The sequence below is a fragment of the Marmota monax genome, unplaced genomic scaffold (genome assembly GCF_021218885.2).
Source record: "Marmota monax isolate L192 unplaced genomic scaffold, Marmota_monax_Labrador192_F-V1.1 WCK01_AAM20220418_F8-fsc00039, whole genome shotgun sequence".
NCBI classification, from domain to species: domain Eukaryota; kingdom Metazoa; phylum Chordata; class Mammalia; order Rodentia; family Sciuridae; genus Marmota; species Marmota monax.
Window position 1 is genome coordinate 5,385,452 of NW_026693602.1, and position 105,403 is coordinate 5,490,854.

Below are 105,403 nucleotides of genomic sequence, written 5' to 3' on the forward strand. Positions count from 1 at the left end.
AGTGATTTGCTGTTGCTGAGGCTGGCTCTGAACCCATGATCCTCCTGTCTCAGCCTCCCAAGCCGCTGGGACCTTTTAACATTTTGATATAAAAGCAGAAAAACGGGGCTGGGGATGTGGCTCAAGCGGTAGCGCGCTCGCCTGGCGTGCGTGCGGCCCGGGTTCGATCCTCAGCACCACATACAAACAAAGATGTTGTGTCCGCCGAAAACTAATAAATAAGTATTAAAAAATTTAAAAAAAAATAAAATAAAAGCAGAAAAACCTCTTCCTTTGGCTAGGCTGTCACACTGAAGACAGGCCAGATTTTTAAAAAGAATTTCCTATATAATTAGAACAAAGATGAAATGAACATAGAAAAAAGGATAAATAATTCTACCATTTTATTTTATTTTATTTTGTGTTACTTGAACATTGATGAGCTGGGCACCATGGCACATTCCTGTAATCCCAGTGGCTCAGGAAGCTGAAGTAGGAGGATTGTGAATTCAAAGCCAGCCTCAGAAACTTAGTGAGGCCCTAAGGAACTCTGTGAGACCCTGTCTCTAAATAAAATATAAAAAGGGGCTAGGAATTTGGCTCTGTGGTTAATTGCCCCTGAGTTCAATGCCTGGTACAAAAAAAAAATGATGAGAATGTATTAATGAATCACATGCATAATTATGAAATAAATTATGTGATAGAAAATACAAAGATATCTCAAAACTCTAAAAACTCAAAGCAAACCAAACTACCAAATCAAATGAACAAAAACAAAGGCAAAAGAAATCCATTTACCACATGGAGATGTGTTCCATGATCCTTAGCATCCTACTGGACTTCTGGCCACACTGGACCTTTCTTACTTATATAAGATCTTTTGAGGACTACTGCAAATCTCTGGGTTTCTTATTTGGCCTGCTTCCACAGGCATGTGTCTAAGACCCACTCACTACTAAGGAGCTGTGCCAGAGATATCAAGTTTGGCACCATGAAGGCCAATACCCAAGGTCTCATTTAGTAAAAAAGTAGAGTCAATGAAGATAGATTGCTCTGTTATTCTGTCAGCAACTGCAACACTAATCCTGGGAAGAGTACCCCAAAACACAAGGCTTACAAAACATCCTGTATTCTACTGGTTGCTGGCAGCACACTGGGGTGGTTCCAGACCTGTTCCATGTGTCTCATCCTTCTTGGACCAGCAGACTCCCCAGACATGTTCTTCACATTGTGAGAGGCAGGAGTGCCAGTGAGGCAAGCAGAAACCTGCAACACACCCTCAGGCCAGGTCCACAACCATTACACTGTCACTTCTGCCCCTACTCCTTTGGCCCAAGGCAAGTAAAATGATCTAAACCCAACATCAACAGGGTGGAGATTCATTCTATCTCTAATGGAAGGAACTAGAAATCAGGAATTCACAAAACTCTACATTTCAAAGTGCATGAAGGCATGGAGAGTGAGAATTTGGGAACAATAATATCTACCAATGGTATCAGCCTGGGACTTCCCAGGTTACTTCCAATTGGCACTGAGATACATTTCTTTTCAAGGTGGCTAATAGGAAAGATATGACCCAGCAGGTAAGAGCTTCGCTTAACTTCAGGAATCAAGCTCTGTCCTTGCATGCTTCTTAGTGTTATGCAGATGCAGTAGTAATGACTATTACTTGCAAACATCCAAGTGGGCAATGGCTCCCGGAAGTGATAGTCTACTCTGCAAGAAATGGGGGATAAAAATAGTGCCCTTGAAAGAATGCCATTTGCAGCACCTTGTTTACTGTGCCTTAAAGTTTTCAATGTTATCAAAGCTCCATAAATTCTTTGGTTCTAACGGGTGGCAATGGTTGCATGTCTTAGAACTCAGGAATTCACAAAACTCTATTGGAGCTAAGAGGATCTCTGGATAGCTATCATGCTACCCAGGTTTCCCCTGCATTTTAAGAGTAAAAAATCTCCTAAATAAGAACAAGAACCCCCACGGCTACTTAAGAAAGGAAGATTCACCACGATGTAAACAGAAAGGCAATAACAACTTTAAAAAGAGATTATTAAATTCTTGATTCTTCAGGGATTTAAAAAACAGTGGAGCCTCTTGTGGTTCTCTGACCTTTGAGCCTTACTCTAGAGTAATTTCCGTGGTTCCCACGTTCCTTTCAAGTTCAGCTATAACTCATACCGCTCAGGGTTTCTTCTACGTTCAAAATTGACCATGAAACAGTAAAAAGAGAAAGACTGGAGCCCAGAAGCAAACGTGGTGAATGCTGCGCCAAGCGCTGGGTCCCTCGCAGTGAGGCTGCCAGCGCCCGAAAAGGGAGCCGAGTCAGTCCCCGCGCGCACCGGGACAGTCAGTGCTCTTTGTTAAAGAAACAAATACAAGAAAACGCGGCAGCGGGGAATGGTGGTGGTGGAACATATAGTAGGGTTTGTCTGCATAACCATGCCTCAGAAAGGCCATTAATGAGACGCTCGCAACGCAGGACCGGCGAGGGTACCGTGTCATTGGCTTTTGTGCACTTGAAGGCGCGTGAGTGCGCCCTGCGCAGAGGTTCCCCTTTGTGTGAAAGTGTGGAAACCAGAAGCGTGCAGCTTCTGCTGGGTTTTCGTTTTCGAATTCGCAGGCACCTGGGCCAAAAGACTCCTTCGCCAACACACTCCCTCATTCTTGCATCGATACTGGGGCTAGAGTTACTTCTCCGTCGCTGACTGGGAGAGGAGCGACAAAGGCTAGGTGCGGGCGCCGGGCTCCCGGGGCAGCGCGAGGGGCCGCCCGCCGCGCTCCGCAGCTGCGCGCTGGGCCCCGCGGCCCGACCGCCAGCAAACGCGGGCACCAACCGCCGCGCGGCCGGGCCGTTGGGCGGGTGGTAATTTCTGGGAACGGGGCGGGGTCCGCGGGTGTACTAGGCCGGGCGTTTGCGAGCGGGGAGGAGCGGCGGCGCCGAGGGGCGCGAGGCTGCCGGGGCGGTGCGCCACGTGCGTCAGCGGCCGGGGCGGGGCCGGCGTCGCGCTCCTGCCCGCCCGCGCCCCCACCTTTCACTTAGCAGAGGCTGGGAGCGGGGACCCCGAGAACACGGGCTGGAGTTTTTGCAACCCTTGGCCCTCACTGTCAGACTGCCCCAGTGCGGAGTCCCCTGAGGAGAAAGGCGGGAGTCCCGAGTTGGGGATGGGGGTGACAGGCGGGCCCGCGGAGGGCTCCGAGAGTGGCGAGGGAGTGTGCGTGCCGTCCCGGCCGGTTGGGAGAAGCGGGCGGGCGCTGCAGGTGCACGCGCGGCCCCGCCGTCCCCACGCGCCTGCCCCGCGCGGCAGAGCCCCCGCAGCAGTCTGGGGTCGGAGCGGGGAGCCGAGAGCGGTATGGGCAGACCCCCAGGGGCAGGACTAGTGGCGAGCGTCTTTACCTGAGAAGCCGGGTTTGGGAGAAGTTGGGCGACGAGGGGAGGGCGGGATTCGAGAGCGCGAGGGGCAGGCTCGGTTGGCAGGCGGGGGCCGGGAGCCGGGGCGGTGGGGCCCCGCGGGGTATAAATAGCCGGCCCGCGTTTGACAGGCGCTGCGGTGACTGGCGGTGCCGCCCCCCCGCCGCGTGGGGAGGGAGGAGCGCCCGGAGCGGGCGGGTGGGGGAGGCGGACTCGAGTGTCCTGGTGGCGGCGGCAGGAGGCCGAAGGGGAGGAGCCGAGCGGGGGTGGAGGGAGGGGGCCGGGAGCGGGGCGGGGGCCACCAGTGCTCCCCGCGCCGGGCTCTGTGTCGCCGCCGTCGCCGCGGCGGTTGGGGGTCGGTGGGGCGGCGCGGGCGGGGGGCGCTGCGCGGGGCGGCGCGCCTCTGTTTTGTCTCCTCCTCTCCCTGTGGAGCGGCTCGGGCTGCCGGGGAGGCCCCGGCTCCCTCCGGACGCCCGGCCAAAGGCGGCAGCAGCAGCGGCTAGTCCGCGGCCCTGCTGGGAGGGAAAGGGACGCCGCGGTCTTCCCGGCGACGTGGAGAGCAGGTAAGAACGCGGGCCGCTGAGGCTGGTGAGAGGGAGCGCGAAGGGCGCGGCGATAAAGCCTTGCCGTCCTGAGTGCCGCCGCCTCCCTCCGCGCCCCCGCCCCGCGCCTGTGTTGTTTGCTCCCGGCTTTGCGGAGGGGTTTTCCGGAGGCTGTGGGGGTGACACCGGCCGGGGACTGGGGGAAGGGGGCCGAGCGCCCCGGGCAACGGTCGGGAGCGGGACTTGGAGAAAGGCGAAGGCGCGCTGCGCGCCTGCCCGCGGGGAGCGCGGGGCGCGGGGTGGGACGGGGTTACGGACCCCGGTGGGGGGGGATGGGCCCGCGCAGCTGGTCGCGCTGTGTTTACATCTCGGCGCGAGTCACCTCTGCCGAGGAGCGGACTGCACTGACCCGCCTCGGCTCCCGGGGAGGCCAGGGCGGGGGTCCGGCTCCGGAGGAAGCGCGTCCTGGGAGGGTCTGTGTCGGCGGGAGGCTGCGGCCGGCGCCGGGGCTGGGCGGCGAGCTCGGGGCGGGACCTGGAGGCTCCGGCCGCTCGGGGCGGCGGGAGGGCTGGACAGCAGTTTCCTTCCCCGTCGGGCCTTATCGCCGCCCCGTACCTTCCCTCGCCACCGCCGCCGGCTGGCACGACAGGTTGTACTCGACCGTTCTTTTATTCTCGCTCTCCACGCCGGCCCCCTGCTGCCAGCTCCCCCTATTCCCGGGGGTAGGGAGGCTTGCCTGTGCTCGGAATCTGTTTTAAACAAAACAAAAACGGGCTCAGTGACACGCACGTCCAGTGACCGCCTTCTGGGTCCTTTGCTGGCGGAGCTGGCCCTCGGGGACCTCGCTCTGGAGTGTCGTGGGGGCGCCCTAGGGGGACGGCCGGGCTCTGCCGGCTGCGGACCCGCTGGCCCCGCCGCGCTGCGCGCCGGGCAGCCGGCCCCCCTTGCTCCGCTCGGGGTTTTTATCCGTCAGTAAAGGACAGAAAATATTCCATAGCGCCAGGAGGGATCCAGATCGCACAGTTTCTAGTGTTCTTGGTGTGCCAGCGTCCTGGGCTGTCTTTGTAGGAGCCAGATGCCCCGCAGAATAGCCTTTAAGTTCTTAGTACTTCATTAAATGAGTACTAAGATGGGGACACCTCATTGTAAAACTGAACCCCCTCTTTCTTGTGTTTTGAACATTTACTTGACCTGTGTGGTTTAAATTTTAATCCGGTGATGAGAGAACCGTATCTGCGTTTGGTATCAGATTTGCTTTGCTTTTTATCCGAGTCTCTGTCGAGAGGCGAATTATATACTTTACTTAGTGCCAGGATCACAGAAGGTCTGGTTTACTGAGGTAGCTATGGATAGCTGTGTTTTACAGTTTCTTCAAAAGGTAGAATTTCTAACTTTAATGAGTGGAAAATAATTATATTAAGGGAATTTAAGAATAATTAAAGTTTACATAAGACAATACAGTTTACAGAGTGCATTCATATGAATATAATTGAGACATGTAGTAGTTAAACACATGAAGTAAAAATTGAAATACCTTGGGCATGTGAAATTCGAATATTTAATATTATCCTGTTTTTAAACTTAGCTGAACACTTGGATTAATCATTGTACCTCATTTAGGGTATAAACACTCACTTAGAAAATAATTAGCTTGAGTGTAGTTGGAAAGAGTTTCAAACTGGGATTTTTCTGTCCTAAGTATCCTCAGTTGTGGTAGGGTGTGGTAGGCCCTGCCAGTGTTGATGTTTTTACCTGCTCACAGTTCAATACCTTTTTTGGGGGAAGAGGTAACAGCTTTGTTGAGATATAATTCACATACCATTCAGTTTGATTTAAAGTATACAGTTAAGTGGTTTTTAGTATATTCACAGAGTTGTGCAACCATTAACTTCAACAGTTTTAGAACATGTTTATCACTCTCAGAAAGAATGCTATTTTCATTAGCAGTCACCATTTCTCCCCAACACTCACAGTCTTAGGGAACCACTCATCTACTTTCTATCTATAGATTTGCCTGTACTGGAAATTTCATAAAAATGAAACTGTACAATATGTTGTCTTTTGTGACTGGCTTCTTTCATAGTGTTTTCAAAATTTATGCATATTGTAGCATGTGTCAGTGCTTTTTATTGCTGAATAATGTTCATTGTATAAATGTACTTTATTGTGTTTACCCATTCTTCATTTGATTAACATTTGAGTTGTTTTTTTTTTTTTTTTTTTTTTACTTTTTCATTATGAATAATACTGTGGATGTTTGTGTACAGTTTGTTTTTTTTCTGGTGAACATGTTTTCATTTCTCTTGGGAGTGTACACTTTAAAGAAATTAGGTTTTCAACTTAATTAAAAGCAAAAATTCATTCATTTTGAGAGTATGATTAAATATTTTTAGTAAATACATAGAATTCAGAAACTATCACAAGTCTGTTTTAGAACATTTTACTTCTAAAAGTTCTCTCTGGCCTGTTGCAGTTATTTCTCATTCCCCTCATCCTTCATCCCTAGGCAAGCACCAATTGTTCTGTCTCCATAGATTTATTTGCTTTTTCTGGGTATTTCATATGATGGAATTATGCAGTATATAGTCTTTTACATCATTTTTTTTCGCTTTGCATGTTTTTCGATTCATCTATATTGTAGCATGTATTAATATTAGGGTTTTATTCCTTTTTATTGCCAAGTAGTAAATTTTTTTTTGTATGGATATACCTCTTTTTGGTATTTGTTAAATCAGTTGATAGATATTTGGATTGTTTTCAGTTTTTGAACATTTTAAATAATGCTTCCTGAACATTTAAGTCTTAATGTGGATATAGGCTTTTGTTTTTCTTGGGTATATACCTGGGAGTAGAACTACTTTGAAATGTTTAACTTTTTTTTTTTTTTTTGGTACCAGGGATTGAACCCAGAGGTGCTTAACCACTTAACTACATCCCCAGCCCTTTTTATTTTTCTATTGTTTTGGTGGTGCTGGGGATTGAACCCAGGGCTTGTACATGCTAGGTAAGCACTCTACCAACTGAGCTAGATCCCCAGTCTCTTTATTTTTCTATTTTGAGACAGGGTCTTGCTGCTTAGGCCCTTGCTATATTGCTGAGGCTGGCTTTGAACTTGGAATTCTCCTGCCTCAGCCTCAGCCTTCCCAGCCACTGGGATTACAGGCAAATGCACCTGCCAGGCATGTGTTTAACTTTTTTTTTTTTTTTTTTTTTTTTGTGGTGCTGGGAATCCAACCCACGGCCTTGTGCATGCAAGGCAAGCACTCTACCAACTGAGCTATATCCCCAGCCCTATATTTAACTTTAGAAGAAATTGCCATACTGTGTCTCAAAGTGACTGTACCACTTTACATTTTTAACAGTAATATATGAGAATTCCAGTTTTCTTCATATCCTTGACAACACTTATTAATAGCTATCTGAGTGGATATGAAGTGGTTAACTCATTGTTTTAATTTCAAACTTCCTTATAACTCACAGTGTTGAGCACCTTTTTATATGATTATTACCCATTCATATATCTTTTGGTGACATAGCTGTTCAAATCTTTTGTCCATTTTTAAGTTGGGTTGAATGACTTCTTACTGACTTGTAAGAGTTTATAGTATATTCTGGATATAAGTCCTTTACTAGATATATTGTTTGCAAATATTTCTTCCTAGTCTGTGACTGGTCTTCTCCCCCCGCCTTTTTTTTTAATGTTTATTTTTTAGGTGTAGATGGACACAACACAATACCTTTATTTTTATGTGGTGCTGAGGATCTAACCCGGGTCCAGCCCATGTTAGGCCAGCGCTCTACCGACGAGCCACAGTCCTAGCCCCTCCCCCTGTCCTCTTTTTAAAAAATATTTTTAGTTGTAGATGGACACAATAACTTTCTTTCTTTCTTTAAATAATTAATTTTTATGTGGTGTTGAGGATTGAACCCAGGGCCTCACACATGCTAGGCAAGCTCTCTACCGCTGAGCTACAACCCCAGCCCCTCTCTTTTCTTCTTAAATTGAATATTAGGGACTTTTGAAGCACACAAGTTTTAATTTGGATGAAATCTGGTTTTTTAATTTTTTTCTTTTATGATATGATTTTGTTGTTTTGTGTAAGAGCTTTGCCTAATCCATGTCTTGAGGATTTTCTCCATTGTTTCTTTCATAAGTTTTATAGTTTTAGCTCTTACATTTTAATTTTATAACCTATTTTTTAAAAAATACTGTTTAGTTGTCAATGGATCTTTATTTATTTAGATGTGGTGCAGAGAATCGAACCCAGTGCCTTACACATGCTAGGCAAGCACTGTGCCACTGAGCCACAATCACAGCCAATTTTATGATCTATTTTGAACTAATTTTTGTGTATGATGTGAAACAAGGGTCTAAATTCTTCTTTATTCTATGGATTATTCTAGTACTATTTATTGAAAAAGTGATCAGTTTCCCATTGATTTTAAATGTATAAATTTATTCGTATGCCCTTACTTCTGTTCCATTATATATATGTCTGTCCTTATATCTTTATCCACCTGTTTTAATTCATTGTGCTTTCTGGTAAGTTATGAAACCAGGTAGTATAAGCCTTCCAATTTTGTTTTTAAAAAATGTTTTAACTGTTCTGGGTCCTGTGTAAAGTTTTTAGGATCAGCCTGTTAATTACTGTAAAAAAAGTCTGCTGGAATTTTTATTAGAGGTTTACATTGAATCTATAAATGAATTTGGGGAGAGTTATTGTCTTATCATATTGAGTCTTCTAATATATGAACATGAAATTTTTTTACCATTTATTGATCATCTTCAACATTCATCTATAATAATGATGTTTGCATTTTTCAGTGAACAAATCGAATGTTCCATTTTTTTTTTTTTTTTGGTGGTGCTGGGGATTGAACCCAGGGCTCTGGGCATGTGAGGCAAGCACTACCAACTGAGATATATCCCCAGTCCTCCCATTTCTTTTGTAAAAAAAAAAAAAATATAGTAAAAACACTAAATGTCAGATCTACCCCCACCCTTACCTTTTTTTTTGGATACCAGAGATTGAACTCAGAGGTGTTTAATCACTGAGCCACATCCCTATCTCTTTTTTTTTTTTTTTAAAATATTTATTTATTTTTAGTTTTCGGTGGACACAACATCTTTGTATGTGGTGCTGAGGATTGAACCCTGGCCGCACGCATGCCAGGCGAGCGCGCTACTGCTTGAGCCACATCCCCAGCCCCCTATCTCTTTTTATTTTTTATTTTTAGGCAGGGTCTGGCTTAGTTGCTGAGGCTGGCCTTGAACTTGTTATCCTCCTCCCTCAGCCTCTGAGCCATTGGGATTACAGGTATGTGCTACCATTGCTGGCTACCCTTAACTTAAAAAAAAAAAATAACATTTTTTAGTTGTAGATGGACACAGTACCTTTATTTTATTTATTTTATATGGTGCTGAGAATCGAACCCAGTGCCTCATGTATGCTAGGCAAGCGCTCCACCACTGAGCCACGACCTCAGCCCCTACCCTTAACTTTTTAAGTATAGAATACAGTACTATTCGTTATAGGCAAAATATTGTTTTGCAGATCAGTAGAACTTATTCATCTTGCATAACTGAAACTTTATGGCTATTGCTCCTTACTCCTTCCTACCCCAGCTCCTGGCTTCTTTGAGTTTAACTATTTTATTTCATTATTTTTTTTTTTAGTTGTAGACGGACATAATTCCTTCCTTCCTTCCTTCCTCCCTCCCTTCCTTCCTTCCTTCTTTCCTTACTTCCATCAATGGGGGTGCTGAAGATTGAACCCAGGGCCTCACACCTACGAGGCAAGTGCTTTACCACTGAGCTACAGCCCCAGCCGGAGTTTAACTATTTTAGATACCTCATAAGTGGATGTATTGTCCTGTGTTTGGTTCATTTCCCTTAGTCAAATGTTCTCGAAGTTTGTCCATGTTGCATATTGCACAATTTCCTTCCTTTTAAAGGCTCAGTAATATTTCATTGTAGTATATACCATATTAATGCTACTTCTGATCAGTTCATGCCTGTTTTATTCTTTTTGATGCTATTGTTAATGGCATTATCTTTTTAAAAATTTGTGTCAGATTTTTGTTGGTAGTATAATAGAAACAGTTGATTTTTGCAGATGGATCTTGTATCCTTAAATGTCACTGAAATAATTTATTAGTTTTTTTTTTTTTTTGTGTGTGTGTGTTTGTGAATTCCTTAGTATTTTCTGCATACAGTTTCATGTCATCCCTGCATTCTTTTTCCCTTCTTTTTCTCCCTCCCTCAGCCATTTCCTTTCCTTTCTCCCTTCTTTCCTTTCATGACTAAAGCCACCAATACAAGGTTGATTAAAAGTGGGGAGAGTAGGCATCTGTATACTTTTATGAGGAAAGAATTAAGTCTTTTATTATTAAGATTATAATGCTGCCATCATAATTGGTAGAGGAAGTTTCTTTTTATTTTTAATTTTTTCATTGTGTTTGTCATGAAATAGGTATTGAATTTTGTCAATGCTTTTTATATTATCATTACCAGCTGTAAATTTTCCCAGGACTTTCCTGAATTTAGCTCTGAAAGTCTTGAATCTTGGAAAACCCCTCAGTCCTAGACAAACCAGTAAGGTTGGTCACCCTAGTTTTTAAAATGATCATTGGTTTTGTCCTTTATTCCATTAATATTGTATTATGTTATTTGATTTTCAGGTATAAATTAGCCTTATATTCCTCAGACAAATGGAACTTGGTCATTGTATATAATTATACTTTGCTGAAATTGATTTGTTGATTTTAGTTGGACATTATTGCATCTGTATTTGTAAGGAATATTGGTTGGTATATTTCTTTTAAAAAGAGAAAAGATTATTTTTTGTAGTGCTGGAATGGAACCCAGGGCTCAGTGCCCAGTGCATGCTGAGCAAACCTCTGCCGCTGAGTTACCAGCCTTGTGTATTTCTTTTCTTGTGAAAATCTTTGGATTTGGCATTAGAGCAATACTGGTTCGTGGAATGAATTGAGCATTCCTGCTTCTTATTTTCTGTAAGAGTTTGTGAAGTATTGGTGTTACTACCTTGTTGAATATATTTGATAGAACTTAACAGCTTACCAGTGAAAGCATCTGTGCCTGGGTTTTTCTAGTTAGGAAATTAAAAATTGCTGATTGAATTTCTTTAGTTGTAGATCTATTCAGATTCTGTGCTAATTTTTGAGTTAGTTTTACTAATTGTCTTTCTAAGGATTTGTCCATTCATGTAAGCTATTTAATTTTTTGACATATAGTTCATGATATTCCTGTATGTTTTTAAATTTCTTGTAGATATTGATGGATCTTTATTTTATTCATTTATTGATATGCAGTGCTGAGAATCGAATGCAGTGCTGAGAATCGAATCCAGTGCCTCACACATGCTAGGCAAGTGCTCTACCACTGAGCCCCAGCCCCAGCCTCCTGTATGTACTTGTAGTGATGTCTCTTTTTGACTCCTTACGTTCTAGCATGTATCCTTTTTCACTTGATCTTTCTAGCTTTGTCAATTTTATTGCTCTTCTTAAAGAAACAAGTTTAGTTAAAGTCTTGTTTTTTTTTAAATATGGTTTTTCTGTTTTCAGTTTCATCAATTTCCATTTTAGTCTTTCTTCCTTCGGCTTACTTTGCATTTACTTTGCCTTTCTTTTTTTAGTTTCTTAAAATAGAAGTTTAGTTATTGATTTGAGATCTTTCATCCTTCCAATTTAGGAATTTAAAGCTATAAATTTTCCTCCAGACACTGGGTTGGTTTTATAACAAATTCTGATATGCTTTTTAACAGTTTCTTCCAGTTCAAAATACTTTCTAGTTCCTTTGTGATTTCATCTTTGACTGTGAATTATTTAAAAATGTGAGTTATTTAAAAATTTCCAAACATTTGGGGATTCCCCATATTTTATTCTGTTGTTGATTTCTAGCTTAATTTTCTTATTTTATAGCAAACTATGGAACCAGCATAGGTGTCCATCAACAGATGAATGAATAAAGAAAAATGTATATATATACACAATGGAGTTTTACTCAGCCATAAAGAAAAATGAAATTATGGCATTTGCAGGACCATTATGATAAGCAAAATAAGTCAAACTCAGAAGGCCAAGGATCCTGTATTTTCTCTCATGTGTAGAAGCTAGAGAGGAAAAAGGAAAAAAGTGAGGGCAGATCTCAAGGTAATCAAAAGGAGATCTGTAGAGCAATAGGAGGTGGGGAGGGAGGTGTGAAGTGCTGGCCAAATCAAATTGTTATGTCGTGTCCGTCTATGAATATGAAATAACAAATCCCATCATTATATACAACAATAATGCACCAATAAAAATTTTAAGCTGAGTGTGGTGGCACATGCCTGTGATCACAGCTTGGGAATGAGGATGAGAGTTCAAAGCCAGCCTCAGCAGAAGTGAAGCACTAAGCAACTCAGTGAGACCCTGTCTCTAAATAAAATACAAAATAGGGCTGGGGATGTGGCACAGTGGTTGAGTACCCCTGAGTTCAATCCCTGGCACCCCTTTCCCCCCAAAAATCAGGGAAAACCACTTTCTTCTTTGAAATTTAACTCTCTAAAAATAAAATGTCAATATCTATGGAACTTTAAATTTGTAATACACTTGTAGCAATGTCAAGGATTCTTATAACAACTTTAACTAAAACAGATTCTTCTAAAATCAAGGGTAGCTTCCTCATACTGAGAATTAAAACTCCAAATTGTTTTAACTTCTAAACTTCCTGATAACTTCTTTTTCTGCACTCCTCATACTGATTGTAAAGGCTGCCTATGGACACATTCCTGATTAACAGAGCCTAGCTAAAATCTACATATGTATATTTCCTGCCTTTTGTCCCATTTGGCCTCCTCCTGTAAAACCTTTCCTGGCCCTTCAGTTTTTCTGAAGATGGAAATTTGAAACAAAAATTTCTTCTCTCTTCCTTCAAAGCTACCTTTGAGTAAAACCTATTTTGCTGCCAGTTTGACTCTGAATCTTTGTGGAAGCAGGATGGGTGGTAGAACATAGTCTATTCCCCACTTGATGTAGTAGTTTCACATAGTAACATAACCAGTTTATGTGAGTATTATAAAATTATATTTCCATCTGTTTATGATTATGGGTCAAAATGAACAGATAATATCATGTGGTTGTATGATGACTGATTTTCCAAATATGTTGGTAATAAATACTGTTTTCCTTTTACACTATTAAAAACAGTGACATCACCAGTCGTGGTGGTACACACCTGTAATCCCAGTAACTAGAGACTAAGGCAGGAGGATCACAGTTGGAGGCCAGCCTCAGTTTAGCAAGATCTTGTTTCAAAATGAAAAAGGGCTGAGGATGTAGAGTGCTTGTGTTTCAAAATGAAAAAGGGTTTGGGGATGTAGAGTGCTTGTCTGTTATGTGTGGGACCCTGGGTTAGATCCCCAGCACTGCAGACAAACAAATAACAACAACAATAAAAAATCCCAAACACCCCCAAACAAAAAATCCAGTGAAGTTATTTTTTGTGTGATATAACTAATAGTAATATAAAATACCTTCACATTTGACTGTGGAATACAGTCTTTCAGAGCTTTATGTGAGGATTAGGATGTAGCTTATCGATAAAATGCTTGCCTTATGGGCTCAGAGCCCTGGGTTTGAGCCCCAACAGCAAAAAAGAAAAGTAAAAAACAAAGTACAAAAAAGCTTTAATGTAAATGAATTTTTTGAAGACAAATACAAATTACGTTTCCAGAGTATCACTATTGGTTATTTTTAAAAATATATTTTTTAGTTGTAGTTGGACATAATATCTTTATTTTATTTATTTATATTTATATGGTACTGAGTATTGAACCCAGTACCTTGCATGCGCCAGGCATGTACTCCACTGCCGAGCCCCAGCCCCAGCCCCACTATTGGTTATTTTTAAAAACGTTTTTTTAAAGAATTTTCAATGTATCTTTATCTAATTATTTTTATATGGTGCTGAAAATCAAGCCCAGTACCTCACCCATGTTAGGGAAGTACTCTATTACTGAGCCACTACCCCAGCCTCCAATTTTTTATTGATGAACAGTAACCTCCAGTGTTTCTCATTATGTCATATATTATGTATCATGTTCAGTTTGCCCTAGTATGTAGAAGCCAGATATTTTTGAAATAAGCTATATATGTCAAATCAACCGAGATATACCATAATTTGAAGGCCATTTAAAAATTACTCCAATTCTGTGTTAATATCTTACCATGGCTGTAACTTTCTTCAGTCTTCCTTATCACTGTCATCAACTAATCTTTAGGTCTTGAAGTCTTTATCATCCTGAATAGTAATACTGTGGGGACTCTATACTATAATAGTTATGGTAGCTATGAAGTGGTTTCTATTATTTTCCTCTTTCTTCAAGTGAGTCTGACATCTAGAGAAGTTTAATAACTTGCTGTTCCGAGGAGTTAACATCGTAGGCTGAGGTGGCCATCCTTAGAAAAACGTTGGCTCTTGGCCGGCCTATGGGAACTTGCTCTCACAGTGCTCCCCAAGCCTGTATAAACAATATGTTATGATGGACACCAGCTTTCCTTCTGGGGGTCTGGAATTTTGGTATGTGCTAGGCAGAGGGTACCTGTGTGACCAGTCCACCACAAAACCTTAGATGCTGAGTCCCCAGTGGATTTCCCTGGACATAAACATGGCAAACATGTTGCTGCATTTTTGTTGCTAAGGGAGTAAGCTCTGTGTGACCTCTTATGGTAAGGAGAGATTCCTCCAGATTTCACTTGTTCTTTTCTGCTTATGACCTGCTAATTATTTTCCTTATAGCTGTCAGTACAACTATATGCTGAATTCTTTTAGTTCTAGAAAATCTCCACATATAGAGGAGACCCTGACATACCTAGATGAAGGGAGATTCTGCCCTACTGAAGCTGAAGATTGGAGTGTCAGCATCTGTGGAAGAAGAGTCCCAGGTGCATTTCTTCACTCATTCATTCACTCATACATTTTACATACATCATCCATTCTATATATGTAAGTGGCTGTGTTCTGGGCTGTTTGGAGGAAGCCTGAGCCTCAGCTTAATTAGGTAAAGGGAGATACTGGTGTAAGTAGTTGAGGCTTCAAACTGGGAAACTATGTGCAGGTTTCCCCCTAGTTTCTACTGCTGGTATCCTTTTTACTTAGCATTACATTGGTTTGGTTTCTGGTAGTTCTTTTATTTGAAAGGTGGATGAATTTGAATTAGGATACCAGGCTTGTTTGAGAATCTTTGTTTCTTGTTAGTAGAGGATTTCAGGCCAACATTCTTTCTAAAAACCATACAAACTCTTTAAGAGGACAACAAGAAAGACAATTGCTAATGATACTAATCCCCCCACCCCAGGCCTATACAATTTGTGGAACAGAATTTGTGAGCTAGGTAATTCACTAATAAGCAGGATACCGTTTTATTTTTTGGACAGGGAAGAAGAATTCATATACCTACATAGATAAGATATATATAAATTTCCACTTAACATATCTCAAGACTTCCAATCTGTTTCTGTTATAAGTTAGGAGAGATCTCCCAGGGTGGGCGGGAAGAAGTTTGGTATGATTCTTTTACAGTTATAATCAAAAACCAAAACAACCCCTCCCTCACAGTTGTTAGCACTCACCTAACATTCATGAGGCCTAGTGTTCAAGCCTAAGTACTGGAAAAGGAAAAAAACACCAAAACCAAAAAAAAAGCAACATCTTGCATAATCATGAGGCAGAAAAAGCAGTGTGGGTTGGAATTTTCTCACTTGCCTGCTGGTTGACCTTGAGCAAGTTACTTAAACCTCCTGTGTCTCAGTTTCTCTACATGTAAATAGGAATATCCTTTTTTTGTAGGATTATGTAGATTAAATGGAGTATTACATATGAGTTTAGAATAATGCTTAGCACAGAGTAGGTGCTCTGTGAATTTTAGCTATACATTGTTTGGATGAAGAAATAACACTTTTTTTAAAAAATATTTTTTAATATTTAGTTTTCAGTTTTTGGTGGACACAACATCTTTATTTTATTTTATGTGGTGCTGAGGATGGAACCCAGCACCCCACGCATGCCAGGCAAGCGCGTTACCGCTTGAGCCACATCTCCAGCCCAGAAATAACACTCTTACTTAAACTATTTATTCACTTTCCTCTAGGATCAATTCACCCTAATGGATTCATATCCTGTCAAACCAGAATATTAACAGGATTTGTATAAAGGACAGTTCTTTGTACTGCTTTTTAAAATCATCAAAGTGAAGAAGTTGGCAAATGTTAAAATTGCCTGCACTGGGGGTTTCAGAATGATGGTTGCTGAACTTCAGTTTATCCCTCTGTAAAAAAGAAAGTTTCTCTAAGTTTGCTTTGTTAGACAAAACCTAACTAGATTTAGATTTTCTTTCTTTATTTTTGGATACCAGGGATTGAACCCAAGGGCACTTAACCACTGAGCTACATCACCAGCACTTTTTATTTATTTTATTATTTTTTAAAATTTTGAAACAGCCTTGCTAAACTGCTGAAGTTGGCCTTGAACTTGTGATCCTCCTGCCTCAGCTTCCCAATCTGCCTAAATCATAGTATCCACCACCATGCTCTGCTAGGTCTTCTTATGACTGGGAATCTGCCATACTTCTGATCACTTCTAGTTCCACCCTTGGGTAGAGGAATTGCTTGACTACCTCAAGCTAGTTGAACTAGTTGAAAGCAAGTCTTCATAAAGTCTTGTGTGTCTTTTTTTTTTTGGATGAACAAGAGGCTATCGGTACCTGGCTTGAGACTTTTCAAACATATGAGCAATGTTCAGGGCATAAATTTTGACTCTGATTGTTACTTTTCCCCAAACCTAAACTTCTGCATCTGTGTCCTTATGTCTAGTTCTCACTTGATTTGAAAATTTGCTTATTCAGATAATTTAAATAGCTAAATACATCTGTTTCCACAACTTAATATTTCTTACAAAGAGTTCATAGAGTAAGATATTCATAAATTGAGGGCAATGAATTGGTATTAAGAACTGTGTGGCTTACCTTACCCCTCAAGATAGGTTGGATGTTAAGATGTGCTTAATGGGGTCCATTTGTCTATGTACTTGTTCTGACCCTTAGTGTTGCTGCCTTAGAATCTGAGCATATGTGAAATGGCAACAGAGCAATTAAGAGGATGAAAATATTCATTCAAAGGGTATAGCTAAGCAGCAATATCACTTTTAGCTCCCTGGTGACTGTGGGTAGCCAGGTCAGGTCGATTGGGTTTTCTTATCTCTGTGCTCATCAAGTCTTTAAATAGCTGACATCTGATTATTTGAAAAATGTTTACTCGTATATTTTTTGTGATACTGGGGGTGAAACCCAGGGGTGTTCTACCACTATGTCCTCAGGATACCCCCCTCCCCCCCCTTTTAAAATTTTGAGACAGGGTTGCTGAGACTGGCCTTGAACTTGTGATTTCTGCCTCAGCCTCCTGAATAACTAGGGATTTCAAATGTGTACCACTGCACATGGTTTAGAGTATTTTTAGGTGATACTTCCCTGTTAGAGTTTCATCATCGTAAAACAGGTTGAACAAGTCAGTATAGATTAGGTTGTATCTGGGAATGTGGCAAGTCAAGTTCTTAGGTTGAAGATTTCTAGAAAAGCCAAAACATGCCTGGTAAGGAAAACATCAAGATATCGTAAACAGAATTTAGATCACAAATGAGTATAACTTATCTTTCGTTGGTTGTACATGAAGTAAAGTTACACAAGTTATGTAATCATATATGCACGTAGGGTAATAATGTCCTACTCTTTCTATCATTCCTACCCCTATGCCCTTTCCTTCCCTTCACTCCCCTTTTCTAGTCCAAAATACCTCTATTCTCCCTGCCCCCTTATTGTGAGTTAGCCTCTGCCTATCAGAGAAAACATTTGGCCTTTGGTTCTTTGGGATTAGTTTATTTACTTAGCATAATATTCTCCAGTTCCATCCACTTACCGGCAAATGCCACAATTTCATGCTTCTTTAAGGCTAAGTAATATTCCATTGTGTGAATATGCCACAGTTTCTGTATCCACTCATCTGTTGAAGGGTATCTAGGTTGGTTCCATAATTTGGCTGTTGTGAATTGGGCTGCTGTAAACATTGATGTGGCTCCATCACTGTGGTATGCTGTCTTTAAGTCCTTTGGGTATAAATCGAAGAGTGATAGACTGGGTCAAGTGGTGATTCCATTCCAAGTTTTCTTAGGAATCTCCATACTGCTTTCTAATAGTGGTTGCACCAATTTGCAGTCCTACCAGCAATGTATAAGTAAGTATACCTTTTGCCTTGCATCCTCGCCAACATTTATTATTGTTTGTATTCTTGATGATTACATCAGAAATTATTTATATTTACTTCCTGGCTGTGGTGTGTGTGTGTTTGCTTGCATGTGTGTATGCCATGTACACATGGGTGTGTATACTATATTCATGAAAATTATGATTAAGAATACTTATCTTAATTGTATGGCCTAGTGTCAGGGCCACGAGTAAATGAAGATTTTAGGATATTGTTGGCCATGATATGGGACTCTCAAAATTTGTAAAAATGTTTATGATTGGCAGTTATATATATATCACTTAGTTTTCCACTTAGCCTCTCTAGTCTGTTTTTTTTTTCCTGCAAAATTAGCTCTAAGGTGTCTTCCAGATTAAAAGAGCTTTCCTGCAATTTTCCTTATCCTGTCCATGTATAGCATCCAATTTTAAATGTCTTAATTAATCACTAATCTCTGAAATATGTCCCAGGAGATGATATCTTACTGGCAAAATTGTTTATCTCAATTCTGAAGTATGGGCCCCAACTTTTCTAAACTATGTAGTCCTTCAACTTTTCTCAAAATGATCACATTGACATTTGTGAAAGGAAATTCTTTTTCTTTAAAAGATTCATTAATACTTTCTGGCCTTTTCAAATGTGCTAATTTTCTCTTAAAATTGTTAGAATAAACATTTCAGTTTCACATGAGGAGCAATTAAGTTACATTGATATATCTGTATATCTATATTTATATATGTATGTATGTAAATATATTTGTGTGTTTGGCGGGGGGTTACTGGGAATTAATCCAGGGCTTCCTGTGTGCTAGGCAAATGTTCTCCCACTAGTCACATACCTAGCCCTATGTCACTGTGTGTGTGTGTGTGTGTGTGTGTGTATTAAAAAAATGTATACACACATATACTCTTTACTGCTGAGCTATATCCCCAGCACCACCCCCCCTTTAAAAAAAAAATTGAGACAGTGTCTTACTAAGTTGCCCAGGCTGGCCTTGCTTAGCTTCCCGAGTAGCTAGGATTATAGGCTGTATCCCAGCTATATTGTTATATGCTTATCTGAAGCTTTATCATTATCATATATCTCTATGTTGTCCCTATGCCAGTGTCTTATTCTGTATTATGAAAAAATTAATAAATTTCATTCATTCATGCTCATAATGTCATACCTGGCACTTTAAAGAATGAAAAGAGCTAAATACATCTACTTCTTAAAGAGTTATTTTATAGTCTTATAATGGATAAGGAAATTGAAGTTTAAAGAGTTTTAAGTTTTTGTCCAAGATCACACAGAGGTAAAGCTCAAATATTTATTGAACTCCTGTTGTGTTCTGGGAATACAGTGGCCAACAGATTTTTAACTCTTATATTATACTAGCTCTTTATAAGTACAGTAAAAATAGTCTATGTAATAAGGAGATAATTATATCAATTTAAAAGGGCCATTGTAAGGATGGAATGATAATGTATAAAAATGCTTGAGTGATCTGGGTGCGGTGGTGCACATCTGTAATCCCAGCAACTTGAGTGGCTGAGACAGGAGGATCCCAAGTTGAAGGCCTGACTTAACAATTGAAACCCTAAGTAGTTTAGCTATTTCAGAAACACAAAAAGAGTTGGGAATGTGGCTCAGTGGTGGGGTTCAATCTCCAGTACTCAAAAAAAAAAAAAAAAAAGTTTATTGAAGTTTAATTCAGATGTAGTAAAATTCACCTTTACATTTCTGAGTTTGACAAATTTCTATCATTGTGCATAACTGCCACCATCAACATAAGAACATTTCCTTTATTCCAGAAAGTTTGCTTATGTCCTTTTGAGATTAGAGTCTTCCCACTGATCTTGTTTTCATAGTTTTAGCTTTTCTTGAATGTCATATAAATGGAGTTAGACTACTTTCTGATCTATTAGGTTGTGAAAATATATTTGCTGCCCAGGTAAGAGAACTTACTCACTTGCTGATACAGCTTTCTCACAAATTAGGAATTGTATTAAGAAGTAATTAAAAAAATATTATCACAACTTGTTGGAAAATTGTAAAAAAAGAGTTTGTCAAATGATTAGTAAAGAGTACTCAACTTTCACAGTTAAAAAGAACCAATTCAAGTAAGCATCTTTCACACTTTGGATTGGAAATTAATAAATCAATACAGATTTTTAACCTTTTGGACCCCAGAAGTACAAAATTGGATGAATCATAATCCTTGACTATGATACACTTGAAAAATTAGTCTTTTTTTGATGATATAATTTACCATGAAAAATGGAACCTTGACAAAAACTCACATGTTTACTCATATGAGTCTTAATAGAATTTATTTAAAAATCCTTAATAGAATTTTAGTTATGTATATTTATTTTAGGAGTTCCTTTGCCTTCCTCTGTTATTTTTTTGGAAGAGGCATACAGATAACTTCCCCCATTCTCTTTCAGTTTGTTTTGATTTCTGTTACTGTAAATTAAAAAAACAAGTTGGTGCAGTCAGACTCATTAATCTTTTTTTTGGTGTGTGTTTTTAATATTTGTTTTAGTTGTTGATGGACCTTTATTTTATTAATTTTTATATGGTGCTGAGGATCAAACCCAGTGCCTCACACATGCTCCGCAAGTGCTCTACCACTGAGCTACAGCCCCAGGCCAGACTTAGTAATCTTTTGCTTTTTGCTTTCCCTAGCTGTGAGTTCATTTTTTCTATCCATTCATCTATTGAAGGGCACCTAGGTTGGTTCCACAATTTAGCTATTGTGAATTGTGCTGCTATAAACATTGATGTGGCTGTGTCCCTGTAGTATGCTGTTTTTAAGTCCTTTGGGGATAGACCAAGGAGAGGGTTAGCTGGGTCAAATGGTGGTTCCATTCCCAATTTTCCAAGAAATCTCCATACTGCTTTCCATATTGGCTGCATCAATTTGCAGTCCCACCAGTAGTGTATGAGTGTACCTTTTCCCCCACATCCTCGCCAACACTTACTGTTGTTTGTATGCATAATAGCTGCCATTCTGACTAAAGCGAGATGAAATCTTCGAGTGATTTTGATTTGCATTTCTCTAATTGCTGGTGATGCCGAACATTTTTTCATGTACTTGTTGATTGATTGTGCATCATCTTTTGAGAAGTGTTTCTTCAGGTCCTTGGCCCATTTATTGATTGAGTTATTTGTTTTTTATTATTTGTATTCTTGATTACTGCCATTCTCAGTGGTGTGAGATGAAATCTGTGTAGTTTTGATTTGCATTTCCTTTATTGCTAATGATGTGAATATTTTTTCATGTATTTATTGGCCATTTGTATTTCTTCTTTTGAGAAGCATCTGTTTAATTCATTTGCCCACTTGTTAATTTATTTTATTTTTTTTATTTGTTTTTTTGGTGTAATTTTTTTTAGTTCTTTATATATTCTAGCTATTAATCCTCTGTCAGAAGAGTAACTAGCAAAAATTTTCTTCCTTCTGTGGGCTCTCTCTTCATATTCCTAATTATTTCCTTCCTTGAATATACTTTATTTATTGAAGGGTATGATAGTTCATTTATTTATTTATTTAAATCTTCTTAGTTGAGGATGGACACAATACCTTTAATTAGTTTATTTTTTTATGTGGTGCTGAGGCTCAAACCTAATGCCTCATGCATGCCAGGCAAGTGCTCTACTACTGAGCCACAACCCTAGCCCCAGTTTATTTGTAAAAACTGTACCACACTGATCATGATGACCATCATACACGTGATAAATGCTTTTATTTATTAACATTGCTGTATTTTTGTATACTGAAATGTTTTAATAGGACCAAGAATGTTAAGAAAATAAAGATCTTAGATGAAAATGGACAGTAATGATTCTGGTGTTCTAAGCCACAGAATTAACTTAAACCTCCTATGAATCAGAGGCATTATGTTATTTAGTTATGAAGAACAAAAGTTCTCTTAGAAGTAGGAAGCATGAGCTGGAGTTGTAGTTCAATGGTAGAACACTACCACGTATGAGACACTGAATTAGATCCTCAGCATCAAATAAAAACATTTATTTTTATCTACAACTAAAAAAAATTAAAAGAAGTAGGCAGTATGGATTTATACTTTTATACTTTAAGCTTTATTTTTTTGTTTTAATAATTTAAGCTATGTCCTTGGCTAAGCATAATCATACAAAGATACCCTAGAAAATTTCCATACTACCATTGTACAAGTTTAGTTGCATAAACTGTAATTCATGTCTAGATTACTTATAAAACGTAATATCATGTACATGCTGTGTAAATAGTTGTAATACTATATTGTTTAGAGATTTTCAATCTGGAGTTGAATCCAAGTAGGTGGAACTTGTGGATATGGAGGGCTGACTGTGATTCTGTTTATAGGAAATGGCCAGAACAGGCAAATATCTAGAAATTGAAAGTAGACATAGTCAGGAACTCAGGGTTGGGCCAGGATAGGGAGTAACTGTTAATGGACATGGGATAATTTAGGGGTGGGGGAGTGCTGAAAATGTTCTAAAATTATTATGTGGTAATGATAGTACAACTTTGTGAATAAACTAAAAACCACTGAATTTTACACTCTCCATGGGTGAACTTTGTGGTATTTGAATTATATATCAATAAAACTGTTAAGAGGAAAAAATGCATATATAGTGGTGTTTGATATTGCCAAATTCTCATCTAGGAATGTTACATTAATTTTCATTCCCACCAGCAATGTACAAGTGTGTCTTATTTCCCACAGTTTTGCGATAGAATGTTATTTTAATTTTCACATTCTTATTTTAATTTTCATTTCAGTGTGAATTTGAACATCTTTTTGTATTTTTTTGGGGGGCGGTGTCCACAGGGGATGGAACCCAAGGCCTCACATATGCAAGACAAGTACTTTATATTGAGATATCCTGGACCTTTAATTTTTTAAAAAAAATTAATTTGAAGACAGGGTCTCACTGCAACCAGGCTGGTTTTCAAAATCCTTCTCTGCCTGAGCCTCTGCCCATTAAACAACAGCTTCTCATTCCTTCCTCCCCTGAGCTTTGGCAACCACCATTATACATGGGTGTGTCTGATTTTTACTACTCCAAGTACCTCATATAAGTGGAACCATAAAGCATTTGTCCTTTTGGCAACTGGCTTATTTCATTTAACATAAATGTCCTCAAGTTTTAAGCCTGTTGTAGGATATTGCAGGATTTCCTTTCTTTTCAAGGCTGAATCATATGCCCATGTATGGATATATACTATACCATGTGCTGCTTATCCATTCACCTGTTGATGGACATTTGAGTTGTTTCAGGTTTTAGATACTATGAATAATGTTGCTGTGAACATGGATGTATAGGTATCTCTTTGAGACCCTGCTTTCTGTTCTTTTGGTTGTACATTCAGCAGTGGAATTGATGGATCATATGACAATTCTGTTTTAAAAATTTTTTTTTTGTAGTTGTAGATGGATGCCTTTATTTTATTTTTATGTGGTGCTAAGTATCGAACCCAGTGCCTCACACATGCTAGGCAAGTCCTCTAATACTGAGCCCCAGCCCCAGCCCGACAATTCTATTTTTAACTTTTTGAAGAACCACCATACTGTTTTCCTCCACAGATATACCATTTTATATTACTACTGATAGTACCTAAGGTATCCAGTTTCTCCACATCCTTTCCAACCTGTGTTATTTTCTGTATTTTTGATGCTGTGTGGATGGTATCTCATTGTAGTTTGACTCCCATTTTCCTAAAGATTAGTGATGCTTGTAGGCTGTTTGGTTATCTTCTTTGGAAAGATGTGTTCAAGTTATTTGATCTTTTTTTTTGGTACCAGGAATTGAGGGACACTCAACCACTGAGCCACATCCCCAGGACCTTTTTATACTTTTTTTAGAGACAAGAGTTTCCCCAAGTTGCTTAGGGCCTAAGTTGCTGAGGCTGGCTTTGAACTTGGGATCCTCCTGCCTCATCCTCCCAGGATGCTGCGATTACAGGCATGCAGCCACCACACCTGGCTTCTTTGTCTGTTTTTGAATTGGGTTTTGTTGTTGGTGGTTGTTGAGTTTTAGTTCTCTATTTTGGATATAAATTGCTTATCAGATATATGATTTGCAAACATTTCTCCCATTGTGTGTGTTTCCTTTTTAATCTGTGGATAGTGTTTCCCCTCTCTCTCTCTCTTTTTTTTTGATACTGGGGATTGACCCCAGCCGTATTTTACCACTGAGCCTCATCCTCAGCCCTTTTTATTTTTATTATTTATTTATTTGTGGTGCGGAGGTTTGAAACCAGGGCATTAAGCATGCAAGGCAAGCACTTTACCAACTTAGTTTTATGTCCAGTCCCTTTATATTTTTTTGAGACAGGATCTTACTAAGGTGCCTAGAGCCTCACTGAATTGCTGAGGATGTTCTCAACTTGGGATACTCTGGTCTCAGCCTCCTGAGTTGCTGGGATTACAGGCATGTGCCACAGTGCCTGGCTGACTGTGGATAGTGTCTATTGATATTCAAAATTTAAAATTTTTATGAAATTTAATTTTTTAAAAAAGTGTTAATTGTAGATGGACACAATATACCTTTATTTTATTTATTTTTATATGATGCTGAGGATCAAACCCAGTGCCTCACACATGCTAGGCAAGCGTTCTGCTACTGAGCTACAGCCCCAAAATTTAATTTGTCTATTTTTTCTTTTGTTGCCTGTGCTTTTAGGGTCATATCTAAGAAATTATTTTCAAATTCAGAATTGTGAAGTTTTGCCCTTTAAATGTTTTACTGTTTTAAATTTTACACTTAGATCCTTGATATATTTTTGCTTTAGTTTTTGCATATGCTATTAGGGAAGGATCCGTCTTTGGTTTTTTGCACATGGATGTCTAGTTTTCTGAGTACCATTGTTAAAAAAGAAAAGATGGTACTTTTCTTATTGGGTGGTCTTGGCATACTTGTCAGCCATTTTTTAACTTTTTGAGGCATTATCTCTGGGCACTGTGATCTTTGTCATTGGTCTATATGTCTGTCCTTATGTCCAAACCATTCTATTTTGATGACTACAGCTGTGTAGTAAGGAAGTGTGAACCCTTTGGCTTTGTTCTTTTTCAAGATTGTTTTGGCTCTGTGGTGTTTCTTGAGATTTCCTTTGAATGGTAGGATGGGTTTTACGTTTCTTTTTTCATTTTTAATAATGCATTATAATTATACATATAGTGGGATTCATCATGTCATAGTCATATATACACTTAACATAAATGATCAGTCACATTCCTCTTTACTTTCCCTTTCCTTTTCTTCCCTCCCCCAGTCTGCTTGCTGTACCCTATTGATCCCCCTTCTATTTCTGCAAAAAAGATTACTGTAATTTTGATAGGGATTGTATTGAATTCATGGATCACTTTGTGTAATATTGATATCTTTGCAATATTTTCTTTTAGTCCATAAAAGACTAAATTTTATGGATTGTATTTCTATTTATTTATGTCTTTAATTTCTTTCAGCAATGTTTACTGTTTGCATCGCATAAATATTTCACTTCTTTACCTCATAGTATATTCTTTTTTGTTCGTCTTATAAATAGATGTTTCTTGTAATTTTCTTTCAGATTCTTTGTTGTTATTATATAGAAATACAATTGATAACGTTTTAAAAAAAATTCTGCTTGTTTTATTTTACTTCTTTTTTTTTTTTTTTCTTGGTACAAGGATTGAACCCAGGGGCACTGAGCCACTGATCCACATTCCCAGCCTTTAAAAAAAAAAAAATATACATATACATATATATATATATATATATATATATATATATATATATATATATATTTGTATTTTGAGACAGGGTATCTCTAAGTTACTTAGAGCCTTGCTAAGCTGCTAAGGCTGGGTTTGAATTTGTAGCCCTCCGGCCTCAGCTTCCTGAGCTGATGGGATTACAGGTGTACATATGATGCCGGGTAATCCTGCTACTTTACTGAATTAATTTCTTAGTTCTAATATTTTTTTATTACTTGTTCTAGTTGTTTTGCATAATCTTTATGCTTTTGTATCTATGAAATCATATTTTCAAACGGATAATTTTACTTTCTCCTTTCCAATTTAGATGCCTTTCATTCTTTTTCTTGCTTAATTGCTTTGACAAATACATCTAGTACTTTGTTGACCACAGGTGGCAAAAGTGGGTATCCTTGCTTGTTCCTGATCTTAGAGCAAAAGCTTTCTGTCTTTTAAGACTAAGAATGATGTTCTTAGAGCAAAAGCTTTCTGTCTTTTAAGACTAAGAATGATGTTCACTATGGATTTTTCATGTGTAGATTTTATTATGTTTAGGTAAACTATTCTTAGTTTGTTGAGTATTTTTATCTTGAGAAAATATTGAGTTTGTCATCTGCTTCCTCTTTGTTCTGTTAATGTGGTGAATCACATTAATTGATGAAAAAAATTTATTTTAGTTGTAGATGGACCTGTATTTTTTATTTGTTTATTTTTATGTGGTGCCAGGGATTGAACCCAGTGCCTCACACATGCTAGGTAAGTGCTTTACCACTGAACCACAACCCTGGCCCCACATTAATTGATTTTTGTGTGTTGAATAATCCTTGCCTTCTAGGAATAAATCTCACTTGGTTATGGTGTATAAACCTTTGGTTGTTTAAGGGTGTGTTGTTTAATTTCCACAGTTTACTGAATTTTCCACTTTCACTTCTGTCAGATTCATTTCTAATTTCATCCTGTTGTTATCAGAGAAACTTCATATGGTACCTGTTCTTTTAAAAATATGTTGAGACTTAATATGTGGTCTAACATGTGGCCTGTACTTAAGAATTTCCCATGTGCACTTGAGAACAATGTGTATTCTGTTATTGGAAGGAGTGTTTTATATGTGATTTTCAAGTCTTGTTGTTTTAATGTATTATTTAGGTCATTTCTTATTTTGTCTTATTGTTTTATCCATTTGAGAGGGGGCTATTTGAAATTTCCAACTATTATTGTAGAATTCTCTGTATCTCCCCTTCAGTTCTGTGTTTTGTTTTGTTTTGTTTTTTTGTACTAGGAATTTAATCCAGGAAATTTTTTGTACTAGGAATTTAATCTTCACCACTGAGCCACTCCCCAGACCTTTTTAATATTTTGAGACAGGATCTTACTAAGTTGCTTAGGGCCTTGGTAGGTTGCTGAGGCTATTCTCTTGCTGAGATTACAGGCATGTGACACCTTACCTGGCCACTTCTATTTTTGTTTCATATATTTTTGGTGGTCTGTCATCCTGTCTAAATATTTATAATTGTTATGTTTTCTTGTAATATAGAACCTTTAATTAATGTTTAATGTCCTTTTCTTCTTTTTTTGAGGGGAGGGGATGACCAGGAATTGAACTCGGGCACTTCCCTAGAGACAGGGTCTCACTGAGTTGCTTAGGGCCTCACCCTTTCTGAAGCTAGCTTTTTTTTTTTTTTTTTTAATTTTTATTGTTGGTTGTTCAAAACATTACAAATTTCTTGATATATCATATTTCACCCTTTGATTCAAGTGGGTTATGAACTCCCATTTTTACTCCATATACAGATTGCAGAATTACATCAGTTACACATCCATTGATTTACATATTGCCATACTAGTGTCTGTTGTGTTCTGCTGCCTTTCCTATCCTCTACTATCCCCCCTCCCCTCCCCTCCCCTCTTCTCTCTCTACCCCCTCTACTGTCATTCATTTCTCCCCCTTGTATTATTTTTCCCTTTCCCCTCACTTCCTCTTGTATGTACTTTTGTATAACCCTGAGGGTCTCTGAAGCTAGCTTTGAACTTGCATTCCTCCTGTCTCAGCCTCCTGAGCCGCTGGGATTACAGGTGTGCACCACTGCTCCTGACTCTTGTTACATGTATTCTATAATGATTTTCTTTGAAGTTGCTATGGGAATTACATTGAGCACTAAATGCACTTGATTTGAATTTGTACACATTAAGTTCAATAACATAAAAATGATATACAGTTCTCGCCTCAGTTGTTAGTGTCACATGATTTCATCTTCATACATTGTGTGTCCAACATAAGCTAATAATTTATGTAGAAAATAGCCAGGTGTGTTGTGTATGCCTGTAATCCCAGCAACTTGGGAGGCTGAGGCAGGAGGATTACAAGTTCAAAGTTAGCCTCAGCAATTTAACCAGGATGTAACTTAACAAGACCCTGTCTCAAAATAAAAAGGGCTGGGTATGTGGATCAGTCATAAAGTACCCCTGGGTTTAATCCCTAGTACATTAAAAAAAAAAGGTGGAAAATAAAGTGTGTAGTTTAAACCAAAGTTATAATAATGTTGGCTTTTAGACTAAATTTTTTTAAAGGTGTTAATATTTTAAATTATATAGGAAACAAAAAAGTAAATGCAAACCATCTTTACAGTAATACTTTTTATAATTGCCCATATATCTTTTTATTGAGATCCTTATTTCTTTTTGTAGTTCTGAGTTACTGTCTAGTGTCATCTCATTTCACCTTGTTGGACGTCGTTAGCATTTTCATGCAGTATAGGTCTGCTGGTAATTGACCCTTTGTTTCCCTGAGAATGTCTTAATTTCTTGTTCAGTGTGTGTGTGTGTGTGTGTGTGTGTGTGTGAGTGAGTGAGTGACACACGCAGATGGAAACCAGAGCCTTCTGCATGCTGGCAAGTCGTCCAGTAGGCTATGTCCCTGGCCCTTTTCATTTTTTTGAGACAGGGTTTCACTCAGTTGCCCAGGCTAGCCTAGAACTTGTGATCCTCTTGCCTTAGCCTCCCAAGTAGTTGAGTTTACAAGTGTGAGCCACCATGCCTAGCTCTTCCCCACTGTTGATGGCTTGTTTTGCTAAATATAGGATTTGTTGTTGGCTGTCCCCTACAACCTCCCCGCCACGTCCCCTCCTTTTAGCTCTTTGAATATATTGGCCCATGTCTCCTGACCTCCAGCGTTTCTGATGAGATGTTCTGCAGAGTATCCCCTGTATCTGACCAGTTGTTTCTCTCTTGCTGCCTTCAAAATTCTTTGGTTTCACTTACATCTTGATGTGGGTCTTCAGTTTGTTTTACTTGGAGTTTATAAGTTTCTTTATTTAAAATTTATTTTTATGTTGATGGACCTTTATTTTATTCATTTACTTATATGCAGTGCTGAGAATTGAACCCAGTGCCTCACACATGCTAGGCAAGTGCTGTACCACTAAGCCACAACCCCAGCCTAGAGTTCATGTTTCTTGTATGTTTGTCTTTCATCACATTTGGGAAACTAAGTTTTGGTTTTTTTTTTTTTGGGGGGGGGTACAGGGGATTAAGCTCAGGGACACTTGACTGCTGAACCACATCCCCAGCGTAATTTATATTTTATTTAGAGACAGTCTCACTGAGTTGCTTAGCATCTTGTTTTGTTTTTTTAACTATATCTTTATGTGGTGCTGAAGATTGAACCCAGTACCTCACATGTGCAAGGTAGGTGCTCTACCACTGAGCCCCAGCCATAGCACCTTGCTTTTGCTGAGGCTGGCTTTGAACTTGTGATCCTCCTGCCTCTGCCTCTTGAACCGCTGGGATAACAGGCATGTGCCTCCATGCCTGGTACATTTGGGACGTTTTCAGCATTATTTCATCAAATATTCTCTCTGACTCTTTCCCATTTCTCCTGCTGGGACTCACAGGACATATATATGTTGATCCACTTGATGGTATTCTGCAGGTCCCCTAAACTCTGGTCACTTTTCTTCTTCTTTGTTTCTATTCTTCAGACTCAATAACACCCAGTTTCTTGTCTTCAAATTCTGTGACTCTTCTGCCTGCTCAAATCTTTCTTTGGATTGCTCTAGTGAATTTCTCATTTCGGTTATGCATTTTAGCTCCAGAATTTACATTTGATTTCTGTTTAGTTTTGTTTTTCTCTACTCATATTTACCCCCTTTCATATATAATTTTCTTGACTTTCTCCACATCTTCTTTTTCAATTTAATTTAATTTTTTTTTTATATTGGGGATTTAACCCAAGGGTGCTTATCCAATGAACCACACCCCCAGCCCTTTTTCTTATTTATTTATTTATGGTACTAGAGATTGAACTTAGGGGTGCTTAATCATTGAGCTACATTCCCAGTCCTTTCTTATATTTTATTGGAGACAGGGTCTGGCTGAGTTCCTTAGAGCCTCACTAAATTGATGAGACTGGCTTTAAACTTGGGATACTCCTGCCTCAGCTTCTGAGCCACTGGGATTATAGGCTCCACATCCTCTTTTAGTTCTTTGAGAATTTTAAAGACAGTTGCTTTAAAGTCTTTGTCTAGTTGATCATTCATCAGGTGTTTTTTTCAGGGACAGTTTCTGCTGATTTTATGTTTGTCTCTTTGAATGGGCCAAGTTTTCCTGTTTCTTTTTGTGCCTTTTGAAAAACGGATAGTTGAATCTACTAATGTGATAACTCTGAACTCAGGTTTTACTTATGTGTTACATTTTTAGGAAGTCTTTCTCTGGCCACTGAATTTGAAATGGCAGACTTTCTCCCTGTTGAATGTTTCCTGTCCTTGTGGTTCATTTAGTTCCTTAACTTTTATCACCATCTATGAACTGTACATATTTTGCTTATTTTCTCTCCTCTAACTGAAATGTAAGATCCATAAGGAGAGGGTTTTTTTTCCTTTATTTGTTGCTGTACCCCTGGCAACTAAAATTGTCCTAGCTTCTGATATTGCTTAGTTATTATTTGTTAAAAAACTGAATTAATGAGTAGAGTGTTTGATTATCCTGGAATAGATGCTTAATATTTATTTATACTCAGTCTAATTTCACAAAGTAATAGAGATGAGAAATTTCCTAGTGGACAAATTAGAGCCCATGGGAATGGTTTAGACTGGAAGAGAGATTTGAGTGAAGTCATAGAAATATATGTTATATCTTAGGAGTGTAAGGAGTCACAGTCATAAAGAATGCCGTTATGGCATTTGCAAGTGAATGTATGGAACTGGAGGCTATCATGCCAAGTGAAATAAGGCAATCCCCAAAAGTCAAAGGTCCAATGTTTTCTCTGATATGCAGAAACTAATCCAAGATAAGGGGTGGGGTAGGAGAATTTAAAAAAAGAGAGAGGAAATAAAAAAGAGGGGAGAGGGAATTTCATTAAAATAGAGGAATGATCAGTAGAGTAGACAATGGAGATTGAGGAAGAAGAAGGGAAAGGAACGGAGAAGAACAGAGCTTTTTGTATGTGCATGCATGGTTGTGGCATAGTGGATCCTTGCATCAGGTATATCCATAGGACACTAATTAAAAATAAACTGTAAGTGGTTGAAGAGGGATCAGTGAAGTAGAAGGAGGGGAGCTGAGGTGGGGAAGTGTGGAACAGCACATTAAGTTCCAGGCTATCGTAATTATGTCAAGGTGTATCTGGTGTTGTGTCATAACTAAAAAGAATTAAAAAAAAAAAAGAAAAGAGCCAGGTGTGGTGGTGCAAGTCTTTACCTAGTAGCTCAGTATGCTGAGGCAGGAGGATTACAGGTTCAAAGCCAGCTTCAGCAACTTTATGAGGCCCTTAGCAACTTAGTTGTCTCAAAAAGAGGTGAGGTATGGCTGTTTTTAGCCCAAGGTAAAACATCCCTGGGTTCCTATCCCTGGTTACACCCACCCCTCCAAAAAGAAGGGGGGAAAAAAGGGTATAAGGAATCAGAAGATAAAAGAACAAGGGATGGGATTCTGGAAACACCTACATGTAACGGTTGACCAGGGAGCAGCACTGTCCTTAGACTTAGCATGTGGGAACTCTGTTGTTTAGAGATCCTTAGCAGGTCTTCCTCCAGTTACGTACCTCACCATAGTCTTAAGATGTTGAGGAGTCAAGGGACTAGTCTTATCTGGTCTCTTTCTTGGTCAAATTTTTAATTATTTGGATTCCAGAATTCTCTTCTTAGTATTCCTTCATAGGTACCTTCCCTAATTCTCTCCTCTGTCAACTGAACCACACAGTGTGTATGGTCTTCTCTAGGTCTAAGGGATGGCTAAGGAGCAGCTGTTTGCAGGCCTGTGACCGAAACCTTGGACATGTGGGGCTGGGATAACCACATGCTTGCATCTAAGGCCCCGGTATGGAGTAGAACTGAAGGTGGAAGTGAAAAGGGACAGGGAAGGCTGCAGGCCAGGGGAGTCATTATGACTTCCCAGGCCCCTACAGAACTTGAGGGAGTCTGAGAATTCAAAATCAGAACTTGGTCATTCACGTTGTTATAGAATATGTTTGTCAAGATAGAAGGAAAGAATAATAATTTAGTAGCTTTTTAACTTGACCTATAACTTTAAAATATTTAGACATGGAATATAGGATTCCATTTATACTTTTGCCCCAAGCCCTTAAAAAGCAGGATTGGGCCTACAAAAGAAAATGAAAAGGAGCAGAAAGGAAAAAGTAAGTTCAAGATAAAAGTTTTAAGGAGGGAAAGATAAACAGTGTCAAATGCTTCATAGGCATCAAGTCTTATGAAAAAATGTTTCCATTGGACTAGAAAAGCAGAATTGAGTAAAAAGTTCAGTTGACTGGGGTTAGAATGCAAAAAGCTGATTTCTTTCTAGGACTTTATCTGAGGATGGAAGAAACTAGAGCAGTAGTTGGAGCGGTAGGCAGGATATTCAAAGAGGACTTTTCTATTTTAAAAATGAGGGGGTCTTTTAAAATAAACATGTTGAACAAAAGGAGGCAGTGTTAAGTTAGAGGCTAAGGGAAAAGGGAATAATTGATGGGGCAAGGCTCAAGATTCACTGCATAGATTAATGGAAAGGAGGGGGTGTTTGAGGAGGTAGGTGTTTAGATGGTTATTGTTGCTAAGTCTGGGGAGTTAGGTTGCAGGAAGATGACTTAAGTGATGGTGGTATATCATTCATATTGGGTTTAGGAGCTTGTTTTCTTTATTTAAAGTTGGATTTCATGTTCCTAAGCAGCAGGAGTTATGCTTACAGCCATTATTGAAATCCTGCTGTTGATTGAAATGTAGCTCATAATATGGGGTGTGGGCTACATGTATGTTGGGTGTGTCCTTAATCACTTGCTACTTAGTGGTGACTTAAAATTTTAAATTTGATAAAAAATTTTGATTCTACTTAACCTAGAAATAATTTTTTTATCATGTTCAAATAAATGTCTGTCACCAAACTTTGGATATGATTTGTTTTAATAAATTTTTACTATCTAAATCATACTTATTTGGGCAAAATATTTTTTGGTAGGATTATATTAATACTCTCTTTTTTCCCCCTCCCACTAGTAGTTCAAAGAACTGCTGGTTCAGGTTTTAGCTCTTGCCAAGTTGTGAAAATAGTGAAGGATGCTTAGACTACTTAATATTCGAATTGTAAGTAATTTTATTTTTACTATTACTATGTATATATTTAAGAAAACAGATTTTGAAATAGTCATTACCTTATATAACAACAATAAATGTCAGTATGATGGGACTGGAATTTATTTAGATTTTCTTAAGATATAAGAAAACTTCCTGTTTCATTTTGTTTGTGAGATTAAAAAAGAAGTCTGATGGTATTGAATCATTCTGAGGTAGTGAGATGAAATTTCTTCTTTTTTTTCAGATATTTAATTTTATTGTAAAAGTTTATGGAAATTCTTTATCAGTTTATTTACATATATATGATGCAGTAGTCAAGTTTCATGTAAAGGCATAATATTTATTAGGAATATATATTCTTTTCCATCTTAATATGCTTGTTTTTTTCTACATTCTTTAATTTTGACATATTCTGTTTGGACTGTTTTTGCTGTATGAAAAGCTTAATATATACAAAATCAAATAAGAGTAACTTAGGAATAGTTTGTTGAATAATTGCAGATGATACACACGAACATTTATTTCTGCAAGAGGAAAAAAGCTTAAGAGGTTTGATAAAAGGTTGCTTGAAACAATTTGTTATGTTTTACTTTTAATGTTTAGCAAAACATTACCCCCCCAAAAAATAATAAAATAATAACAAAGGCATTCCAAATGTTTTCCCTTTTTTGGCGGGGGGTACCAGAGATTGAACCTGGAGGACTCCGACCACTGAGCCACATACCCAGCCCTATTTTTTATTTTATTTAAAGACAGGATCTCACTGAGTTGCTTAGCACCTCACTTTTGGTGAGGCTGGCTTTGAATTCTTGATCTCCTGCCTCAGCCTCTCAAGCCTCTGTGATTACTCTCGATCCTCCTGCCTCAGCCTCCCAAGCCTCTGTGATTACAGGCGTGTGCCACCATGCCCAGCTTGGTTTCACTATTTTATTTTTAAATTACTTTATTTGAAAGTATAAGAAACTCAAATTACTCTTAGAATTCTGTAGTGTATGCAGTGTGAATACTAAATGAGAGTGCTGCTATAAGCAAAAAACAGTTCTAATTATGTTATTCAAACAAACAAACCAAGTGAGCCAAAGGACAGAATGCATATTTTAAAACTAACATTTTAATTTGTTAAATAGGTAAAAAGTTTTAGAAATAGTCTCAGTCCAGCACATTTTATATATTCAATGCATAAAATATTTTTAAAAATTTAATTAAGATGTAATAAAATTACATCTTGTAAAGGGAGAAAGATGTAACATTTTATCTCCTGAAGTGTATAACCATATCATCTGTATACAATAGCTTCGTAAAAATTTATTCAGCGAGTTCATGAACTTGAATTTAAACTCTTAAGATGTAGAATGCTCATTAGTGCCCTCTATTGACAGAGATGTAGAAGCCTGTCCTCTTTTTCTTAGTTAAACCAGTGTTAGAAATTGAATTGCAAACTAAATTATACTTTATATCTTTCCTGTGTATTTTTTATAACTTTCAAATTCTTCCTTTTTTTAGGCTCTCTGGTTAATCATCTTTAGAAGACTGGATTTCTGGATAACTACTCTACTCCATCTCTATTGACTTTTAAAATATGATAATGCAAACTTGTAACATTGGCAATCATCTGTGAACCTATAATTGCATTGATTCATAGAAGTTGAAGCTTCCTCAGGGAGTAAACAATGACATCAGCAGTGGTTGACAATGGAGGTTCTGTTTTGGAGCTTTCCAGCAATGGAGTAGAGAATCAAGAGGTTAGGCATCGATGTTTTACATTTCTATTTTGTTCATAGAAATTATTGTATGAACTAATTTTGAAATTAATTGAAAACAGGTATTTGAGGGTAGTAATGTACAATGCATGAAATTGTATATGTGCATGTCATGTATCCTCATATAATTTAAGTAATAGAAGTTGAAGAAGGTGCTGCAAGGCTGACTTGAATATTTGGAACATGCATATGTTAAAATGAGCTTGAAGGAAGAAAAAAATAGAACATTATAGTATTCATTGAGAGATAAATTTAAATTCTAAATAAAATTGATTATTTTGGATTATAGAGCATATAGAAATATACTGTACCTAAATACCTAAATTAGGTTCATCTTTTTTTAAAATATTATTTTTAGTTGTTGATAGACCTTTATTTTTATTATTTATTTATATGTGGTGCTGAGAATTGAACCTAGTGCCTTACACATACCAGGCAAGCACTCTACCACTGAGTCACAGCCCCAATTAGATTCTTCTTAAGTTAGAATTTTATACCTGTTTTAAAAATTTACCATCTTTGTTTCTTGATTATTCTAAATCAATGTGGCGATCAATCATAGTTTAATCTAATATATGCATTTATGAATTTAGATAATTAAATCAAAAAATAAATTCAGGTTTTGAATCATTAGCACATTTGGTCATTTTCTTGTCATTGAGAATATTGAAGAATAAAAAGATATGAGTTATGGTCTGGGCATGTAGCTCAGTTGGTAGAGTGCTTGCCTATAGCATGCATGAGGCCTTGGGTTCAATCCCCAGCACCACCAAAAAAAAAAAAAAAAAAGATGTGAGTTAAAAATATAGACTTTTAGGTCTTGGCTTCTATTCTCACTGTTCGGTGAAAACTGAATATTGGAAGAGCACTAAGTCATAATAAAATAGCACTGTCATAATAATGGATCCGTATTTGGTTAGAGAGGAGGTAAGAAAATGAATAGTTTTCCTAAAAGTTTCTTTTCTCTATTTTTTGTGAAAGATGCTATTGTTAGTGTTTGGTACCAACTTAATGGTATAATGGCATGCTTGAGAAACAAGTTAGGATATTGGAGGTGTATATTTTGGACTCTGGATTCTTTTAGTTGCTTGCTTTGTGTTTGTTGGGTCTTCCAAGTTCCAGATCTGTGATGGACACATTCAGTGGGAAGGGGATAAAATGTTAGTGGACTTGCTGACTCCTAAATGTTCCCTTTGTTGTATTTGAATCTAAAACTGGTTCAAAGCCTATTAAGAGAAGCCACAGCTGTAGAACATACTTTATTCCCACAATGAATTTGTTTTTTCCTATCTATGTGCATATGTCCATAGATAGTATGTACACATAGACTATCTATGTGCATGCTTAATTCATTCATTTGTTCTTTGACAAGTATTAATTGATCATTTACTGTACATCAGAGAAACATATTAGGAGTTTTTACACTTTAGATTATGATGGAATAACGGAGGCCAACATAAACAACTAGCAGAATAGCATATGAAAGCATATGAAACCATAGTTTGGAAACAGCTGGCAGTATTGAACTGTGCTTCCTGAGAGAAGGGCGTCTCTGTGATTAAACTGGCTTACTGCCACTTTCCGGGCTACTGTGTCGGGAAAAGGGACCAAAGCAGATTGTAACTGTCTCACTCAAATAAGGAAACAAAAATGAAAATTTGGAGAGGCTAAAGTGACTCATTAGAGGAGTAGCGTATCCAAAAGGAAAAAAGTCCTCCCAGAGAAGCAACAGAACACTGCCTTGGGCTCCACTCATCCTTTGGCTTATTGCTCATTTGTTGAGATATAGGAAACACCATGAGGCCAGGTAAAGAATGACCAAAAAGGCATAATTCCAGTAATTTACTAAAAAATTTGAAATTCCTCAGGCCTGGGAGTCCTTGTTGAATGCCCCAGGGCATTTGTTAGAGATTCCAGAAGGGCTCTGTCGGACTAACCTAGCTCTAGAATTAAGGATAGTCCAAACTTGCCTTAAAGGTTTAAAAATAGGCCTCAAAAGTTGATGTAGGGGTTGGGGATGTAAATCAGTGGTAGAGCACTTGTCTAGTATGCATGAGGACTTGGATTTGATGCCCAGCTCCTCCTTCCCCTCAAAAAGTTGATCCATAAATATTTGTCATGACACTTAGCAGACACCAAAATGCATCACTTAACAATGTAAAGTTTTCGTGAAAGAACCAAATAAAACTTCTAGAGATGAAATACATACTGTCTGAAAAAAAATTTATTAGATAGGATTAAAAATAGCTTAGGTACCATAAAAGAAAGAAGAGATCAGTAAATTTGAAGATAGCCATGGAAACTACATTAACAAATCAAAGAGAAAAGAAGAGGAAAATATCAAATAAAGGAACAGTAGCTAGCAGTGGTGTTGCACGTCTGTAAGCCCAGCAGCTCAGGAGGCTGAGGCAGGAGGATCGAAAATTTAAAGCCAACCTAAGCAATTTAGCAAGACCCTGTCTCTAAATAAAATATTTAAAAAGGCTAGAGGTGTGACTCAGTGGTTAAGTAACCCTAGGTTCAATCCCCAGTAGCCCCCTGAAAGAAGGAATAGAGACTCTATGTTCATAATCTGGGACATCAGGCTGTCTTAAGATGCATGTAATCTGAATCCCAAAGTGAGAGAAGAGGGGAACCAAAGAAAATACATGAAGAAATAATGATCATACATTTCCCCAACTTGATTAAAAGAATAGACCTATTGGACTGGGGTTGTGGCGCAGTGGCAGAGTGCTTGCGTAGCATGTGTAAGGCACTGGGTTTGATTCTCAGCTCTGCATGAAAAAACAAATAAAATAAACTTATAGGAAAAAGAAGAAGAACTAAGGTAATCACTACAGATATCTTTGCTGAAACTGTGCAAGTCAGAGGATAATGATACCTTTAAAATGCTGTAGAAATAAAACTGTCAACCTACAATTATGTATCCAGAAGAAAACTCTTTTCAAGGATTTTTTTCCCAAAACAAAATCTGAGAGAATTTATTGCCAACATATTTATCCTACAAGAAATGTTTAAAATAAGTTCTTTAGGCAGAAGGTAAATGATACCATCTGGAAACTTGAATCTACACAAAGGAATGAAAAGCACTGGAGAAATGGTTTATGTGTGGGCAAATTTAAAATTCTTTGGAAAATCAATTAGAAATGTTTATTGTAGGGTCTGGGGTTGTGGCTCAGCAGTATAGCACTTGCCTAGCACGTGTGAGGTGCTGGGTTCAATCCTTAGTACAACATAAAAATAAATAAATAAAATAAAGGTATTGTGTCCAACCAGAACTTTAATAAATAAATAAATAATAAAAATATTTAAAAAAATGTTTATTGTAGTAAAAACACTCAATATGGTATTGACCCTAACATTTTTTAGTGTATAAAATGATTTTTACTTTTTTGAAAAAGTTAATTATTCAAGGCAAAAATAAAAACAATGGAGTTTATAATGTGAAGAAGTAAATATATTACAGTAGACTGAAAGATTGAGAGGAGAGAATTGGATACTATTATAATTTTTATTAAACATAAAGTAGCATGTTATTTGTAGGTCAACTGATAAGTTGGGAAGCATAATGTAAAATCTAAAGCAACCACTAAGAAATAAAGCAAAGAAACAAGGTTTGAAATGAAATTGGTACCAAAAAACACTCAGTTCAGTGAACAAAGAACAAGGTGGTAGATTTAAACCCAGTTTTATTGATACTAAATGTAAATATTCTAAATATTCCAGTCAAAAGGTAAATATCAGATTGGGTTTTATAAAAAAGCCACATCTATTTATGATTCATATAAGAAATTCATTTTAAGAATAACAACTGTTTAAAAGTAAAAGAATAAAGCAGTATGCAGTGGCACACGCCTGTAATCCCAGCAACTCAGGAGGCTGAGGCAAGGAGAATTATAAGTTCTAAGCCAACCTCAGCAACTTAGCCAGACTCTGTCTCCAAAGTAAAATTTCAAAAGGGGCTGGAGATGCAGCTCAGTGGTAGAACACCCTTGGGTTCAACCCTCAGTACCACCAAAAATGTAAAAGTATAGAAATAGATACATATTATATAAATATTAATCATTAAAAAAGATGGATTTCACTACCAGGGATAATGAATTTATCATAAATAATAAAAGAATCTTTAAGCATGAACTGACCAAACAGAAATAAAAAATAGATAAATCCACATATTAGTTGATTATATTGCAGCATACCTTTCTCTGTAATTGATAGAATAAATATACACAAAGTCAATAAGGCTTTAGAAGATTTGAATGACATTATCATCTTACTTCATCTATTCGATATTTGTGGACTCTGCCCAACTGTAGCAGGAATACACATTTATTTCAAGCTTACATGGTCAATTAACCAATATACGTTGGCTATAAAACAAATCTCAGTGATTGAAATGATATGGAGAAAATTATCTGACCCAAAGGGAATTTAAGTAGAAATTAGCAACAGAAAAATATTTGCAAAAATCTTTGACTATTTGGATATTAAGTAGTTAACTTTATGTATCTCATGAGTTAAAGTATAAATCATGGGCCAGGCGTGGTAGTGCATGCCTGTAATTCTAACAACTTGGAGGCTGAGGCAGGAGGATCATGAGTTCAAAGCCAGTTTCAGCAATTTAGTAAGGCCTTAAGCAACTTGGCAAGACCCTGTCTCAAAACGAAACAAAAAGGGCTAGGGATGTGGATCAGTGGTTAAGTGCCCCTGGATTCAATCCCTAGTACCAAAAAAAAAAAAAAAAAAAAAAAAAGAATAAACCACAAGAAAGAAGATTAGAAAATGAGAACTATCCAGATTTGAGGGATGAATTAAAAAATTTGAGGGATTTTACTAAAGCAGTACTTAGCTACCGTGCTTAAGGACAAAGTTGAAAGGCTTATATATCTGACTTGAAGACTTACTAAAAGCACCACTGATTGAGATGGTATGGTACAGGGGTACCAAAAGATGTGGATCAGTGGAGCATAATATAGGCCTACACATACAAGCTGCTTGATATTCAGTAATGGAACTAAGTGGAATAATATAATTAAATGGAGAAAAGATAGGCTTTTTAACAAACGATGGTGCAACAATTAATTATCCATATGCAAATAAATCACAATCCTTTCTCAACATTGTACACGACGAATAACTCAAAATTGATTATGGATTTATAAAAGCTGAACTATAAAAACTTCTGGAAGAAAATACAGGAGAAAATTTTTTCAGTCTTGAAATAGGCAATAATTTCTTAAACACAAAAACATGAAGGGGAATGAATGATAAATTGAACTTTATTAAAATAAAAAATTTCTGCTCTTTAAAACATTTCTGTTGTGGGCTGGGGATGTATCTCTCTTGGGTAGAGTGCTTGCCTTGCATGCACAAAGCCCTGGGTTCAATCCCCAGCACCACCAAAAAAAAATTTTTATTGTGAAAATGAAAAGGAAAACCAATAATTGGAAGAAAATATTGAATACATATACTGAAAACAGACTTTGTATGAGTTCATTTTATGTTACTATAATAAATTTCTAGTCTAAGTACTTCATAAAGAAAGGAAGTTTATTTAGCTCACAGTTCTGGAGGTTGCCAATTTCTGTTCAACTTTGGTGGAGGTCTTATAGTAGATGGCGTCATACTGATGGGAGTGCATGCAGGAGAGAGACATCACCTAGTGAGACAGGAACCCATTGTGGCCAAGAAGGGCAAGGCTCAATTTTATAACTCCCTCAGGGTTCCATAAAAACTACCGTAAGTCCTGACAAGAATAATAACTACAGGGCCTAAAAAACATCCCAGTTTAACACTGCCACCCTGATAACCAAGCATCCATTACATCTTTGAGGGACAAACTTAAAATGTTTAAACTAAACAATATATTCAGAAAATAAAAAATAATAAGACAACCCATTAAAGTAGACCAAAGAGTTGAATAGATAATTAAACAAATGACCAGTAAGCACTTATTAAAATGCCCGGTATTATTAGCCGTCAAAAAAAGGCAAATTAAAATTACAAAGAGATCCTACTACAAACTTACACAAAATTAAGATAATTACAGAGTAAAACCATATGTTGGGAAGGATATAGAGCAGCTAGAACTCTCATACGTTGTTAATGGGATTGTATAATGTAACCACTTGGAAAATAATTTCAGAGTCCTTTTAAAATTAACTGTACAAGTCAGGCATGGAGGCACACGCTTATAATCCTGTGACTTGGGAGGCTAAGGCTAGAGGATCACAACTTCAAGACCAGCCTCAGCAACTTAGTGAGGCGCTTAGCAACTCAGTGAGACCCTGTTTCAAATTAAAAAAATGAAAAGGGGCTGGGGATGTGGCTCAGTGGATAAGCACTCCTGGGTTCAATCCCTGTACCAAAATAAGTAGATAAATAAAATTAACTGTATAATTAACATGATCTCATAATTAGACACCTAGGTAAATATCAAATGGGAGGGAAGGGAAGACCACGAAAGTTTATAGCCATTGTAACCATAGGAAGATAGGTAAATGGATAAAAAATTGGTTTAGCTACAGTGGAATTTTCAGAAATAAAAAGAAATCATCTATGGACACAGACAAAAACATATAAATATAATTTTTTGAGGAATTGGACCAAGCTGCTTGGGAGGCCAAGGCAGGAGTATCACAAATTTGAAGCCACCCTGAGCAACTTAGACTCTGTCTAAAAATGTAAAAAGGGCTGGGGATAGGGGTCAGTGGCAGAGTGGCCACAGGTTCAGTCACTAGTACTAGGAAAAAAAAAAATCAGACATAAAAGAGGACAAATTGTTGATTCCAATATGAAATTTTAGAGAAAGCAGAACTGTAAGGATAGAAATCTACAGATGTAGACTAGACTGATGGTTGCCTAACCTGTGTGTTTGGGCGTGCTGCCTGATTTAGGGGTACAAAGGAACTTTCTGGCATGCTGTTATTTCTTAATTGTAACAGTAGTTACAAGGATATCTGCATTTGTGAAAATTCGTAGGACTGTACACTTAAGATGGGTGAATTTTATTTACATAAATATGGCTGGATAAAGTTGATTAAAAATAAGATTTAAATTTAAAAAAAGACTCTTATCTGTTGAGTGAATTCAGTTTTGTGTTATACAGATGGTATTTCTTAGAATTTTCAAGTTATTTCTTATTGGTTTAAAGTTTTTATTACTGTTCTAATTGTTACTTTTAAATGAAAAAGTATAAGTATTTTGATTTTTCTTCTTAGTTTCTCATTGAAAAAAATAGTAAACTTCTGGGGCTGGGGTTGTGGCTCAGAGGAAGAGCGCTCACCTAACGTGCATGAGGCACTGGGTTCGATCCTCAGTACCACGTAAAAATAAAATAAAGATATCGTGTTCACCTATAACTAAAAATAAATATTAAAAAAAATAGTAGGGCTGCGGTTATGGCTTAGCGGTAGAGCGCTTGCCTGGCATACCTGAGGCATACTGCCTCAGCACCACATATAAATAAATAAATAAAGGTCAATCAACAAATATGTTAAAAAAATAGTAAACACAGATATACTAAGAAAATGAAATACCATCTTTTGTCTGCTCACCTCTTTCCCACAAGATTTAGCTTGAGGTATATTATTCTAAACTTTGTAATGTATATATAAACCACTTCTATAGAAGTGCAATTATACAGTAGTACTATCCAGCAGCCCATCCCCCTCCCTGAGTTCTTTACATCATGCATAGTTTTCCATGCCAATATATGGATATCTGCCTTAACTTATTTCCTATGTATCTCTCATTGTATAGATATGTCTATTTATTCAGTCTCTCTCTCTCTCTCTCTTTTTTTTTTTTTTTTTTTTTTTGTGGTGCTTGGGATTGAACCCAGGGTCTTGTGCATGTGAGGCAAGCACACTACCAACTGAGCTATATCCCCAGCCCTATTCAGTCTCTTTCTGATGAATTTTTTTGTCATTGTTTATTGTTTAGACTCTTTTTTAGCATTGTGAATACCTAGGGTGAGGGGTCTTAAAACTGGGTTTGCATAGCAAGTTAGTGATGTATTTATTTGAAATGACTTCTAGGGGTCAACAGTGGGAGGTAGGGGGATTAGTTTCCCTCAAATCTGCCATGCTTTGTGTTTAAATTTTGATAAGGCTTTTGAAGGTGGCTTTACTTTACCACAAAAGAAAAAATGTGAAACAAATTTATGTATTCTTTACATACTCTGTAATTTCATGTCTGCTTATTAATACAGTGATGAAAAGATTATTTGCAATTACCACTGTTTTCAGCCATTTTATTATATTTGTTTTTGTAAACTTTTTAATACCTAGGAACAATGACTAAGTGCATATAAAAGCACTTTTTAGGTAAATATGTCAGTTTGGTGCTTATCTTGCCCTTTTATGAGTGTGTGTATGTGTGTGTGTGTGAGAGAGAGACCAATGATTGAACCCAGGGGTACTCTACCACTGAGCATCATGCCTAGCCTTCTTTTTATTTTTGTATTTTGAGATAGAATTTTGCTATGTTGCCAAGGGTGGCCTCCAGGCTGGCTTTGAATGGGTGATCCTCCTGCCTCAGCTTTCCTAAATGCTGGGGTTTCAGGCATGTGTCAGTACACATACACCTTTATCCTTCCTCTTTAAACTAAGAATCTCCTTGAATGGAAGTTTTCAAGTCGCTGTTAGAACTTATCGTAAGGTTGCCAGACAAAATGCGGGACATCCAGTTAAATTTGAATTTCAGATAAATAACAGGTAACATTTTACTTTACTTGCCCAAAGTATTACATGGTGCATTGTTCATCTGGAATTTAGACTAATTGGGTAGCCTGTATTTTCTTTGCTGATTTTGTAAATCATAGCTTCTAGAGAATTAGTTTGTGTCAAGACCAACTGAATCTGGATTTCATGCATTTCAATTATTTCATATTTTGATGACTTAAGCAAAGTAATCCCGGGTAGAATAGCAACTGGATGTGTTACTTTTTATTGTTTTATTTTAAAGCAAGAATTCTTGATTCCTTCCTCTTCTTCCCACATTTTCCAATAAAAATAGCTCCTGTATACAATATAAGGCATTGATTATCTGCAAATCTGCATGTAGTGGGCCTCTCTTATCATTTGGCGGAGAAAAAGCTCATGAAGTTACTTCTTGTTATTAAATAGCAAATGTTGACTTTGTGAATACCTGTTAAGGTTAAAAATTGTTGAGTTTTATGGTTCTGTGAACCAAGCTAGAAATACTTAAGTGCTACTTTATGTGAAGTGCATACTGTTGAGGAGGATGTAAACATTGGCTAAGATAAGACTTTTGCTCTCAGATATCCTGCTATTTAGTCAAGGAGTTGGATATGTAAATAATTATAATATAGTACAATGAACAATGATGATATTAGGTAAACAACTTGTTCTAAAAGTATTTGGATGAAAAATTGATTCAGAGTGGGGATTACGGCAACTCCCTGGAATAGATGAAAAGTTTCAGTAGCTGAAAAAGATCTGGATAGATGCAGAGACTACAAAATGACTTGAGCAGAAGTCATGGAAGGGTTCATGTTTAAAAATTAGAGGCGGGCTGGGGATGTGGCTTAAGCAGTAGCGCGCTCGCCTGGCATGTGTGCGGCCCGGGTTCGATCCTCAGCACCACATACAAAACAAAGATGTTGTGTCCGCCGATAACTAAAAAATAAATATTAAACTTCTCTCTCTCTCTCTCCCCCCCCCTCACTCTCTCGCTCTCTCTTAAAAAAAAAAATTAGAGGCAATGCTTATAATCAAACAGCTTCTTTAATGTAGGAAGTAAGATTGTAAAGGCAGTGAATCTTCTGAGGCTGCTGTAATGAAGTACTATAAGATGTATGGGTTAAATAATAGACATTTATCACCTTAACAGTTCTGGAGGCTAGAATTTTGAAATCAGTGTGTTGGCTAATTTGATTCCTTCTAAGGGGTGCAAGTGCAGATTTCTTTGCCTCTCCCCTAGTTTCTAGCTTAATCATCCGTTGGCCTGTAGGTGGTGTTCTCTCTGTACCTCTACATCATTTTCCCTTCACTTTTGTTTGCCACTGTCCAAATTTCCCTTCTTATAAGGAAAGGTATAGTCAGGTTGGATTAGGGCTTATCCTGTGTCATCATAACTTGATCATCTGCAAAGACCCTGTTTCCAAAAAGGACATATTTGTAGCTATTAGGGGTTGGGACTCTTTTTAGGGAGACACAACTCAACCCACAATAGGTGGGGTGAGGGTTATATTCCAGAGAGTTAAAGCCATTGATTAGTACATTAACCTTGCCTTTTAGACAAATGGGGGGGGGTCATCAAAGCTTTTTCTTTGTGCAGAGAAGTAACAGGAGCAAACAGATTTGAAGACTATTGTTACAGTATAATAACAGTCAACACTATATACTTTGTGGTAGATGCTGTGCTAAGTATTTTGTACATATTTTATTTTAGACTCTGTGAAATATGAATATTATAATTTCCTTTTTAAATATGAAAAAACTGAGGTTTAGAGATGAACAGAGTGGGTGAAAGGAAGATGGAGAGATGCTAATCATTTGTTCCATTTAGACATGTTAAGCTTGAAGCGTTGGCTAAATATTCCTGTAGTGATAGTAAGTTGGTAGTTTGGAATTTGGTGGTTCTGAGCCAGGCATGATGGTACATTGCTTGTGTACTTAGATATTTGGGAGTCTGAGGCTGGAGGATAATGAGTTCAAGCCCAGCCTGAGCACAACATAGCCCTGTCTAAAAAAAAAGATTCTGAGTTTGGGTGATGGGTTAAAATGGAGGATAAATTCTCAGTAGTAGTCAGCATAGAGATGCTGTTTGAAATCATAAGAATGGGGCTCTCCTGAGGAGGTAGGCTACAGTAGAATAGAATGGAGTATATAAGATAAATATGTACATTTTAAGAATAATTTTAGAAGAAGCCCACTATATAAATAAATAAATAAATAAATAAATGAAAAAAAAAGGAAAAAGCCACTATCTATTATTCAAGTTAATAGAAATTACCAGCACTTTAGAATAACTGAGTGTTCCCCTCTCTTATATCCCATCTTTGCCCCCAGAGGTGCCATTATCCTGACTTATGTATTATTGTTTTAGTTTTATTTATAGTTATCATACATGAAGATATTCCTAAACAATACTTATTTTGGGGGAAAAAAAAGATGCACCCAGCTGACTTAGGAAAGGGCAGTATTATTTTAAGCTTTCTAGGAGGGGACAGGTGGAATAGTCCAGTAGCAAATTCCCTGAGTTTCATGAGCTCCTCAGATAATCAGTGGCATTATCATGAGTTAGTTCTTGGGGGGCCTAAGGCACATCCTGGTCTGGTGTCCAGCAGTGCTAGAGTATGAACTGGTAGAGCAAAGAGAATGTGGTTCTCAGGCTGGGGATGTATCTCAATTGGTAGAGTGCTTGTCTCCCATGCACAAGGCCCTGGGCTCAATCCCCAGCACCACCAAAAAAAAAAAAAAAAAAAAAAAGAAAGAAAAGAATATGGTTCTCTATTTTTTTTCTCTAAGCTGGGTGGTCTTCTTTCAACACTTTGGAGAAGATCAAAGCAGGCTACATTTTGGGAGTGAAATGAGTATTCTCATCTGATTGAGATAGGAGTCAAGGTGGAGTGAGTAGTACATCGGAATAAGCCAGGTATGGATAAAACGCTGGGATAGGCTTACTTGGGCATTCTGGACTTAGGAATGTCCATGGTTACTTTGACAATGACAACTCATCATGCTGTCTCAGGAGTCACATTACTACCAGATGGACTGGTTGCGTAGCGGACATCCTGGGATCTCTCTTTATAATCTTCCTGAAGATTCCTGCTGTCTTATGTTGGATCTCCTGTATCCTGTACCCAAAATTATCTTCCTTAAAAAAAGTTTATTCTCTCTTTTAATGGGATGTAGTCATCAGTTGCATCTTGAGAAAGGATGGAAGGAAGGTAGATATTTTGAGGTCTGTCGTGTCTAAGAAAATATTTTTGTCTTTCATAAGACAGTTTGGGTGAAGAATTCTAGATTGGAAGTAATTTGCCTTCATAATTTTTAAGAAATCACTTCATTATCATCTTCCTTCTGATATGACTATTGAGAAGTCTGTGTTCTGCTTCTTTGTATGTAACCTGTATTTTTTTTCTAGAATTCTATAGAAACTTCTTTTTGTCCTCAATATTATGATATGTCACAGTAATATGCCTCAGTGTACCTACTTCTCTTAATTTTTTTCTCCTAGATTGTTGGTGAGTTCTATCAAATGGGCAGCTCATATTCTTTATCTCTAGAATTTTTTCTTGATTTATTTCTTAGATTTCTTAAACCTTTTTTTTTGTTCATCTATCTGTCCTTCCTTCCTCCCTACCATTCATCCATTTCCTTTATCTGTAATACTAGTTACTCAGATTTTGGACCTCCTTGGATCCTCTAATAATTGCTGTCTTGTCTTTACTTTATCTTTTTATCAATTGCTCCTGGAGAGTGCTTCAATTTTATCTTCCCATCCTCTATCTTTTCCCTCTCCCTAGAGGCTTTCCTTGAATGTCTAGTAAAGTTTGTCTGCTCATGATTAAAAACAGGAGAGTAAAAAGAGGATTGGAAACTGGTTTAGGTGTGGTCTGATACCTGCAAATGTGCCTCTTGTATCTCAAAGATTCTCGTTGTTTTTCCCTGTCCACAAAGTCAGTCTTTGACTCACTGAGATGAAGGAGAGCTGGTCACCTAGCAGTCATGACGGAAGAGGGCTGGGTCTAGGGACCAAAGTGCTTTCCCATCAACTTCTGTGGAATCTTCCTTATTTTATCCCCTACTGTTTCCCTATAACCTTCTGCCTCTCCATTTCCAGGAGCAGTTGGTGTCCTAGTTTATTTTGTTACCAGCCTGTGATTCGGCTTTCCTGGGTTGGCTAAACCTTCTTGTGCTCATCCATGTGCTTTTAGTCCTGTAAGATTTTGTTGCTCTTATCTCTTCTTTTTGTGAGTTTAGGCGAAAAATAAAAAGTCTTATACTGCAGTTTTAGTGGGCTTTCATGAGAAAGTGAAATTATATGCACATTTTTAATATATCATCTTAATCCTTAAGCTCGGGTTATTTAAAATGTTTGTCTCTTGAGATTTGAAAAGATTAAAGTTAGCCTTTCCATCTCTTTTTTTTTTTTCATTCATATTTATAATACACAAACTCATTGTGTGGGACTGTATGAACTCAAGGATTTGTAAGTGAATCCAGAAATTATGAATAAAAAAGTTGATTGTTTTTTAAATTTGCTCTTGTAGGAAAGTGAAAAGGTTTCTGAATACCCAGCAGTGATTGTGGAGCCAGTGCCAAGTGCCAGATTAGAGCAGGGCTATGCAGCCCAGGTTCTGGTTTATGATGATGAGACTTATATGATGCAAGATGTGGCAGAAGAACAAGAAGTTGAGACCGAGAATGTGGAAACAGGTAGACATCTCACAAAATGTTCATTATTTATACTTTTCTTATTTTGTAAGCTTCAAGATTACTTTTGATTGCCAAATGAATCTTATTGAAGAACCTCTTTTAATACTACTTAGTATAGCTTAGAAACCAGTGAAACATCTCTGTTTAGGGGAATTTATGTAGAAATAATAGAGTTCTACATTGTGATTCTTTGAGATAAAATAGTCTCATTGTAGAGTTTGCAGACAAAATTACAGCTCCATAAGCAAAATTGTTTTATTATTTTTTCTGGGAATGAAAATACTGAACTAGTTGTTATTTACTTATAGAAGTCAATAGACTAGTGTATGAGAGTAACTTTTTTAATTAAAAAAATAAATACGATAGTCTCATTCTATAACTGATTAAGAGTCTTTGACTCAATGCTGATGGAGCAGTGTGAATTTTTTTCCTGTTAGGTCAAAAGTATCTTTGTAATGGTCTGTCAGGTTCCTCTTTTTGTCTTCTTACAAATCTTGGTATCCATCTGTGTGGTAAAATAACTATATATATAACTTGAGATTAATGCGTATTATGATTAAAAGTATTTGATGTTTTTCTGCTCTGTGAGGCCCAATAGCAATCCCTAGGACTGCTAATTTTTCCTGCTTAAAAGTTATTCTCCCTCTTGTTTTATTTTTTTATGAGCTGACAGTTTGAGGTAAAATGGTCTCTACGTTACCTTGCTCTTAAATTACCTTGCTCTTCAGAGCACTGATTATGACTGTTGCTAGCTTGCTGCCGGTGACGTGCTAATCAGATCATTTTATCAAAACAAGGAGCCACACTCTGCATACAACCTTCATGACTATACCTGAGTGGGACCCGATTTACAGAAAAAAAAAGATAGGTAGTACAGCTAAAAGAGTATTATATAAAATGATATTTTGGAGTATATATTAAAAAAAATAAAGACTGATTTTGTTAACAAATTGGAAACTTAGAGAGAGAGAGAGAGAGAACTACTGTGCCAAATTGGCATAAGTAGATAAATGTTTATATTAAAATCCCAGAGCATAGCTGGGAATGGTGGCGCATGCCTGTAATCCCCGTGGCTTGGGAGGCTGAGGCAGGAGAATCTCAAACCCAGCCTCAGTTCAAAGCCAGCCTTAGCAAAAGCAAAGTGCTGAGCAACTCAGTGAGACCCTACCTTTAAATAAAATACAAAATAGGGCTGTGGATGTGGCTCAGTGGTTGAGTGCCCCTGAGTTCAAACTCCAGTACCCCATTTACACATTAAAAAAAAAATCTCCGAGCGTTTCAGACAAATGTTTAGTCGCCCCCCCTCCTCAAAAAAGAGTGGAGTCTGTGCTGTCCAAGCTAGCTTTGAACTCCTGGGCTCAAGTGATCCTCCTGCCTCAGCCTCCCAAGTAACTATAGATATAAACATTATTCCAGCCACTGGAGAGGCACAAGTACTTTCCACTGTATTTGACTCCAGATGTTATTAACTGTAAGCTGACTGTAAATGTTTAATTGACTTACATTAATTCAGGTTAAAAACGCTTTTTAATAGAAAGTGAATGTAAACCACTTAAGGGATTTAATTTTGTTAGTCTTCTTGAAATGTGGGTGATGATGTCATTTATAGGGTAGAGGGAGTGATTATGATATTTAAAAGGAAGATATGGGAAATCTGGGTCAGAGAACAGTTGTGATTTTTTTAAGAAGTAGTTGTTTAATAATACTTCATAATTTTTTTTAGATTTATTTTTCTTTTATGCTAGAAAGGATGAAAGTACTTCAGAAGTTCATCTTATACATTTAATTCCATTCTGGCTCATGAATTTTAATGTAACTTTGTGAAGATTATTAATAGTCATAGATTGGTTTTTAAATCAGCAAATCTGGGCTTAATTTTGTTTCTATTAAAGAGTCACATTTTTAAATGAATTAAAATCTGAATAAATTTTCATTCTTCTGATATCCAGATCATACATGGATGGGTAAATGTTGTTATGACTTACTCTAATGTATGTTGGCCATTTATACTTTTTTAGTTGTTTTTTACAGGGCTGAGTATGTTGGCCATTTAGATAATGAATTGGGATCAAGTTAATTTCTCATGACAATAAAAGTTTTATAACTTAAATTCCAAATATGTGTAAGTTTTAGAGAAGAAACTGGGAAGAAAAGGAAAGGAATTATTTATAAGATGGCAGTTCTTATTTGATGAATTGGGGTAATTGAGATCTGACCTCTAAGAAACACTTCCTGAAATCCTTCTACTATAATTTAGGTTATACAAAGTGTTCACAGTTATATTTATAAACCCGATGTTACAGTTCACTACATGTTCACATTGAAGTTTTTCTTTTATTCCTGTATACACATACATGTATGTTCATACCATAAACAGTGTTCTCATTGTTATTCAGGTAGGGGTACTAAAATTATATAATGACTGGCATCTAACCATCTTCATTATTTTGTGTATAAAAGTGTTTCACATTTTGTTAATGGTAATTATGGGCTTTTTTGCTGCTGCCACCCCTGACCCCCACCTTATTATTATTATTTTTTTGGTTGGTGGGGGCAGAGCTGAGGATTGACCCAGGGCCTTGTGCATGCTGGGCAAAATTTCACCACTGAGCTATATCACCATTTTTTTTTCTTCTCATAGATTAAAAGTTTATTTTTTCCCTCAAATCACTTATGTGTAATACTGATGATCTCTTAAACTTTATAGGAAAAAACAAATAATTTGAAATTTAAAAAATAGGTATATTCATCTAAACCTTTAAGAAATTATTTGTCATGACAGATTTAGATTAGTAATCATCAGAGCCTTTGAGGAATGATTGTGAAATATGAAGGGGGATCTTGACTCTGACAGCCCTGAAATAACTTCGCCAGAGACTGTAGACTCTACTGGTTCAGGGCCTGTTTGTAGATGAATGTGATGAGTGTTGGGAGGAGAGGAGTTTCTTGGATTCTCTACAGAGAGTTGAAAATGCAGGTTTTCATGTTCACATTATTAAAAATTACATAAATATAGATATAAGTTTAATTGAATCTCAAGAGTTAGTAATTAAGCATATAAGGAAGTAGAAAGACTTGCAAGGTTTGGAGTAGAAAGTACTATGGAATTAGTGTCTGAGTGGCTATAGGCTGAATGGTAGGGGAAACTATGAGGTAGGAAAAGTAGCTATTGTCAGATGAGTTGAGAAATAGTAAAACAAGGTAGTAGTAATAGAAACAGGAGAGGCTTATATAAACAGTATGACTGTGAAGATTTAACAGTACTTGACATAACAGGTAAAGGAGGAGCCATAGTCAGCAACAGTATTTCTCTATTCTTTGACCAGAAGTGATAGCAATGTTATGTAGGGATTTGAGGAGTACAAAACTGTTTGGGAAGCAAGTAAGTTTGGTAATAGTCATTTTGATTGTGAGTTGAAACAGAACATATAAGAAGGAATATTTAGATAATTAAAGATATATAAAGTGTGTAGTCAGGGTCCCATGACAAAAGAGTTGCCATGTTCAAGTTAATATAATTTATGGACTATTTTAATAAAGGACTAGTTAAGAACATATGGGTAAGCTTAGGGTGATCAGAAGAGAGACAGCATTCCTCCATAGCTAGAAGGAGCAGCTGTTTCTGTCCTTTGGCTCAAGGGTTCAGGGGATGGAGGAACTGACTACTAGAATCAGAAGTAGCAGCTCTGGAGAAAACTCAACTTGGGAGATTCTGAAACCTTCATCAAAGGACACAGCTAGTTGGAGGGCAGTACCACACAAAGGGAACCTGGGATTAAGTGCCCTGATTTTCATTCTCCTCCTTATCTGTAACCCCTGGCCAGAGCACTCCATTAACCAAAGCATTTCTGAAGCCACATGAGCCTTGTACATGAAGTCAATCTCCTGGGATAGAGAAATGTGGATAGTAGACCAGGAGGGACAAATGGAAGCTGACTAATACAACTGAAACTTAGCAAAGTAAGGTCCAGGAGAGACTGATTTGGGCTTATCATTTGAAGCTGTGGGAAATAAATGAGATCTCCAAGAGAAGAGGTACTGAAGAGAGTTACCTATGGGAAGATACTTAGATTCTGTATTTGTCTCTGTGCTAGAGAACAAGAGGACAGAGAATTAATTAATAATCTTAGGGATGCTTCCCCCCACCTTAGGTACCAGGGATGGAACCCAGGGCCTCATACATGCTGGGTAAGCACTCTACCACTGAGCCACATCCCCAGCCCACGGGAATGCTTATATTTTGGAGAACAGGAAGAAGAGTCAAAGAGTAATCAAATATAGAAAATCTTGGGTAACTCTTTCTGAGTTTGGTTCCCCCCCAACCCATCCTCCCACCTTTTAAGTAACTTTCTTCAGTAGGAAAGGGAAGAATATTATTGATTCTGGTTAGTTAGTTCCAGGTTTAGATTTCTGCTTTGTCACTTAATTGGCAGCTTTTAAACTTTTCAGTGTTTCTCTGTCATAAAATATAGGAATTCGAGGTTGTGAGGATTCCATAAAATAAATACTTGAAACACAATGCTTGTGAGTAAAAGTTCCCTTGCCTTGATTCCTGCCTTTCTGTGTGCCTTAAACACAGAACATTGTTTAACTTTGTTTACATCTCTGTAGTCTTTCCCCCTTTCCTCTTAACTTCCACGTTTTAAAAAGACAAACACTTTATGCCTTTCCTCTATACTTTTTCCTTATCATTCATCCCTTAAGTTATTGTGCTCTGGCATCTACACTTATTTTCCTTAAGCGCTTTGTTTACCAATTTTCAAAGGCCACTCCTTTGCCAAATTCAGTGGTTTAAGGAAACATCCAGAAGTAGATGCTTCATCATAATCTGGCCTTCTTATCTGTAGAAACACTGTAGCCTCCTGGCTCTTTTCCTTACTGCCTCTGGCATGGACTGTGCTATTTATTTATGCTTTAGTTTCCTTTATTCATAACATGCTCTGGTATCATCTTGATCTGCTCAGCTGTGTGAAACTTTCCACAACTATTGAGGCCTACATTAAACATTCTCTTTTCTGATTGTTATCCATCTGGATTTAGGTACTTATATTTTTCTTGCATATACTCTTTTGTTTTCCCTGTGAGTGTATAAGCACCATGAAAATGAAGGTCATATTTTTTTTCTATTTGAATATAGTGTTGAACATTGAACATATAATAGCTAGTTAGGCAATACTGAAAAATTGAATCCCTCCCAAATTTGATACTAGGGATTAAACCCAGGGATGCTCAACCACTGAGCCACATCTCCAGCCCTTTTTAATTTTTATTTTGAGACAGTGTCTCTCTAAATTGCAGAGCTTGCAATCCTCCTTCCTCAGCCTGAGCTACTGGGATTACAGGCGTGTGCCACCATGCCTGACCTGTAAAATCTTAAACATATTTTCTTTTTGTAAATATGCTAAATATCGAGTGCCCTAAGTTATTTAAAATGTTAAAGGGTAGTCTTAACAAAAGTCTTAACAAAAGATGGCTATACCAATATAGCCATCTAATGTATTATGTCAAAGCCATAATGTTGCTTTTGTCTCATAATGTTGTATTTAGATGAGCTCTTGTCTCATAATCGTAGTTGGTTTTAATCATTCTTGGTTATACTAAGTTTGATTTTTCTTCTTATCATAAAAGCAATATATGCTCAGTGGAAAAACTGGAGAGTATTACAAACTGAAAATCATCGCCCATGATCTTACCAATAAGGAGATGATGACTTTTTTGTTTCCAAATGACTTTAATCTGGTACGGTCGTGTTTGAGGTTTTTTTTTTTTTTTTGTGTGTGTGTGTGTGTGTGGTTGGTTGTTGATATAAGGTCTTGCTGTTTGCCCAGACTGACCCTAATTCTGGCCTCAAGTGATCCTCCTGTCCTCAGCTTCCTGAGTAGTAGAGATTATAGAGCAGACCATAGATCACCATGCCCAGCTGATCACTGCATATTTTTAATATTTTTAACATTTCTTTCTATTCTTCTTGTAAACGTATATTTTGAACATAATTACTCTGTATTATATAATACAAGTAGACTTACTCTCTTTACTAATAAACCTTGGCAGCAAAGTAGTTCTTAACTTCTTGCTTCTCTCTTCTGATCTATAGAGATAGGACTTTGCTTTTTTTCCTCCCGTTTTTTATTAGTGCATTATAATTATACATAATAATTATATTAATTATTACATGTTTGTGCATGCACACAGTAAAACAATATGATGTGGTCTGTATTATGGCCCTTTCCCCTCTTCCTCCCCTCTTTTCTCTCCATGGTTCCCTTCTTCCACTCTATTATCTCCTAGGACTTTTTTTTTGCACAGCTGGAGTTTGAACCCAGGGTCTCACACATGCTAAGCAAGTGCTCCTAAGTTGTTCTTATAGTTAATGATCAAGAAAGCTTAAAAACAAAAAATAAAACAAAACAATAACAAAAAACTTCTTTTAATAACAAGGAAAAATTGTATTTAAAGATTAGTTGAAAAGACAGATGAATAAGAATTTTAACATAATTCAATAAAAAAATCAATGCTTATTTTTTTTAACAAATGAAAGTTTTGGTTTTTAAAATGTGGTTTTAAAAAATAAAAAAATTTATCAATTGAATATTAAGAAGCCCAATTTCTTTCTTAAAGAATCTCAGGAATCCTAGTTTGACTTAATGATAAGCTGTGAGTGATAACATTTATATTTGTTATACCATCAGAAATCCTCCCTGTGGCACAAAAGGACGCTTTTAATTAGAAAATATTGTTGCCACAGGGAGGTAGAAGATCGACATGAAAAACTGGGGATCTGAAAAGGAGCCCCTACCCTAGGATTACCTGAAGGTGAAACAGATTGAGCCAGAAGGAAGACAATGCTGGTAGGTTGGTTTTAATTTTTTCAGAATGTTTACAGTTTAACATTTAATTAAAATTTCTTCATCTACCTATAGTACTTTTTTGTTTAAAGGGCAACAATAATACCTCCTTAAGGAGGGAAATATAATAAAATAGTGTTTTCCTTCATGAACGGTTTGCTATTTGAGTCACCCCTCACCTTGCTCCTAATAATTGCTTCTTTTCTAGATAAAGGTGTAGGGCAACTTCATACATCTCTTTCTTTGGAAGCTGCTATTGACTAAACATCTTCAAGTCTTTCTTTTTTCCTTTTTGCTTTTGTTATTTTCTCTTCTCATCTAGATAGTTTCTAAATTTTTTAAAATGTTTTCTTCCAGTTATCTATTTTCTTTTTTTTAACTTTTTTTTTTTTTTTTTGGTTGATGAACCTTTATTTTATTTATTTATGTGCGGTGCTGAGAATTTAACCCAGTGCCTCACACATACTAGGCAAGTGAAATACTGCTGAGCCCCAGGTCCAGCCCTAGGTACCTATTTTCTTGATTTAGCCACAGATTTTCTTTTATTTTAAAATTTTATCTATCTATCTATTTATTTATTTATTAAAGTGGTGCAGAGGATTGAACCCAGTGCCTCACATATGCCAGGGCAAGTGCTCTACCACTGAGCTACAATGTACCCCAAGCCTAGCCATAGATGAAATGGCAAAATGTGAACCGTAAGTGTATTGAGTTTTCATTCTAGAATTGTTTGAATTATACTTGTACTGTGATTTCAGTTAGAAAGCAATATTGGAAAAAGTTTTTTAATATTTTAATAACCGAATTTCATTTAGTCTAAGATGCCAACAATGGTAAGAAACGTTATTTTTGTATCACTAAAAGAGAAAGAAACTGCCAATTATACATTCTAAGAGACCATCAATTATAAGATACATCCTGGTTTCAGACATGGTAAAATTTTAAAAAAATGTGCATCTTAGAATTAATGAAATAGGATATCATGGAATTATGAGTTTTCTCCCAAACTCTCATTTACTTGGAATTAGACATCAAAACATCTGGCTTCTGAAAATGGGTATGAGTTGCTGTATGGAAATCCTAATGTGTGCTGAGAAAGCTCTCTGAATTCTTTATTGTCTTTTTAAAAAATATTTTTTAGATGTTGATGTATTTATTATATTAATTTATTTATATGTGGTGCTTAGAATTAAACCCAGTGTCTTACACATGAGGCAAGCACTCTACCACTGAACCACAACTCCAGCCCCTATTGTCTTTTTTTTTTTAATATATTTTTTTTAGTTGTCGAGGGACTTTGATTTTTTTTTTTTTTATTTATCTATATGAGATACTGAGAATTGAACCCAGTGCCTCATGCATGCTAGGCAAGTGCTCTTCCACTAAGCTACAACTCCAGTTCCCCTTTATTGTCTTCTAAGAGAGAATATTTAAAATAAATAATTTAACTACATTGTTTAAAAGCATACAAACTAACAATAAGGTATTAGATTATGGAGAGAGAGATTTTTTTTTTTTTTCCCTCTACTGGGGATTGAACCCAGTGGTATTCTACCACTGAGCTTACACATCCCTAGGTTTCCCTTCCCTTTTAATTTTGAGACAGTCTTGCTAAATTGCCCAGGCTGGACTCATACTTGTGATCTTCTGCCTTAGCCTCCTGACTCACTGGGATTACAGATGTGTGCCACTACTACCAGCTGAGATAGAAGAGTAAAAAGAACTTCAATATGACATATTTACTTCAATAAATAGAGTTTCATTCAGGTTGAGTGTCACTTTTCAATGGGATTCTGTGGTCTAAAAAGAAAATTAAATAAAGAGTCATAGTAGGTACCATGAGCAAAATTACATATGAAAGAGCTGTGCTTTGAGCCTGTACAATTAAATGTAAATAAAAATGCTTTATAAGCCAGGTACGATGGTACACTTGTAATCCCAGCGGCTCGGGAGGCTGAGGTAGAAGAATCTTGAGTTCAAAGCCAGCCTCAGCAAAAGCAAGATGCTGAGTAATTCAGTGAGACCCTGTCTCTAAATAAAATACAAAATAGGGCTGGAGATGTGGCTCAGTTGTCAAGTGCCCCTGAGTACCTGGGTACCCTCCCCCCTAAAAAAAGACAACAAGGGCTTTATGATGGAATCTTTTTTTAAAAAAAGTAATATACAATATACAATATTTAAAACAGGAAAAGAGCTGTGAAAGACTCAATGCCCATGTACCTACTCCCAAAATTAATTAAACATTGGAGGAGTATTAGTTTGAATTCCTTTTGTGTAACCTGATCTAATATATTCCTCTTTACTTTTTCCTTAAGATACCTACTATCCTGTTTTGATATTAATAGAATTATGAAAATCCCAGATAAGTGAGCTTTAACATTGCTAAAAAAGAAGTTACCTTTCAGTTCAACAAGTTTTGGAAGGGGGTAGCATATTAGGTACCAGTTTATACTTTTATAAGGATTTAGATAGGTAGTGATTTACATCCAAATCTCTGAAGCAAGGCAGTTGTTCCAAGATAGAGAGGGAGTTGATTTAAAGCATGAACTAGACTGCCACTCAGTAGGGATATGAGAAAGAATTCAGGTGTAAGTTACATATATAAACCATATTTCTTTTTATGACCTGTGTCAATTTTGAGATCCTATTTATAAATAACGTCATACTATGGCAGCATGAATTAGCTTATGACATGGGTATCAGGTCACTTTCTTAATTAGAAGGATGTTTCATGAAATTGAAGATCTGGCTTTTTTGGTACCCAGATTTAATCTTAAGTTAGCTGTATTTCATGGTATATACAAACATTTCATCTTTGGATAGCTTTCTCTGGTTACAACACGAATCAGGCAAGAACATATGGCACAACTATTGTGTTGTTTTGGGGAAGGATTGGGACCTCAAAACGTGCTCTACTGATGGTCAGTGGCTTCATCCTATTTTGATACCTGAAGAGTCTTAGTTTTAGTATTGAGATTGGGTAGCTTTTTCTTCTGTTATGCTAGTGGCACAGGCATTACTTAGCTTTGACTATAAATTCTTCAAACTTTAAATATTTTCTTTGAGTTGATATAGCTAGTACATGCTCATATCAAAGATAGCAATGTTTTCCAAGATGATTTACATATCTCATTAACTGTTAGACAAAAATGGAATCTTTGGGCTAAGCATGGTGGCACATGCCTGTACTCCCAACTACTAGGAAGGCAAAGGTACAAGGATCGCAATTTAGCAAGGCTCTAGGCAACTTAGCGACATCCTGTCTCAAAATAGAAAGGAGTGGGGATGTAGCTTAGTAGTTAAGCACTCCTGTATTCAATTTCCAGTACCAAAAAAAAGGGGGGCGGTGGGGGGGATGTAGCTCAGTGGTAGAGAACTTGCCTAGCAAGCAAGAGGCCCTGGTTTTAATCTTCAGCACCACAAAAAACAAACAAACAAACAACTAGAATTATTGATTCAATAAATTAGAAAATTTGGGGTGAATTAAATAGATTTATTTACAGCAAGACTTTTTAGAGGTTTTCATATGCAAATGTGAATTGTGATTTTTAAAGAAAAGGTATGTCTTTTTTAGAGAACATTACATCTCTTAAGACTAAGTCTTACAGATTAGTTTTCTGTCCTTAGAGTAATACTACTTAGTGCCAGTGTACTGCAGGCATAAGTAGACAATAGGGCTGATGATTCTCCTTTATAATAAACTGCACATATTTAGCTGTTTAACTTCTTTTTTAAGTTTGTCACTTCTTAATGCTGCTTTTCTCATTGCCTAGTAGTGTATCCCCCACTGCCTGCCCAGATTTAGATTTTATAAGTTTGTATATGAGAGAGAGTTAAATACTATGTGTTAGGATTATTGGCCAGACCCTAAATGATCTTTTTTTTTTTTTTTTAAAGAGAGAGAGAGAGAACTTTTCAACATTTATTTTTTAGTTTTCGGTGGACAGAACATCTTTTATTTTTATGTGGTGCTGAGGATCGGACCCAGTGCCCCGTGCATGCCAGGCGAGTGCGTTACCACTTGAGCCACATCCCCAGCCCCCTAAATGATCTTACATTAGTGATCAGAATTAAGTTTTGGACCAAGAAACTACTGCCATTAGCTTCCCTTTATTTATTTACTTATTTACGCAGTGCTGGAGAGCAAACCCTCATGTGTGCCTCATGCGTGCTAGGTGAGCATTCTACCACGGAGCCGAGCCCCCTGCTTTCCTTTTCGAAGTTGCTGAAACATCTTGAAAAAAGTAAAGTTGGTTGGTTATCTGTGGGGATGATGCTTCTTTATGATCCTCTCCTTAAGGTCTATGTGGGCTTTTTCAGAGAGAGAACACGATACCTGTGACAGAAGGTTTTTTCCATTAAGTAAAGAAGAGGTGCTATGGTGCTTTTTCCCACCACTGCCATCAGCACTACTGTAACAGTTCCTGGAAAGTGGGCAGGAAGCATGCTTATCCTACTATGGTTGTTAAAGCTTAAGTTTCAGTATGAACGTTTCCATCCCACTCATTTGTGTCTTCTGGCATCTTCCTTAAGCAGCCAGTTTCTCAGTTCTTTGATCTTATTTTCTACCGGCAGACGTTTACCTGTTTGATAAAGCTTAGCCTGTTCTCAGAGCTGGGTGGTTTGTTGCCTTCTGTCTGCCATTCTCAACTTGTCTTGCTATTTTGGGAATCCTTTTTTAGTCAATTTATGTCATTTTTACAAAGATTTTAAAAATATAGAAACAGGAGCGAATTTCAGGGGTAATCTAGTCCAGTTCTTAAAAGGTGCCAGAGCTAGTTAGCAGTGGAACTAGTCCAGAAACCCTGGTCTTCTGATTCCCAGGACAGGTTCTTTCTGTTCTAAAGTACTGCTGAAAGATTCTTTATTCTTTACTTTTCAGTAGGCCTCCATAAAACAAGTATTAATAGTGTTATGAATTTGTTTTCCTACCAGATACTAAAACAGAATCATGTCCCCTTTCTACTTTTTTTTTAATATTTATTTTTTAGGTGTAGATGGACATAACACAGTGCCTTTATTTTTATGTGGTGCTGAGGATCGAACCTGGGTCCCACCCGTGCTAGGTGAGCACTCTACTGCTGAGCCACAATCCCAGCCCCACTTTCTACTTTTAATATTTATGTCACCTTGAGGAAATCACTTAGTTTTTCTTAGTATGAATTTTTTTATCTCCAAAATGGGAAGTATCATTATCTTTCACTGTTGTGAAAATTAATAAAAAATATGTTTAGCATGGTGTTGACATTAGAAAAACTTCATCCATTCTTCATGCTGCTGCTAGCATAAGCTTTTGAAAACAATTATCATTTTCCTTCATAAAGCCCTTTTATTAATTATTAAGACATAACTGGAAAAAATGAAATGCCTTAGAAAGGTATGCTGTTGCTGGGCATGTAGAATGTGTGCTTAGCATGTGTGAGACCCTCAGTTTAATTTCCAGTGTGTGTGTGCGTGTGTGCACACATGTGCTGTGCGCACGCACACACACACACACATATACACACTCAGATCAGAGAAAGACATAAGACTTTGATACACTACCATATTATATTCACCTTTCCTTTTTCAGCTCTTATCACTTCTTTGTGTGTGATTCACTAACTTCCAAAACTTTCTAAGACTTAGTTTCAAGTAGGATGACTATATTTACTAAAAATATAGCCCCTCCCACTTTTATCTGGTTAGTTTTTCAAAATCTGTGGTCAGATATCTCTAGGAAGAGTTTCTTGATCCTTTCATGATTGATCAGTTTAATTATGGGAGTCTTATGTCTGCCTGTAGTGTTATATTTGGTAGGTGTGTCATATTACCTTTCTAAAATTCAAATTTGAATTTAGATTACCTAAATGTTTCTGATGAGATTAAGGAACTTAGGAGAATTCTGTTTATCTGCTGAGAGATGCTTTTATTTAATTCCTCTATAATGTGAAAAATTCCCAATTGAATGGTAAGATGTCTCTGTCACTTTTAATTATGATTTTCAACTATTGATTATTATTACTTTTAATGCTGTTTTTTGATTTTTAAAAAAACATTTTTTTAAGTTGTCGATGGACACAATACCTTTATTTTATGTGTTTGTTTGTATATGGTGCTGGGGATTGAGCCCAGTGCCTCATGCATGCCAGGTAAGCGCTCTGCCACTGAGCTACAACCCTGGCCCCTTGTTTTTTGATTTTAATGGAACTTTTTAAACCCAAATGGGTTCAGAGGGGACAGCAGGAGGTGGGGTGAGTATGAACATCTTTCTGCCAAAAGGCTTCTTCAGATTCTTAATCTTTTACCTGTTAATATTTGAGGTTTTTTTCAGTCTTTTTGTATCATGAGCCTCTTTGGCCATAGGGCAAAGCCTATGAACCTTCTTTCAGAATAACATTTTAAAATATAAAGTAAAAGTACCTAGCAGTATAAGGGAGTCAAATAATGGACAATTATCAAACTATTTTAAATTGTGATATCAGTGAATGTGCTGCTTATTCCCTTAAGTACAGCGGCCCAATGGCAGATCTTATATGCTGCTGTAGTTTCAGGTAGGATGACCATAACTATTTTGAGATATCTCTAACAAATGTAATATAGTGTGAAAATATCTGTGGTTTTTATTGATCATAAGGTTGTAGGTATGTTCAAACTACTGTGGTTTGTACTTTTATTTAAAATTTAAGTACTAGCTGAATATAATGGTGTCTGCCTGTCATCCTAGCAACTTGGGAAGGCAGCAGCAGGAGTATTGCAAGTTTGAGGCCAGCCTCAGCAACTTAATGAGGCCCTAAGCAACTTAGTGAGACCTTGTCTCAAAATTAAAAAAGGGCTGGGGTTGTGGTTCAATACTTGGTACAGAGGGGACAAAAAAAAAAAAAAAACAAAGAAAGAAACTGTTGAAATTAAAGTGCTAAATTTCATTAGAAGCTGAAAGCTTGTTTTCTGATCTCATCCATTTGTTATTTTAATTGTCATCTACTTTTTCATCATTCTTTCTTGCTGTGTTCTGCCCTGCTTCTGTTCTCCTTTTTCTAATAATCCATAGTAGGGATCTGACATCTATATTAAATGTATCACATACTAAGTACAGTTTTATGATACCTGCTGGTTTTTAAGGGGGTAAAAAAGCTTTTTATATGTAATGGTAGTTTTCTATGTCTTTTAATTGATAGACTTCATATAATTTCTTTGACCATTTGAATATTTAGTATTTCTTTAAAGGTCCATTCAATATTTTGTGACTTCTTTGTTGGTTTGAAATTTCATTTATCTTCATAGCATAAATTTCTGTGGCCAGTGGTTTTCTAACTTGAGCTCACATTAGACTTATTTGAAGGACTTGTGTAAAGATTGCTGGTCCATAATAGCTGTTATTCATTCATTCTTTCATTTGTTCATTCATTCATTCATTTATTTATTTTGAGATGAGGTCTGAGTGTGTTGCCCAGGCTGGTCTTGAACTTTGGGTTCAAGCCATTTCATCAGCCTTCCTAGTAGCTGGGACTATAAGTTCATGGCACTGTCCCCCGGCTTGACCAGGATTTCCGATTCAGAGGGTCTGTAGTGGGACTTGAAAATCTGCATTTCTAACAAGTCCCCAGATGATACTTGATGCTATTGGCTTAAGGAACTGTCTTTGGAAATTATTACCCTAGGCTATTGGGAATGGCATCACCAAAAGAGCTTCTGACACTGTGAAAACCCAGTTACCGCTGCAGGTACTTGCTGTATTCTGATAGCCACTAAAGCTTTTTTTTTTTTTTAAATACTTTTTTTTAGTTGTTGATGGACTTTGTTTTATTCATTTATTTATATGCGGTTCTGAGAATTGAACCCAGTGCCTCACACATGTGAAGTAAGTGCTCAACCACTGAGCCACAACCCCAGCCCTAAAGCTTATTATTGAGGGGTAAAAAGACAGTAAAGTTCTTTCAGGTATATGAGAGGATAAAATACATTACTACTTTCAATTAATTCATTGATAAATGTTCATTGAATACCTACTGTGTGTCAGGTACTATTTTAGGCATGAGGCTATAGTGGTAGACAAGAAAGAGTCTCTGTATTTATACTTAGAATCTAGTGAAGAAAAAATTTGTAAGTTCATCATACTATTTAAAATTGCTTTTTCATAAATCAGATTACATAACTCCTGAAAATTTTCTTTGGAGTTAATATTTGGAATTAAGCAATATGGTTAAACTCATGCGTCCACTGCTAGAATAACTTCTCCACTGTCCCTTTCCATATAATATCTATTAGGTAAAGTTGAGATATTTACAGACTTAACATTATTGCTTCTCTGGTAGTCACATTTAAATTTTATCAGGAGGACATAGCTGACAGCCTTTGAGTTTAGGGGCGGAGGAGCAAGTCAAATGGAATTTAAGCATTCCTAAATCTTACAATTTTTCTCCACAATTTTCTATTGGTGTATTATAGTTGAACATAATGGTGGGATTTGTTGTCACATATTTCTACATGCACACACTATAACAATAGAAATTAGCCAGTATCACTCCCCAGCTTTCCCCCCCTGTTTTCCCATTTCTCACCCCTTGGTCCCTTTCCACTACTGATCTCCCTTTGATTTTTAAGAGATCCATTTCCACCTTTCTTTTTCTTCTCTAACTTCTACATAAGAGAGAAAATAGGATCCTTGACCTTCTGAGTTTACTTATTTTGCTTAACATAATGGTTTCTAGTTCCATCAATTTTCCTGCAAGTGCCATAATTTCATTTTACTTTATAGATAAGTAAAACTCTGTTGTGTATATATACCACATTTTCTTTATCCATATATCCACTGATGGACACCTAGGCTGGTTCCATAGTTGTAGATTGTAAATTGTGCTGCTAGGTATGCATGTCTCACTGTGGTAGGATGACTTTAATTTTTCAGAATAAATACCAAGGAATGGCATAGGTGGGTTATATGGTGGTTCCATGTATATCTTTAGAGGGGCCTCCATACTGATTTTCATAGTGGTTATACTAATTTACAGTCCCACTATAGTGTTAAACTGTTCCTTTTTCTCTATATTCCCTCCAGCATTTATTATTTGCATTTTTGATGACTACCATTCTAACTGGTGTGAGATGAAATCTCAGTATAGTTTTGATTTGCATTTCCCTAATTGCTAACATTGTTGAACTTTTTTAAATGTATTTGTTGGCCATTTGTATTTCTTCTTCTGATAAGCATCTGTGTAATTCATTTGCCCATTTGTTAATTGAGTTATTTGATTTTTTGATGTAAATTTTTAAGTTCTTTATAGATATTGGATATTAATTCTCTTTCAGAAGAGTAGCTAGCAGAGATTTTCTCCCATCTGTGGGCTCTCTCTTCACATTCCTAATTGTTTGCTGTGCTGGGCAGAAGCTTTATTAATTTGATACTGTCCCATTTATTAACTCTTGGCACTATCCAGAACGTTAGGACTTCTATTGAGAAAGTCATTGCCTGTGCTAAAAGCTGGAGTGTTGATCTTAATTTCTTTTAGTAATTGCATAGTTTCTTATCTAATTCTGAGGTCTTTGATCCATTTTGAGTTGACTTTTGTGCAGGGTGAGAGATAACAACCTGCATGTGGATAACCAGTTGTCCCAACACCATTTGTCTAAAAGGCTGTCTTTCCCCCAGTGTATGTTTTGTCATCTTTGTCAAGGATACCAAGACGATTGTAGATGTGTGTGTGAATTTTTATCTGTGTCTTTTATTCTGTGCTATTGGTTTATAAGTTTGTTTTTATGCCAAACTATGCATTTTTTTGTCACTATAGCTCTGTAGTGCAATTTGAAGTCAGGTGTGATGCCTCCAGCATCGCTTCTTTTGGCTTAAAATTGCTTTGGCTATTCTGGACCTTTTATTCTTTCAAATGAAATTTAGGACTTCTTTTTCAAATCTTATAATTTTATAATTTTTTTGGGGGGTGGGTACTGGGGATTGAAGTCAGGGGCACTTGACCACTGAGCCCTGTTTTGTATTTTATTTAGAGATAGGGTCTCACTGAGTTGCTTAGAGCCTTGCTTTTGCTGAGTCTGGCTTTGAACTCACAATCCTCCTGTCTCAGCCTCCCAATCCGCTGGAATTACAGGCGTATGCTACCTTGCCCAGCTCAAATTTTTTAACACAAGGAAATAATACCATCAAAAATTGGAGTGGGCTGGATGTGGTGGTGCACAACTGTAATTCCATTGACTTGGGAGGCTGAGGCAGGAGGATTGCAAGTTCAAGGCCAGTCTCAGCAATTTAAGGAGACCTTGTCTCAAAGTAAATATAAAAGGGACTGAGGATATACTCAGTGGTAAAGTGCCCCTGGGTTTAATTCCCTGTACTAAAACACATACACACACAAAAACAAACAAACACAAAAAGACCCCCACCAACTTAGAGTGATCCTCCCACCCCATTCATGGAAAAACCAGGGTACAGCACTAAGAACTTAACCTGTTTGCAATGATACTTATGAAGTGGAAGTGGGATTAGGAGGTGAAGTAGGACTAACTTTGACTTTTTTATAATTTACATGTCTAATCCCTGTCCCCCTTACTCATTGAGTGTAGTAAGAGAAGACAGTATATAGTCAGGGCTGGGAATGTAGCCTAGTAGAAGTACACTTGCCTAGCACACATGAGATCTTGGGTTCAACCCCTATCACTGACCCACCACTCATATATATATCTCCTTTTCCTTCCATTATATACTATTAAGATAGAATATCCTTTTCCTTCCATTATATACTATTAAGATAGACTATCAAATATTATGTTCTATGTAAAATAGAACTTTTTAAAAAATTATAAAAGAACTTCTGTATTCTCCAGGTTTTAGGTTGTGTTTGGTTGTAATGGAATTTTTTGCTTCTTTTTACTTTGTAAATCAGCTAAAATACATAGACTACTTAAGACGAAAAAGTAATTAATTAAAAAAAATTTTAACTAAAATTCTTTTCATATGTTTTATTTTAGACTGGGTGGTGATAATATGTAGTTATTTTTCAGGACTTATTTAAGAATAGATTCAAATAAAAATAAGAATATATTCAAACAGCCTGAAATCCCAGTGCTCAGGAGGCTGAGGCAGGAGGATCACGAGTTCAAAGCCAGCCACAAGGAGGCACTAAGCAGCTCAGTGAGATCTTGTCTCTAAAAAAAAATAGGGCTCGGGATGTGGCTCAGTGGTCCAGTGCCTTCATTCCTCAGTTACCCCCTTCTCCCCAAAAAAGGAATATATTTAAACAAAATAGGATTATTTGTTAGCATTTTAGAGAGATTTTCTTGTTACTAGATGAGTTTGCAAGAGATCACTCTAGAATGTTTTACATCAAAAAGAAAAGATTTAATTCTTTAGATAGCAAAAAGATACTGTGCATTATGTTTGAGAAAACTTTTAGGAAGATCTGAATTCTTATTTTCTTTCTATATTACATTTTTTTTTTTTTAGAATTTTAATATTTATTTTTTTTAGTTTTCTGCAGATACAACATCTTTGTTTGTATGTGGTGCTGAGGATCGAACCCGGGCCGCACGCATGCCAGGCGAGCGCGCTACCGCTTGAGCCACATCCCCAGCCCTCCATATTACATTTTTAAAATGCAAATTGTCTGGGCTGGAGATGTGGCTCAAGCGATAGCGCGCTCGCCTGGCATGCGTGTGGCCCGGGTTCGATCCTCAGCACCACATACAAACAAAGATGTTGTGTCCGCCGAGAACTAAAAAATAAATATTAAAAATTCTCTCTCTCTCTCCTTAAAAAAAAAAAAAGAACATTTCATTGGGTTTAAAAAAAATAAATAAATAAAATAAAATGCAAATTGTCAGAAAATAAAGTCAAGATTTACAATAATTACTTGGAATTAAAAAAAATCTTTTGAAGAAGAAACCAAGGATCTAGTTTGAGATGAAAAATTAAAAGGTAGTAATTTCTTTTTGAGACATTTGCTTTCTTGAATAAACTATGCTTTTTCTTTTTATCTTTATAGACTTTGGTCTACAGTTAGTATCTATTTAGATTTACAACACTAAGTGTCAGCCATCTGGTTTGGAAAACAAGGTTGGCAGCGTCACATTTGCTTTTGATTCATTGCTAACATTATGTGACACTCTTAAGAGTGCTAGTCATCTACAGAGGCAAGAAACACAAATGATTTTGCCTAGGCTTTATCTGCAGGCCTGAGTGTTCTGGGAAGAGAGGCCTCCATGAAAAAAGGCAGAATTTTTGGTGAGCTATCTTCTTGGAAATAAAAGCAAAGGCAGGAGCCAGTGCGTTCAGCTTTCTGTCTCACAAAGGGAGATGCCATTGTAATATCATATAACCCTATGTTCAATTTTGTTGTCTTCTGTTTCTCTAGTAATTAGTAGCAGGTGCTTTAACAAAAAGAATTCCTATATACTTGTTTTTGGAGATCATAAGAAATGGGGAGGCTAATGAGAGACTCTAGTTAGTTCTGCAGCTAGTCTGCGGGAAAACAATTCCAAAACACAGAATAGCTGGAAGGAAAAGAAAGGCTGAATTCTTGTGTTTGTCGAAGGAAGGAAAAGACTCTGAGTAGCTGCCCTGGATCTATTAGTGGGGCTACTTGAGGCTGCTTATGATGTGCATAGCACTGTGTTTTGTGTGGACTAGAAAAGAAATTAGATAGGGCCCCTGCTGTAAAGGAGCTTGCTCTCTTGTGCGGAAAATATCTAAGGAAACAATTCTACATAATGTTTAATAAAATCAGTGTTGTAAGAGTGAGAAAGGAGAGAGCTGTTAGTTGTTCTAATGGAAATTTCATATTTGAGCTAAGCTTGGGAGGTTGATAAAATGCATTTGGGAAGCAAAGACTTTTCTGGTTTTATTTTCCCCTCCCTCTCTTAGGCCATTACCAAATCATGCCAGTTTATTTGTAAGTGGAATAATGATTCTTTAGCCTGTTCTTATTGCACAAATTCAGGAGTTTTTAACACAGTCATCAAGAACCTGAAAAATTTGGCCTCTCTCATTTAACTAGAAACAGCAATAGAAAACAGAAACAAAAGCAAAAACAAAAAAACAAAACAAACAAACAAAAAAAACCCCACCAATATCCTAACATGTAAGGTTTTTTTTTTTTTTTTTTTTGTATTGCCAGGAATAGTCCTGAAGGCTGTACATATTAACACATTTCACACTCTCTACAACTTAAGGCCAGATAATGTTTCCAAGGCTAAACAGCTATTTCAGGTGTAGAAGCAGGGGTTTAAACTCAGGCGCCTAGTAGGACTTCAGAGCCCAGGCCCAAGCATTGTACACTAATGAATTATATCCTGTCCCTCCCTCCCTCTACTGCTGTCTCTACCCATGAATCCAGACTTTTAACTTCCATTGGACTTTCCCGTATACCATTTTCATTCCAGAAAAAATTTCATTTTTTAGTTTCTAACTCCTGGTTATCCTTAGTTTGAATGTCAGCTTCTGAATGGGGTTGGGGGCAGGCCTTAACTGATAACTATCACTTTTATCATAGCCCCATTTTTTTGTTTTTTTGGTTAGCACCTGCCACAACTTGTAATATATTAGATACCCACATATAGTAGTAAATACACTTCAAAAAGTTCAGTTCTTATAAAAACTGGCATTATTGTGAATTTAATGAAATGACCTGAGTCATTCTGCGCAGAGAAGGAGGTCTCCTCTGTGTATTGGGGGTGGAATGGGGGTAGTAGGTTTCAGGATTCAGACTAAGTTCTCTCAGGTCTGTCCAAGTCTGACTGTGGTTTGGTGCCACCTGGTGGTAGTTATGTCCTTATGTGACTGCTGTTTGAAGATGGTGTAGAAAATGGGAGCCAATTACAGTTGTCCCTTATTATCTGTAGTGGTTTGGTTTTAGTAGCTACCCTCCACCCCCCCATACCAGTTCTTAGATCCTGAAGCCCCTTATATAAAATGACATAATATTTACATATAATCTATGCACATCCTACTGTGTACTTTAAATTATCTCTGGATTACTTATAATACCTAATACAACGTAAGTGCTCTATAAATAGGTTATCTTTTTTTAATGTTTATTTTAGTTATAGGTGAACATAATAAACTTTATTTTATTTTTATGTGGTGCTAAGGGTCAAACTCAGTGCCTCATGCGTGCTAGACAAATGCTCTATTGCTGAGCCACAACCCCAGCCCCAGGTTATCTGTTGCTTAGGGAATAATAAGGAAGCAAAAAGTTTGTCTCTGTTCAGTACAAGTGCTCCTCCTCAATATTTTCAATTGGTGGTTGGTTGAACTGAGGATGTAGAACCCACTGATAAAGAAGGGCAACTATACCAGTTGCCTTATCTGAATTCATTAATTCATGAAGTTTTACCATGATATTTATATTTGTATTTATGTGCTTGATATTTACACACTGTGGTCCATAAAGTTAGAGACCATATCTGCTTTGTTGACTGGAATTCTCAGTCAGGAACCCAGTAGGTTTTCATTAAAGTATTTATTTGTTGAGTGAATGAGAAAAGCATCATGGACCAGAACAGAATGCCAGGAGTTTTGTATTTAGAGACTGATGAGCAGTGCAATTTAACCAGCAGTCCTTTGTAGGAGAGGCAGGGTTGAGAGGTGAGCTGGACAGGTACAGTGGAACCAGATTGTGATGGCCCTTAAGGTAATGTGAATAGCAAAGGAGCTGTGTGAAACAACATCTGGAGGTGACACGTGAAAAGAGAAAGATGTATTTTAAACACTCAGACTGTAGCAAGGGGCATACCTTCAAAATACCAGGTTGAGAGGTTAGGGAACTACTAGGTTAGGGAATTAAACTTGACCCAACTTCACAAGGCAACAAAGGAGAGGAAAAAAATGATGGAAATAGAATTTATAAATCGAGATAGTTGAAATAAGTCCAAAGCATGCCAGAAATTGTATTAAAACCTTCAAGGATTTCTTAGAATGAATCTGTGATATTTATAACAGAGCCATAAAAGTAAATCAAATAAGTAGAAATAGATAACACATAACAGATAAAACTAAATTTAAAAAATGGAAAAACATTTAGAAAAATTCTAATCAAAGGAGCTAGAGAAATAAGATAGAATTTAGGGTGGATATCTTTAATCAGGTCAAAGAGTGTTTTCAAACTGGGAAAAAAGAATAGTCAGAAAGCATAATTATCATAAACATACATGTATTTAACAGCATGACTTTACAACACCATTTCAGAATTGCCAGGAGAAGCAGACATAATTACAAAATAGTAGGACTTGAACACATTTCAAAATTGAAAAGTCAATTAGACACAGAATTTAAAATGGCATCAAAGAATTGAGCCACAGGACTGGCAAACTTCATAAATTGAAGTAACATAGAATATTGTACCTAAACTATAGAAGTAAGACCTCAGATATTTTAAAATTTATCCAAAGGCCAGTTTTTAACCATATGCTATGCTACAGGGAAATTTCAACAATGTTCAGAATATATTGTCTTGATGGTACAATAAAATTAGAAAACAATGAAAAGACAATCATAATACTTTATGATTTTGGGAACTAAAGCTCAGTTAATAGGTCAAAGAGGAAATGAAAATTATAAAATACTTAATAGCTACATAACAATGAAAGCATTGCATATTAAAACCTGGGCTTGGCATGGTGGTATGCTTCTGTAATTCCAGCCACTCTGGAGGCTGAGGCAGGAGAATACAAGTTCAAAGCTAGCTTTAACAACTTAGCCAGGCCCCAAGCAAATCAGTGAGACCTGTCTCTAAATTTAAAAAGGGGCTGAGGGGGTGGGGGGAAGGGGGTCTGAGTGGTTAGGGTTTTGTCTCAGTGATAGAACGCTTGCCTATCATGTGTGAGGCACTGGGTTTGATCCTCAGCACCACATAAAAATAAATAAATAAAATAAAGATATTTAAAAATGTGCCAAGGCTGGGGATGTGGCTCAAGCGGTAGTGCACTCACCTGGCATGTGTGTGGCCCGGGTTCGATCCTCAGCACCACATACAAAGATGTTGTGTTCGCCGAAAACTAAAAAATAAATATTAAAAAAAAAATTCTCTTTAAAAAAAATAAAATAAAAAGGTGCTGAGGATGTTGCTCAGTGGCTCATATACTATAATTGGAACAATACAGAGAAGATAAGCATGGCCCTTGTATATAAGGATGATCCATAAATTTATGAAGTTGTCCATCTTAAAAAAAAATTGGAATGTGACTTAAGCAGAATTCACTGGGTAATAGAGTAGCTCTAAATGTATTTCTTAGAAAATAAGATTGATATAATGAGCATATATTCAAATCTTGATGTTAATAAATTAATAAAGGACCAATATAACAAAGCCAAATAAAGTAGAAGAAAGATAAAAATAAACATCAAAATTAATGAAATAGAAAGTAAAAATACAATAGATTTTGTTTTTACAGTACTGGGGATTGAACCCCCAGGGATGCTCTACCACTGGACTATATCTTCAGTCCACCCCTCCTCCCCACACCCCTCCACTCTCATTTGATACTGAGGATTGAACCCAGGGACCACTAAGCTACATCCTATCCTTTATTTATTTATTTATTTATTTATTTTGAGATAGAGTTTTGCTAAGTTGCTGAGGATCTAAGTCCTGCCTCAGACTCGAGAGTTTCTGGGATTACAGGCATGAATCACCACGTACAACTCCCCAGCCTTCTAAAAAATTGAGACAAGGGCCTGCTATGTTGTCAGGCTGGCCTTGAACTTGTGGTCCTTCATTTCAACCTCCTGAGTAGCTAGATTATAGGTGTGTACAACTGTGTTGGGCAAAATAATAGATTATTAATAAAACCAGAACATTAATAAAATGGACAGTCCTCTGTAAAGAGAGAGAAAGGATAAATAAGCACTGAGAACAAAAAATATGAACAACAGAATAGAGTTTAAAAACTATAAAAGAATGCTGAACAAACTACTGCCAAGGAATTTGAAAACCCATGAAACGGATAATCTTTTTTTTTTTTTTTAATATTTTTTAGTTAAAGGTGGACACACAGTATCTTTATTTTTATGTGGTCTGAGGATGGAACCCAGTGTCTCACGCATACTAGGCGAGCAATCTACCTCTGGGCCACAACCCCAGCCCTGAAATAGATAATCTTAATATGTAAATTATAGCAGACTCAAGAAGAAATAGAAAACCTGAACAAATCAATAATGATTCATTTAAAAAAAATCTTACATATCTATGCTGCTCGTTTTAAAAAATCTTACATATGCATGCTGCTCATATATATATTTAAATAAAATCCATCAGACCCAGTTCTAGTACTTTATATTTTAAGGGGTATACATAATTCCTGTTATATCCAAATTATCATAGAAAAGTAGTAAAAAGACGGAAAGCTTCCAAACTGATTTTGTGAAGCGGGACTAACCTAAGCTTAAAATTTCCAGTACACAAAAGTTTCTGGTTAAACTCATGTATTATCTCAGCTATAAATATTCAAAATAAAGAATAGCAAATGAAATCCAGCATTGATTTAAAAACATAATGACTAGATGTATTAGTAGGGAGGCAAGGATGGCCAGATACTAGGAAGTCTATTAATGTAATCATGTAACTAGAGTAAAGGAGAAAACCCATGTAACAATGTCAATAGATCCAAAAAGCATTTGTTAAATTTCAGTGCTAAACTGCTGAGACTGGCTTTGAATTTGAGATCCTCCTGCCTCAGCCTGTGGGATTACAGGCATGTGCCACCATACCTAGCTGCCGTACTTTTTCTCCATGAAGTATGATATTTGCTGTAGATTTTTAGTATATACCCCTTATTATGTTCCAATCCACATTAAGAGTATTTATCCTCAGCAACTTAGGGTTGTCTCAAAATAAAATTTAAAAAATAAAAAGGAGGACTAGGGCTGTAGCTCAGTGATGGAGCACTTGCATTGCATGCATGAAGCACTGGGTTCGATCTTCAGCACAACATAAAAATAAATAAATAAAAATAAAGGTATTTTGTCCATCTACAGCTAAAATAAATAAATAAATAAATAAAAAGGAGTGGGATATAGATATTGGTAAAGTGCCCTATGTTCATTCAATCCCTAGTACTCCCTCCCCCCCCCACCCCGAAAAAACAAAAACATCAAAATCAAAATTTGAAAGAAGAACCAGTTATTATTTCTCGTAGACCTCTGTGGTCATGTGGTTCTGCTGATATGAAATGGTTCCTCTTAAATGTGTTGATCTGTCCATCAGCTGGAAGCTGGCTTGTCTAGTGGGGGCCTCAGCTGGGTCAACTCAGCCCTCCTTCTTTCTAGTCATCGTATTTCTTTTTCATTTCTTATGCTATGGTCAAGGACCTGGTGTTATGTTGAGGAATGGTGATCCTCCTGTGCATCCCTGTTTCCTTCCTAATCTCTGAAGGAGGTGTGTCTGAAGTTGCCACTTAAAATTTAATGTTTGTTGTGAGCTTTTTAGTATGTATATTAAATTAAGGAGTCTTTTTCTGTTTCTTTGGTTTTGTCCTTTAAGCATTCTTTGACATCTTGTTTTTTCTCCTCTAACCTGTTCACATAGCTGTAAAGTGATGGATTCTCAGGTGTTGATCTCTTCTTGCATTCTCAGATGGTCACCTCTCCACATTTCTCATCATTTTGCTTTGTTTTGCCTTCAGTTAAAGATCTTTGCTTTGTATATTTATAAGTGAAATGTAACTGTAATTGTATTTTCTTGTTCTTATCTAATTTTAGAGTCAAGATTACACTGGGCTCATCAAATAATCTAGGTGTGGCTTTCTCTTCTCTTTCTTTTTCTTTTCTTTTCTTTTTTTTTTTTTTTTTGGTACTGGGGATTGATCTCATGGGTACTTGACCATTGAGCCACATCCCCAGCCCTATTTTATATTTTATTTAGAGACAGGGTCTCAATGAGTTGCTTAGTGCCTCACTTTTGCTGAGGCTGGCTTTGAACTTGTGATTCTCCTGTCTCAGTCTCCTGAGGCACTGGGATTTCAGGCGTGCACAGCTCTCTTCTGTTTTCGGTAACAATTTGCATAAGAACTACTTTTAAAATTTGCTAGGCTGGGCATGGTGATAGATACCTATAAGTCCAGCTATTTGGGAAGCTTCGAGGCAGGAGAATGAAAAGTTTGAGACCTTCCCATCCATGTATGATATATCAAAGTGCATAAATGCATTCTACTGTCATGTATAACTAATTAAAACAAATAAAAAATTAATAAAAAATGTTTGAGACCAGTCTCAGCAACTTAATGAGATCGTGTTTCAAAATTAAGAGGGCTGGGGCTGTAGCTCAGTGGTGAATGCTCACCTAGTATGTGTGAGACCCTGAGTTTGATCTTGATCTACAAGTGGAATTGAAAAAGAAAAAAAAAACAAACTAAACAAAAAATGCCCAAAACAAAACTCAAATCCTTGAAATCAATTGTCACAGTATTATTTCAAATAGAGACCATTAACTGTTTTAATTCACTTTGCAGAGTGCCATGCATATTTGGGTGCTTAATAAGTGTTACTTGTTTGTCTAATATTCATTAGAAAAGACTAGTTGGAATAATTAATTTGCAGTCTCCTATGAGTAATTGCTAAGTTTGAAGGAGTGTTTTGCCTAGTATAAATCATAAAGCATATAATCAACAAACTTCCTGTAATGCCAGCTACTTGGGAGGCTAAGGCAAGAGGATTGAGAGTTTGAGGTCAGCCTAGACAATTTAGCCAGACCCTGTCTCAAGTAGAGAAAAACAATCAAACTTAGGAGAGTTTGGCCCAGGGAAAACTTAAGTCAAATGTAAACAACATGAATAAAAAGTCAAATTATAACTAAGCCATGTAGTTATCAACAATGGTACATACTGGCTACTCACTCATTATAGGATTTGCATGGTTTATACCTTACAATGAATGCTCTTATTGTAGATGATTTATGATAAAATATTTTAGAAGTCATGAAAATCTAAAAAGAGCCATGTTCTTTTCTTAAGAAAATTTTGTCATTGTGAACCTCTATTAAACACTCATGACGCTGGTCGTGGTGGTGCATGCCTGTAATCCCAGTGGCTCATTAGGCTGAGACAGGAGGATCTCGAGTTCAACTAGCCTCAGTAATTTATCCAGGCCCTAAGCAACTCAGTGAGAAACACTGTCTATAAATAAATTACAAAAAGGGCTGGGGATGTGGCTCAATGGTTTAGGCATTCCTGGGTTCAATCCCCAGTACCAAAAAACAAAAACAAAAAACTCTCATTACTTTTGAGGCTTTTGTTTTGTTTTTTGGTACTGGGGATTTAACTCAGGGGCAATTTACCACTGAGAGTCATCTCCAACCCTTTTTATTTTTTTATTTTGAGACAAGGTCTCAGTTGCTTAGGGCCTTGTTAAATTGCTGAGGCTAGCCTTGAATTTGGGCTCCTACTATGTCAGCCCCCAAAGCCACAGGGATTACAGGTGTACACCACTGTGCCTGGCTTGTGCAGGCTTGTACGCATATAAATATTTGAACTTTCTTAGGTGGGGTTTAAAGATGTAGCATATACCCATTATTGTTTAACTTTATGTATATTCAGTTTTGTATATCATATTGTCTTTAGGACTTTCACTCTTAAGGCGGGGACTCAGTGAATTGAAAAGTCAGACTACTTTTTTTCTTTTGTTAATAATTTAGGGCTTCCAGTTTGTAGGCATATAAGCTTAATTATTTGTTGAATACATGAATGTATATGTGACTGTGGGTTCAAGCATCTTTATTTTACTTATATAATGTAAAATATGATATTAAAATAAGCCAGTAGACCAGAAAAACTGCAAATAGACAAACCGTAGGATAAAACATGAACTAACTCATCTTTTCTCTTTGTAAATCTGTAGACTGTACTCCTGTTTTCTCATGTAGGCGAACCAAGTTTTTTACCTAGTGGTCCTAAATCACCTGATTCTAGCTTATTGTCTTTTTTCTTATAGATTAGTTTTCTTGACTTCCCTTTTCTCCTAAACATGTGCAACACAAACTTTGAATTTCATTATTTGTTAGTATGATTGTATGAGAAAAGCGTAGACCCACCTCCTCTTGTTTGTTCTCCTACTCACTGCTCAAAATATTTCTTTTTCTTAACTTCTCAGAAAGATACTTCCCATTGCTTTAGCTTTTGACATTAAAAAGCAAAACAGCAACCATTTTGCAGTTGGCGATATATAAAGTAATAGTAAAATGGATTTCACTTCATCTATTTTATAACCTATAAATGTCATAGAAGATTTTTCTGGAATTTCTGACTTTGAAATCATAAGATACTTTATGATCTTTGTCAAAGTATTTAACTTCTTGGGGCCTCAAGTTTATTGGTATATATAGAATAAGGGAAAACTTAATTCTCATGTAATTCTCCTTTTGGTGGTTGGAGAGCTTGCTAATTAAAATAGGAGCCAGTGTAGTGACACATACCTGTAATTTCACTTGGAGGCTGAGGCAGGAGGATTGTGAATTTTAGGCCAGCCTTGACACTTTTAGTGAAACTGTATCTCAAAAATAAAAAGGGCTGAAGATACAAGTTCAGAGGTGGAATGATCCCGGATTTTATTCTCAGTTACACTTCCCAAACCCTTTGTGTTATTATTCTCAGTTACACTTCCCACACCCTTTGTGTTAGAATCTAGCTGGAGACTATCTGAAAGAGCACACATTATAGGTTTGGGTGTTCCTGTGTCATATGCCTAATCCATGATAGTCAAAGAAAAAAGGTCATGATCAGGTTCTTTATGTTTTGAAAACCTGTGGGTGATAGGATCACTTGACTCTTTTCCAACCATAACATTGTATCATTCTTTGTACTAGATATCAAAAGGATACAAATGAAATCATTAGTGTAATCTAAAAATAAAAACACTTAAAACCTATATGGTATTGGGAACAATTATATATCTCAAGCATTTTTTTCTTCTTGTTACTACAGGACTATAAAATCACCCAAATATCACAAGTGAACATTTTGTGGCCATTAGCATTCAAATTCTGTAAAAAGGCCAAGGGTTTTTATTTTTGGTTATAGTGTACTTTAATTGTAATGATTATATATTCAGACATTTTCAAAACACAAGAGATTAGTGATTGAAAGAGTTTGCCCAACTAAAGCAAATTAACAAATGAAATGAATTTAAGATTCTGTCCTTGAAAATTAGAGACCATTAACAAGCTTTATAACCTTTCTTAAAATTGTGAGTTGTGACCAGTTGGGATTTTAAACTTCCCCTTCTTTCCATGTCAGTTACATATTTGCTGATTAACAAGCCACCCCATTACAACACCAAACATTTACCGTCTCACACAATTTTTGAGGTTGAGAATTGAGGAATGGCTTTGCTGTGTGGCCCTGGCTCTGGTCATCGAGGGCTTCACTCATCTGAAGACTTGGAGGGTCTGTCTGTCAGACATGGCTCTTGGCAGGACATTCTTGCCTTATGTTTCAGCTCCGCAGAGCTGCTTGGGGGGGGGGGGTACTCATGACTTGAGTGGCATTTGGTTTTCATCTTCAGCTTTATTCTTTTTGTTAGAAGAGGAACTAAGTACTGTCCACACTAAAAAGGAGAGGGGGAATTAATTAATTCCCATGAAGGGGGAAATGTGAAAAAAAGTGTGTGGATGAGAAAATCTGTAGGCACTAAATTTATCATCTCAGGTAAACAGGCTGTTAGTTTGGTTCCTGGGGAGTGTTGAGAGCGAGGGCTGTGGTGTCAGGGTGCTTGTTTGCATGCTGACCCTGCCCTTTTCTAACCTCAGTTCACTCATCTATATAATGAGCATAATAGTAGTATGTATTTCATAGGCAGGTGGAGAGGAGTGAGTAAAATAGGAAGGTAAAGTATTTAGCATAAAGACTTTTATTGGATGAGCATTCAATAAGCTGTTACTTTCCTTTTTTCCCTCTTCAAGGACATATTAGTTACTTTGTTATAGAGGATGTCTTTCTAAGTGTAATGTCATTAGCAGAATATGAATTTAAAGTGTCTATGGTAATAGCCTGCACATTCAGACTCAAAAGTTTAAGAAAATTCTGCTCATAGCTAGGCATGGTGGCTCATGCCTGTAATCCCGGCAGCTTGGGAGGCTGAGGCAGGAGTATTGCAAGTTTGAGGCCAGTCTCAGCAATTTAGCAAGGTCCTAAGCAATTTAGTGAAACCCTGTCCCATAATAAAAATAAAAAGAGCTGTGGATATGACTCAATAGAAGAGCAACCCTGGGTTAAATTGCCAGCACCAAAAACAAATAAATAAATAGGGCTGGGGATATACTTAGTGGTAAAAAGTGCCCTTGGGTTAAATTCACAGCTTAAAAAAGAAAAAAAATTCTACTTTACCTACTCATGATGAAAACTTGAAAAGTGCAGATGTGTATGTGCATATATACACAGAGATATACTTAAATGTATGTATATGTATCACATACTGTGATATATATAAACATGCATACTTATATATAAATATGTACAATCATGTGTGCCCCATGGTTTGAGTTATAACTATAGAAAAATGTATAAATCTTGCCACATCTATATTTCTAATATTTTCTCATGTTAAAAATTTGGGGAATAAGAGGAACTGAGTATGGCGGTACACACCTGTAATCCCAACTACTTGGGAGGCTGAAGCAGGAGGGTCACAAGGTGGAAGCCAGCCTTAGCAACTTTAATGAGAGTGTCTCAAAATAAAATAAAAAAGATTTGGGATATAGCTCAGTGGTAGAGCACTTGTCTAGCATGCAGAAGGCCGCGGATTCAACCACCACTACCGACAAAAAACTAAACATCAAAAAGTCCCATTCTGTGAATCCCTACCTTTGGTCTTAAGCACCCTCCTCCCCCAAAAATTCAAATTTGAAGTTATCATTATTCATTAAAGAGATGTGTCTCACTATATTGCCCAGCCTCCCCCAAACTCTGAGGCTCATGTGATCCTCCTTCCTCAGACTGACTAGTAACTGGAACTACAGATCTGTGCTACTGTGCCTTTTTTTGTTTTTGTTTTTAAATAGAGCAATCCATTGAATATCTTCCCTGTTTCTTCAGGATAAGCCTAGAAATGAAATTCCTACATCAGAAACATGAGCTTCTTTTAGACTTTTGATAAATGGTACATTGCTGTCCTGGATGTTTGTTCTAGCTTATATGAGCAATGGCTTATCCTTTCTTGTTATTCCCAGTTAGTGTTTATTGGTCTCTAAAAAGCATTAGTAGCTTTTGAAAGCCTAGTTACAGTAGTAAGGTAGAATGGTATTAATGCCCAGAGAATTTTGTTTTTACAAGAGCTTTAGAATATAGTAATATTTTCCAGTCTTTTTGAATTCATTTGTGTTGTGTATATAAGTAAAATAAATATTATGCAAGAATACACACAGCTATTCTCCTGGAGATAAAAATATAAGGTGGTCACAGACACATGTAATTAGGATGTACAGAAAATTAAAAACACACACGTACATACATACATGCACATACACTTCTTAAGATACATTTTAAAAGCAGATAGTAAAGTAAAAGTTGCCTATCAGGCTACAGACTTGAGTCTTTCCTACATTGAGAAGACTATTCTTGAGCCATGTTGTCTTGTCACCTCCACAAAAAATATACTTGGGCTTATGGTACTGTTTTCTTTTCTAAACATAATGCATGAAAAAATACTGATAAAGGTAAAAATTGAGATTTGTTATCAATTTTGGTGGTCTGACTAAAGGTTCCGTCTTGGTATTCCTTATCCCTCACATGGAGACTGTTAAAGATACTGTCAGTGGATGATCTTTATTTCATATTGATTACCAATAAGTGAAAGTAACCAGTCATTTAGTTTCTTTTGCCTCAGTCTTAGCAGGTTTACTTACTCCAAGAAAGAGATCTTTATTTGGACTAAAGGGAACTGTTTTTGGAAACAGCACGTGGGTTCTTTTTCGTAATAAGGCAGAGGTAGGGGAAGGTCCTAGAGAATAAATAGTGACAGAAGAAATTTGAAAAAAAAAAAAAGAATCATGGGCTTTTTGCAAATCCATTCTGACGCTGCACTGTTGGGTAAACTTTTATAAAAATCATTTTATTCATTTTTATAAATATTGCTGTTAAATATTTTTTCTCTAAATAATCAATTCAAATCATAAAACGTATGCCACCTTGTTATTTTCAATTTGTATCTGGCAAAACTTTTTTGAGTTTATTCGGCAAACACCGAACACTTAATCTGTAGAAGGCAATGTGTTATGAAAATTTTGTGACAAACAACTTCAGGGTAACATTTTGTTTCAAATGATTTTTAGCTTAAATTTAGGGAGACTTTTTCTTGTTATAATGAGGTCTCCAGTCATCATTTTCATTGGCTTGACTTTTTGTGTTTTCAATTAACTTCATAGTCACAAAGTTGGTAATTTATCTCCTTTTACTGTATTTTAATATGTACTTTTTTTGTAAGAAGGTTAGTTTCTCGCAAAAAGATTGTTGAAGTAGATGACGGTGTAAATGAACACCTTCGTTTCCAAACGAACAAACAGAAATGTAAGGGCACCTGGGTTTCAGACTGCCCTTAGGGGAGCCAGCGCCCGGGGCTGCTGCGTTCTGTTTGCTGCGTGCCTGTGTAGCCTGCCCTATGACTTCTGAAAGGGAGAGGGACCAAGTCGGGCTCGGAAAGTAGTGGAAGCTTCTTACTTTCCAAGTCCATGCTTTTGGAATATTTTCTAGATGTGACGTTTTTCGTTGGCGTTCCTGTTTTAAAGTGTGGTTCTTTGAAGGGAACTGATCGTGTTGCATAAGCTACAAAAAGGCCCAGACAAGTTTAAGAGCCACCGCTGCTCCCAGCTGCGGGACAGTGCTCGGTCGCTTCCAGGAGGACCACCTGATTAATGGCTCTTTTGCAGGGGGCACGACTGCAGACTCGGCTTCCGCAGGGCGTGAAACGCGCCCCGTGCGGCCGAGGGCCGGGTCCCGGCCCGGCTGCCGGGCGCCGCAGCCTCAGGTGTCGCCGCGGCCGCTCGGGCGGGCGGGCGTCGGGACTTCCTGTCTGGGCGCGGGGCGGAAGGATCGCGTTGCCAGCCGGGCCGCCGCCGCCCTGCCGTTAGGTGGTGGGGTTTCTCAGCCCGGCGGCGGGAGGCGGGCCGGCCGCGGCTTCCTGTCGGAGGACGCGCAAGGATCCGGGCGTCGGAGTGTGTGCGAGTGCGTGAGTGTGTGTCGGTCGCACGGCGTGTGTCTCCGGCCGCGGGTTCCGCCTCCTCCCCTGCCGCCGCTGCTCACGGTGGAAGTCAATGTGAAGCAGCAGCTCCAGCCCCGGGATAAACATGGCGACGTCTCTGCATGAGGGACCCACGAACCAGCTGGATCTGCTCATCCGGGCCGGTAAGGACAGGGGAACTTTTCTCCTGTGCATCGGTGCAGCGGCAGAGGGGGTGCACAGAAGGCGGGGTGCCTCCCCGGTAGCGGTCAGTGCAGGGGGAACAGTGTCCACCTCAGTCACTGGGGCGGCCGGGGAGAGGGGGGAGTGAATGAAGTAATGGAGGCGACGAATCAGGAAGTGATCACCTTGGAGAGTAACCTGCCTCGAATCCGGCGTTGTCGCTTTAGGGTGGGTTCGGCGAGCGGCGACGGCAGCTGCCGGGAGGAGCGCTGCCAGCGGGTGCTGGGGAACCGAGCCGCGGTTAAGTTGGGGACTCGGGGGCGGACGAGTTGCGCGCTTCACCCCAGTTGCCGAGGAACCAGGAAGTGAGTGAAGCTGTTGTCTCTCCGCTGCGCCTGCCACGCTGTCTGGCTGGAGAGGCCGCTACTGCCGGCGGTCGGGGGCGGCGGGCTTCCCGGGGGACTCTCGCCGCCCCCCTTCAGACTTCGCCTACGCATCCGTGACTTCCGCATGGACCGGGCAGCCCCGGGCGATGTCCGGTGGACCGGTACCCACCAAAAAATGCCCGGACCCTCCCTCTTCCCCACATCCCCGCATTATGCAGCTCAGGAGTAACGGTCCTGGAAAGGGTCACTTAATAACGTTGAGGAACCGGGGTGCTACGGCTCCCAGGGGCTCGCCTCTCCTCGTTTAGTGGGTGGCTGTGAAGAAACTAGGTTTATGCCCCTTCCCTCGTGGGGTGTATTTTTGGGGGAGAGAATGGGAAGGACACGGAGTATATTTCGTCCCCCTGACCTGGTGCGTCGGGGCGAGAGGGAAGAGCGTTTATTTTTGTAAACAGTGGGTGAATGTGAAGGAGCGGGGCGGGCGGGAGGGAGTCTTGGGCCCAGGGAAGTCTCCGCACGGAATTGCCCCCTTTCCCCTCCCCCCCAAACCTCCCACCATAGCGGAAGCGCCTAGGAGAGGACAGAACCCGCGGGATTGACAGGTCTCCCGTTCCAATCTGCTCTCTGAGACGTTCCAAATAAGAACGTTGATTTCTGGGGGCGGGACTACGGGCCCTCGCTGGGCCAATGAAGATTGGGCGGGAGTGAAGCTGACAATGTACGCATGGAATTGGAGGGAAGAGGAGTGTAAACACGGAAGTGGCTGAGGGGTGGGGGATGTGCAGCGCCACTGCTGCAGCGGAAGGGCATGGACTTAAGTTACATAGAAAAAGCAGCTTTGCTTAATAGCAGACGGCACAGTGAGGGCCCTAGGTCGTTGTAGCATGGCTTGAATAGTATTTGCTTAATGTAATAATAAATATACATGTTCCTTTCTCCGGGTTCTGTGTCATATCACTGTCGATGGGAATTGGAAAATGAGAAATGTCCAAGGAATAGTAATGCTAAGAAAGGTCTTGGACTTTTTCTATCCATTGTTTTTAGGTAGGGAGTCTTGAAATTAGTTGTTTGGCTGCAAAACTATGTAATGCAATTCGATTGAGGATAAAACATGAACACGTGTATCTTTAAATTTAACGGAACTGGAATCATGTAACCATATGTATTGTATAACACATGGTGAATAGCCTTTTATTCTATGAATTGTAGTATTATACTTTTCATAAGTTCCAAAGACAAATCACAGTATTCTGAGTAGTAATTGAAATGAAGACTTTTAAGTTTTTGGACTGGAGACATAGCTCAGTTTGTAAAGTGCTTGCCTCGAATGCACAAGGCCCTGGGTTCAATCCCCAGCATCTCTCTCTCTCTCTCTCTCTCACACACACACACACACACACACACAGAATTTAATGAATGCAAGAAAGCACAATGAAAACTTCCTTTTTATGTTTTCGGTCCGTTAATAATACAATATGAATTAATATAAATTTTTGACTTTATATTACAGTCAATAATTACAATTGGTTGGGTCAGTGATAATGGTGACTGCTGAATGAGAGAGGTTGTTTCCACTGATTGAATACTCCACAGAGAACCTTGAAATAGCTTCTGCAGTTAGATCTTTTGAAAAGTACAATAAAGGTGAGAGGGCTTAACTTCATCAGTAGGAGGCATTTTTTTCATTAGTCCTTGGGAATGATCAGCAAAATGAAGTGACTTGTAGATATAAACTGTGTTTGGTTTGAATATACAGAGTTTTGGTTTTTTTGATAATGGTGTACTTCCCACCCCTCCCCCTTGGTGCTAGGGATCTGAGCCTGGGGCCACAGCATGCTACACAAGTGCTCTACCAGTGAGTTACACCCACAGCCATGATAAAGGTTTTTAAAGAAATTAAATATCCTTTTCCAGCTTTACTGAATTTCTTTAGTACTGCAGATCTTAGTTATGTCTTTTACTTTTCATGTTCTGGCAAGCTGTGTACCTTGTTTTCATAGCTCCAGAGTGCGCAAATAAGAAAGATTATGTGTTATACAATACCATTTTCGATCATGATGTTCTACAAAGAATATGTTTGGGGACAAGGGTTGTACTTCAGTGGTAGAGCACTTGCCTTGCACTGCGTTTGATAAGTTAGAAGAGATATCCCAGAAATTAAGATACATGGTTCTAAATTTTTATTGCTGCCAGTTTCTGTCATGTTAGCAAATTTTGTATTTGTAAAATGGTCAGGACACACTTTTTATCTCTGAGGGAGGTCATCAAGAGTGAGAGAAAATTCTTCCTCACAGAGATTTTATGATCTAGTTGAGAAGATACATGAAAATCTCTATGATGTATAAATGTAAGAATAGCTGTGGTGATTATAATAATAGATTGATGATTAGTGTGGAGTGGTAACTACTGTCACATATTAAAGTACAAGAGAATAGACTTGCTAATGTTTTCTTCCTTTAGAACTTAATTATCATGTATATGTACTCCTTCAGCCGTCAGTATTTATGCTGTCAGTGGGATGAAATAAATGAGCTTATAATATATCACTATCATTTATATACACAAAATATCTTTTTGTGGTCAAGACTTAACACACTTTATAAAACTTTCACTGACAACAGGATTTGTAAAAGTGAGTCTTGACCCTGAAGCAAGGAGTTGAGGACCTTTATCTAGTTATCACTAACACTAGGTTTTCCTGGTGACTTATGGCTTCATTTTCTCTGACAGGGTTAAGTAAATGACCTCTAAGATTTTTTTAAGCTCTAAAGTTATAATTGGCTCAACTATTTAATGGAAAGTTAAAGCTCTTCTTCTTCTTTTTTTTTAATTATACTACGAGTTTGTGGTATTACATATTTAAGAGGTTAGTTTATTTATAAATGGGTGACAAATTGGAATTTGAGGCTATGTACATACATTAAGTCTATTTATATAGTTTAATAATTAAGGCTTGGTTTTAGTATAGTTAGCTTAATACAGGAAAACAAATGTCTGGCATTAATGCTTAGAATTTATGTGAAAGTATTGTGTGTCTATGGTCTGGATTTCCTCAAAGATTTTGGTTTAAAATATGCTACCTTTGGGGCTGGGATTGTAGTTCAATGGTAGAACTCTTTCCTAGCATGTGAGAGGCACTGGGTTTGATTCTCAACACCATATAAAGGTTCATCAACAACTTTAAAAAAAATGCCACCTTTGTATCACCACATATGCATTCCTTGACTTCTTTTTCTTTCTTTTTTTTACATTTGAGAAGTAAAGGCATCAGAAGTTCTGTTTTATAATAGTTACTAAATGAAGGGGAAATTTTTCTCTGGAAGGTTTGCCTAAATATTTTCACTTGACAAAAGAAAAAGTTGTATTTTGTCAGCATTTGTCATGAAATTTGAAATTGTAAATTTTATTTCTGATTTACTATGAATTGGAATATCTAGTGAAGGTTGAGTATCCTTTATCTTGAAGTGCTTGGGACCAGAAGGGTTTCAGATTTCAGAGTTCTTAGGATTTTGGAATATTTGCATAAATGCCAGAGCATTTCAGATTTGGAGTGCTCAACATGTATCAATAGGAAAAAAAAAAATAGCAGTATGTGAAAAAAGACAGGAAGCATGTGTTGAAATAAAAATTAAAATGCTATTAATTTTCTTTAAAAAAATTTTCCTTTGGGGGCTGGTGGTATAGCTCAGTGGTAGAATTCTGTCAAACCTTCATGAGGCCCTGGGTTCAGTCCCTTGTATTATTAAGGGGTGGGGGTGCGGAAGGGGTGCTGGTTGGGAATTGTATTGAAATTGACCTTCAGAATTCATTGCAGCATTAATACTAAAATTTATATAAAAATGAGTTACAGAGTAACATTGTTGTGTAAAAAGTCAACCAGGATAATTCAACATAAAGCAATTTAATTTTGAAACCAATTTTATGGGCAGAGAAGGATGTCTTGACATTTAAAATAACTGTTTGTGTACTCTGTAGTTTAAATGTTCAAAAAATTGCAGCTTTTAAAAAATCCTTAATATGTAAGTGGACAAATAATGTTTTACTTATAGAAATGGAATAGTAATTTTTCATTTACATATTGATATTTATATTTAGAAGCTAAAACTCATAGAAATGAGTATAGAATGTAGTTATTATTGATTACATTTGATGATAAATAAACAATTGTGTACCTTAAAACCCATATTCTCTGATCTGGGGATTCTGAGAGTCCCAAGAGTCTTATCTGGGAAGTTAAAACTGTTTTCTTGATGATACTAAAAGATCATTTGTTTTTTCACTTTCACAAGTGTGCGAGGAGTTTGCTAAAGGCTGTGACACAGTATTCCAACATATTGAATGAAGGAGGTAAATCTGTCTGCCTTCAAATAAATTAAGTATTAAAAAGATGTTCAGGGATGGGAATGTAGCTCTGTGGTGTAGTTCCTGCTTAGCATGTGGGAGGCCCTGGGTTCAGTCCCCAGTGGTGTAGGTGTATGCATGCACAACAAAAAAGATTTGCAAAAATGTAAAAAACAAAGCTACTCTGAATTTTTTGTTTTAAAAAAAGTTTTTCATTCATTGTACTGTAATGTGTAACTAATTAAAATAAATTTTTTAAAAAAGTTTTTCATAAAAGCATTTGTTTACAGGGCTGGGGATGTGGCTCAGTGGTAGAGCACTTGCCTAGCATGCATGAGGCACTGGGTTCTATCCTCAGCACCACATGAAAAAAAATAAATAAATAAAGGTGTTGTGTCATCCTACAACTTAAAAATAAATGTTTAAAAAAGAAATTTGTTTACAAGTAATCTGTTTATAAAAGTTTACAACATTTGTTTAGAAGTTTTCACAAAGGCGTTTGTTTACAAGTAATTATTTTAAAATTAATTAGTATTTTAAAATTTCTTTTGTTTTAATTTCAAATATGATACATATCTATAGACAAGACCTTATATTATCAAACTCTGGGGTCCTCTGAATAGAAACAGTTTGAGAAGAGCTGAATTACAGTATTCCTGTTCAGTCCCTGTTCAGTATGGTAGCCAGTAGCCTACTGAGTACTTGAAATGTGACTGAGAGTTTTAAATTTCTTTATATTGCTTACATGTTGAAATGGCAATGTTTGGGATGTATTGGGTTAAACAAAGGTGTTAATTTTGCTTTTTGAAACGTGGCTACAGGAAAAGTTTATATGTGTTGCTGTTATTATTAGACAGCTTTGGTTTGGAAAATAGTATTTAGTTATTTTTCTTGGAAAATAGTATTTAGTTATTTTCTCTTTTATAGTTTATAACACAGATACATTAATTAGGTCAAGGGCAAAAAAAAAAGGTAGAGTACCCAAACTTTTACTTTCCCCTCTTTTCATTGCCTTCATTTGTATTCTTCATTACTATTGTTGTTACAGCCTGTGCATGACATAAGTTAAGTGTGTGGTGGTTGAACAGTGATGATCTTGTGATACTGGTTTGTGGTGCTGTTTGTAGGAGAGTACTCTGTCACTTAATGGAACATCTTAACATTTCCCTCCATTGCTCTCAAATGAAATTGCTACTAAATTTTGTTTTTGACTTGAGAACATTGTTATGAACTAGATCCATTGCCAGCATTCTCTTATGCAAAGCTGAGAGGTATGCCTCTTGTCAGACTTAATTACCAAGTTTGGTATTTTGTAACAGCTGTTGAGTGAGTCTGGAATAGTCTACCATACAAACACCAGTTGATTAGAAACATAGAAATGGAACAAGAATATTCCTACCAGTAGTAAATGAAGACTTGGGCAATTTTTAGTTTTGGCACTGTGTTTAAAATGAAAATAGTTTTTGAAATGTATTTGATGCATTTATTTCTTCAAGGAGGATTGACTAGTAATATGAACTACTAGAAAATGATACCTTTCTGGTTACTTTCAGCTTCATTTGTTTCTATTTAAAAGGAGTTGCTTGTTTTTCCTCTGTAAATTTCATTCACAGGTTTAAAAAGGATACTAGTCTCTCAGATTTTAAATAAGAGGTAAGGAGTGTTATTTTTCAGCTATTGCTTTTAGTTTACTTACTTTGATTGCACAACACTGTTAAATTTATGCTTGTGCTTTAGAATTGTGTGTAGTTTGAGTTTAAATTTTAATTACTGATCTGAACAAAATAGTATTGAAAAAAATTGTTTTAATTATAGAAACTTGTATAAAAGAGGTGGCTCTTAAAATTTCTGTTATCAAAAACTACTTGTTGCTGGGCTGGTGGCACACAATGAGGATGAGGCAGGGGATTCAAAGTTCAAGGCCTGTCTGGGCAACTTGGTGAGACTCTCCTTCAAAAAAATAAATAAATAAAAAGGACTGGGGATGTTCAGCTTGGTAGTAGCATACTCCTGGGTTCAGTTCCCAGTAGTGCAAGGGAAAAAAAATTACTTCTGTTAACAAAAGTATAGACATAGTGCCTGTTTTTACAAAATAGGTATTCTTGGAACTGTCAGTGGTACATTATTGTAAATTGAGAGTGAGCTCTTGGAATTTTGTGTTTAGCATTATTTGAGTTGGTAGATGAAAGTGAAAGAAGTAAGCATCGAAAAAGAAGTGAAATCAGTGGTCTCCTTGAGCTGTTGTCTTACAGAGTAACTTTTAAAATTATATTTTATTATACTTAAGTTTTTGACATCCTCTGAACTATTAGCTTCATGAAGCTAGACAACCTATTCACACTGTATCCCAGATTTGTAGCATAGGGCAGACACTGGTGAAATACTCAGCAACCACTTGTTGATTATCCTTAAACTGTTAGTTCTCTGGTCGATAATTCTTAGATGTCATATACATATTTTATATTCTCATCCTAAATTGAAGATATAAATTTTCTTATAATATGTATTTATCTTACCAAATAAATTTTTTAAAAAGGCATTTCTAGGATATAATATGTTGCACATTGGGGAGAAGGGAAAGGTCAGAAATATAAGAAAATAACACTTTAAAATTTTTTCTATAACAACAAGAAATTAAGGTTTTGAAAATATGCCTCAAACTACATAAGAATTTCAGGCACATAGTATGTGTTAGGCAAATTTCATTTTGTTCATAAATTAATTACTTAAAAATCTGGTAAATTACTAATACTGAATACTTCAAGTCTGATTTTAATATGGTAGAGTTTTAGGGTGTGTCTTAACACAATTACATAAGGCATTAGTTTACACAGGATAGTTTATTAATAGCACCTAAGACAACAGCTAAATTGCAGCACCAAGCAGACTTTTAAAGAGAATGCTCCTAGATTAAATTTTTAAAACCTGTGTGCGCTTTCCAGGTTCAGTAGTATATGTGAGTATTGTAGGGAGGCACTTTGAAAAAATTCCTGAGAATAGTAATATATTTTATACTTACTACTAAGTTTCTTAAAAATTTGAGCTAGAAGGACTGATTGAATCCTTTGCTTTAGTGAAGCTGCAGATAAGAGTAAGCAGGGTCACCTAAAGATAGATTTACTTAGAGGTTTGGCTGCCTCTCTGGAACCATTTAGCTTTGAGCAGATTTCCATAAATGGAAAGAGCAACTGGAGAGACCTAGTACCTTGGTTGAGAGTGTGGATGATGTGCAACAGGTGGTGGAACCGTCTCTGGATTTTTAAAATAAATGCTCCCCAAATGACTGGTGCTTAAAGCTGAAGCTTTAGCATTGGTGAATTCTGAAACCAAGTGGATTTTTCTCCCCAGTTATAAGTTTCCTGAAAATAAAGATTCATGTCATTAGTGAGTAGAGCTTGTGAATTTGAATATGATTTTATGAAACTTGTATAAACATTTACTTTCAGTTTCTTGAGAGGACATCTTGAGAAAAATCTATCAAATTAAAAACTGCTACACATATATGTTTTAGAGCCTTTTACCAAGGAAAGTATTCAGTATTTGAATATATAATGCAAAATTAATAAAACATTAAGAAGTTTGTCCCCCACTTCCCTTGGAAGGTCAGTGGGTTGTTCGACATTCAATACATAAAAGAACATTGAGAATTATAGCAGCTATAAAGTTGAGTTAAGATAGCTCCCTTGACCTCAAGGAGTCTATTAGTATCTTGTGGGAGTGTTAAGTTGTCACTGTTTATCAAGTTATTTATATGCCAGGCACTGTGCTAAGTTTTTTTTTTTTAAATGGAAATCACATCATTTAATTCCCAAAACTATTTGAGGTTGGGGCTGGGGTTGTGGCCCAGTGGTAGTGCTTGCCTCACATGTGTGAGGCACTGGGTTTGATCCTCAGCACCGCATAAGAAAAAAATAACAAACAAAATAAAGGTATTAAAAACTATTTGAGGTAAGTAATATTCCTGTTTTTTGAAGAACATTGAGGCCTAAAGAGATTGTGGCAGAGACTAGACAATTTCACAAGTAACTTAATATCAAAGCATGAAAAGAAGTGGTAGAAGAGACACCCAAAAGGTGATGGAATTAGAAAAGGCTTTGTGGTGGGGGGATAACTGTTAAAGAAACTTAAACATCTCTTAAGAGAGCCAGGTGTGGTGGTGGGCCTCTGTAGTCCCAGCTACTTGAGGATGAAGCAGGAGGATCACTTGAGTCCACAAGTTTGAGACCAGCCGGGGCCAATCTCAAAATAATGAAACAAAAACAGAAAAAATCCCCAAGGTAAAACCTAGCAAAGTCAAGTGAAGTTCCGAGGAAAAGAACAAGGTTATTGTGAAGAAAGTTCCCAATTGTCCTATAGCTAAAGTTAATGGGTGGTGTTATACATCTCAGGCAGCCCTGCTCATTCAAGAGAGTCTCTGTAAATTAAACTAATTTATTAAAATCACTTAGAAATAAAAAATGTTTCTGACCGATTCTGTTAAGTATTTTCTTACTTGTAGTTTTTAGTGGCAATATATCAAAATATATAATTGACCTTGTAGGATTGTTAATCTACACTATCCTCTCCCTGCTTCCCACCCCCAAGTTAATTTTGGCCTAAAATTGATACAGACTTCAAATTTCAAGGGAGGGTCTTTTTTTGTTTTCCTTTGGATAAGATCCAGAAACTTCTCATTAATTTTTCATCAGCCTCATTGGTTGCTTTTTAAATGCACATTCATTAAGTGTAAATACTACCTTATTTTGGTTTTAAGTTATTTCTGTAAGTATTATCAATAGAGGTGTTCACATAGAAGATAATTTATAGTTATGTCTTAAACAGTAATGTATGTAGTTCATTTTTAATTCAGTAAAACTTACTTTTCCCCCAGTGGAAGCCTCAGTTCATAGCAGTAATGCACACTGTACAGATAAGACGATTGAAGCTGCTGAAGCCTTGCTTCATATGGAATCTCCTACCTGCTTGAGGGATGCAAGAAGTCCTGGTATGTGAACTGTTCATCTTACTGTCATATTACTTCATATTAGAATGAAGACTTTTTAATGCCAGAGTATTATTGTTGGACTTCTCAAAGGTCTATTATACATAAAAACCTGAGAGAATGATTGATCTTTATTAAGGTTCCCAAATCCTACTTTGAATACTTAATCTCATAATAAATGATGCAGAAAATGATACTGTAGGTATATAGATTTTTATGAAATAGCCTTTTATGTTATGTATGTATCCATAATTCTGGGTAAATTTAGGCCTTTTAGAGTCCTTAAGAGTGGCACATTGGGCCATTGCCTTCTGTGACCACTATCAGTCCTTTGTTCAATTATAAACAGGCAATAATTCTAGGGAACCCTTGATGGTGGAGTAGGGAGCTTATGCCATTTCCTTCATGCCCCTTCAGCCTCTGAGTTAACTTTTTAAATCTCCTTTTCCTTTTTAGACTGTAGTGCTAATTTTAATAAAATGTTCAAATATTACTTTGATAGAGATAGATACTTAATACCAATTTATGATAAATGCTAAGAGCAGCTATACTTTTTAATTCAAATAGGGATCCCTGTGTTTTATTCAGGGATAGGAGAAGTAAATTATGGCTTATTGGTCAATATATTAATCCATGATAGTATATCTTTAAATTTGAAATAGAAATGTCAAATACAGATTAATCACGCATATTCAAAGGAAGCCAGAGCAACATTAGTGTGTAATACCATACAAGATAGCAATTTGTATGTACTGTTTTTATTGACCTAAAAACCAGGACTATTTCATTAAATATGAATTTGAAACATGTAATCTTCATTGAAATGTAATCTTCATTGATCTGTAATGAACAGTCTTCTTTTTTATATTCTAAAATGAACTATAAGTGCATACTTTTTACTGAATACATATTTATAAATCTGATAAATTTGCATATATTACCTAAAAAATAATTATGGATATATGGAAGGAAAGTAATTACTAAAGAACTGTTAGACCATAATTTTAAAATGTTTTCCCAGCTGTCAAAATTAATCAAAAGTTTACAGAGAGCTTAAAAGTGTGAAGAAGCCTGGTGTGGTGGTGCATGCCTTAATCTGAGCTACTTGAGAAGCAGAGGCAAGAGGTATTGAAAATCTGAGGCCAGCCTCTGCAATTTATTGAGACCCTGTTTGAAATAAGAAAGGGCTGGGGATGTAGCTCAGTGATAGAACACTCCTGGATGGTTCAATCCCCAGTAACACCAAAAAAAAAAAAAAAGTGATTGTTCACCACCTTTAAAATAATTTCTTTCACTTTTATTTTCTTGCATACTTTGGATCATATTGAATATTCAACAAATTAATTTCTTTAGTATTTAGTTTTTATCCTGCTTTGATTCATGGTAAACCTTACTTCTAAATATTGAACTATCCCTATAAGAAATATTAATAGGGGTGGGAAATTTTAATTTTTCAACTTTTTTTTATAGTGGAAGTGTTTGTTCCTCCTTGTGTATCAACTCCAGAATTTATCCATGCTGCTATGAGGCCAGATGTCATTACAGAAACTGTAGTGGAGGTGTCGACTGAAGAATCTGAACCAATGGATACCTCTCCTATTCCTACGTCACCAGAGAGCCATGAACCAATGAAAAAGAAAAAAGGTAGAGAATATTTATTAATTTCTGAGAAAACAGATGACTTTTTTTTTTTTTGCTGGCACTTTTTCCCCCCCTTTAAGGGACACACACAAAAAAATAATATATGCTATCTAGTCTTAAAGACAAATTGGGGATGGGGTTGTGGCTCAGCGGCAGCGTGCTCGCCTAGCACGTTCGAGGCCCTGGGTTTGATCCTCAGCACCACATAAAAGTAAGTAAATAAAATAAAGATATTGTGTCCAACTAAAAAAAAAAATATTAAAAGACAGATTGAGTTTTTTGTTTTTATTATTTTTAAAAAATTTGAATGGCTTTACTTTGGTGCCATGAGTTTCTGGACTTGAGCCTCACTGATGACAAACTGAGATTTTAATTTTGTGTTTTAACATTTATACTGTTTAAACAAGTTTGTATTTAGGCTCTAATGGTACTTATCTAAAAAGGAGCTTTTAAGCCTGGCATGGTGGTATAGTCATATAATCCCAGCTACTCAGGAGGCTGAGGCAGGAGGATTGCAAGTTTGAGGCCAGACTGGGCAACTTAGTTTGAGGCCAGTTTTGGCAACTTAGTGAGAACCTGTTTCAAAATAAAAATTTTTAAAAAGGGCATCTCCAATCTCACATGGAAACAGAGTATACCAGTATTCTTTCCTATTGAAACTAAAGGAGCCAAAATTTGAAAGGAGTAAAATCCTAAGTTAGGTACTCATCTAATTTTAGTTTCTTCCCTATGTCTTTGCATTTAAATAGAGGGGGAAAAGAAAGCAAAAATAAGGTAAAGGTATGTTAGAAATAATGGTATTTTCTTTTATTCATTAAACCCAGTTTAATGAATAAAATTCATAAATTGTTGCCGTGTACTCACTGCTGTAAGGAAGAAATGGACAGAGCACCAAGCTGGGAGGTGGTGTGCCTCAGGGATAGGGCACTGGCCTGGAATGTGCAAGGCCCTGGGGTCCACCCCTCCCCCATAGTATACCTGGAGGTAGCTGGGTCTTGAGAAAGATAGGAAAGAGAATTTAGAAGCAAGAATTATTTCCTACTATAAATGTTTAAAACCAAATAACATACATATAAGCAGCTTTATTAACTCACTACCCACTAAAAGCCTTTGGCTGGTTGCATGTAACAAAAACAGAACAAAAAAAGATGGGAAAAAACATGAACAGCGGGGGTCATATAGAGAACCAGGATGTGTATGATATAAATCAGGAAATAATTTGCCAATTTACTACTATATCTTTGAAAGCTCTTCTTGAATGACCATCTAAAAATTACATATAACTATTCTATACTCATTGCCATTAGGATGTCAGTGAATCATCAGAGTGCCATTACTTTTGTTTTTTCAAAAGCAGAGCTTTTTTATTTTCAGTGCCTTTAATTACTAATGTATGTAGTATATTTCCAAGAAAGGATAGGCTTCAGTGTCGGTGTTTTAAAAGTTAATTTGATACAGCCCTATTTCCTACTGAGGAGTACTCTGTTAATTTCTTAAGGAACCTGATTTGGAAATGCTACCTTCTAAGAAAAGAAATTAAGCCAACTGTTTTATTAGACAGGATTTCATTATGTGGCCCAGGATGGTCTTGAACTTGTGTGGTTAGCTGGTCCTCCCACTTTAGCATCCTGAGTAGCTGAAACTGCAGGTGCATGGCACCACACCTGATTTAGCCTCTTTTTCACCTTGGGCTTTCATGCTTGAATTGAGGAGATGGTGAAGATATTAGATTTATTACTGACAGAATAAGTATTATTTGAGAAATTAAGCTTCATTCTAATAAGGACACCAGAGAACTTGCATTCTGGTTTTTGTAAATGCAGAGTTTCATTTATTAGTTACCAAAATGAAGTCCTAGAAAATATCTATGTTATAATATGTATTAAGACAATTTAGGTCTTTATGTGGTTAATCTAAATAAGCCTTGCTAATGGAGAAGAGAGAATGACATCAGAAATCCTAACTGTATGACAGTCACCAAATCAGTAATTTTTTTAATCTGAAAACATGATAGACTTGTTTCCTTCAGACTTCCTCTCTGCCAAGTAGTCATTCATCTGTGCTGAGGATCTAATGTAACTCATTTTAGACTTATGCCTTCTTTAGTGTAGATTTAGCCCTTGCTTTTCTCTTCATTGTAGATGCTAGTCTGTCTGAGAGCCTAATGACAGAAATGAGGAGAAACAAAAGAGAAAGGCACAGACATTTATTAGACATATAAAACAATCACCTGGAATTTTTTTTTTAACTCTTAAAATATATGTGCATGTTGAGGAAGGGGAATTTAAACGCTTTTGCTTAAATTCTGGTGAATCATCTGTTTCAGAGCAATAGAGAGTGTTTTAATATTTTTTATTTTTCCTCATTTGAGCTCAGAGGACTTTATAGATCATCATATCCTCTGCAATAAGTAGAGCTGTTTCTAACAATCCCATAGAAGAGAATACAAAAGCCGGACATGGTGGTGCAGGCCTGTAATCCTAGTGGCTGGGGAGACTGAGGCAGGAGGATTGTGAGTTCAGAGCTGGCTTCAGCAACTTAGTGAGGCCTTGCCTCTAAATAAAATATTTTAAAAAAGGGTTGGGGATGTTGCTCAGTGCTTAAGCGCCCTGGGTTCAATCCCAGGCACCACAAAAAACATTATACTAGGACTTGTTGGTATTGCTACATTAATGTAAAAAGGTTAGCAGATTGAGGCTCTGACCATAAAAATAGATTGGTAGTATCTTATTTGCTGCATACCTTGAAGAGGAGCTAGCTGCTTCATTTAAAATTGCAGAAGTATTTTAAATGTTGCTTTTAGAAGCAACTATTTACATACATATACTGAGTATTTTAGGCCATATGTTAATGTGTAGTTAAATTAATAATATGTTATCAGAGGGTCAGCTAATCATACTTCTGTTATTTTTCCTGTTTTCGATATCTTATTTTTTTCAGTTGGCCGTAAACCAAAAACCCAGCAATCACCAATTTCCAATGGGTCTCCTGAGTTAGGTATCAAGAAGAAACCCAGAGAAGGAAAAGGTAATTTGGGGAGGATTATTTTGGAGATGAGCATTTTCTTTCTCCCCCAGTTAGGTAACATGTTTACATTAGTGGTTTAAAAAAAAAAATCATTTCTACTACATGTGTATATGGGACTACAGTTGCTAGTAGTGTTTCTAAATTAGGGATGGATCAGCATTACCTGGGGAGCCTTATCAGAATATCTAGACCTGGTCCTCCCTGTCATCCCCAACCTCCACTGAGATTCTATAGCCATAGCAACACTGGGGGGGAGTATCAAGAGGTCCTGACATCCTTAGGACAACTTGATGCACATCCTTCTTAGGGGCGCTGGTTTTGGGGCGCGTGTGTATATACTAGCACTCATCCCCACACAGAGCCACTTGAATTGAAAGAGGTTACAACTAAGACTTGTTTCTGAAACATACTTTTTTAACTTGTTTAAAGCAGTACAAGAATTTAGGGCAGGCTGAATTTAATTTTCTCATCAGCAAATTTCAGTCATGAGACAAAACTTAAGATTTGAAAAACTTTTTGCTTGAAAATATGTGTATCCTCACTAAAAATAAAAAACTGCAATAAGCTTCCCCCACTCTGTTTTCTTAATTCATTGAGTAAAATGACTTCAAGTAACATTTCAGTAGTGGTTTTAGATATATTTTGTCTCATAATCTGATAGCCCCAAATTAATCACTTTAATGAATAAATGTTTTCAGACTAAGATTTGATAGATAAATTATAATTCTTATCAGTGTCAGTGGTATCCTTACACCCAAAGATCTTATGCTTACCCAGGCATGGTGGTACAAGGCAGTAATCTTAGTAATTTAGTGAGGCCTTCAGTAATTTAATAAGATCCTGTCTCAACACTTAAAAAAAAAAAAGACTGGGTATGTAGTTCAGTGGTAAAGCCCCCATGAGTTCAATCCCCGGGATCCCACTCCCTTCACCTCTAAAAAAGACCTTATGCTTAACTCTGGAGAAAAATTTTGTGATGACCTATTTTTACCAGTCAAATCCTCCTCCCGCACCCCTTGTTTTTTCGGTGTTGGGGAATGAACCCAGGGCCTCTCATATTCTAATAAGCGTGCATTCTACCATACAGTTACACCCCCAGCCTAAAAATTGCTTTTCATTAAAATTTCAGTCTTAAACTTGAGGCAGATGTTACAATGTGGACACTTGTTTTAGGCAAACCTGGATTCAAAATCTAGCAGTGTCTCCTCCTTTACAAAATGACATAGGCTTTACCTGACAAAGAAGGCTTCCCTTTCTGAATCTTGTTTTCCTTAAAACCAGAACTTGGATTGTTAATTAACTTGGATGGAAACTTGAGTGGAGTTTTTAAAGATAACCAAGCAATGTTGATGAATTTAATTAATTCAACAAGCATTGAAGCAAACTCCTGCTATGTATTAGGCATTGTCTCTGCTGTATAAAAATTTCTTCCAGCATAAAGCCTCTGCTCACTTTTACTATGTCTGCTTTAAGGACCTGATAATCCCCTGGCTGTGAATAAAATAAAAATGCCCCCAGCAACAAATTTTAATGTAGTTGATACATGGTTCATCGGTTTCTAGGTTAATGATGCTGATGTAATAGAGCTTCAGAGATAGTTAATGTAATATTGTGAAAATTGAGGGTCAGTCTTTTTAGGTTGAGAGATGCATACTTGGTTCCACTCTGGAACCATGAATTTGTTTAATTGTGAGGGAAATCCAGATTAAAAATTAAATACCAGAGGAAGAGTGTCAGTGTGTCGATTAAAGGAGAATTGGGTTGGCAGCTTGGTTTGGAAGCTTCTCAGGTAGCCTGTAGCTTGGGTCTGGGTTTAAGGTTATGGAGACTGCTTGGTGGCCCAGTGGTGGTGTCTTCTCCTTAGGACGCTTCTGTTCTTTCATCAATTTCAGAACCTCTGCTTCTGAAGGCTCCACAGGGAATAAAAGAAACCTGAAAAGCCTGCTTTTCTCATGACCCCTGCCCACTTCTCTTCCCTTTTCCAATGGGTGGGCGGGGTTTCTTTCTTCTTTTGGGGATTAAGTTCCTTATTTTATTTGCCCAGATTCCTTCCTTTTATGCAAACTTCAGCCAATTTCTAAGTCTTTGTGATGTTTTGCCAGCCTGCTTTATTCCCATTCCTGAGGCCCCATTGTTTTTTGTGATTCATTTGGAATGTAATTATGCATTGCCTTCTGATATACTGTTCCTGTAGTGTTGTTTAACTTATCTACTTTTTGTTTCTTGTCTATTAAATTGTAAATACCTTGAGGTAGAAACCAGGTTTTAAATTTTATTCTGTATCCTCCACTGCACTTAAGCACTATATGTGATGAATAATGTATTTCCTCAGTTTCAGATTTTAATATTAGTTGTGCGATCCAGAGCTAATGATGTAGCTGACATTTGATAAATACTAATTTTAGGGATCACCCTATTTCTTTCTAGTAGTCCATTTAAGAGGCTCATGTTTAAGACTGAAGCACAAATGTCTTATACAATGAAATTATTTAAATATATTACTTATTTTTGTTATACCGGTATAACCAGCAGAAAGAGATGAGAGGAGTTTTTTAAAAATCTGGTTTCAAAGGCAATAATTTGTTGCTGGGTTCAGCGACACACACCTGAAATCCTAGCTACTCAGGAGGGTGGAACAGGACGATTTCAAGTTTGAGACCAGCCTTAGCAACTTAGTGAAACCCTGTGTCAAAATAAAAAAAGGACTGGGGATGTAGGATCTTAGGATCGAAAAGATCCTAAGACTGATGCCAAAAAGTTTCTCACATTTTATTATATATTGCTGGCCTATTTAATAAAACTAATAGTGCCTTTTGATTAGTTTTGATATGGAATTTAGGCTTGTATAATACAATAAACACAGGTATATGTTAACTTATTCAGATTTCAGACCTTTGCAAATTAATAAATTTGATTGTTTAATTCAGGTTAACTTTTGTGCTAAGAATTGTGTCTTTCTCTTCACTAAACTCAAACTCTAGAATTCAGTGATACATGATAGTACAAAACCCAGGACATTTATTTTATTAGTATCATAATTGGAAATGTGCAGTTTTTAAGATCAGCAAGCAAGTATATTTAGGATTCTATTTTATATTTATTTTGGAAGGGGTGGGTATTGGGGATTAAACCCAGGGACATTCTACCACTGAGCTACATTCCCAGCCCTTTTTATTTTTTTCATTTTAAGACAGGGTCTCACCAAGTTGCTGAGGCTGGCTTTAAATTTGCATTCCTCCTGCTTCAGCCTCCCACATTGCTGTGTGCCACAGAGTTCCGGTAGGCATTCTATATTATAAAAAACGATACTTTATTTGCCTTTAATTGTGTTAATGAATTGTTTTTGCTTTGTTTTTAAAGGAAACACAACCTATTTGTGGGAGTTTCTTTTAGATCTACTTCAAGATAAAAATACGTGTCCTCGATATATTAAGTGGACTCAGAGAGAAAAGGGTATATTCAAGCTTGTGGATTCAAAGGCTGTCTCTAAGCTTTGGGGAAAGCATAAGAACAAACCGGACATGAATTATGAAACTATGGGACGAGCTTTAAGGTAAGAACACAAATGAGCCAGTTTTCAAACTCAACTTGTATATATCTCTATATTGTCTGTTAGCTGTTTAAGAGCTCAAAAATCCCTTAATATAACTTTAGAGGGTATTTTAGAGGAGCTTCTTAGATTGGGAAATAGGTAAAGAGTGAGGAGTTTGATCCACATGCCTATAATTTCAGCATCATTGAAAAATACAGAAAAAAAAATCCTTTTTACAAGCTGTAGGCCTTTAAAAAAATTACCCCCCCTCAAAAAGTTTCGAAAGTTACTTAGCTTTTTAATTTCTTGCAATTTTGTTACAAATGGATTTCTCTTGACATGAAAAATTTTCTAAGTTTTGTCTGTTTGAGAAATCCACAAAATTTTCAATGTGGTGGGCATACTAAGGGTATTATAAACAAACACATTGGGTTTTATGTGATAGTAGTCACAAATCCCATAGATTCATCTCACTTAGTAAGTGTGACTCAAGTAATTTGTTCATATAATGTCACACTGTTTTCATAACCTTTGTAAATCCTAATAGAATTTCTTCCAGTAATTATTTCATTTAAGAAAGAGTTGTGGCTGAGCATGGTGGCTTATGCCTGTAATCTTATCAGCTCTGGAGGCCGGAGGCCTGAGGCAGGAGGATTGTAAGTTTGAGGCTAGCCTCAGGAACTTAGCAAGACCCTGCCTCAAAATAAAAATGGGAATATAGCTCAGTGGCAGAGTGCCCTTGTATTCAGTCTCCATTATTGCCCCCCTCCTACATCAAATTAGCCACCTGTTTAACAGATCTCACCATTATAGGGCCTATGGTATCACGTTCTACTTCATTTCTGCTGCATATCTGAAACCTTTTGAGCAGTCCACGCCGTAAGCTCTTCCTTCTCTTACAGGGATAGGAGAATGTATGCTGGTGTTTGCTGTGCGTGTTTTTGCATTTTTGGACAGGGGGCTGATAATACACTTGATTTATTTAGTAATCTTTCCCCTTTTCAGATACTACTACCAGCGGGGAATTCTTGCAAAGGTTGAAGGTCAGAGGCTTGTGTATCAGTTCAAGGATATGCCCAAAAACATAGTGGTCATAGATGATGACAAAAGTGAAACCTGCAATGAAGATTTAGCAGCAGCTGCTGATGAGAAATCATTAGAACGAGTGTCTCTGTCTGCAGAAAGTCTCCTGAAAGCAGCAACTTCTGTTCGTGGTGGAAAAAACTCTTCTCCTATAAACTGCTCCAGAACAGAAAAGGGTGTATCTAGAGTGGTGAATATCACTTCCCCTGCTCATGATGCCTCCTCCAGGTCTCCGACCACTACGGCTTCTGTGTCAGCAGCAACAGCTCCAAGGTGAGGGGCATATAGTTATTTGTAACGTGTACTGTTTTTGGAAAAGGCTCCTCGGGAAATGCCCCTTTTGTTTAGTACGTATTATAACATTCTACAAACCCACTGTTGTCAGGACTTTAAAAAGTGCTTGATATTTTAAATACTCTTGTTGTTAAAGTAGATGCCTCAAGTAACTTGAATTGGTTTTTCTGGTTGCATAGATTTTTTTCCTTTTCCACAATGGTGGGGTTGAACCCAGGGCCTTGTACATACTAGACAAGAGCAACACTGGATGGACCTATAATGTGGGTTTTAATTTTTTCTTAAATTTGTTTTGTTGTATTTCATATTTTAAGCTTGGATTGCCAGTTTATCTGTAAAATTTTACACATTTTGGAGTTTTATTCATCTTTTTGCACAGACTCATTTCCTAATTAAGCATCGATTATAACCAACTTTTTTCTTAATTTACTAGGACAGTTCGTGTGGCAATGCAAGTACCTGTTGTAATGACATCATTGGGTCAGAAGATTTCAACTGTGGCAGTTCAGTCAGTGAATGCAGGTGCACCATTAATAACCAGCACTAGTCCAACAACAGCGACTTCTCCAAAGGTAGTCATTCAGACAATCCCTACTGTGATGCCAGCCTCTGCTGAAAACGGAGACAAAATCACCATGCAGCCTGCCAAAATCATTACCATCCCAGCTACACAACTTGCACAGTGTCAACTGCAGACAAAGTCCAATTTGACTGGATCAGGAAGCATTAACATTGTTGGAACCCCATTGGCCGTGAGAGCACTTACCCCTGTTTCAATAGCCCATGGCACACCTGTAATGAGACTATCAGTGCCCACTCAACAGGCATCTGGCCAGACTCCTCCTCGAGTTATCAGTGCGGTGATAAAAGGGCCAGAGGTTAAATCAGAAGCAGTAGTAAAAAAGCAGGAACATGATGTGAAAACTTTGCAGCTGGTAGAAGAAAAACCGGCAGATGGAAATAAGACAGTGACCCACGTGGTGGTTGTCAGCGCCCCTTCAGCTCTCGCCCTTCCAGTAACTATGAAGACCGAAGGACTAGTGACATGTGAGAAATAAAGAGCAGCTCCACTGTGGACTTTTAGACTGTTAGTGGTAGTACTGACATAAACGTTTGCAAGGGAAGTCATCAAGAAAAGTCAAAGGAAGACTTTAAAACATTTTTAATGCATATAAGAAAACAATCAAACTTACTGGAAATAAATTACCTATCCCATGTTTCAGTGGGAAATGAACTACACATTGAGATGCTGACAGAAAACTGCCTCTTACAGTAGGAAACAACTGAACCCGTCAATAAGGAAAAGGATTGAAAGGGACCAAGCAGCTCACTACAATATCAAGTTACACTAAGACTTGGAACACTAACATCTGTAAGAGGCTATATAGTTTTCAGTGGGGAGGGGTTGGGATGGGTGATCTCATTGTTACATAGAGCAATTTTTGATGCATTTTATATGCATACCAGCAATTATTACTGTGTTCGCACAGTACTCACTTAACTGGTGCTATGTGAAGACTCTGCTAATATAGGTATTATAGAATGTGAATTGAAGAATGGATCCAAAAGCTTCAGAAAGAGGATAGCAAAAAAGATCTAGTGCGACTTTTTTTTTTTTTTTTAATATCATATAGCTTAAGCTGATTTAAAACAAAGGCCTTAGACTAATTTTCGGTTTTCTTTCTTGAAATAAGCTAATGGCTTGTTTGTGTAAAGCTTTTTTATTAAAAGAAAAATTTTAAAAATCTTGTACCTAGCACAGTATTGTTATAGAATTTACATGTAACATTTTATATGGTAGTTTTAAGTCTGTCAGTTTCTTAATTGTGGACAAATTAACAGTTGGCTCTGGCCTTTTGCTGTAACATGCCTGTGTCATTCACTCCGCCCTGGTATCTGTGCAGACACGTCAGTTTCAGTTCTACTGTCACTTGGAAGTTCAGGCGCAGCATGAATTTTTGTCAGGTAGCTCTAGTACCTGGCATTTGTTTTCTTTCTTTTTCTTTTTTTTTTTTCTTTATTTCTTTTACTTTTTCTTTCTTTTTTAGTTAAAAGTTTAAGAGGGAAAGTACCAGTGTTCAGATTTGAACTATAATAGTTTGTATATTCAACATTTGAAGTATATTCTATTTTGTTGTACTCTTGTTTCAAAGTGTATTCAAGTAGGTTTTCTGAAATATAGAAATGAAATTTATCTTGTCTCTGGTGATATTTTTAACAATATTTACAAGTGTGAAGAAATGCCACTTCTGTTGCTTCCTAGTATAAGAATATTCGGCAAACATCTGCATGCTGCCAAGTCCTTCCTAATTTTTATCATGAACTATAATGATCTACTTTATGTAATTTAGTATTTTAGTTAGCCACACTTAAAGAATTTATATATGTGACCCACTTCAGAGTCAAGCCATCTGGTTCTCATTCGGAGGGTAAGAAGTACAAGTAATTCTAGCCCTTTTACAGGTTAAGAAATTGGTACCAAAAAGATCACTTGAATTGCCTAATTTCACACAAAACTAGGTCCTGTGACTCTGCATCTTAATGCTCTACTACAAAGAAAATTTGTTTATTAGATGAATGGATTCTTAATATTTTTGACCTTTATGCATTTGATGATACTACTTAGATTGACAAAAGATTTTTTCTTTGGTTCAGGGATTGAACTCAGGGGCACTTGACCACTGAACCACATCCCCAGCACTGTTTTGTATTTTATTTAGAGACAGGTCTCACTGAGTTGCTTAGTGCCTTGCTACTGCTGAGGCTGGCTTTGAACTCATGATCCTCCTGCCTCAACTTCCCAAGCCGCTGAGATTGCAGCCGTGCGCTACTGTGCCTGGCTCCAAAAGACGTTTTTAAATGCTCCTGTTTTAATCATTTATCTTTTCCATACACACCTGATAGTACTTCTGTGGGGTTGGGTATTAGGGACTTAACCCATGGGCAATTTACCATGGAACAAATCTCTAGTCCTTTTTATTATTTTGAGACAGGGTCTCTCTCTAAGTTACTTAGGGCCTCACTAAATTACAAAAGCTGGCCTTTAACTTTGATCCTCCTGTCTCAGCCTCCTGAGCCGCTGGGATTAAAAGGTGTACTGCACCCGGACCTGATGGTACTTTTTAATAAAAGCATGAGTCTCACTCATCCTATTTGGAAGTTAATCTCAAAGTCCACCTCCCTTTAGAACATTTCCTAAATGTTTCAAGTTGTGAAAATTGTTATTGTATGTTTTGGTACCTTCTGTATTATGTTCTTTTTTTTCCATAATACTCCTTTTGGTCAAAGATTATATTTTATTCCATCCCTGGCCCCCTCCCCAGGAAATGATCATATTAGAGACACTCAGAATAGACACTTTGGGATTTTGCTAACATTTACTAAAAATCAGTCACATACTATGGAAGATATCTAAAGACACTTGAATTTCAAGTGAATGCCTTCTTCCTATGCTGTATCCATTACCTCCACCACTCTGCCTGAAAATCTTATAGTGTCTGTCTTAAAATAAATTCATCCAAAGCCTGGATTTGGGAACATATAGGTTGACAATAGCTATTGAGTATCAAACAATCAGTTGCATCCTCTTCACATCTTAAAGTATGGCTTTTAATCTCAGCCCTTCCAAACTATCAATCAGTGTAACTTTTATTTGCTTTTTTTTTTTTTTTGTCTAGCATATTGGGGGAAAGCCATGTGGCCATGCCTCGACACTCTTGTACTCTGTGCCTCCCCAGCTTCAGCCGTCTGTCCTTAGGTGGCAAAGATGGAGCTTGCACTGCTTTCAGCAGTATGTCCAGCACACCTCTTTACAGAGAACATGGTCACTCACTAACGCACCTTCACCACATTTCTGGAACCCTTGCTACAGGGAATCAGCCACAGCTGTCATCCTTTCCATGTCTCAGGAAGCAGCCACCTGCCTTCTATTCTCACCATCTTTCCCTTTGCTCTGCCTTGGTCCCCTGGTTCCAACAGTCAGTAGCCTATCATTCTGTCTTTTTAAATTGAATTCTGGCTTAGACTCAGTTTTCATTGAGATCTCCAATAATCCAATTTCCAAATCAAGTCAATACTTCAGTATTTCATGGGATCTCATATCTTTGGTCTGTGCCTCAAAAGTCCTTTAGTTTTCTATGGTAATCTCTCTGGTTTCCTTCCTTCCTTAAACACCACCTTACCATCCATCCTTTGGGTTTCCAGAAAGGTTCTATGACTCCTTTCCTCAGAATTGTGAGAATTAACAAAGTTTATCCATTCATTAAATTCTATTGTGCCTTTTAAATATCTTC

The 105,403-nt window shown here is 37.2% G+C and overlaps 1 protein-coding gene and 1 non-coding gene across 11 annotated transcripts; both read left to right on the forward strand.

Moving 5' to 3' along the window:
* Positions 1–3,781: 3,781 nt before the first annotated feature.
* On the forward strand, positions 3,782–103,305 carry Elf2 (E74 like ETS transcription factor 2). Of its 10 annotated transcripts, none has more exons than XM_046459531.2 (10): positions 3,784–3,951; positions 33,430–33,516; positions 35,011–35,249; positions 48,511–48,676; positions 91,424–91,537; positions 93,005–93,178; positions 96,116–96,202; positions 99,563–99,755; positions 100,740–101,090; positions 101,545–103,305. In XM_046459531.2, the coding sequence occupies exons 3-10, from the start codon at positions 35,178–35,180 to the stop codon at positions 102,167–102,169; spliced, it is 1,782 nt and encodes a 593-aa protein (XP_046315487.1). In that variant the 5' UTR covers positions 3,784–3,951; positions 33,430–33,516; positions 35,011–35,177; the 3' UTR covers positions 102,170–103,305. The 10 variants fall into 10 exon arrangements, with proteins under 10 accessions (XP_046315490.1, XP_046315491.1, XP_046315487.1 ...); XM_046459533.2 differs by having other exon boundaries at positions 93,041–93,178; XM_046459534.2 differs by lacking the exon at positions 96,116–96,202 and having other exon boundaries at positions 3,782–3,951.
* LOC124103141 (U6 spliceosomal RNA) lies at positions 71,559–71,669 on the forward strand. The gene has a single exon (XR_006855117.1). It is a non-coding gene; the product is annotated as a U6 spliceosomal RNA (small nuclear RNA).
* Positions 103,306–105,403: the final 2,098 nt, after the last annotated feature.

Coding starts and splice junctions, on each gene's coding strand:
- Elf2 (XM_046459531.2), top strand. CDS start 35,178: ATGACATCAGCAGTGGTTGACAATGGAGGTTCTGTTTTGGAGCTTTCC. Junction 99,756..100,739: donor ACTATGGGACGAGCTTTAAG/GTAAGAACACAA, acceptor TCCCCTTTTCAG/ATACTACTACCAGCGGGGAA. Junction 101,091..101,544: donor TCAGCAGCAACAGCTCCAAG/GTGAGGGGCATA, acceptor TTAATTTACTAG/GACAGTTCGTGTGGCAATGC.